The sequence below is a fragment of the Melospiza melodia genome, chromosome 1, assembly GCF_035770615.1.
Source record: "Melospiza melodia melodia isolate bMelMel2 chromosome 1, bMelMel2.pri, whole genome shotgun sequence".
Lineage (NCBI taxonomy): Eukaryota > Metazoa > Chordata > Aves > Passeriformes > Passerellidae > Melospiza > Melospiza melodia.
The window spans coordinates 21,391,503-21,513,260 of record NC_086194.1 but is presented as its reverse complement, the minus strand read 5'-3'; the positions used below and the strand labels follow the sequence as shown (position 1 = coordinate 21,513,260).

General features: G+C 40.7%; 1 protein-coding gene across 1 annotated transcript; it reads right to left on the bottom strand.

The window, feature by feature from the left end:
- Window positions 1-18,694: 18,694 nt before the first annotated feature.
- On the bottom strand, window positions 18,695-120,697 carry RSU1 (Ras suppressor protein 1). The gene is made up of 9 exons (XM_063150551.1): window positions 120,609-120,697; window positions 120,191-120,302; window positions 113,272-113,322; window positions 98,710-98,830; window positions 95,173-95,291; window positions 93,617-93,699; window positions 93,231-93,345; window positions 80,135-80,267; window positions 18,695-19,167 (listed from the first exon to the last, which is right to left on the bottom strand). Exons 2-9 carry the CDS (start codon window positions 120,297-120,299, stop codon window positions 19,065-19,067), a joined length of 834 nt encoding a protein of 277 aa, XP_063006621.1. The 5' UTR covers window positions 120,300-120,302; window positions 120,609-120,697; the 3' UTR covers window positions 18,695-19,064.
- Between the last annotated feature and the right edge of the window lie 1,061 nt (window positions 120,698-121,758).

The following is a 121,758-nucleotide window of genomic DNA, read 5'->3' as shown; positions in this document are numbered from 1 at the left end:
AAACAGACTCAGTTTGCCCATAAGTGCTCTGCATTTCAGGAACTGCATTTCCAACCAGGAGGGTTTTTACACAGCATTTCCACCGGCTTTTCTCACAGGAGCCTGGGCATCCAGTGTCCCTACAGACCATGACAGCATCTGCTTACAGCAGGGTGCAGCTCACCCCTAGGTCAGCTGTACTTGCTGAAAACATTTTTCCAAAAGTCCACACCCCACTTTTCCCCTCCTGTAGGATGGGCATTTTAACTGATCACCCTCTTTTAATGAAGAAGTGTTGTCTTCTGCCACCACCTATGTAACCCCAACATTTTCCATGTAGGCTTTCTTCTTGGTCCACTCTCCTCCTTTTAACTCCCTCCTGGCCAAAATCCATAGAAGATAACCTGTCACTTGGAGGCACTCAGAAGAGCTCACAGTGTTCAGTAATAAAGCCCAAAATACAGAGACAGTCACAAATGCTATTAAATCAAGGAGTATTGCTAATAATGAAGGCTACAGTGTCAGAATTCTTATGAGGATGTAAATAGTAAATACAAAGGGGTGGAAGATAAATGCCTCTAACATGGGAGTAAGATTAAACAACCACTTTGTTCCTGCTTAAACTATACCAATAAGCAAAGGCATATATCATGTTGCACTTCTATTAAAAATTATGTCAGTAGTTAGAGTCAATCAGGAGGAGATTTCCAGATGATTTGCCCATGAGAACGATTTTGGTTACCTTTGAAATGGTTATTAGACTGACAATGCTATTAAAGAGAGACGTTAGGGGAAAAAAGCAAGAGCAGACAAGCTTTTCTACACTGTCATCTGTGATTTACCCTTCCTTCTCCAAACCTGAAAGACTTCCTTTCCATTGTTCTACCAACCCAGCAATCTTCTGGCATTTCATACTGGAGTCCTTTGTATTCATCAGGAGGTTGATGGATGGGCAATAAGAATGGATAGATGGGAGTGGAAAACTCAAAATTAAAATCCCCAGAGTGGCAAGATGCCCAAGAGATTAATTTTTCCTTCTGTCATCCCCTCAACAGAATTTCTCTTTGTGCATGATTATTGATTTCTGGAGCAGTTAATGGTGTAATTTACTTTGCAAGTTGCAATTACTTCTGATCATTCATTTTTCTTCCTATCTGTTCATTAGCTAAAGCAGGAGACCATGTGATCCCAAACAATCTTCCCCACAACAAAATGGCACACAGTGGACTTTGGTTTGGTCTTGCAGGACACTGAGCTTTTGATTATTATAGTAGGCAACTGTGTTTGGAATTTTGCAAAAGTTTGCCTTGCATTGTTAAAAAAAGCACGTTGCAATATTATTCTGCAGGCCCAACCCATCACAAACTCCACTGGGGAAGTTGTAAACTGAGATGTTAACTAGGACAAGTGAGATCAGAGTTGGGTCTGCTTATTTACATCACATTCCTGGAATCCTATTTCAATTCTGTTCATCCACTCTGCTGAAATTAGTTTGCTACAACAGAATTGCAAATCACAGGGAGATACATGAGTGCTCTCCTTCCCAAGAGGGACTGACTGTGCCTGCACAATGAGGAAGGGACCAGGACATTCCTTGTGGCATTGTAGGGATACAAGCCTTTCAGAGGAACCATTGTGCATTTTTTCCCAGCATAATGTATTGCCAATGCCATTATTAATAAGCTTTTCTGTACTGGATGTAACTTTGGGTTTGGTATTTGTTATTTTATTTTCTGTCATATTATTTGGGCATTTAGCAATATTAACAAGTAAAGGATGCAGACTGGAGACCAAAATAGAAGTATTCACCCCTCCCCCAAGATATGTGTGTATTCTTAGGCAATTCATGCATTTGCAGCTAGACTGTTTGTGCTCTTTCCATGTAGCATTAAAACTCTAGTGTGCACAATTACTGCACAAATCCAAAATGCCTCAAGTGAGAAATGGAACATGACTGGCTAGAGAGCATGTCTGCCATCTGGGACAGAGATTTTCTGATCTCCAGGAAGAGAAAATTTCAGCTAGAATGTTGCTTTCATGCACTGAGACATTACAAATATGTTTTCAATATGGAGAGACACACATATGCCCATGCACATGTATGCATAAAAATGTAAGACAGAAATATGTGTGGTTTTGTGAAATCAGAACAGAACAATACGACCTATGACTATCACAATTCAGGAATCTGCTATCTTGTGTTTTATTGTTTAAATGTAATCCAAAAGAGCAGGATAACATACACAATATTCCATGAAAATATTCTCAATCCCTGGCATGCATTACTCCAGTGAGCTAATTGATGGAGTGCCAAATGCTGTTTGCACTTAACTCAGGAGTGACTCTGCTGGCCTGGAAGGAGCCCTTGCTCCTCTGCTGCCACACTGGGAAGCTCTCTGAACTTACACTGGAGCTCCACTGCTATTTGTGAGACTGGAATTTTCCCTGGAATCTCCTGTTTCATTAACTCTAAATCACTAATGCCAGCCTTTCAATATCTTAAAGAGGCAAGAATGTTTTATGGATTTTAATGCCTGGGAGACAGAATGAAATGAAGAATTTCCACTGAGTGTGCTGATAAATGCCACTTCTCCTGCAATGCTGGAGGGATCAGAAGAGGATACCTGAGCAGAGAGCCTCTGAGCAGGGTGAGACTGTTGTGCACCTGGGTCACAAAGGAAATGCCATCTCTGGAGAGCAGCATTTCCTGCCATAGTGTTGCAGTGATAATATGTTGAGAAAATCGTGTTTAGGTATTATTTTTAGAATTAATTTGGAACCAGGCAAAATGCAGCACAGGGAGTGTGTCTGCAGGGGGAATCTTTGTTATTTTGGATGCTGCAGCAAGTGTGAATGACAGCAACTTCAAGGCAGCTTTGAGCAAATTCTTCAGACACCTTGTCTGTTGAGGGCTTCTCCAACATTTGTCTCTCACCAGGTAGGGCTATTAACGACTTTAAGCACAAACCAAATTTGTACTGCCAACTTTGTTTCTTAGGTTCCTTTTTTCGGGAAATATGGCAAGTGGAAAGCAATGTGCTGCTGTGCTGCAAAGCATGGAAACTGTGGGATTCAGCCACCAGAGAGACTGAGTCTAAAGACTTTGAGTCAGTTTCCTTTTTATTTATTTAATCATCCCCTTTGGCTTTATATCCCAGATATTTTTTCTTTACACCGGGTAGGCATTTATTTGGCTTTTAACAGATTTTTTAATTCATTTTCTGTTCTTCATTATATCTCTATCACACCTCCCCACTCAATCTATTGCAGCTTTTTCACTTTAAAGTGCTAATAAATAGCTAGTCTGAAGCCAGCAAGTGGGTATCTCAGTGACAGCATCACATCTGGGCTTCCCTTCCTCTTGGTGCATTCACTGGATAAGTGAAAATTCTGTTGGGCTTTCTATTTTCCAGTCAAAATAAACTGCCTCACCTCTGTGATTCCAGCATGTCATGTTAGAATACTTTCCTTCATCTGCACAGTTTCCTTCATCTGTGCAGCCTCAGATGAGGGGCACAAAGGACAAACTGAGCTGCCCTTGCTCTTTCCTTTCCAGGGGTCTCTTTCACCTTTACACAGGTGGGATCTCAGTGCAGGGGATGCTGCTGCCAGAGGACTGTGAGGGGATGGAAAATGTAAAACCATCCCCAGAACTCAAGGCACTTGGAAGATTCATGTGCCTCCACTCTGGACAATCCCACCTGCTGTGTTCCTGTTTATCCAGGTGTTGGTGCCTGGCTTTTTGACTTTGAATGTCAATGGGCTCATGGGCACTATCCTGGAGTCAGATCTTTATTCCCTACAAACACATTCTCCTTGTGCTGTTTTGTCTTCAGCTGTATGAAAATGTAAATGAACTAATTTCTAATTGCTTTAAGGCAGGCTGTAAAACTGTGAAAAATACAGATAAAAGCTTTTATGTGAAAACCTGCAGACAAATTTGTCACTTAGCCCCAGCCTTTCCCACTGGCCACCTGCTCAGGGCAGAGGCTGCAGCATTTCCTCACCCAGGGGCACCCCCAGTGCCTGCAGGGAGCAACACAGACAGAAGGAAAAGCATTTGACCTGTGAGGACACAGTGGCCAGGTGATGGCAGCTCTCAGGTAACCTGGGTGCTGCACTGGAGGTGCTCCTCCCTGCAGAAAGGCAAGTGTGAGCCAAGCTCCACATGAGAGCTCTGAGAAGTCTGTGGCTGATCTTGCTGAATGGGACAGATGGAAACCCTTGCCAAAAATAGCTTTGCTAGAAGTAGAACACATGGTAAATTGCATTAATTTTAATAATTGCTTTTTACGCTTTGATAAAAACTGGCAAAGACCTAAAGGATCCTCTACCCAAGATAATTAGCATAGCTCTCCTTGCCTGCTCCCCGTTAAAGAGAATGCTGGTTTGAGGCTCTCATGGCTCACAGAATTGAGAAGGATGAGGCTGCCCACTTGTGCCAGGAAGGCAGAGTGCTCAGCAGGGTGTGGGACCCACCAAAACCAGTTTAGCTGCCAATACACCCAGCAGCTCGAGGCCATTCAAGCAGCCTTGAGTCTGCAGCCTGGCAACACCCAGCATCTCTCTGGCCACAGAGTCCTGCAGAATCACACTCCAAAGGTGAACAGATCCCATTCTGAAAACAGTCAGCAACCACCTTTTTCTGAAAGGAAGAGCAAATGTTAAGGTGGTTTTTTTGTTTTGTTTATTTGTTTATTTTTTAATTTTTTTTTTTTTTTTTTTTGTTTCCAAACTGCTGTAGGAGAAAGGGAACAGGCATCTTCTTTGCCCCCTGCAAACAGGATTTTTGGCTACCACAGTGCCAGGTAGAACTGTCCATTTGTCACATGGAAAGGGATAATGGCTGCACTACTGCTTCTTACTCCAATGGTTGCTCAAGATTTTGGCATGCTTGACTTGAAAATAAAATCTCATATCAAAGTAATCTCCTCCAGCAATGGTGCTGGAGGCAGTGTCAGACAGCACCACACCCCATTTTCTCCAGCCATCTCACCATCTTACCTAAATTGGTTTAGTCTTCTGCCCAGCTACAGTGAAACCAAAACACAGAGCTCCAGCTGCTGGCAGTGTCCAGGCCAGTGACACAGAACTGGCTTCTAATTGATGCTGTTAATACAGGACATCTGCTGTTCAAACAGCTCTGAAATAATATTTAATTACCTGGGGGATTTTGGAGTCATCAGTGCCTGCATTTCTGTCCAGTTCTCAGGAACACACAATATATTTCTTACTCAGGTGCTCTGCATTTTTGTATGAATGAAATGTATTATCTTTTACAGCTAAAAGTGTGCTTGTCAGTCCAGATCAGAGTCAGTCCAAGATCACAAACCTGTCAGTCAGGTATGAAGAGTTCAGTGTCTGGGAGTGGTATTTGTTTCTGTTAGATTTAGGAAGCTCACTGGAGCTGCAGTTTTGTCACCAAAAGAGCACTCTGGGACTGCAGCTGGATGGGGTTGATTTTCTTCTCCCTGCAGGGCGAGCTCAGGCAGAGAGAGGATTTGTGCCACAGGACAGCAGCCTGGGCAGCTCTGAGCATGTGACAGAAATGCATAAATGCAGAAATATAAATGTGTCTGCATGCAACCAATGCCCCAAAAGGACACTTGGGCTAAATGTGGGTTGCTTGGGAGTGTGATTTGGATGCACTCAGTACTGATTGCTAGAAGTCCTTGGGCAGATAGACTGAAAAATCCTTTTAATTCAGGTCCTCACCAGCCATAGGGATTATAGAAGTGAGCAAGGTCATTCCTGTGCAAGGGACCTGCTCCCTCACATGTGGCACGGTTTGGCTTTTCCCTTCCCAAGCCAGAAGAGGAGCACAGAGCAGGAGCTCAGCAGGGCCAGAGGGATGCTGGCACCCAGGTGGGAGAAGCTGCTGGCTGCCAGGTCTGTGCTGCAGCGCTCAGGGCAGGGCTGGCACCAGAGGCAAGAGCTTCTGCATGCTGCTGCACCCCAAAATGCCTCCCTGCCTCCCCAGGCCCTGTCCTGCACCCCAAGGATTGCTCCTCCAGCATGCAGGTGCAGATTGTGCTACTGATGCTCTTTGTATCTAGTAATTTTTTAAAGCTCAGTGATTTAGATTGACAAATGTATTCTGATTTCCTAATATATTTTCTTCACATATTTGCTGTGTTATTCCATAAGAATTATTCTGTTCAGCAGCTTGGGAGAAACAATCAACAGCTAGAAGGTATATTCAACTTATTCAACTTCAGAATTTTGCAGAGAATTATAATGCCTCTTCTTTTTTCATTTTTCCCTCTGAAAAATGCATTTCTCTCTGTGTTTCCTGCATTGGCACTACCCTGTAGCTCTGTGTTTAACCTGAGTTCTGTCCCCACTCCTGGTTGTGTTGATGTGTTTCTGTGAGGCTGGTGTGCCATGCTGATATTTTGCTCCCTGTTTTCCCTGCTGTGCTGTTGTCTAACAGCCTCTCAGCAGAGCACCTCGATGATGTTTGCGAGGCTGCAAGTGCTTGGTGAGCCCTCTCCAAACCCAGCCCTGGGCTGAGAACACCACGAGAGGGGCACAGAGCTGGGCAGAAGGGAACACACTGGAGCAAGCACTGCAAAAGGGATGAGATATTCTGGAGCTGCTGGGCTGAAACGTTTGACTGCATCACAGGCTGTAGATGAGGACAAATTTTTGACTTTTCTGCAAACCTGTGGGTTTTGACTGAAACTGAAGATGAATGTCTCAGTGTGTCAGGAGATGAGAAATCTTAGAAACACCAACAGAATACCAAAAGTGCTGCAAGGAAACAGAGCTGATTCAGTTTCTTGCCTTACTTAGTAATCAAAGAAGCTGCTTTTGATAGCTTGCTTGTGAAAAAGGCTTTGTCATTTTTCTTCCAGAAATTAGCAGAATAAATTCCAGAATATATTTTAATGGCTGTGAGGATGCCAAAACTATGCAGAGAGTGGGACAACTGTAAAAACTGTATTTTAGGACTGATTAGGGGAGCCCCAAGCTTTGTCATGGTTTAATCAGAGCCACCTGCCCGTGCTCATAGGTCCCATAAATACAGAAATCTAGCCAGGCACTGGTGGGATTTTTGAAGTCTGCCCAAGAAAGTGCTATTACACCATCCTGGTGGAGTTGAACAGGTTTGAGGGATGGCAGACAAGTCATTCTGCAGTGGATAATTAAAAGGATTACATACTGGTACAGAAGGAGTTTGCATGATGAGTGAGTTTTGCTATCTGGGAGCTATTTCCAGCATGATGGATACAAAGTTATCTGAGCATGCTAGACAGAAAATTCTCTTTTTAATCCATTATATGAATAGGCTAGATTGTTTTTAGAGATAGTGCCTAAATTTCTGTTTAGAGCCAAGTTTCTGTACTCTACAGAGGGACAGATTTTACCTGTAACATCAGGATAGATCTAGACTTTCTGTTTAGGAGGAAAGATCCAGAAACAGAGCACTGCTTTGTGCTTAATCCCATTCAGAGATTCTTCACAGGCATCCAGGTCTTGTGGGCAGTTCAAAAAGGGAAGAGGGGGAAGCGGAGACACCAAGACCTGCCTGGTAGAGGGCTCTCTGCTGACAGGGCTTGGCTGCACAAGGAAAGCCTGTTTGTTACCAGTATAAAAACATTATCAGGAATTTCTTCTGGACCTGAATGCTGACACTCCAGTGCCCAACAGCCATGAAAGAACTAAGATTCTCCAAATGATAAAAATAGTAATGTATAATGTGCTTGTCCATTTCCCCCCAAAACATTTTAGAAAGGCCAAGCTGCAGCGAACTGAACAAATCCAGACCCAAACCCTCCTTGCCTCAAATGTTCAAATCATGCAGCTCTGACCTCTGCTGCCTGGTTTGTGTGCTAACCTGTGCTCTGAAAAATCACTGACATTCTGTCTGAGCTGCACCCAGCCAGCCCAGCCCAGCTGTTCACTGTGTGCACCCCCTGGTTACCCCAGGGATGGAGTGCCAGGTCACAGCTGGGTTTGCTCACAACTCGTCTGCATTTCCCACAGCCCATCTGCAGGAGCATGAAGGGGAGGTCACTTCCCAGGCTGCCTGAAAGGGGCATTCTGACTGATGGGAAGAAGAATACCGGATCCATACCAGAATACCAAATCTCAGATTAAAGCATTTTGTACTACAGAAGCAGTTTTACATACTTTGCCCAGAAGAAAAGTTCACAAGAAGTCTGCCAGGCTTTTGGAATCATGAGGGACAAGCTGTGTGAAATAAGGGCAGAGGATTGCCACTGTTATGCTAGCAGACCTTTCCAGACACCCACATAGGAGCCCTGCCTTTCAGAAATGTGAAATACTGCTTTTTTCCACAGCCCTCGGACACAGAGGAGTTCATGTGAGGAGCCCTCAGTGCCCAGTCCTGCAGAGGCAATGGCATGTGGGGCTGTCCCTCTGCCCCTGCACAGGGCTCCACACCCCTGTCCCGGCCCTCAAAATTTATTTTTATTCATAATATCTTGCAAGCCCCACCAGTCCACCTTCATCCCTCCCTTCAGAAGTTTGGGCCTTTGCCCTGGGTTTGCTAAATCCCTTATTTTTGGGCTGGTACCACCTGACTCCTAAGCCAGGCTGAGGAGCAGCCACTTCTTCAGGTCTCTCAGCAGTGTGGTCAGCTCAGCCTTGAAGGCAGATGAGCCTTCTTGCTGGCAGAAAAACTGGAATGGAAAATATTGTCTGGATGAGACTTACTCTGAACAGAACATGAGCATTGTCTACTCAATCGCACTTGAATTTTTTGATCATTGGTGCCACAGGTTACAAACATATCCTCCATCCTCCTGGAACAGCCACCAGACAACTTGTGAGGTGAGGAGGAGGAAGGGGGGAAGCCCTATCAGCTAAAAAAGCTAAGGCTTGAGGCAGAGCAAATGTGCTTTGGGGTTCATCAGCAGTTTTGCACCCAAATTAGGCCTGATGGCTGTGACCTGGACAATGGTCTTGCATGGTGCCATCAGTCACAATGCAGCCTAAATCCTGGGTACCCTGATCAGCAGAGTGAGCTCCTGCATGGCTGCTGACAGCTTCTTCTGTCTCCTGCAGTGTCATGGTGTGCTCCAGCAAACTCAGACAGTGCAAAACCTTGAAGACAGGAGCTGTGATCTCTGTGAAAATGTTTCGAATTGGGGCCTAATTTTATTTTCCTTCCTGCTAGGAAATGTCTGCCATGGCACCTGTAACCAGGAGAGCAGGTCTGAGTGAAAAAGGACATTCCTTTTCTTCTTCCATAGGGTCAATAATGAAAAATGACATTAAACAAAGAGAAGGTAGGAAAACAGCTGATTTGAAATGTGTAATAGATATGTGGCCTTCTTAAAAAGCCCACAGGAACTGATTATCTCAGTTTACAACTAGTTTAAGACAAAATGCAAAGAAATTATGAGGCTGGCCCTAACCATCACTTTAGAGGGGGATTATTGACATTGTTTCATAGGAAGTGGTGAATTACTAAAGAGCTGTGTCCATGTCAGTGCTGCTGTGATTACTCCCAATTACTGTCACTCACTCCTCCGAGGGATTTCTCAGTGCTGTGTTTGCAGGGGCAGTCTCCTCTGGCTGCTGTCCTGGCAATGCTGACTCTGGGAGCAGGGCTGGGCCACAGGACAGGCTCTGCACAGGTGGGGATGTGCTTGGCCCCATCTCCTCTCACTGCTATCCCAGCATTTAGCCCCTCCTTGGTTGGCCCTGAGCCTCATTACAGCTCTGTCCTTCCATTCATGCCCAGGGGCCCAGCTGAATGCAGGGAAGGAGCCTCAGGGTGGTGGGTGGCACTGACTGCTCCATTCTGTGTGCTTGCACTGAATCCTGGCCAGGACTGAACTCTCCATCCCAGGAGAGTCTCTGCATTTGTGAGAGGGAGTGGGCTCTGTAGCAGCTCTTCTGGCTTGGGCTGGGCTCCCCTGCTGCCATCTGCTGATCACCTCCTCCTGTCACAGCTTTTTCCTCCCTTCCCCTGTTGTTGGCTTGAGGAACTCCTGTTAACCTCGCTCATTTCAATACCATCAAAAACTTGGCTTGAGACTCATCCAGTTATTCACCCTGTTTTATTTCTTCCAGTGTCCAAAACCCATGGGAAGGGGGGAAAGGAGGAGTTTAAGACTGAGACCAGCTTTCCCCTGTGGTGGTTACAATGCACCTCCCTGCAGGCTCGTGCTCGCAGGGGTGTGAAGCCTTTTTGTCCTGTGGTACAGCACGAGTGGCTCCTGCCACCGAGTCCCCTCTCCCTGTGAGGCAAGCCCAGGGGCTGCACCCTGGGGATGGCAGCAGCCCAGCTTGGTGGCTTTGCAGCTCCCTGGCCATGGCAGAGGCTCACCTTGCAGACCCAGCCCTGTGCCTGGCCCCAGGGCCCCTGCACCCCCTCCTTGTCTGCTGGGGATGGGGACAACCTCTCACAGTGACAGTGACACCCCAGGGCTGGCATCACCTTGATGCAGGACATCTCAGGGGGTAGGAGTGGTGCACCATGGAACTGCAAATAACTGCTGCAGAAATGCAACTTTGTTTTCTGTTTTCATCTGTATCTGATGCAATCTAACTGAAAATGAAAATCATGCTTTGGAAAGGAAACAAAACTCAGTCTTCTCTTAACTTTTCATCTTTTTATTCAAAAGACCAGATCCTCATTTGCTGGACACTCTCCTTAGTTTTGGGAAGATCTGGGCATTGATTGGACAGAAGCAGTTAATCTCATCCTTCCCTCACAGATTCAGACTTTTATCATGAGTCTCTTACTAATGGCAATAAAACAGCAGAATCCAAGTATTTGCCATTATTGGGGGATTGTTTTGCATTCACCAATGTGACTTCTCTGGTAAGGACTATTTCTAAGGAAAATGTGGCACTGACTCACTAGGGAGACCCACAGGTCTGAGGTTCTGCAGGTTCTGAGGACCTTGGAGCAGCACCTTGGAGCAGCACTGAGGAGTTGGGTTCAATGCCCAATGCCTGGTGTGCATTTATTTTTGCAGTATTTGCCTCTTACCTTTCATTTTCCAGAGGGCTTGTGAGCTTCATGAGCACCCAATGAATCCCAGGGTTCTTCTTGCTGCCCTTGCAATCCCTGCTCCAAACCAAACCTTTCTCCCTCCACTTGTCACCCTGAAAAGTCCTTATCACCTGCTAAGATTTCCCTTCCTCTAAGTCTGTCATACATGTCATACATGTGTGTGTTTATCAACCTGCACCTCCACTCTTGCTAGACAGAAAATTGTCTTTTTAATCCATTATATGAATAGGCTAGATTATTCTCCAGGGTCCTCTGGTCCCATTTCTGCCTTGTAGGCTCCCAGGCTGCTGTACAAAAAGATGGCAGGGCCAGGCTGGGATGTCCAGCAGGGTTTGTTTGCAGTGACACCTCATAGGTATTCAGACTGCTCTCCTCCTTGCTGATGAGCCTCATCTACAGAGTTTTCCTGCATAAAAAACTGCACGTGTCAGAGGGGAAAGACAAATGACGATGGCAATAATGTAGAAGAACATCCTCTGAACATCTGAGAGGGCTGAATCATGAACCACTTTTATCAAGGCGTACAAGAGGCACTTAAATATTAGCTGCTGCTTATAAATAATATTGGTATGTTAAATACACACATTTTTTCACAGTTTCATAAAGAGAATGATCTCTATTTGCTTTCAACTGGAAATCATAAAAAGTAAAAATCAATGAGCTTATATCAAGCTTGTATTGTGGTCCTTGAAGAGCCAACTGACTCTATAAAAATGACTGTTTCCTAACGAAGATATAATTAATTGGATTGATTTGGCAAAGTTTAAGTGCCTTGTCATATTTTGACTGCTATGCAGTGCTTATTGATTTTATAGAACACCCTGTAGATAAATGTAATGATTAATTTCATTTGGTTTACAAGAACAGAAAACTTCTATGCAGAACTGGCTGCCCTGTTCTATTTTTGTTAACTGCCTGTACCTGGCAGGAGCATGGGTCTAGCTGTGGAGCTACACCAGGTGGCCTGGCCTTCCCTGGTTTCTTATTTACTCCAAAGAAATTCCATTTTTCTCCCAAACCCATGGGGTTTGTAATTTCAAGGACTTCCAAGAGAGTATTTTTCAATATTTGTCACTTGAGTGTTTCTGGTTTCTTTCTGTAAAAAAAGAATGGCAAGTTTTAGTCCATGTTGCCTGGCTTGCAAAGCCATCAACCACAGGTCCAAAATGCAGGCTCAGATCATGAACCCACTTCCAAGGGAGTGCCTGCCTTGGATAGAGAAGGAGGCTCCAGGCTCCTGGTCCGGAGCCCTTCTGCCCCTCCCTGCTGTGCCCCAGCAGGGGCAGCCCCAGGAGAGCTGCAAATCCCTGCCTCAGATCCAGCTGCGGGGTCTGGCTGCCCCCCAGATGGGGCCAGCCAGGGCTGAGATCCCCCTCACACACCCCACAGCTGGGTGCACAGTCCTTGGAGCTGTTTTTCCCGAGGCTCTTGGGTTATTTTTAGCCATAGCTACAGCACTCGGTGCCACATGGCTGCCTCTGAAATACTTGGTTGCTTAATTGGCGGAGTAAATTGATGTAAAAGCAAAGTGAGGGGAAAGGAAATACCAGCAGCCTCCCTGGGGACACCCTGCCAAGCCTGGGGGTGACAGTCCTGCTCACTGTGAGCTGTCTCGGCATGTTTTTGTACCAGCAACGCGGGGAATGGAAGGGATTTCAGGCCTGGGGTTCAGATGCGCTCCGGGGTTCCTCCCTCGCCTCTCCGGCTGTATTCTTGCCCCCACTGCTGGCGCAGGCGGAAAGTGCATCCCGAGTGCTCCGGGCATCTCCCGGGCCGCTCGGAGACGCCGGAGCCCGGGCGCACACGGCATCTGCGAGGCACCGGCATCGGAATCAAAGCTTTGATTTTTGTGTTTGCCCTCAGAGCGGGTTAGTATTGAACGTCTGATCCACAAGGTGTTTAATGAGTCTCTGGGTATAAGCTGGCAGAGCAGAAATCTTTTGAGTAGCCTAAGCTGGCCAGAAATGAAAATAGGGAAGTCCCGTTGTACAGTCTGGATGGAAACTGCTAAAATCATATCCCAGGAACTACCCATGCATTGCATTCCTCCAAATCAGTGCTCTCTTCCATTCCAAACACAGATGCTCATTTCTGTGTGATGTTGGGAAAACCCATGTGCCAAGCATGTTTGAGTAGCTCCCTAAAATAAAATATCTGAATTGATAGGAGATAAAAGAAGTGGCTGAGGATGCTCAAACCAGGCCACCAACAATTTGGTTCCTAAACCCCACCGCTGTGAGGGGGCAGTTGACAAGATCACCAGTTCTCCATTCACTGCTGTAACATCCTAAACTACACAACTGGAGGGCAAAACCACCCAGTATTAAAATCCACTCTCCTATATAGAGTCTGAGCCATGCAGACCCCACCTCCACAGTGTTGCCCCTGTCCAGCAGTGCTGCCTCAGAGCAGCTCTTTGGCTCTGCTCCCCTCTGGCTGCCCCTTCCCAGGGCTCTGTCCCGGCTCTCAGCTCCTGGGAGCGCTGCTGAGCGAGCTCGGTGCGGCTCCCGGGGGCGCTGGGTTTCACACGAGGATGGCAGGGGCCATCCCCAGGGCAGGAGGTGTCCCTGTGCCTCAGGCTCTGCCTGCTCCCACCTCCCTGGCGCTGGGAACTGCACTGGCAAAGCAAACATCAGCAAAACCACGAGGAGCACAGCACACCCAGGTACAGGGCAGGAGTGCCTGCCTGGGGCCCTGCAGGATGGCTGCCCTGGGAGAGGGTGCCCCATTTCCATGATTACTGAAACGTTTGGGGTATTCAGTCTGGCGCTTGCAAGGCACCTCTGCAGGCACGGACCGCCCCAGGCTGGAGTGCAGCTTGTCTCCCCCAGCACCCAGCTGGACACAGCTCCCCACTGCTGCTTGTGTTGGGGCTGCTGCAGGACCAGGCCATTTGAAACATTACCGGGAATAACAGGGATATCAGGAAGATTGGGAATGTACATTCAGCCTGGGGCTCATCTCTGCTTGGCTGAGCACTGGCTGTACACTCAGGGCTGCCAGCAGCACAGGAGCAGGGCAGAGCAGCAGAGATGCTCCCACCAGCAGCAAGGGAGCCAGGCGAGGAGTGAGTGCCCTGGAAAAGCCACCTTCCCCCCTGCTCTGCCCCCAGCTGCACCTTGCTGCTAAAGCTGCCTCTGAACACGTCCATCAAGCTGCAGGGGTGACTCCTGTGACTGGGACTCGCGCAATTGCCGTGCTTCTTGATCTAAAAATATGGGTAAAATTTTGCTCTTGAGACACGTTGTGAAAATGTCACTTTTCAGGCCTTTCTCACAGCAGGCATACGGCTCCTTGTGAGCTGTAACTCAGCTCCTGCTCTGGGGGGGACTGGAGTGGCAGTGCCTGCCTGAGGCACTCACAGGTGAGCTGGAAGGGGAAGCAGGAGCTCAGCTGTGCCAATGGCAGCCAGCTTTGGCAGCAGTGCCGGGTGGAAACCAACCACAGAGGTTTATAAATCACTGCTCTTTTCAGGCAAATTACTTCCCCTTAGGTAAGAGGAAACAAAGTACCCAGGAGGAGAAGAAAGTCTAACTTTTGGGAGGTTATCATGGTTTCATCCCAGAACACCTGCCAGCCCTGGTGTCAGTGCAAGGTAACCAGCACATGACATGAATCTGAGAGTATAAAAGATGTGTCATTACAAGAAGGAGTAGGAGGAAAATAAAGCAAGTTGACAGCTCACATCCTGTGCCATAATCCTAGAAATTGTTAATATTTACAAAATTAACAACTAATATAACCGATGACAATCTCACTCCTCCTGGTTGTCATGAGGATATTAACAGTTACCACCCGCTACAAACTGGAAATATTCCCCGTCTCTGGAGCTCCTGCTGCTCAGCAAGCGTGGGGATGGCACAGACTTGGCCTCCCAGCTTTCCTACCAGCCCCAAGCCAGGAGCCAGTGTGGAACACCCAAGCACTGCTGGAGCTGGAAGTGCCTCCTGACCTCACTCTGCTGCCTGGGAGCAGAGGGTCAGGCAGAACAGGAACATTTTCCTCTCCCTAACTCCTCCAGAAGCCCAGGATCCAGCCCCATACAGAGATGGTGGGGAGAGCCCAGAGGAAGAGGATGGGGAGTACAGTGCTGGAGGGAGGAGAGGTGAGGGCTGCACCAGCTCAGATCATGCCTTGGAACAAGATGCCAGTTCAGGAGAAACCCCCATACTGCTGCTGTGAATTGCCAGCTGTAAGGATGGAAGCTAATTGATAAGAAGATGCTACTACCATTTCCTTAACATGCATGAAAGACCTAAAACCAAAATAAAGGTGCTTGAACACTGGTGACTCCATAGGAAACTTATTCCTAGACTAGCAATCACAAAAAGGTGAAATTTTAAAATCACAGTTGCTGTTCCTCACATATTTGTTAAGTAAGAAGGAGAGCAAGAGCAAGTGCTCATTTTCTCAGAGCTGAGATTTTTTTATCTAAGTGTTACCTGTCCATCAAGAGGACTGCAGGAGGCAATACAGGGTTGACACTCTTAAGTACAAGAAAATTGTGGATGGTGCCTGCACAAGCAAGTTTGCTGGTTTCATTTTGCTCTACCCTTAGCAACATTAGTTCCCCAGGCTACTCTTTGCACAGGCACGGCATGTCAGGTTTATGGTAATTTTAACAGGTTTCCTCTGTCAGGGTGTGTAGTACACAGAAACCTTGCCATACTCTTTCCAGTTACCGTATGCAAAATCAAAACAGAATTACCAGAATTAACTGTTTTCAAAGAGCTCCCATGTACAGTAAAGCTGTAAAAAAGCAAATTTTCTCTTCACAGGAATAATTTTCTCCCTTTGAAGGGACATGCTCTTGGCTGTATGAGAGGGTGGCCTGAACAATGACCATGAATGAATGAATGAATGAATGAATGGCAAAGATGCCTGCTTCAAGGCAACCTGAGATCAGGGGTCTCATTTTCAATTAGGCCAGTGAAACAATACTGATCAGTGGAGCAAAGAGCAGCTTTTCCAGAGCTGGCACAGCACAGGTGCTCACCTAGATGCAGGAACCAAGGACTCATTGGAAGGGGCCTCAGTTTGATGGGTCCTCTGGAGAAATGACCATGGGGACCATCATGAGCTGCACTGTTCATTAAGTGGTTCACCACAATAAGATACAGCAACTCCTTTCCTTGAGTACAATGGGGAAATAAATGTGACCCAGTAAAATAGAGCATTGTTTTTAAATATTAAAAAAGGAATGACCTTAGAGAACAGATACATAAAATCGTCATACTCACATAAAAACTGTTGTGTAGTTTGCTCTAAGAAGTTGGCACATTTTTAGAAACACTAAAACCTCAGCACATTACATCCCAGATAGTTTGCTTTTCTTTCCCTTGTCTTTATTCTGCCCTGCACCTCTGAAGAGCATTCCTTTACAAGCCATTTTGTTTTCTGTTTGTAAAGCTTTATGCATTTCAGGTTTTCATCATTTTCTCAGATCATTATCTTATTTTTTAATCTTTCTTTTCAAGAAACTTCCTTCCCCCAGCCCCCCAATCTGCCACCATCTTCGGTATAGTTCTTCTCCCTCTAGGATTTCTTTTATCCTTCTCATCTTTATGCCTTTCACTTACTCTTCCCCAGGCCCTTCACTCCTGCTTTTGCTTGTCAAAACTGTGTTTCTTCCTCCTTCATGAGGGAAGAAGTGGGAAGGTTGGGTGGATTTTTTTGCTATGAGCACACAAGAATGCTCCAATCAATACTTTGCAATCCTGCAGAGGAGAGCTTGCATGACTCTTCCAACACTTTCAAAATTTGCAACTGCAGTTAATGAAAGTCTGACTAATGCTTGAAAACCATAAACTTATTTTAAAGCAGGGCTGTAGCTTCCCACCAATAACATCATCAGGCCTTCCCCAACAAGCTTTGAATTTTACATTAGAGACACTACCCCATGCCTTGAAACACTTGTAGCCCTGCAGCAACTTCTTTTTGCCTAAACCCCAGGACACAGAGTGGGTGATGGGCACAGTCTCAGACACCACATGAACCTTCAGCTCTGGTTGGATTTCTGTTCAAACCAAAGGAAAGCTGTATTGCCATCCCACTCACACAGAAAGCCATGTCTGTGTGTACCCAGGGAGACTTTGGAAGACTGGTGAATCCACTTCAGCTGGAAGTGAGTGCATGCAAAATGTCTCCAAGGCTCAAAGCAGGTGTCTGGCATCAGTCAGGAGAGCCGTGGTGCAACCCTGAGGCAGTGCCCTCTTCCAGGGCTGGGGTAGCATTCACTTCCAGGGAAGGATCCAGAGTCTCTTCACCCCTTCCTGGTAGATGTGCCCTTGCTATTTATTTTGTTCCAAAACCAACTTGCAATAGTAGTTTGGGGATCTTCTGACATTTCATTTGACATTTTTTCAGGACTTTTTGTAGCATGATTATTATTGTCAGTAGGCCTCTCACGTGTTAATCCCTGAACCACATTTCATTGTGTGCATTCCAGATGGGGCACAGTTTTTGCTTTCAATTCTTAACATGCATCCAACCTAGCACCTTCACTGGCCTGTTTCAGTTGGACCTGTTCCCCAGGCAGATCACTTAAGGGGTCTGGAAAATCCTCTGCAGAGCTTGCAACAGATATAATTGACTGTTCCTGACAAGCCTACCATTTTTACTGTTCTCCATCTGCCTACCAAGACTGCCTCATTCTTCTGAAGTACTGAAGACCACTTAAAGTGTGTCTAAAGCTTGATGCCAACTTCTTAGCTCTGCTTGCCAATTTGAAAAAAATCTTTTGCAAAATATATGTCAATACATTTATTCCCAGACTAAGGCAACCGTGTTACCTACACGCTGGGGCAATCCTAAATGCACTCGAGAGACTGGTGCTGATCACAGAAACTTCAGATTGGCTTTTGCAGCAGGCATCACTTGTAGCATGAGATATTTAAAGCCTTTTCTTTTCCCCCTGAACAAGCAGGCCTGTCTCAGCAGTCTGGGCACGCTTCCCAGCTTGCTGGCCGGATGGGACGGCAGCCGACACTCAGCCATGGGTGGCTCGGGTATGGAATTCATTAAATTGGAAATCAAGGGCAGGAAGGTCTCGACACAAGTGATCCAGGTATGAATATCTCTTCTTGTACCTTGTTGGCTTTTGCTCTCCTAAGAACGAAATTATTTGGGAAACACTGTCAGCAGATTTTAGGCTTTTCTTCTCCATTGGTAGAACCTGAAACTATCTGTGCTGTTAAACTGTTTGCAGCTTCTGAGCTTGGTTGTGGTGCCAGCTTTGTATAGATAAATATAGAACCTGTGGCATTTTCAAAAGCCATTTGGAATAGCTCTTCAATATAAGCACTTTAAGCAAGATTAAATACATTATTTGGGTTTTTTGCCTAAAGAAAAAAAATCACTTGAAAAATTGGCAGAAGTACCAGTTTCTTCAAGTGACAAAGTTCTCTTCCCCAAACTGAGTCTGGCAATTGGCAGCTCTCTACAAAGACAATTTTTTTTCTCTCTCCCCTCCCCTACTCCTTGATTTCAAAATAACCTTCAAGGCAAAAAGAGCAGTCCATAGCACCATAAAAAAAAGAAAAAGAAACTGATTAAAATGTTGCTTGAACAGAATGCTTTGCACTTTAACTAACTTGCATCAGATAAAATGCTGCCACATTCCTACACAGAAGAAATCACCATATTACAGGAAACTGGACACACATACATTTCTCAAGGAATTTCCTATTCAGACGTCCTACTGAAGAAACTAAACAGCAATACAAATGAAGAGCTTTATTAAAATCACTTGGAATATGCTCTGAAATTTTGTATTGTATAATATAAGTGCAAAATCCCCTATATTAACAGGATGTGACACATGTGAAGACAGGACATTAATATACATATAAATATAAAAGCTAAAGTATGTTTGACAGTGATATATTAAATGGCTACATAAATGTGACCATAGTTAGGAGCATATGTAATTTTGTTTCCCTCTAGCAGTATCTTCTAAAGCATTATACATAGTGAATTGCATTTAATTCTAATCCCTGCTTTCTTATATGTAATAAGAGATGTGTAGAAATATTGTAGGCACAAGCAAAACCAATGCAACAGATGTAAAACAGAGGCAGAAGCCAGGCACTTATTTGTTCTTGGCTGCCAGAGGTTTACGGCTGATCTTCTTTGACTTGTCATTGTTCTTCTTGGGAGGTTCAGGGTTTGCCTGCATGTGTCTGCCATAAAGACTGTAAGGAAAGGAGAAAAAAAAATTGTGATACAACCATTAAACACAGACTTTTACTCTGCAGCACATTAAACAAAGCATCTAGTTACTAGGAAAAAAAAAAGGTTGTTATTTTGTCTCAACACACTGAATTTTCTATTAGCTCTCAAGCTGCAGTCATTAACATTTGGGTTTTTGTGACTTTTCAGGGGAGTAACACCAGGGAAGAGCAGGCTTTTGGAGCAGTGAAGGAGCAATCAGTTTTGCCTTCAGAAACTAGCAACCTTTATTCTGCAGTTATGGGATTAAAGTTCAGAAGGCTGCAAGGATGTGTATTCAAGTAGACAATGACAAAAATTGGGTTGAACTGGAGAGATAGAGTGCCTGCTTAGAGCAAAGTGAGCATCATCCCTAACCAGAAAACCCAGGGGCTTGATAATGTGACAGAGAGCAATGGTGTCACAGCTGCCTTTGCTGCTCACACATGATTGATAGCACTGGGACAGATACCAACACATCAATGCCACATTAGTAAGTACCACTGATTAAATGTTGACAAAGTATCCTACAATTAAGATGGCTAGCATTCACTGTGAAGCTAAATGGACTACATGGCTGAAAGGATCTTGCTAAATATCACACAGTAATTAATAGATAATTTATGAGTAATCCTGATTAGAATAAATTAAAAACCTACCCAAAATAAACACAGTTCAAACTTAACTTCACTTATTGACATTAAGTGCTTTTTGAAGATGCACATTGTGGGTTTTGCTTGGGGTAATTTTCTTCATAGTTGCTGCTATGGGGCTGTGGTTTGGATTTGCACTGAAAACAGTGTTGACAATGCAGGGATATTTAAGTTATTGCTGAGCAGGGCTTGCACAGAACCAAGGCCTTTTCTGCTCCTCAGCCCACCAGCGAGGGGCTAGGAGTGCACAAGTTGTTGGGAAGAGATGCAGCCAGGACAGATGACCCCAACTGATGCAAGGCATATCCCAGCCCATACCACATCCTGCTCATCATAAAAAGCTGGGAGAAGAAGAAAGAGTTCAGAGTGATCATGTTTGTTCTCCCAAGTCACAGTTACATGTGATCTTGGAGGTCTTTTCCAACCTTTGTGATTCTGCGACTCTATTCTATTTACTATTCTAATTCTATGTTGGAATATGAAAAGTTACCACCTAATTTGAGCTTTATGTTGCTGTATCTGGATGATACTTCAACCTTGGCATTCCTGGACTGTGGAATGGGATTAAAGCTTCTTGTAAGGTGGGGTGAAGAGGCAGCGCTTGCTTTCACCTTCTCAGCAGCTGAAGTTTTACATCATACTGCTAAGTAGGCTGCTGTCAAGGTGTACTGTAGCCAAACAGCCTTGCTCAAGGAAAATACAACTGTAAACTATGACATTACTTCACCTTATTGAAATTTTATGTGGGCCATCACCTCCTGTCAACAAGGGATCAGGTGGCATTTTCTGATGAAAGCAGAGAGCCCTGACCCTCTGCAATAACTACATGCTTCATATTAGCTACAATACACATATTTTTATTTTATTTCTGAAGAGACAGAGCTCCAGCAGCACAAGGCTGTATTTTATCCAAGTATGTGTATTAATCAAATATACATCCTAAATAACTCTTCTTTTGGAAGATGTTAAGTAAGTTGAAAGAGGGAGTCTATGGAAGGAGATGGTTCAGTATTGTGAAAATCCATCACAGCAGAAGAGCACAGGAGTGACATTCAAGGAGGTTGTGCCATCAGAAACTGACCCAGGGCAGAAGAAGTCAGGGAACAAGCAGCACCCTGCTCTGAATGATATGCAGTGTAGCATTTGAACCACTTTCAGCAGTAGTTTTGTAACTCTCACAAGATAGCACTAGTTAGGTAAATACAAAATTAACCTTCAAGCTGTTTTTTGGCTTTTTTGAAGTCCGTATGTGGGACTTCAGGCACTGATTAACAGAAAATCCAGTGATTCACTGTATCTGAGCACAAAAGTCCTTTGTAGATAGGAACAGAAGTCCCCTATCACTGATCTGTGTTCCACATCCTGCTGCCCCACAGCTCCTTTGCCCTGTTAGTGCCAACCCAACCAGGACTGAGACAGCTTAAGTGGCTGTCAAGTGTTACATACCCTCCTTTTGCTCAAGCTGGTTTAGGCTCCCCCTTTTTGCTTTGGAAACTCTATGTAAGTTTCCCTCTCAGGTGTTCCTTCTGGCATTCATTCTATCCCTCATTTCCTCCTTTTTCAGAGCAAATGTTCAAGTATGTGGACTGTTAAACCTCAGAAGAAAAAGGGTGTAGGGGGAATTCTACTGACTACACAGATACTTTCCAAATGCAGGAAACGTGAATACTGACAATTTTGAATGAACTTCAGAGTTCTGGTAAAGTCTACTTGGGCAATGCCTTTTGACTACGAAAAGAAGTCCAGCAGCCACAGCATTTATTAAGCAGTAAAAATACCAACTGACTTGAGATATTTTTGATATTTTTTTGATATCTGCTCCTTACAATATTCAGTGCTATTGGTGCCCCAGCAACTCCCTTTGTCCCATGCAAATACTACATTAGTAGTAATAGATGAACATGAGTTGAAGGTATCTACAGCACTTCCACATTCTTTTAACCTATTTTCATGTCCAACCACTTCTACCAACACGAGCACCAAAGTTTCATCCAGCAAAGTAATTACTGGGTTTGAAATAAGAAAATCAAATCAGTTTCCTTGGCAAAATGAGAGGACTTCCAATGCACATGGCTGTCCCAAATGAAGATGAGTGCTTTACAATCTTTCATGGAGTCCGCTAGTCAAAGAGCAAGGATCAGATATGTTTAGATGGTACAAGCCTTCACACACAGGGTCTCTCTCTCTCCTGTCTGCACAACTCAGATATGAGGAGACATATGGTCTCACAACAATGTTTAAATACAATAATGACTGTAATAATGCTTCTGGGACAGAATTTGCCTTCTGTTACACTAGGGAAAAGAGAATTCAAAATTCTCAATGAACTCCTGGTACAACAACAAACACCAGTTTTATAACTCCCAGGGGGAAAAAAAAAGCTTCAAGGGAAAAAAAAGCAAAATAAAAACACTAATGGAGCTTATCTGCACAGAGAAGCAATTATCTGACTTCCACAAGAACCTATAACCCTTTAGTTTTAAAAGATGTGAAGTTTGCATAAAGTCTTTAATAATTTCAGTAGTTACTAGAAAGACCCAGACACAGCTGCAGCCAAGCTGTACAAACTAGGTAGATGCTCTTGTTCTGCATGAACGCAGAGTCAGATGTGTTAGGCAGAGACACTTGCACATCATCCTGGGCAGCAGAGGTCAGCTGAAGACATGCCCACAGACAGTTCTGCTGCTCAGCTGACCGATGGTGATGTGCTAGAGGATGGCACCTTGACACAGCTGTTTGCATGGCCAGACCCTTAGCCAAGGCACATTGTCTCCATAAACACACAAAAGAATTTTGACACAGATTGTGGCTATGGTTTCAAGGCAGATTTGTACGACAAGTGCTGATAACACATTCATGGCAGTGCCTTCCCACTAGATATTTTGAATCTTCATCTGTTCACAGTGCTGGTACAGCTCTGAGCAGGATACTACACACAGCTTCAAGGCTAAAACCTCTGCTGAAGGACAAAATCTGGAGTGCAAACAAATATTTGTGATGTTTGCAGTTTGCTAACAGTCAGAAGCTGATTACTGCAACCACAGCTCACAAACTGCAGAACCTCTGAAGACTGAGCAGCTACAGTATTGTAGGCAGACTTCTCATTACATAAAAATCAAAGGGGAAATCACATGCAAGCCTGAAAATGCAGAAAGGCCTCAGAAACTCTGAGAAGCTTTCTTTCCTTGTATATATTTTTAAAATATCTTCCATGAAAAAATGTTTCTTTGTATGCAGATGTAAACATGAAAAAAATCTTCCTGAATTCTGCACCTGCCCCACTGGAAGTAACAAACGACAGCAGCATGGCTGCTGCAGCAGCAAAATGAACAACATGAAGTGAGAAAGATGCTCATTAAACTTCATCATTCTGTCTACTTTAATGATGCTTTTACTTAATAAAAATTCCCTAAAGTAGTTGCAAGGATATTAGGCAAGGTCTCTGGTTATGTATCAGGGGTCTAAGCTGTCACTAGCAAGCATGCAGTTCAGGAGGGGCATTCCCAAGAGGAGAGAGTGGATACAGCTTTCTTGTAATAAATTCAGAGAGAATCAATAACCTCAGCTTGCCACATTACTTAAGCATTTAGGAAAGTAGGTGATCCTTCTAAATTAAACCACAAATTGCTAAATATTGCAATTTACAGCATAAGATCAGGCATGGAACCTTGTAACTTAAAAGTACATAGTCTTGCTACTAAAATCTCTGAACTTAAGAACAGAACCATAGTTAAAATTCTTAAATTCATAAAGGTCAAAAGAGTCACTTTGAAAAACAAATTCAGCACAACTACCTCCAATTTTTCTCTCTTGTACAACAAAATGCTCAGTAGCCAAGGGCTAGAGAACTTGTGTAAGCTAGGGAACTACTGCAAAGTGTTTGATGCACACATTGATTTTTTTGAGTTTAGGCATTTTGAAAGAGGATTTCAAGACTGAGCCATGAGAAATACACTGGTGTTTCACTTTATGTCTGTAACAGATCTCCAGGGTGAGTGTGCAGTATAAAACGGACAACACTGTTAAATATGGTCCTGGAGAGACGCTACCTCCAGCTATGTACTGTAATCAGGGAAGCAAAGGTGAAACATTCCAGCTCTGCTTGATTTTTCAAAAGGTGAAGTTCAGAGTCAGGCAGATATTTACTGCTCAGATCAAACCTCAAAGTGGATATTCACAGTGACCTAAACAGAACAGTCCTAAGCCCCAGCTGATGAAGCAGGAGAAGGGAAAGGCTAAATCAGTGGTGGTATCAGTACAAACCCAAAGCTGAAAGAAGTGACTGATACATGATGGCTACCCTGCACTAGCTACAGTTCACATGGATTTGGAGCAAGGTGCTTTTGCCACACCAGTTTTTGCACAGCTAATTGTTGCTCTGGTGTCCCCTCTGAGTGACTGCGACTGCTCTTTTCTATGTGGGAGCTGCTAACATGTCATCCCCTCAAACCACATAATCTCTCTCCAAGGAAAGGGACAGATAATGGGATTTAACTGGTCAGTACTGTACCAGTGAGAGAAAACAGTGGAGGTTAAAATTACTATTCAAGTATCTTATTATACTGGTAGTTCACCAATAATGTTTTTAGTCCTTGTGATCTGAGTTGCACTCAGATGATCTCACTGAAGAGGAACAGTGCATGGGAGAGTGAAACCAGTACCCGTTTTCCTTACACCTGAATGGCAAACTGCAGCTTTAGGATTCTTAATAAAGAAAACCAGACATGAATGATTCATTTTATTCAGCTAATTTTTTGCCCTTTGTTTTCAAGTGCTGTGAGAGCAGATGGCAGCAATGTCAGTGATGTCCATCATCTGAAACTCTTGCAAGTTTCTTCAGAGCCACTCGGTTCTGGCCTGTCCCTGTCTGTGCAGCTCTCTCCTGCTCCACCATGGAGGCAGCACTGGCTGCACAAAGGGAGCAGGTGCTGGCAGTGCCATGGGCTGCCAGAGCCTCTGGGCCACTGAAACTCAGCTCTCAAAGTGCTGTGAAACTGCTCCACTATTTTTAGGTCTGTGAACAGTGTGCCTTCCTCTCTAGCCCACTGTCACTCTGGGATGCTTCATGCGTCAGACTGCCCCAAATCCATACACGCCAGAGCCCAGCCCTGAGACACTCCCAAGTGTAACAACCTGTGTTATTTTTCTGTTCCTTCCACCTCCCTCAATTATTTTCATAACCCAAAGTTACTGCAGACTTTGCCTGTCACTATTCTTCCTAATTCTCCTTAAGTCCTGCATTTCACCTTTTAAAGAGACTTTCTGCAACACCAGAAATCCCTAATATCCTCAAATGCCTTTTTTAGTCTTCACCCCACAGGCACTCGTTAGGGGAACTGATTATCTCTTCCCATCTTGGATTAGCTCTTTCTTTTTCTTAGCTAGTTTCATTTTTTGGAGCACAAATGAGGTAAGAAGAAGAGGATTCAGCACAGGTGGAGAGGTAAGGATTCAAGCCCATGTCTCCCAGTCAGTGGAGATCTGGCTAATGAAGCCAGTGGAGTAAAGAGCTTTTAGGGTGATCAAGTACAAGTGTCTGCAGTGAGATGCTTAGCTGCACTGCTCTGTTAAAGATTTTCAGCAGCTACAGAGGACAGTGGGTAGCTAGCTGACACACAGACACTCATCTTTAGCTATTTTAAAATGCTAGATGGAGTCCACCCAACCACTCCCTCTATGTTCCCACTCTGCACTCTCACAAGCTGTTAGCTATCTTACATTAGAGACTCTGCTGAGTCACACAGTCCAAAGTTGACTTACTCAGAATTCCTGCCTAAAAACACTCCAAATCTCAACAAGCAAAAAAAAGTACTCTGCCAAAACTTTCTGGAGCTCACTGTTTCAGCATCTGTGTAGAATATGCACCCTCCAAAATAAATCCCACGTGTCTCTCACTGGCTACTTCACCATTCAGTTTTCCATAGGGCTCCCTTCTGCTGGACCCCTCTACCCCAGTTTATTTGCTGCTCTGAATACCTGAAGAAAAAGGCTCAACCTCTGCGTGCCACATTTCCCACCCTCTATCCCTACAGGTTACTGTCACAGACAGACCCTGGCCAGAGGAACCTCTGGCCTCAGCTCAGAGGTTCCAGACCTGATGTGACAGTGAGGGGAGATTTGAGCTGAGGTAACTATGATTTACAAACACTTGCTCTACTATTGGGCTGGCAACAGATGCATAATTTTAATTCTGCCAGACACTTTTGCTCTTTAAATGGTTAATTTAATCCCTGCTTCTTTGAACTCACCATCTTGCATGTTATGGGGAACTAATGTTTTTTTTTCCCCATAAAGGAATTCCAAGTAGGTGTTAGGTATTTCTTTAATTAATACACAGTAATAAAAGAAAGCCTTTTCCTTATATTCTCTGAGGCTAGGCAGCCTTTTGAAGCAAGTACTCTAAATGTGAGGCTTGTTAGGGAAGCACAGCTGGAAGCTCATAGAAGCCTCGCGAAAGAAAAAATATTTCTTTTAAAGGAAAATGTAGAGGCCAAGATTTGCAAAGCTGGCTAATGACTTTGCATACCCAACCTGAAAGATCTTACAAGAAGCATGGCTTTTGGCAGACACAATTTTGAAAGCACACAGAACACAAAAATCTAGTTTCTGAAAGACCTATCTCAATACCCAGGGACCCCAGCACTGGAAATCTTCAGCCATGCTACAAATCCAGAGAGACACACAAGGGGGGCCTCTATGGAACTGTCACAAAGACAGAAAGGACAGGGCATGCTTATTCTTATTTCTTTCAAAACAGAGACAAACAGGAATTAAGATTTCATCTAGGGAATCTATTATGCTGATAAAACACCTCCCAGCTAGGCCAGTATAATGAAACAGCAGCTTGAGAGCACAAGGCAGAGAACAATTTGCTTCTGCATGTGGACAGTCCTACCAGAATATTTCAATTATGCACGATTTCTCCCCAGAGACTCAGATCTTCAAGCACATTCAGGAGGTCTGATCTCCTTCCTCATGCTCCATTTTGAATGGAGCAATGAGTTGGTCAGCCTACAAGTGCAGACCAGTCCCTGAATTCACCCCAGGCATGAAAAAACTGCATAGGCCAGAAACTGAAGTTCTTATGTGTAAGAACTTCCACAGAATGCAGTGGAACATTTTCCTACTTGTTTCCACAGATGAAATAGTGCTTTCCTACTTAGGACCAGAAAAAACAATGTAATGCCAGATGCAGGCACCAGTTTAAACTGTGAGGGCCAAGGTATCTACTGGAACAAATGGCATCCTACATCTAATTCATCAGAAGCAAACAGGAGCCACAGAAACTGCAGGGGCATGCTCAGCCTCTTTGGCAGATACCAGCACAGGTAGCTACAGATAAAAAAGCACCACTAAGAAGGAAAAAGACAACTCAAGTGAGAAAGAAGTGTGTTCTGTTTACTAAAGTGATCTGTATCAGCCCAACTCTTATCTTTATGTACATGTAATTTGTGAACATGAGTTAGATAAATCAACAGTTGCTCTATTTCCCCAAATCATGTTGTTGGACAATATTCAAGGCCAATATTCTTGCCTGATCTCAAACTAACCCTGGACAGGCAGCAAACACAGTATAGAAAACATACTGGCATGCAGCACAGACATCCTCCTGGAGACAGCTGAGCACAGTATTCTTCATTCTTATGTTATTTTAATGTTGTTGTCTGCATGGAGTCCTTTGGGCTTCAGTAAAACAGTGCTCACTTTCCTTTCTGAATGCTACACTGCTGCTCAGATAAATGCCCTTACATAATCTTTATTATTGATTTATTACATGCATTTTGCTGTGTACCTGATTAACATTTAAAAAAAACAAAACAGAGGGCAAAAAAATAGCTAAGTGCAAGCTAAGGAACTTTCTTTAAGTTATTATATGTCCGGCAGGTATGTATTTCTTTTCCAGTAACTAGACAAAGTGTACCAATAAAATGTATAGAAGGGACCCTGGGGAAATACTGATACAGAGAGTCTCTTTTCCTTTTTTTAAAGCAAAATTGAAGTGTCTGAGTTAATCTGAGCCTGCTCTGCTGCACACTGAGGATGTCCAGTTTCACTGGCCGTAGCACAGAGAGCATTCAGGACACTGCAATTCTCACACACAGGGTTTAATCAGCTGCCCTGCTCTGCTGGGCTGGCTCACACATCTCCTCTCCCAGGGTGTCTGCCTCTGCCATCCCAACTGCCTGCAGGGCCACCTCTCCAACAGCTCCTTAAAATAAACATAAGGATTGAACAGTGACAAGGGACACAGTGACAAGGTGGGGAACTCAACCAAACTAACCCGTCTGAATCACCACCTCTGAGACCCTCAAAGGGGAAGGAGGAAGTCCCAGTCCTGTCACACATTCCATCTGTGTGACCCAACAAAGAAATTGGCAGGCTCTGTGAGCTCTGCAGACCACTGTGTAAAAGGAGCACAGGATTTACTGTGGGATTCTTAGACAGAGTTTTGGGGCTGAACAAGAGTATTTAAGGATTATACAGGACTTGAATTTATAGGTTCTTGCGAGGACAGAGCAGGAGTGGAAGTGAGTGACCAAGGATGACAGAAGAGAACAAGTGCAGGGAAAAAGAGAGAGGATGAGGCAGGGAATAAATGAGGTCAACAGTGTGCAAGCAGGAGGAGGTCAGAACACTTGACTGGCAGAACTCTGTGCCAAATCATCTTGACTTTGTCCTCCCTAAACCCCATTTCTAGCTGTTTTCTGTGTGAGTGTGCCCTCTGTTCTGGCAGCATGCATACATGTCCCATCAGCATGTTCAAGTAAGACAGATCTGCTGGTCAATAGCATGGACTGATTCCCATATACTGAAGTGACGAAGGGACTCCAGGATCAGCCTCCACAGAAAGGATGTAGGCTGATGAGACTGGGTCTGGGAGCTTGATATTTGAAACATCAAGACTGGGGAGCCAGGTATCAGAGGGATCCCTGACACAGGGTCTTCCCTGAGCATTGCAGGGAAAGGTATTGAGGAATACAGACTGGCTGTTGTTTGTCTTCTCTGTGTTTATGTGTCCATCTGTCCTCCCATTATGCTAATCTGCCCATGGCTGGCCAGGTGTACAAACGTGTTCTGAGACTGTGGGCAGCTTGATTTGGTTCCTCCAGGACACGGGATTTAGCTGCACAAACCACTACCAGGAAGAAGGTGAAGAATAGAGGAAACTCACTTCACTTTATGAAAACACTGCAATGAAAATGTCACTTTTTGACACAAAATATCACGTACGAAGAGCTACATCTCAGACATTGCAATTTCACTTGGCCACATGAATTGGCTTTGTTTAACTCATGATGGATACACTTTGCAGAAAAGCTGTTCTTGGGCAGTGCTCTTGAACATGCTTTAACGGGTCAATGCAGGTCTTTCCAGTTCCCAAACACAGCCCTTTCACCTACTCCCTGCCCAATGTGGGAACAAACATGCCAATTATGTCAATCTTACAGACACCTGGTAAGTTGTGCTCTGAGAAATCAACATACGTGGAAAGGATAAAGGTGATTCAAAGCCAATTTCAAAATCATTGCCATCGTGTATGTTAAAATGCTGAAATATTGAAAGCCAAAGACTGAGTAGTTCTATATGGAAACAAAACAAATCAATACAATAGTTTTCCAGTTATTTAACTTTACTGTGGAAGACCAAAGATGGTCACTCAGAAACCACATAATAAAATGATACAGACTATTCACCTAATTTTCCAGCCAGTTTTGAACAAAGCATCACAACCTTAATAATTGGCAAACAATCACTGGGTTTTAAACAAATCTTTGGTGATTTTCCATGGCTTTTACTGTGCCAACAAAGCTGTTCCAGGATCTTTTCAGGAGGGACCTATGCTATGTGGCAGCCAATAACCTTTATGGCAACACTGCAATGAAAATGTCGCTTACTGTAATGAGCAGAGATCATAAGTTAAGCCCCCAGCTACCTTTCCATTATTTTTCATTAGAGTTTTTCTGGCTTTGCTATGCTTCCAAGTACTCAGGGAATTACTCCAAATTAGGCTCACTAGTCAGCTCCTCATTACTCAGACCACACTGAAACTGAGCAATCAGCAAACTGAACCAGCTCCTGAGTAACACAAGACAGTAACATTCGCTTGAATGTTTACCATTTCTTTTTTAGTTTGTCCTCTTTCTTAAAGCTCTGCTCTGTAAAACAAACTTGCCCACAGTTGGAGGCGGTTCTAAAACAACAGGAAAATCACATAGTATTTTTCCATGCCATTAACACCTTGAGCAAAGGGTTGGGCTTTCCTTCATCAACCAGAAACAAACTGTGATATAGTCATGTCTTCTTGACAGCAGTGTTTTTCCAAGACTTGTGTTCCATAGTGCTAGATGAAGTGGGTGAGGTAAAAAGTCTCACTTACTATGTGAATCCTCACCCTTTGAAGAATCTCTAATTTATGGCAGATTTTTACACTGGCTGCCTTCCCTCTTGCAAAGCAAAAAGCTGACCAATCTGCTGGAAAAGAGCAGTAATGCTGACATTGGTAAGTTATGATGTCATCCAATCCACACAACTTCCCAAGTTACTTTCACTGTCTTTCAGGGCCCACAGTGTGAAAAACATAAAGCCTTCTGAAAGGCTTTCTTCTCCCCCAGTATCTGTCAAGATGAAATGGCAATACAGCATCAGTCTGATTTTGATTTCAACAAAATCAATACAAGTTTTGCTTCTGATTTCATTGGGTTCAAGGTTTGGCCTTTAAGGTCAACTATCCATACAAGCTAAAAGGCAAACTGCAGTTGCAGTGTGGCTCACAAACCCCAAGCCATGTACAACAAGCTATGAACAATATCTAGGCTGGCTATGAACAGTGGAGTGAAAATTATGCTTTCTCATGAAGTGCTAGTAATAGCTAAGGCCAATGAGTCACACTGTGACTTTTTAATGCACACATTGACCAAAATAGTTTCTTTAGCAAGGAAGGTGGGATTATGCATACTGATCTGGTTTTGCTCAACATCCTTTTGCTGTAGGTAGGCAGCACTTATCCTAAATTGCTGGTGCTTACAAATGCTCATGAGTTAAAGGAAAAAACATGGAACTTTACTGAAAAGGACAAGAACTAGTTTACTCATCAGATATTTGCAAAAGGCACCCACAGGAACCTTCAAGCATGACGTAAAATAAACCAGTGATTCCACCTCCTTCTGGGCAAGAGGAAAAGGAACAGGCAGCTGAAAACACTTGCACTGAATCAGTCTAAGTGCTACAGCAACAACAAAGGCTCAGAAAGTGCAACAACAGGGAGCCCAACACAATGCTGCAGTCTTGGTGGACAAACTGCAGATCACCTACTTTGCATCTTCTTTGAAACATGTTGGAGAATACATTGCAGGGAGGGCAAACATGGTCCTTGATTCTTTCTTTCTGGTTTCTCAACCAACAGTTTTCCAAATCCCAGCCTATGCACACAAGGTAGCAAACAGGCACTCCCTCACTTGTGGAAGATAGTAGATTGGATGTTAGAAGAAATTTCTTCACTGGAATGATGATCAAGCATTGGAACTGACTGCCCAGGGAAATGGTAGAATCACCACCTCTGGGAAGTATTCAAAATATGTGTAAATGCAGTGCTTAGAGGCATGGTTTAATGGTAGACTAGCACTGCTGTGCTCATGGTTGGCTCAATGATCTCAAAGGTCTTTTTCAACCTTTGTGATTCTGTGATTCAAGCATTCAGCTTGTGATATGGAGCAGATTTATGAGAAATGCAGGAGTGGGAAAAGCAAAGTGACAAAAGATTTGTCAACAGCTCTCTGTCACTGAGAATGCACTTCATTAGCCTGTCAATTGCAGTGTCTAGGAGATACATTTATTGACAACTTACTGTCAATTGATCCAACATCTATATAAAGCTCTTCTTATGCAATGAGTTAGCTGACTCAGAGGATGATGAGATCTATAGAGAATTAACAGCCCTAAACTGCTCTAATTTCTAAACAAAATGCAACCAGAAGTGATAAAATCACACCAACATCTCAGCAGCTAGACCATATTCACTGCTTACAGCACATCTTAGAATGAGATTCACTTTGATCCACTCCATAGCTGGGGTAAAAGTAGAAGTCCTTATGCAAACACTGTTTTTATTTCTATGGCCATATGTATTTGTGGGATTACTTTTGAAATACAGGGACTCTGCATTTTCTACTCTCCCAGTTTAGCATGGAAGCACCCAGAGATGTTGTATGGCAACCAAGTGCTCTGTGCAGCTGCATGCCTCAGCCTCTCACCAGGACAGGGTAATGCTGCAAATGGCTAATTGATACTGCAGTGGCTCTAACAACTGGCAGTCACCTCACACCGCTGGCAGCATTCCTGCAGTGCACTCCCATCTTTTGCCTGCTTTGCTTTATACTACCTGTTTTATCACTTCATGATAAGGCAGTGTCAAAGACAGCAGGCATAACCTATTCTGGTATCTCCATCTGGCTTTATATATCAGACTTGTGCTGCTCTGGTGGATTAGTTTCAGATCCCTGTTGGCAGATCAAAGGCAGCAATAATAACCACAAATCAATCCCTCTTTAAGGCCTAAAACATCTTCTCCCTCCCATAGCATGCCTCATTTCTTCACCACTCCAGAGCTGTTATAAATACCAACTTTGCCTAGACACAACAGTTGTATGCAGATACTCAGGCCCTGGAGAATTTGGCACTGTGTTTTCACCTGCTCTTTTCTGGTCTATTATGGCAATCAAAATGAGCAGCATCAATAGAGAAGTGCTTATGTAGATTAAACATTTGAGTCCCTAAAAGTCAGAAAGCTGCTTGGTGCCAAAGTGAGAGCATACACAGAAGATGCCTGGCTTCCCTTAGTCTCATCTCAGGTAATGTTATTTTCCAGCACTCATCAGAGCTGTGTTTCCACTGAAGCACCCAGCTAGCTTCAGCTCACTGCTCAGTGCTCCAAGGTGACAAACAGATGTTTTTGGATACAGAAAAGATATATCCTCAGTTGAACAGCTGCAGAGTGGACTGGCTGCTTTCTAATGGTGTTTCCACACAGCTTTCCCCTTGATTAGCACCTGCTCTAGAAAACAGGACTCAGAAAAGGGAATCATGAGGTTCAAGATCCACTCTCCCATAGAGAGGTAACATCTGGATCCTTTCACCATGACTGTGCTTGTATTCTTGAGATTGCTCTTAATTTCCTCATGTTCACCTCCTAGGATTTATCTAAAGGCAGCAGAAGTTAAAAAATAACTCCAAGTCTAGGTAGCAACTCTCTGCTTGGCTACGTCTCACTACCCAAATGAGACTTTTACTACAGAAGTAGCTTTTGTTTGCCTCCTCTCCATAACACCTTCACAGGGACAAAGCTGAATTTACCATGATGTAGCTAGGCAGTTCCCTGGATCTCAAATCACCCAGAGATTCTGTGTCCCAAAAAATAATAAATCTGTGCCTTGGGTTTTACATGAAAAATGCACTTTTGCTGTAAAAGATATACCTGCATAAGCAGTGAAGACAAAAACTCTCCCTCTTACCCTTCTTTAAATTTTTCTGTCTTGTAACTTACAGTTGGAACTATGTCTCTGAAAAGACTCCAACATCAGCTAGATCAGCAATAGTTCAATATTCCTACATTCTACTTAAAACAAACTCAGATTTAAATAGCAAAAATGAGAGCTGCTTAAAGATCTCCTGAAATTCTTAAGAAAAAATTAATCAAAGATAAACATACACAAATAATCTGGTTCCAACACTGCATTTGTACAGCCTGCAATAAGGAGAAAGACCTAGTATTTCAGGATTACCACATAAGGGCTTGAAAAATATTTTCTCCTAAAATTATTTTGAATACTAATGTAAAGTACTTTGATCCTGATTTTTTTCAGTATTTATTAAGTTCCATTCCACTCAATTGACTGTTTACTTCCTATAATTTTTTACTATACCCATAAAACTAGAACACTGTCTCGACATATGGAAAATGTGGATGGTACATATTGCTCATAGCTGCACATAATTTCAAGAACTGTAACTACTATTTCTAGATACTTTTTAAACCATGACAATGATGCATGCTATTGAAGAAAAATGGTGAGCCTATAAAAAGCTGCATGTGTTTGAGTCAATCAGGTAAAGAGAGTATCATCATCTTCTCACAGTATGATTCTTCTCCATGCTAGTGGAAGCACAAAGTCAGAAGGATTAACTGAAGACCAAGAAAAAAAGACTAATCTCTTCTTCCCTCTCCCGCTACTGAGCTTATAAAAATATTCAAAAAAGAAAAAAAACGGCACTGGCAGCTTCTAGGACAGTTTAATAAACCTTAGGGAAGGTCTTAGTGTTGAGTTTGCCTTCCCAGTAGAACCTAAAGCACTGCTACTAAAGCAATACAATAAAGTTTATGAACTTGTCTTTACTGCTGCATAATTTATCTTTGAGAAATGATACTATGGTGAACAACTGCTCTCTATGAATCTCTTTGGGCTTCAATGGACTGCAGGCTTTATCACAGCAAGTAAACTGGATCAAGATTGAACTCCAAACCTAAAGATATATAACATATTTTTGGATTAATGAAAAACAGTTAATTCAAAAGTTAAATACTAGTACACTCAAGTATTTTTTATGATTCATGTCACCTTCTGAACTTAAAGTCCTTTTGACATATTTTACACTGAATCTTAAAAGAAACAAATTCCAGAACCACTCCTATTTCTTTCCATTCAAGAAAATTTCCATGTTCTGTTTTATTAGTTTCCTAACAAAAAACACATATACCCTTTCATTAAAATAATCAAACAAAAAACCCCAACCAAAGCAGAACTAAAGCCACGAATACAAAACCACACTGCAAATTCAAAATAAACATAACTAAATCTCAGTAACTAAAGACAAAAGTATACAAACTTCACTTCTTTTCCTAGTTGAATGCTCATGGTACCATTTGCTCATAGCACTTCCCAGCACTCTAGTTATCCTGCTCTAGAAAATGTTTCTGTTTTGGGGTGCATGCTTTCTGCCAGGTCAGCAAGTTAATGTGTCTATGCAGCTCTTAGATTACCAGATTTAACATGATGAAGGCATGGGAAATCCTAGGCAGAGGAAAAAAGGAAAAGGGAAGAAAACAGATCAATCAAATTTTTAACTCAAAACTCCCCTCACAAGTCAGATGGTGGGAACTGGAAGGTGTAACTGCACAGTGGGATGTGCATATATGCTGTGGAGAAAACTTCATTGTCATTCAAAGCCCACAAGCCTGTGCAATGCTGACACAAAGAGTGGTGAGGAGTGAGAACAAAGGGACAGAGACACACAAAATAATGGGCTGCCTGATTTCTTACCAAAGACTTATAAGACAAGTCTGTAGAAAAAGCTTTTTAAGAAAACTGATTTAGCCCAGAAAAAGGCCTGTGCTTAAGGACTGTTGACCTATTTGTACAGTAGGGTAGTTTTCATCCCTGGGTATTACGATTGCTGGTCAAGTGGCACTTCTCCATACTTTTGTTTATTACAAGTTAATTTCAGGATGCTAGATTATTTGTTAAATTCCAACATTTCATGGAATGTTCTAGGCAATGAAAAATGTTATATTCATTTTGCTGAAAGCAAGAAAATGAGAGGGAAAAGGTATTTTAATGCACAGGATTTGTGACCTCTTGCAGTGGTTAGCACACGCAACTGTTTCAGCCATCCAGGTCTGGGACTAATGGCCTATAGACCAAAGAGCCATGGAATGGCCGCCACCTTCTTGAGGTGTGGCAGTCATTGAGTCTGGCAAAGCAGAACCCCCATTTCCTCCCTTTCCTTAAAGGACTTGCAGTACAGTTTAGGAACACTGACACCCAGAAAAAAATTGCCTCAGGGAGAGGAAAAACGACCAAGCCAGGGGAAAGATGGAAGAGAGAAAGGAAGAGGTATGAGGTCAAAAGAAGGAAAGCAACTGGCCCTGGCAAAAGAAGACAAAGCTGGTATATTGCAGGAAACATGCAGGCAACTCTCATTTCAGTGAAGAAAGGGAGCACAGAAGGAATGAAGGAATAGAAGAGCATGCAGACCATCTGAATTCATGAAGCCTTTATGGTATAGGGGGCTCTTGACTGACGCAAGGAGAATTCCACCCTAGATGCTGTTCTCCTTATTCTATGATTTTCTTATTCTGTGATTTTCATTACTTCAAGAACAAGCACAGTCAGTATGAGCACACTGCAGCAGACCATTCCCCGTTTGAACATACATGGTGCTTGGCACTTCTTCACATCCATCTCTCAGTCACATTAGCTCCATTAATGAAAAAATAAATGTTGCAAAAGGGAAGTATTAACATAGCCAATGCCAAGGACATTAATTTTAAAAATGCTATTTACTTTGTATCAGAGCAGTCATATATCTTGATCAGTTCTTAGTCTTGTCCAGATTCTGATTCCATGCTGTAGAGACAAACTCTGTCCTGACTCTCCTTCCTGCATATGATTAATTTACTTGACATCTTTAGTACTGTACCCACTTGATGGGCTTCATTCATTTAGTAGAAGACAGTAACTCGTATTAAAGCAAGAATGAGTTTTTTAGCACAAATCCTGGATAGTGACTTACTGTAAAGTATAGTCACGATACAGCTAAACTGTCTGCTTGAAGAGACCAGACACTCAGCTCCATACACAACAGTCAGCCCAAACAGCTTTGGGAGAAATGTGCAGCTCCATGGAGAGTGGGTGGCTCCTCAGTCTTGAGGGGATGAGTGCTACGTCCAGCCAGCTACCTTTGAGTACACTCAGTACCTGTCTTTGAAGCCCAAGAGCTCAGACACAGGACTCTAGTTAAGACAACTGTGCAGGTAGCACACCTTCCTGAATCTGTTCCACTAACACAAACCAACCACAACGTCAACTCCACAATTTCTCTGAATCAACAGAAAAAACTACAGAGAGCACAATATGACTGCCAAAGCACAAGGAAAAGGTCAATCTAAATTTTTTTTTATTTGCCAAGAGAATTAGGCAGCCAGAGCAGGAGAGCCTACGTAGCCTCTGGGATGTGTGGGTGGTGATCTCAAGACACTAAGGATTTGGCAATTATCTCCACAGCAGCCACTGTTAGGAGCAAACCAAGTATTTCAATATTTTCAGGAATAGGAGAAGAACCACAAGCCATTACTCTGTCAGGAAACATACCTATAGATAACTTGGAAATAACCTGCATATGTGAAGGCATTTGAGTTTATTTCCACCAGGTCCTCACATGTCCAAGATGTGACTTCAGTCGTTCTTAGCAGACACCAGGTGACCTCGATGCTCTCCTGCTCTGATAGCACATTAGTGCCCAGCTCCCCACCAGGGGTCTTTGGCAGACATCACATGCTAAGTTAGCATTACTGAAGTCCCAGCTGAAATTCTCTTCAAAACTCCTCTGTTCCCCCTTTCTTGGTCTCTATGGCAACACCCAGCATCCTGCAAACAGCACGAGCCAGCTCGGGGCTCACTCTGCACTCATTCATCTCAGATGTTTGAAGAATCTCCTCTTTTCCCTGTACAATGTTTCTAAAACCAGAGTTTTACTCCCTGCTGATGTCCCCACATCTCTGACACAATTCCACCACTCCGTGTCACAAACCATCACAGCTGCCCCAAATGAGGTCTTACTCCAGACTAGGTAAAAGAGCCAAAATCAAACCCAAACATGTTGTCTATCACTGGAGGCAGAGTGTGGACATTCCCTTGAAAATCCTGGTTGTTGTGAGACCTTTGCCTTTTAAAAGCTATCCTTGCTAAGTAAAGGCATTGAAGATCACCTGTAGATAGCCAAAAAAACCAAGGGAGGCAAGGACAAAAGAGCAGGACTTTACTTTGACGTGCATTTTTTCCAGGTTATATGTTATTATCACTTTACACTCATTTGTACTTACTTTAATTCTGGCCTCAGATAATCAAGAAGGTTTCATTTAACTTGATTCTGTTCTTCTTTTACTATACTCTTAAGATGTAATTTCAGTAGTGGCAATTTTTAATCAGATATTCTCAGAGCCTTTCTGAACATTTTTTTTCTGATTTGGAATTATTTTTAGGAAGAGGGGGATGTATCTATGGTGTACTTTTTATTCCTGCCAGAACAATGAAGAACAGGCCAGGAGTTCACAGCTTGAAGATAAAATAATCAACAGAGAAAATAAAAATGTTTTGAAGAAAGAAAGAAAGAAACTTCCTTGAAGGAATTATATTCTTTTTACAGAAATTAGTTTAATGGTACTTCTGTTTATGTGTATGGGGGAAAAACTACACATGCTACAATGGGAGAACTGTAACTTCTCCTAGTGCATGGAAGAAAACATTTTCTTTCAGAAAGAAAAAGTAATTTTCATTGAGACAGTATATAATTTTCCACACACAAATGTGCTCATCCAAATCCAACCTACATGTCTCTGTACCTTATGCTCAAATTTTCCCTCACTGCGTTCAATACATTAAGTGCTACCTAACTCCCACCTTCTGAATTCAGCAAAAACCCCTCTTTTTTCTTTAAAAAGAGCCCCTTTGAAATAGAATGTATTCTTGTTGTTATGGCCTACAACTCAGAGGATGAAAACAGCCATTAGTTAACAACCTACCTATTACCCTGTGAAGTGTTAACAAGCATGCACTCCTGCTGTAATGAAATTGCCCAAAGAAAAGGGCAGGGTAAAGTCCCTGGTCTTCTCTGATCCGGAGAGACAAAACATTCCAGGGCTTAACACTCAAAAAGCCTTGCTCTTTTATCTTCCTGCTCTACCTAACCTTTGTTAGCCAGCAAATAAAAGGATGGGCCACAGAACAGCCATGGGATTTACATCCCTGCACAGTCATGAATCTTGGTCAGTGCCTAAATCCTGGGAGCTCCTCTGGAGCCACCTCACCACCCCACGGACAGGAAGATGCTTGAGATTATGCACCACCATTGTATTTACACTGAAGGCTGCACACCCTTATACACTTGAGATATCAAATCATAACATTTGCTGGATTAAAACATAACATATTGGATTAAAACAGGGGAGGGGACGTACTGAAACATGACTTCTCTAGAAGCAAGAGGAAGAGATGATTCAAAATGGCTTGGAATAATTTTAAAGTTCAAGCTATGATCCTAAAATCATATGATTTAAGTAATTCTAAGCAGTCACCGAGTTTAGCAATTTAGTGGTACTAAAGGAAATGCAGCTGACCCCAAGTAAACATGGTGAACCAAAATCACAAAAAGGAAAACCAGAGTCCCAAGAAAAGGACAACACAAGTTGGTTGTACTTTTCACATTTGTCTGTCATACCTCTCTCCCAACTACTGATTGGTGATGGGAGGGAAAGGCAGAAAATATTGTCTTATAGCCTATCCTTTGATTATTTATGTCCTTGATTTCTGCTTTTACTAAATGCTCAAGGTTTCTGCTATTTCACTTCCTCCTATCTCTTCCCTTTGCCTAATCAGCTGATCCTTCTCATATATATTCCCTGTTCAGGATTTGGTTCTTCCCATTTATTTTCTGTTTCCAGCTCGTCAGCCTGCATCTTCTTTCTGGTCTTCCTCCTGTACCACTTTTATGCTTTCTTCTTTCCTTTTCCTTCCTTGTTTCTCATCCTTTTATCACTTCTTATTTTATATAGGATACTCATCTTTCCATCTGTGCTCCCTTTTTGCCTCTCTGGTGGTTGGATCTGAAGAGGAGTAACTGTTTTGAGACATTAAGTAGGAAAATGAAGGTCTCTTCTTAATATTTTTCACAGCAGATGGGCACACACTGCACAGAGGGAATCTGCTAAAATGTGTTTTAAGATATTTTCCTGGATCCCATATAATAATTCAAAAATATTTTAAAAGTATTTAAAAAGGATTTCCTATGAAACATTTCTTATAAATCTTTATGGGAACTGCAGTAAGTTCCATTTTTTTCTTTAAAAAGCAGGCATGAAATAAAAGTTATTACTGACATCTGTCATATTTTAAATTCCTTTATAAAATTTAGTAGTGGCAGCATAAAACAGATGTAGCATAAAACACTGTGAAACAATCTCCCTAACAGAGCATCCTTTAAGGAAAGCAACTTCATCATTGACAGTCATTTAGTAACACAGGAGGCAGCTTCCCAGGAGATATTTGCTGCTGTTATATTAGAGGTAATTAAACTATAAGGTGATTTATTTCTTTGCAGCCACATAATTGAACTTTCTAAAGCTATTAATGATACCTTATGAAAGTATCAGCAGATGTGGAACATGATTATCCCCAGCAAAACTGCGTTTACAACACACAGGGCCACAAAAATTCTACAAAATGCCATTTATTGGCAAAACATGAATATATTAACCCACAGAGGACAGTGCACTGAGGGTAGAAATGCTGTCACTAAATGCAGATCTCTCCACTCTTCCCCCAGCTCTCTCTTCCCTATGATTGACAGTGATTTTCAGAGTAGGCATTATCTCCAGGCAAGAAAATCTAAGTACATAAAAGATAGTTTTATATTAGTTCTATTGCAGCACTACTGATTACTAAAGGAAGCTCTAGACAACAAAAAAAAAATATATTCAAAAACAATGCATATTTAAGGGTGAAAAAACCCCTGTGTATAAAAATAGGGGTATCAATGCCTCACATATTTTCCCCACCATATTAACTAATCCAGCAGAAAAATCCTTGGTATGTCATTTGCTGATTGACGAGCACAGAGAACTGAGACCTGAGCACAGAATTTTATTGCGGGAGACATTTTCATCTGCAGCCAAATCACCAGGGAAACACTTTGTCAAACAGCTTCACTCTGCAGGGATACTTTGTGACAATATTGGCAACTTAAGAATTTGTTCTGGTTTTTCCAAGAGCATCTACCTGCCCGTGTTGAGAAATATTTACAGCAGCACTGCGATTCATGCAGATGACCAGCTTAAAACAAGGGAACAAGTGTTTCACATTTCATTGCAGCAATATGTAAAAACCAGATGCTTACAAGCTCTAGTTTTAAAACAATATTTATCTCTTTATCTATATATAAATTATCCAATATATTTTTTGGAGGAATTTCATTCCAAATCCATGTACTTTCAAAATAACTGACATTATATCAAGCATCTGCAGGGCTATCAATCAATACTTGTTTTCAAGTGCTCAAGTACCTCTTTTATCTCCTCCCTCCTTCCTCCCTTTTTTTTTAACTGAGGGGGGACTGAATCTAACAAAAAGCTGCTTTTACACCATCAGGGTGGGTAAGATGCTGGTGTTCCAGCAGAACACCATAGGTTAATATAGTCACACTCCTGATGCTCCTGAGAAAGGAATCTGAATCCTGTTGATTGGCTTGAAGCTTCTAATTATTTTCTGTGTTGAACAAAATTCCCAGGTCTCACAATTTTTTACTGAGATGGAAGGAAGAGTGACCTACTGTGAAATTTTCTCAGTTGAGAACAGTCATTTGGTGCCCTCAGTGGCTCAGCTGAGCTATCCACAGTGGGCTAAACATCACAAATCCAAAAGTAGTCTCAGTCAGGATTTATGTATAAAATTGTATGCACAATTTCTTTGTTCATAGATAAGCATTAAACCCCAAGTAAGTGGCTAAACAAGAGGGCTAAGACTACCTGTCATGTGATGGAATAGGGGAAATCAGGAGTGCCATTATTTCTCTGCAGTTAAGACATACTGACATCCCAGCAGATCAGCAGCAAGGAACTCCCAGCTTCAATTCAAGCTACTGGTAAAACTCCAGTCCCCTGCATCAAAGAGGGTTAATTTCTCCTTTGGATTCTATGCTTAAACCCTCTAAGCCACATTGATAATTCTGTATCTAAAAATGAGGAGTTAAGCTGAATAACTAAAATTTTTCTCAGAGAAGTTTCCTTAGGTATATCAATGCCATTTTACCTGAGCAATCTGTCAATGGTGTTGTTCCACCAACTAATTTAAAATATGTGGTATCAGGAGTTTAGTTCTAGCTGCCAGTCAGCTGGAAAACAAAGAAGGTTTTTATCCAGCACTGACCATCCATCTCTAGCACTCCTATCACCACAGGAACCACCCAAACCTCCGCTGCTGCCCATTTTCCTTACACTGGTCTTTGGAAACATAGAATTATGCTTTTAAAAAACTCACACCAAGCCACATGTATACAAAGCAAAACTAACAGGCTGAAAAATAGTCTGAACAGGTTACCTCCACCTTCTTTACCTTTTTTTAAGCTATGAACATACTTTAACAGTTATCTCTTATGAAACATTTCTCTATGTCACCTACTCTTTATCTAAAATCTCACATCAAGTCCCACCTCAGACAAATCATCCCCTTTGTTTATAGATAAATTCTGGCAGGGATGAAAGTTGAATGATTTGATGTGAGACTTTAAAATTCCAACTCTTCGTATCTGGTATTACACTTGGGTTTTTTGTGTTGGTTTTTTTTTTTTTTTCCCCATAAAAAACCTCCTGAAACAAAATTCAAAAAAACCCCACTCCAGCACATTCCTACATCACAGCAGCTTAGTAAAAACAAGTGTGTGGATCTCTTTTACAGGCTAAATTACTCTGTGAGAAGAGCAAGGCACCTAATACTCTCTGAGACCATCTACATATGTCTCAGTGACAGATGCTCTCCTCTGATGAGGGACAAGCCCCCAGCACAGAGCTGCTTCTGCCGTGGCTGTCCAGGGGGTGCCCAGTACTTTGTTCACTTATCCTTGGTGTGAGAGGTAGAGATGACTCCTCTGAGCTGGGCAATCCTCGATCTGATGCTGCTGATCCTTTCCTAGTGGATCACTTTACAAATTTTATTTCTCCCCTACTACACATTGTTATCTTTGTCTTGTTACAGCCTGCAGTTCAAAGGGCACACAAATAAATATAAACCAGACAACAATGTTGAAGTTTTTACACTCCATAAAGCAGAGAGCACAAGGCCAGGTTGAGTGAACACCTCACCTCACATCTGGGAGAGGAAGTGCTTTTTTCCCTTCCTAGCAGAGCTTGTTACAGGCACTGCTGCGTTAACGTGACAGCTTTACAAGGCCCTGGCTTGCTTAGCAGTAATGATCTCTCAACATCCCTGTCAGATCAATGCACAGCTTTCCTCAGGACCCACTTACTGCAACACTGCTCAGGAGGGAATGGAACTTGGCAAAACCACATTCAAATCAGACAGGAGTGCTGTAGTGAGAGACAAGGGGATGCCTGCAAAGTCCTTCGGTCTGAAATGCTGGAATGACACATCCCTGATCCTTCATTGCACACAGCTTTACCTGTATTACCTACATTATAAAAGATTTTAACCTCATTATCTAGTTTTTGTTTCAAGTCCTTTCCCACCACTGGGCTGCAATTTTTGGCAAATTTCTCACTCCAGCTGGTCATTGTCCTTGGCAAGCAGGAGACAGTGGTTAAGGTATTGACCTGAACATGGACAAACTGCAAATGTAAAGAAAACATGGGACATCTCATTACCATAAAAACAAGCTGGTTTTCACTCTCTCCTAAATCTAAGTTTAAATACACATAGCTTGATCAAGAAGACCTGACAAAAAACAGACACAAAACAAAAACCTAAGAAACAACAGCTCAGCTATTAGCACTGGGCAACAAGTTATTTCTTACAGAGCCACTACAGTACCTTCCTCTTAGAGACAGAAAGTGCTTGAGCAGAAGGGGCAGCTGAGAAAAGCTTGATCTTACTTTTTCAGTTTTTTTAAAAAAATGCTTCACTACTACAATCTAACCTTGTAAAGCTAAACTTCAATTTTTTTTCTAGTTAAGCCATTGAGTTTTAATACTCTTGCTGTGAACAGCATTGCTATTAGTCCAAAGGGAGTTCAGACAGTGATTATTACGTACCTTAGTAAAAGACACAGGATGTATAACTAACAAATAATTTCTCATTTTGAATCTATTAACTTTTGGCCAGTAGAAAGCCTACCTCACAATTTGGAAGCAGTTTCTCAAGGATCTTATCTTTCCCTACCCAGAATTACTAACATGAAAACATCTTCTTCCAAAGTGTCAAACACCAGGCACTAACACTGCATGTGTCTGAGTTTTGAACACGACTTCACTGAAATGACACTGCATAAATCAAACCTGCCTTCTCTGAGAGGAAGACATCAATACCTGACCAAACCAGGCTAACCTTGTTCCAGCTCAGGAAGCTGGACCCCAGCATCTCAAAGTGATGTCAGAAGACTTTTACTAGGGACTTAATACCTAACAACAAGCTCTAGGGCACAAGTGCTAGAGTCACCTAAAATGCAACTCTTGAGTTGTAAAACAGGGCAGCATTACAGTAACTCAACAGAAATGTATGTCACCATTCAGTGTACATAATCTCTTGGTAAGAACTTATCCTACTTATCTGTTTTAGAAGAAAGCAAAAAACCAGAATGCTGGATGGCAGATGTGTCATGGCAGATGCTTGATGTGTCATGGCAGCCAACATCAAGCCTGGTGCCCTTGCTGGGGACCTGTCACTGGGGGCAGTTACACAGATAAGGTCATAATGGAGCAATTGCAGATGCTGCATTTTCAATCCTGCTTCAAAACTATTATTTAATTCCTAATATATTGCTGTCTCCATCTGAAGACCAGAAATAGCATGAAATTAGGATTTAGTACTTATTCATGAGATCGAATTTAAGCAATTCTTCTTTTCGGGATTGCAGGCTTGATTCTCCTCTCATTTGCTCTCACACAGAAAAGGAGGAACTGCTGAGGTCAATGTCAGTGCAAGAAAGGGATTAGTCATTCCTTAGCTGCAGGTCTGCATAGAAGGAGAAGAAGTGATTTCCCAGCCAAGGCAGCACAGACAACAGAAGCAGTGAAGAAGCAGAGCTGTGAGCTTCAGCTGCACAGGACTGCTGAGCCGTATGTTGTTGTATCTTTACTTTATTCATACTCATTAAAGGCAGCTCCAATGCTTTCTGGCATGCTGGCTATCAGACTTTCCTCTCAAGAACAGACAAAAGCCAGGCAGTAATTCTGCTGCTTTACATCCCATGGGGCTTGCTAGGTGTAAGCTGGAACAGCATGATGGACCTCTTACATCAGTGGACAATCTCTCTATTTTACTTTTAGAAGTCAGAAGATTACAAGATATACCTTTTACCCTTTTCTAACATTCCAGGGTAAAAGATCCAGCCTTTGAGATCACTGTCAATACTATACTGAAAAATTCAGTGGGTGGACCAGGTAGCATGATAAGCAAACAAGCCCACAAACGACTCAGAAATGTTACCTCCTTGCACTACACCTCGTGACTACACTGGGAACACAAACAGTATACAAAGACACCAGCAGAGCAGATTAAAATCCACTGAAATGACTGCAAGGAGGTTTACATTTAATTAACAGGATACAAGATTCAGATGGACAGAGCAAAAACAGACAAATGAAACACAAAGGCAAAAATAGACTAATGAAACACAACCTTGAAGGTCCTTTCTTTACACAGCAGAAAAGAACTGAAGAAAGGTAATGGATATTTTACAGTTATATGTATTAATGAGGACTTCTGATTTTTTTTTCTTTACTTACCTGTGAAGGAACACTTTCTGTTCTGACAATCATGATTTCTTTGACAGAGAATACTCTAACCTCAGTAAGCTACCAACTTCAACTGCCTCTCAGGAAGGCTGAAAACCCCTTTAAAAATCTTGACAACAAGCACCACAGCCTCATACCTACTGGAAATCAACAAGGCAGAGGAAAAGGAGCCACTACATTTGCAAGAAATTTTATCCAGGAATACAAAGGCAGTACGAAGAAACCTGCCAAGCCTGCCAGCCAGTACGTTTCAGAATCAGAAGGGTGACACAGCAGACAAGTCACACCAAGCAGCCAGGACCACCACAGGGATCTGCAAGTGAAATGGCACATAGCTGACAACTCTTCCCCACACCTGCTCTCACTCCTTCCTGGGAATGACTGATTGGTAACTTGATGGGATCTGCAGAAATCCCACCAGAATGGAAGAAACTAGTTTTGTGAAGTTTAAAACCAATTGCAACTTTAAGGAAGGGACATAATGGTGTGGCTTGGCTACTACAATAAAAACTGGAGAACTCAGATTTACCAGTCTCTATTCAGGAAGAGTCAAGAACTTTGCAAGACACAGATCAAATGAGCTCTGACCCCACTGGACATGTGTGATCCTTGAGTATTAGATACATCACTAACACACAGTGATGCCACTGGGCAGCTTTTTAAAATTAGTCATACACGCCCAGAATATAGGAAGTCAACAACCAAAATTCAGAAAAAAGGGACAGAGAAGGCCACACTGGGTCAGAGGATTTGGCACTGGAAGGATTCCTCTGAGACTGGATTTACACAGTATGCAAAAGTATGTTGGAGTGCAAATACATCTACCTTTTGAGTGACCTGTGAGTGCCTAAGAGTTTGGAGAGATGTCCTCCTCTGCACTGCATCTGCCTACTGATCTTTAAAATAACACCTCCCTCTGCCTGCTGAGCCAGCCCCCTCCCCAAAACACTCCAGTAACTTCACTAAGCATGTCCCCCCTCCTCTGGGTGCCCAGAATATTCTCCTGGAACTGACTTGGGGAATTTCTGTCTGATGCTCTTCCTCATTAAAGTTCTCACTCCCTTTAATTTGGCAAGTCTAAGGCATTATATAAAGGGACTCCAAATGTTGAAAAACTAAAAAAATTAATAAATTATCCGGATCATGCCTTGGCTGCTTGAGAATAAGGATATTTTTCTTCCATGAGAATTACTTTACTTCTTTGCTTGGCTGCTACCTGCATGCAGGAGCTATCAGGAACATTTGTTGAGAAAACTAGCAACTGTGTCTCAAAAATGCACTGAAATTATTGACTCTTGCAGTGATGATTTTCTAAAAGCTGGTTATTTAGGCCATGTGCAGTCTGCACAAACAATCTTCTCTGGCAGGAAATGCAAGAATTTTTCTATATCAGGTTCTCATCTGCTTCTCAGAAATTCCCCAATCAGTACTTAAGAACAAGGTAATTTTTTAATCAAAAGCCTATTCGGTGAGCTGTCTGCCCCCAGGTCCATCTCATTCATCTCTCTGGACATGGATTTCAGTTTTCTTCTCCAAAGAGGTTAACAGATTGCTGTAATTGGATGGCCCCAAGAAAAATGCTTTAAGCACCAGAGCAGCCAGAAACCAAACCCAGCCCATGCTCTGAGCAATGAAAGACTTTTCACTTGTTAAATATTGTTAACAATGTGTTTCAAGTACTCCAGGAAACAGCATGATCTAAAAATTAATTTACTTGTATACTGCTATGAAAGGGTCATCCTTGGCATGCAGGTTAAAGCTGTCCATATCCCACTAGTAATAAGCAATAGAAAAATATTACTCTGACTAGTGGTTGCATCTTTTAAACATATATAAACTGTTAAAATTCTGTAATTAACTTGTCTCTTATTACCTTACTGGCAACTACTACTGCCACAGAAGCACAGTTCCTCATGTCAGCTGCTCTATTTGAAAACATATCTTCTCAATTATTTTCTAAAATTATTTTCTGAAAATGCACAAATAAGAAAAGATGTCTTGTCTGACCTCTAACCTTGTGAAATCTGTCCTGTATTTGTCATCATTAAAAAAGCACACCTGGTTCTGCATTCTTCCTGTGTTTTCATTTGCAGTGTTTGTTTTAGGAGTTTTAACAAGGTTAGAAGGTAATTTACTGTAATTACAAAAAAGCAGAAAACCAAACCAATTTTCAACTAATTATGCACAGAGAGTTAAAACAGATGTCTGAACAACATGCAAGGCTGTAGGAAGCATCACATAAAAAAAAAAAAAAAAGCCTAAAACTTGTCAAGAGTCACATAATCCACCACAATTAAGACTTCCTGAAGTTTCAATAGGAATATGGCTCATGCCATTCAATTCTTAGAAGAGTTGATATATCCACATAAAATCAGTGAATATTTATGGAAAGTTAGCATAACACTGAATAACTAAACAACAGTAAATATGTGTGCAGTCATCTGTGAAAAAGAAACTACGTGAAAAGCCCTAACTACCAAATCAGATTAGACTTTTCAGCATTACAAGATAAACAGAAGTTTTCCTTACTATTTCATTTCAAAAAACCTGAATATATATACTCTGCACTAACAAAAACTCCATTGTTATCTGTTGATACCACACATAGATAAAAGTGGGCCCTGGGATGGCTCAGCACCACCTAACAGCAACCTCTAGTATGTGGTGTATGGGGAGTGAGTCCCACAGTACCCAAAACATTGAACCAAAGATGATACATCTGGACAATACCAGTTTAATCCATAAATATGGTGACTCACTGGAAAGATAATAAGATATAATCTCTTATTGAATCAGAATGCGCAATGATGGATACTCTGAAGAATGATGGATATGCTTCAGTCAGAGGGAGAATTTCTGCTAGACACAGGGTTATCAGAGGCAGATCTAAAAAGAAATATTTACAGCCTTCAGATGAAACACAAATATTATATCAAAAGCATTTGCTGTATCACTTAACCCAGGCAAAGATATAAACCCACTTTTAAAAGCGGGACTTCCAGAAAAATTCAGTTATCCAAAATAGGTTTCTTCTATTTCCTAATGCCAGAATTTTGAAGCAATGCATTAATCAAAATTGCTTCTAAGAAAGAGGTTGGTTCTTTCTCCTTTTTGTTTTTAGGATTGGGAAGAAGTAGCAAGGTGAAAAGGACAACAGATTCATTCATTAAATTACACACACATACATATTCTTTTGCACACAGACTGTCAAGAAGGTAAAATAAAGATCACCATTGCCCAAGTGTGAATAATAAAATGCAGTTATATTGAGAGTTCCTGTTTCAAAGGCACTGGGATTACCTGTCACATCAGAGCACTGTTCTGCGGGTCTGAGGGACAACTTTGAAAGGCATTTGTCACTGAACCAATTCACCAAAGCTACTGAACCAATGAGTACAGGAAAACCATTTCAACTGGCAATGCCTAGGAAACAGCTGGACTGAAAGGAAGAAATAATTGCTCACAATTTGAAGTGTGTAAAGATGTGGTGACAGAAGATGGCAAAAAAAGCTTTCTTAAAAATATCTGAGCCATCAGCTTGGACTGCTATATGAAGCACAAAGGAAGAGTTCTCTGGGAGCAGAAGCACCAGAGAAGCATTTGTTCCACATTAGGCCCTGCTCCCAGGGACATTCCTGATATTATTTACATGCCCAGCAGTTCTTGCAATGCACCAAAGGAAGGGTGCTTACCTGCAAAGAATGACTTGATGACAAATGTTATTTCTGCAAAACACATTCTCCTTAAAAGTACTGTCCTTAAATTGTACTACAGATCTAATATATTTACCAGGAACTCTGCTTCCTGTGATTTCCCAAAGCCTTGCTTTATGATTACTTCTCAATGTTTTTCATCAGGTTCTAAAACAGCTTGCTGGCTTCCAACATAAAAACTAAACAGGTGTTCCGAAGCATCAAAAAATATAACCGATAGATGAGACCACTTTATCTGACTTCTAAAAATACTCTTGTTGGAGTTACAAATCCAGGAAACATAAATAAGAACTGGGACCACTAGATGTTATTAAAAGAAAACTATTTCATATCATTATATGGTTGCTTTGAAGCTTCTATAACTCTGTCAAAAGGCAGGTGAGATATTTCATGGGTACAAGAAAAATATTTTTTAAGTTCTGTGTATTTCAAAACTTGCCTAAACCATATGCATGCTGACCATATGTAAAAATGAGATGGACAAAGATCCCTAGGCTATCTAAGGTGCAGACTACAGTTTCACAAATGGCATGGCTTGACAAACAAGTCACCATCTGTATGCTGGGCTGCAGAGTTACAGCTGAGGAGCTGCTCCCAAAGGAGCTGTCTGCACATGTCCTCCAGTCACCCAGTGAATGGCAAGTGACCCCACTGGAGGGGTACAGCACCTTTGCCTCAGGACATGAAGATGTGCTCTGGTAGGTCTCAGCTGGTGTGCTGGAAGGTGCTGTGACCCTGTGACCGTGCATGTCACCCTTGCTCTGAGCCTCAGCACTGAAGAAAGGGCAGGGAACCTAGTAGCAGCTGAGGTCTTAAAAATGGCTTCCAGTCCCAAAAGCTGAATTGACCTGAATCAATTGCAGCATCTCAGCCAGTGCAGCAGTGACTCTATGCAGACCATGGGTCAGCAACCTTGCCCAAGGGGCATGTCAGACTGCGTGTATTCAAATCACAGAAACCCAACAGGTACCAGAAGACACTTTCTCAGAGGAAAACAGGGCTCCTTTGTCCTCTGTGGAGGAAACTATACCTCCAGCTCTTCCAAGATGGCAACTTGGTGGGGGAGCAGGTGCCAATGTGCCGGTTTTGCATTAGAGCCATCCACTTAAGTCATTTTTTCTGAGAGGAGCTGCTGAGAGCTTCCTCTGTGCCCAGCAAAACTGACTAGTTTTGAATATTGGCACTTCGTTAAACCACTAGATAGCTGAACACGCCTCTATGAACACACATTAAAAATGAATAAGCCATAGGAAAAGCTCTCTTTCTTCTGAGGTAACGCGGTGCGGCCCAGGCCAGGCCTGCTCCACCATGGCCCTCGCGGGGCCAGGCTGGGCCCCAGCGGCTGCTGGGCAGGGGAAGGGAAGGCCATCGACCGCCGAGTCCTCCCCTGGCTGCCGAGATCCTGGCCCTTCTCCCAGCATGGGTGCAAGAAAAAACCCCAGAGGTGGCCCATGCAGAGAACTGAACACAGCAGGGCCAGAGACCGGGCATGTGGCTGATCCTGACACAGCCCCCATGGGCCTGAAGATCCATCCCTGCTTTGGCTAACCCCCATGACAGGGATCACATGGCCATCTGCAGGCCCCAGTTGAGAGAGTAACTCTTTCAGTGCACAGGTAAGACTTGCAGACCTTCAATCCTCCCTTGGGTGAGAGAAAAGGACAAAGTGAAGACATGTAGAGGAACATGAGACATGAGGGTCAGTAAAAAAAAGTCAAGTCCCAGATGGGAGGGTTGAGGAGATTCCCCAAGTCCTGGGCTGAAATCCTCTTGTAAGGCTATGGAGAAGATATAATTGATACATCAGACTCTTTTTTCCCTGTAATTCATTGAATGTACAGGGGAAAGAAGTGTTCAAATTGTAGATTTGAGCAAAGGCATCCATGCTGAAACAAGCAGACGCTGAAGTAGCTGTGATCCCATGAGAAGTTTGAACTGAGAGAGAGGAGTGATGAAGACCATTTACCCCCAGGGAAAGTAGAAGAAGGCCTCAGTTCCCAGAGATGAAGAGACAGATAAAGAGACCCTTTGCTCTTGAACAGCTCATCCTTAATATAGCATAAGTTGACATAACCCATAAATGCAGCTGTGGGAAAGCTGTGAAAGATGTGAAGGACTTCAGGATTGCAGATACCCAGGAAGCTGCTATTCGTGGAAATTAGAAGCAACAAGAGAATTGTTTTGTTGTGGAGAAGTCTCCACAAAATAACAAGAGGGACTCCTCTCCCTAAGGGAACTGAAGGAAGACTATTCTAGAGGTGATAAACTGACTGTATTGTTTCTGTACATTGTCAGTGGGAAAGAAGGGTTGTAGGGGGGGAAGGGGGAGTGTTCTAAAGGTTGTATTCTGCTACTTATTATTATTTTAGTTCTGTGAATAAACTTTTCTCTATACCTTTTTAAAGTTTTGAGCCTGCTTTGCCTTCTTCCTAATCCTGTCTCACAGCAGGAAATGAGTAATATTTTAGTGGGTGCACTGGTGTTTGGCCAGCACTGAACGCACCACAGCCAGAGATGTGACTTTTCTGGGACACCTCCTGGCACAGTACAACACCTCAGCTGCTCTTCTGCTAAAGGCACTCAGAGAATGTGACCCTCTGCAATTCAGTGCTGCACTGCCCACGCCAAGCAGATGCTGGTGTAACAGGAGGTGCCCACCCAAGTCTCAATGCATTTCTCTTTGGTGTGTGTCACTCTGCCCTCCTGTCAACCACAGGTGACTTCTGCATAACCTTCTCTGAACTCCCATGTCTGTATCACTGAATAATGAGCTTTTCTGTTCACAGAGGTTTAGGTGGATCCATCTCCAAAAACCTGACTATTATCCATTTTCCCTGAAAATGAGTACTCTGGCTGCATCCAAGGAATGTCCAGGAGATGGAAATACAGCTCCTTCCAAAGGCAAAAGTTGCCATCTGGAGGGTAATGGTGCAGCCAGATGTAGTGCCTGGGTTAGGTGATGGCACGTGTTATGGGCCACTACTGCTACTACAGAGCAGATTTCGGTCTGGTCCATGCAGCTCAATTTCTTTTCTGTGGGAACAACGGTGAAGGGAATATAGAAAAAAGCAATTTTGCCTTCAGACAGCAGCAGAATGAGGCTGGAAAGGCATGACATGCTAAAACCCAAGCCACCTCCCTTCTTCCTTCTGTCTCAGATCATCTCTCTGGATTATGAGAAACATTTAGTAAAGATTCTTCTTCCACTGTATCATGCCACTAACTATTTAACAACACACTAACACATCATGGTTGATCATTTCCTTCCCAGGGTGGAGAGTTCAGTTCTATTTCTGCAGATTTGTATTTTTTATTGTATGAAGTTTTCCAATAGTAATTATTTTAAGTGATTTAAGAGCCTTCCCTTCCTAACTGGGTAATGCTACTAAAAACATAAGGTCTGAGTTTGCAAGTTCTCAACTATTTCTGCTGTATATCTAATCTAAAATAATAAAGGTTGTTTTGTCACCCAATAGATTAATTTTTTACATTTGTTTCAATATGATTCCAGGCTGAAGAGATTTTGTTATATTTTTTAGATACTTTTACAGGTATGCATAATCTTAAATGAATAAATATTTTGAAAGTTACTGAATTAGAAAAATTGTTTTACAGGCTTTAATTGCACAATGAACTCCCAGACAAAGCCATCATTTTTACCATGACTGTGCACCTATTTACAATTTCTGCTCAACAAAATCCAAAAGAAAAAAGACAGAATTAAGAACTTTTTTGCCTTTATTTAAATTATACAAGTCCTATGTGTCACCTTCTCTCTGCTGGGCCCATCTAGGTTGTGTTGCCCCTTCATTTAAGAACAGACTCAAGCTTTTGCTGTGAAATAAACAAACAAAAAGCATTTTCCAGAAGAATAATTTTATCCCTCTCTAGGTAAGTCTCCCCCCTCCATCTTTACATTCCTATATTACTCTTGAAAGACACTGACAGCAGACTGAAGGCACTGTCAGACAAAAATTACTTCTGCAGTGGACAGGAATTCAATCTTGTAACACTACTTTTTGATCAGATAAAATTTTTGTAGACTCTCTCCTAAAATGGAAAGTATTTTTTTAATCACATTCATCTTCTTGCAAAATAAGCCTCACAATTTCAAAGGAGGATTGCAAACAAGATGGTTTATTGGAGGGGAAAATGATAGCTACTGGCTTTTGGACTGCCAGAAAAGAAGAACACAATTAAAACATTAGCCACTCATTACTGAACAGAAAGACTTCAGGAGAAAAGTATTTGCCAGAACATCTAAAACTAAAACCATAACTACCTGGTTTCACATTTCACAAATAAAATGAGAGAAAAGTCAATCTCAAGGAGAAATTGTTTTAGGTGGAAAACCATGTTTCAGGCTAGATATAATACACTTGTGATGGTAGAACTGACCTAGTCCCATTGCAAGCAAAACACTTCACTTAAGGACAAGTAAAAATCCAGCCAGGGCTGCCCCAAAATAGTCCTGTTCTGTAACAAGGAATCCACTACAATATAATACATTTGAACCTCACAGTTTGTACAGTTGCTCTAAGCAGGCTTCACTAATGAATAAAATCACTAAAGCTGATGTATTAGCTGGCTTTTTTTCCCCTCAAGGAGAGAAAGATACTACAGAATAAAGAAAATCTTAAAAGAAAAACTCAGGAAAATTATCAGAAGAGCATTTTCCTCAGCAAGACTGAAAAATAAGAGCAACAAAATATAATAGCATATATAAACTTTTAATTTCATTTTTTGTACATACCAGTTTTACCAGGCACACTTCCAGATTAAATAAAACAATGCTATTGGAAAAAGTTCACATTTGAAATATCTTTTCACTTTAAAACACTGTGACATGACAGTCAAGTTTTACAAGCTGATAAAACACCTCTGTTATTGAGTAGAACTACTCTTCAGAGCATTTCTACAACTTCATCTTTGTGTCAAACAATGCACCCAATGTGGAGTCTGACAAACAATATCTATTTGGCTATCTCTTATGTTTAAAGAGTTTAATAGTATTTTGTGTAGAAACTACACTGCATACAAATTCTCTGTCATTTATTTTGGTGGTGGTGTATGTGGAGTTTAGTGTTAGCCACAGCAAATGCATTTTTTTAAGGAAAACTACAATTGCTTAGTCTTGAAACCTGCATTTTACACCTTTTGAGCACAAGGAGATAAATTTTCAGTGTCACTATTGCTGAGATTTCCTGCTATTTTTATTTTCTACTGTCAGAATACTCAAAGCTGACAAATGTTTAGAAGAGACATAGATATTAAAAGCTCCAATTTATAGCAAATAGTGACAGTTTGCTTTTGCTGCTCATAAACCAAAAATCTAAGAGTTGTAAATAGAGGAAAGGTGGCAACAAAACACTCAGATTTTTAAATAATTCCACAAACAATAATGATACAGAGTAACACATCTGCTTTCATTGTGCATATACAAAATCATCAGGTTTATGGATCTTGAAATAGCTCTTTTAACTTTGGCTTATATATAAAAAAAATCAGGTACCATATGCATAAGTGAACAAGAAGAACAAGAATGTATAGAATATCTAAGCATACCTCTTTGAACTGCTGGGCTTTGCTGTGAATATTGGTGCTCTTCTTTACTAAAGCTGTGCTTATGTTTGATGAAGCAGTGTCTGTCACCTCTTCAGCTTCAGTCCTTAAAATGGTTATTTCTCCTGCCTCACTCCCCCCTCTTCTGCCACCATAAAATGTAACAATTACCACTGAAGCTTTTCAACACCCAAAAAGTTTATATCTATTTTTCAATAACCATATAAAATACTTTATTTCAGCATACAGCTCTCTCAATCTGATTAATTTTAAGACCTTTGTACAACAGTGAGGTAGCTGTCTGAGATGCTGAGGATCCATACACTCCTGGTATTAAACACTGAATGGCTGGCTGCATGTCCTGTAAATTAATGTTAAAAGGGACAGTATGAAGGATAAGGAAGAAAATGATAGCTGCCACTTCATGATAAAGACTGTGTTGCAGACAGCTGAAATACTTGGTATTTATGATATCTGGCATCACTGTACTTCCCAGTTCCCAAACTCTGCCTACCCTCTCCACCAGACTCAGGAAGTCTGAGGTAGCTGGAATATGTCAGACCTCACCTGACAAAGGATCTAAATAGGGCTGTGGATGGGCAGCATCCCCTGCCTGATGGAGCTTAAGGTGCTCCTTCCACTAGCAAAGCATACTGGCACAAGAAAACATGATTTACTGAGTGGCAGAAATTAAATATAAAATCATCTTCCCCTGAGATCATAAATGAACATGTTGAGTAACTATTCTGTGACTGCAGTGTCCTGTGCTCCTACCGGGCTACTGTGCACAAACAAGTCTGACAGTACATTCAACTCCTTAAGAGATTTCCCCTTATTTTTTACTCCTGTTTCACTGAGAATTTTTTCCCCACATATTATACTTTAACAGAAGACCTGCTTGTGCTTGAAAACCTGCATTAGTAAGTCTGCATTCTGCACAGCTGACACTAAGCATTTGTGCATATTTTTTCCTGTCACTGCATTGTGAAAATTCCCATCACAAGCAAAGCACAGCACACACTACTTTGCTCTCCAGTAAGTTAAGAATTTCTAGTAAGACTAATTGTCAATACATCACTTTTCAAGAAAAATAGTTTTTACTTTTATTATAATACACACTTTAATTGCCTCAACAAGAACAACAATCCTAAAGTTATATGCTTGATGTGTCAATTTTGGGTTTTTTACTTTCCTTTTCCTAGTGATCACCTCTGGGAAAAACAAACAACAAACAAAGCACTGAAACTTTATTTATTTTGTCTTTTCACACTGAAATTTCCACAGATGGAAGGCAAATTTTCAGCTTCACTGATGCTTCCAAAAATTCCACAAAGGAGAAACCTTTTGAAAGACAAACCTGACAAGAGTAGAAAACAATCTCAAAAGGTAGGCAAAGTATGCTGTGCCACATTTCTCTACTGCAAATTGCTATTTTTTTGCTTACTAAGAAAATTGGGAGTTTAATGATTGCATTCTTCCCTGATAAAGTTGTGCTTTCAGCTACATGAGAATATTTTAAAATTTCTTAACTTTTATTTTTATTTAACTTCATTATTTGTAACCTAAATTTTAATTTACTTTTAAAGTAAATTAACTTCTTTCCCTTTTCTACTCATCTGTGTTAAAGAGTCTTCAGCATTGAGACAGAAGATTTTTTTTTAAATTAGAAAACTTGTAGTCTCTCGTGTAGTTCACATCTCCCTCTAGCAAAACATATGCTATGAAGTGACATGATGGGTGAAATAAGAGGACTAGAAATCCATGACAGAGGTTAAGACAATGGACATTATTACCTTCCAATGAACTCTGCTGAGAAAGCTGAAAGCAAACTGAATCTACATTCCAGATTTCATGTTTCCTTTAGGAACTGCTACTGTTAGAGATCTCCAGTGATGAAAGAAGTCAATTTGAGAATCTGAACATTTTTTGTCTTGTTCTCACTCACACTTTTTTCCCTTCTTCTTCAAAAACTTGCTTGAAAATATTTCAACATTCTTTTTCAGGGAAAACCCCTCTACTTCATCCATCTTTCCTAGTAAGTGAACTTTTTTAACCTTTGACTTGGCTTGTTCCTTGGCTCTCAAGTTTTTTGCAGCTGGATACAGAGCCTAAAATGGGGCTGACAGAACTGAGTACAGCAGATACATTACTTCTTCCATGTCACATGAGGCACCTCTGCAGTGATGTGGTGGCTTATGCTGACCCTCTGTGATTCCAGTGCTCATTCTGCAGATCCAGTGCTTAGCAGTAATTCCCTACCCTGTATTTCTTCAGTCAGTATTTTACACTCAGCTCTGCTGAAATGCAGGCTACTCTGTTCAGGACACAGTGCTATTTATATTTGAAATGCTTTTTTTTTTTTTCCCAAAATCATCAAGGGTGATTTTTTAAATTGTAACTCTGTCTCCTTTTCTGTTATCTTCTCTTCAACTCTGCTAATCGCTTTATCATGCTGTCATACCTACAGAAAACATACTTATCAAAAATGTACGTTGCTAGTTTTTCAGAGGAAAACTTTCTACACAAATTCACTGTATGACTAAACATTTAGGCAAGTCACTAGGCAAGCAACAGAGCAAGTAGAAGAAAAAGAAAAACAATGTCTGATATAAATTTGTCTCTATTATTCATGGTCTCATACACCTTCTAATTTTTTCCCTTTATTCTTAGCTAGCAACTACTTATATTGCAATGTCAGGACCAAGCAGTAGAAGGTATTGTGCTTTAACCTTTTGTGCAGTAGAGCAGATACTTCTCCAAACAAGCAAGAGTGGCAAAGACAGTCAGACCTGGACTACAAAATGGGGTTAAAAACAGCATCCAGGAAATCTCTGCTTTAGAGATTTACTGAAACATCTGGTCCTTCCCACTGTACTACTGGCTATTCTAGGAAATCAGCCACTGCCTCTGGCTCAAGAAAAAGCCTGACAACTTGAAAATGTTCTTAAACATTCACAGTCATTCTGAAGAGTTATTTTCCAATGAAGACACCTGTGCTCTGATCTAGTAAAGTGCAAAAATTAACACCCAGCAGGAGTAGGCCTGGCAGGTTCAGATATCTATAGCTATTAAATGAATTATACAACACCTCTATTCATGGGACCTGTACAACAAGCACAGCAATGACAAAGAGGGAGTCAAAGAAGGGGTATAAAGCTGTAAATAGAATACAGATTGGATAATGTGAGTAAGGTCTTGGGTGAACTAATTTTTCTTGAAAAGTCTTGAAATTTTTTCCACCAACTGAATAAATTTTTGAGCAATCAGGATTTGATCCAGATCTCTTCTGACATACTATGGCAAGAATTATCTCATTAGAACTCAACATTTTCAAGAAGACCCCATTAATATTGTGAAGCATCTAAACAGTTATCAAAAGTAATAACGAAATTATAAAGCACTTTGGAAGTGTTTACTCCCTTTGACATTTTGTCTTTCAGACTCCTCAGTTCTCAAGATCAGAAACTGTCTTGTATTTTGAATAGAGTCCAGAACATTTTGGAAGCATCCAAAATCTAATAATCATAACAGCAATAAAAGCAGTAACACATTTCAGATGCTGTCCTTAGAGACTTCATGTTTCAGAGGGTTCAGCCAATTAATGGAAAAATCAATGTTGCCAGTAATTGCTTTTAGAGTCAGTTGATTCAACTCGTTTGAATATGATGGTTATATTTCCACCCACTGGGTAAACAACCATGATGGAAAGCTCATTTGCATGGTTTTTAGAACACACCAGCACAAACTGAAGTGATCTGCATGATTTGCAAGACCTACAACATGATGTTTTTGTCAGTGCAAGTGCCAACATTAAAAAAAACCTTCTCCTGCAACCCAGTATGGGAGCAGGGTATTAGGAAAAACCTAATAGAACCATGTCTTTTTAGTTTTAACATATTTTGAGCTTTTTCCACCACTTAGTCAACAAAATTAGCAATCAGTGGAAATCCTAAAGTGAGACGGATGTTTAAGTTACTGTCAGTAACATATTTCAGAGGTCTGTAACAAATAGCAGCATCAAATGAATAAATAACGTTCAAAGCCTAACAGCCGGCTTCCGTAACAGTGTGAAAATATGTAAATGTTACATGGCTTTACTCCTCAAACTGGCTCTCCTCTCGTTCCTCAGAGACTCTTCTGTCAGAATAACAAGCTAAAAACAAAATATGAATGACAAGTGCACATACTGAGCTGATTGAGAACACAGAGTCGAACAGTAACCATATTAATCTCGTCTCTCAAAGAGGCTGTGTGAATTCCAGGCAGAAATATTGATTTTGATCTAGTCTACTGCAGTGTAGATTGCTAATTGGAGTTCAAAATCTATGCAGAGGCTTCCCTAAAAAAATGGCAATTTTCAGCACTTTTCTTAGTTCAATTAGGACACCCAGAATTTTATACTTAAACCCCATTAACATTGTTAAAAGCTTCTGCTATTGCTACACACCCTTGACAAACATCTGATTTGTGAACTTCCAGTATATAAATGATCATAGTCTAAAGATATAAGAAAACTGTAAATGTTATCAGGGACTTTACTCTTGATCTGGATTTTTTCAGTGTAGTAAGTATGTGGTGGGCAGGTTGATGGGGCTAATTCTGCCCTTCTGCTCTGCTCTGCTCAGGCACCACCTGGAGCACTGCATCCAGCTCCAGGGTCCTCAGCACATGGACCTGTTGGAGCAAGTCCAAAGGAGGGCCAACAAAGTGATCAGCAGGCAGGAGCACCAACCCTATGAAAAAATACTGCAGCCTTTCAGCTCTTGAAGGTGGCCCATGTGAAAGATGAGACCAGACCTTTCAGGAGGATATCTCCTCATAGGACAAGGAGTAATGGTTTTAAACCAATAGAGAGTAGACTAGACATAAGGAAGGAGTTTTTTACAATGAGGATGGTAAAGTGCTGGAACAGGTTATGCTGAGAGGTAGCCGATGCCCCATCCCTGAAAACATTAAAGTCATGTTGGGCATGGCTCTCCCTCAATAGTATCTCCCCTACTGCCTCTTGGGGAAGGCTGCTAGGCTCAATGAGTCAGAGGTTTACCACAGAAGGTCTTTTCCTATGTCCTTAGGATGCCTATTGTCAAATGGGAGCTGAAGCAGTCAAACCACAGGTAAGATTAGCCACACATGAATGGTGCTGTAAAGGTTTTATCAGAAAAAAACCCCCAATATTATTTGTCCAAAAAAGGTCAAGAATCATTATTTTATATCTAGCTATGAAAAATTCTCAAGCTACTAAATTAAACTGAAACATTTTATTTAGAAGTTTCACTGTGAAAGGTTAGGGGAACAGTTGCCTAAACTCCAATTAGTGCTGTATCCCGTGATTTTCACACACTAATTCACAAAGGTCCATTTTAATTAAAGGAAAAACACCAGGTCACTTTTGTTGGCATCATTAGGTGGAAAAAACCTCCAAGACACCCAACAAACCAACAGCAAAAAAAAAAACCAAACAAAAAAACAGCAGGCACAAGCAGCTGTTTACCACTCTCTAATGCTGTAAATAACAATTACATTAAATTGAAGTTCAGGAACAAGGTCCAAAGTTTGAGCTAGTGTTACTCTTTACTGACTCTAAAAGTTTTTGAGATTGCAATAGAAAGAGCATTAAGCATTTCCCCTCAACAGAGTAGGTTCACAGGAAACCAAAGGATATACAAAAATTGATGACAGTATCACCTTGGCTGCTATTACAGAAGGACTGACCAAGGGTAGTTATTGGCCCAAATTGTCCATAATGTTGGTTAAAAAACAAGACTGAAAAACTTCCAGCCTTCCCTGGTAAAATTGATGTCGTGTTGTTCTGAGAGGGAAAAGGGCTGTTTGCCCTCTGAAGGAGAAAGGAAAGGTTAAGCTTTCCAAGTGGTCCATCTTTCATCCCCAAAACAATTGTGCTGACAGTAAACCATGAGCCTGCCACCACCTGGAGACTCACAGGTAGCAACAAGTGTCACTGCTTGCAGAGACTTAATGAAGAAATTAATACCACTGGCTTGCTATTAACCTGTAAATGCAAATCCATCCTGGTGTCTCAGTAGCTTCCAGCCAGTCTGCTTCTTTTTGTGCTGGATATCCAGCGAGAGACACCTTCTAATTACAAAACTCCCAGAAAGTTCATCAAGTATCTTTTATCTACACTGTTTGTGCTGGCAGAACAGATGGAAGAGGCTGTTTGGAGAACCATGATTGTCTCAAACTACCACCCACCTAAAGGTGTAAAATGTTGGAATGCACAGAGAAAATACCTTTGCTAACCATAGACAAACACTTTTACACAGACAGTTTGAGGCAGGTCAACCCTCTCAAATCCGTACATGGCTTGACATTCACTGCTACTGAGCTCTAAGGTTTCAGAATACAGTCACTTCAGGTATATTTCTTGTCCACCTTTTGCAACAGCAAAATCTTCCAGTAACCACCATATGAACACTGATTTCTGTTATAACATCACTTCAGAGAAGGCATACTTCACATCAGGCATACAAACCATTATGAAAAGTTGGGAAGAGGCACAGGGTTAATTTGTGAGAGGAACTTTTTTGCCCAAGAGAAAATGAAGTTGAACAGTGAATTTTTCTAATGATCCTACTGTTCTGAACCACTGTATCACACGTTGTGTAACAGAAAAAGACCTTTGATAGTATCCTGCTTAAAAGCTAACAGAGAAGGCAGCCCCCCAACCTGGTACATCACTCCTAAACATTTGAGCACAGGAACTAAATGAATAAACATCAGTGTAGAAAAATATTTTGTTTAGTTTATGTAAGGATGAGCTCAGACAGCAGGCAGATAAATTAGCTGGCCAAAAAAGAAATTTTTTGGATTTCTCCTTATGGATACTTAAACTCGACCAGCAAATTCAGCCAGACCCTCCCCAGAGAGATAAGGTAAACCAGATGTATTACATCATATTTCTTCTGGCTTTCCTCATTTCTCATTTCCCCCCATTTTATTTGCAGAACTAAGCCTTTGTGGAAGAGTCACTCTTGCAGCAGTATTTCCTGTATCACTTGGAGTCTAAACAATTTTGATGCTTTGCAAAATCTTTTGATAAACACAAAGATGCTGCACTTCTTTGGGAACAGGGAATGCACAGCTGGGACTCTGTCTTTTGTTTGAATGAAAAGCAACTGCAGTATCTCAGGCCTTCTACAGGCAAACCATGGTCATGGCAGCAGTGGTCACAAAGCTGTTTGTCAGGCAGATTTGTCAAGGTTAATTTTTACACTGATCTGTTTGTTTTTATCTTAAACTGCCTTATATTTAATTATAAACAGGAATCTTGAGTGTATTTCAGCAAGACATGAAATAATAACACCTAAGAAGGGACTGTTCCTTTATTCAACACCAAGAGATTTATCAAATGCAAAGTGTTCATCACATGGTTTGCACCCAATTTCATTAAATTCTAACTGCTTTTGACAGCAAAAAAAAAAAAAATTCTGCATCACCATGCAAATGGCAGCACAGTAACCCATTTCTAAGTTATTCATCATAAAGCAAAAGATTTCAGCTACAGCATCAGACTCCTCCAGCTTCATACAATAAGACCCAACAAACTTACAACTATTCCACACTGCAAATGTGGAAATGTTTTAAGCTGTACTTTTCTTTCCGAAAGCCAAACATTTTCCTCTTGCGAATTACATTAAAAGAAAACCCCAAAAAACAATGTGGTTGGCAAAGTAAGATACACGGTATGTATCACCTTAGGTTTTCTTCTGCATGCATACTTCTAACAGGCAGACTTTTTCATTTGAATTCTACTGGAAGAAAAGATGTCTGGCCTGTGTACACAAATTAGCCAATGTTTATAGAGCAGCCACCAGAAAAGGTAACCGTGACTATCTTAAAGTCACTCATTGTTGGAGAATTTTGTTCAGACATGCCATAATCATATACAGCTGATGGAAGGGTAAAAGGCAGCTGTAAGCAGCAAATTCTCAAACCTGTTCCTGTAAACAACAAAATTCTCAGGCACATTTCTGTACACAGCAGAAGTTCTCAGGTTGTTTTTTAATAACAAGTAAATATCTTGTCCTTGGAAAGTTATGGGAAAGCAGAGTGACAAACATGGAGGCCTTTAGAACCGTTCATAACAGGATGAGAAAAAACAAGTCTTGGTCTCAATAACAAACCACAGGTATTGAAAACAAAAGGAGGGGTTGATGTGTAATCTGCAACCAATGATGAGCTCGGGTTTTGCAATATGTATGAACTTAATTAACACGGTTATAAAATGTGCATGGTGGATCAATAAATCGGAGTTCAATGCTGATCAAAGGATGGGGCGTCTCCCTTCGCTTCTACAACTCATGCTGCACATCATGTTGGTAGAAAGCCTCCCCATCCTGCTTCTTTTATTTCAGCAAAAGTTTGTTGCCCTGACAAGCTTGGGAGAGGTGTAAGACACCACACACTCCATAGGTATATAATTGATTTTTGTAACTTTGCTAGGACATCTGTGGGTAAACCATAAAAATGCATTATAAACATGTTTCACCACCATTTATTTTTAAAAGAACCAATTTATAGCTGTAAGCTGGAGAATGGATAAACCCATAGAATTTAATTAAATGCATAGCCCTAATTTTTCAATGTATATCCCTTTTTCATTTAAATAAACAATTTTTTTAAAGAAAGAACAGCAAACAATTATATATAGAAAATATGTACTGCTACTAAACCTTTTGAAAGTATTCTTAAATGTAAACTGCAAACACATGTTTTTAACAGATGCTGATAGGAGTTTTGGAAAATGCCCCATGGATCATTCTAAAATTTAGAAAAATTTCCAATATAATGTCATAATAAAATGGGTAAGAAAATGTACTGAAGCAAGACATAAGAATAGAGCAGCTCATCTAGACTGCAACCTGTTCTGAATAATTTTAATAAATATGCAAAGACTACATTCTGCCACATCAAACAGCTAGTCAGTTGTAAACTTACAATACATTTTTAGGCTATAGTATGTGTGTACCTAGAATTGTGTAACTAATGATGATCCTATGAATATAGTAATTTGGATTCTGCAATATCTACATTTTGCATCAGTTCATCCCATTATTAATTTGATAATCTCAGTATTTTACCTATTAATATTATTTTTACAAATTTATTTTTAATGCAATTTTTAAAAAATTTCATGTCAACAGACTTCTGCACTTCAATGCTCATTGTTTTCTAAATCTATCCTTCTCCTGGTAAAGAATGAATTGCACTGAGTTAATGGATGCATTTACTGAACAATAGGCAATTTCAGCACTAAACCAAATGTATACAGGAAAGTGGGAGAATATTTATGGACAGATGAGTGTGTGGAGACATATACACCATGAACATATAAACCTTTTAGAAATCTACCTCTATCCTTTTATGAGAAACACAGGAGGTGTTTCACCTCATCTTAATCCACCCTTACTGTTCCAGTACATACTCTCTTCAGTGCTCATGTATATATTCCCATGCCAATGTACAAATGCTTAAGTGAAAGCAGCCTTTCTGATTCCCTGCTCCATTGTCTGTGAGACATATGGAGAGGAAGACTTGGTGTGAAACACATTCTACTATTATCTAATATCACAAATCAGTCCTATACAGGAAAACCAGAATTACTAACATTCACCCTTGATATGAGGGGCTCATTTTCTTACACATAAATGCTAATAACTTCTTCAGTGAGGAAATAATGAAAGTGACTCACACTACTTACTTTGTGAACACAGGCAAACTCTAGCAAAACAAGTTTCAGAGTATTAAAGCTAAACATTAAGCTTAATGAAGCAATGGAACTAAGTTGATGAATAATTGTATAAATTAGTGGATACAGGAGTTGCCAAGCAAAGGGAAGATGAATTTTCAATTAATGTCTGGCATTTATAGGCTGACAAGCAAATATTACAGAAAAAATAATAAAGTAGTGCAACACTTAAAAAGAAGCAACAATCAGTACAGCCATAACTCAGTGGGAATCCCAACACAACACCAATGTGTAAAAGGCCATTGTTTATCTTTGCAAACTGAAGTGTCAAAATATTTATGATTGCTCAAGTCACTGTCACTAGTCTAATAAGATGCATCTGTAGGTTTCAGGTTGGTTGATAAGAAACTTTACCTGCAAACTCTCCTCCATAAAACAACGTGGGATGTAAAGATTATTGCAATGCTTAAACACATATCTGCCCCATCCAAAGGTATTAATCTATGCAGTCAATCACTTGGAATTGATACACCATTAGCAGCCAGATTTTGACCAAACACATTCAACCCTCAACAGCTTCCAATAAAAATGCAAGGTACAAGAGACAACCTCATGAAAATGAAAACACCATCGGTCCCTCGAGTTCTCCATACTAGAGCAGCTCTTAACTCTTTCCATCAGTGGTTAGTCCCATGGAAGGGGCTGTCAGATCTTGGACCTAAACTCCGTTTGACCTCTGTGTGCTGAAGAGTAGATCTTTATGCCTTTGTCGTGTCTGTGGCACTCATGAAAATCCCGGTGAAGTTATGGAGAACAAAGCCCTGGGTAGGCAGCTTTCACACTGGGAATGAAGCGAATAGGGTTGCCAGTGAAGGGAACAAAGAGAACTGTGTGCTCCAATGCTGGTCTGCACTGACTGGCTGATTTCTTAGCAGTCATCTGACCTGCCAATTCTCCACTGCAAATCCACACACACCTTTGTCTACTGGTACAGTTTTTGGGAGGTTATGGCCCTGAGGTGAAGACAACTTGTCTTGAGATCTTTGAAAAGTCACTAAACTTACACGAGATCTGTTAACAGACATGGAACTGGGATTCTATCCCACAACTTGTTAGCTTCTGGATACCTCTCCAGTTTAAAGAAGGACTTGAAACTCAAATGCCCAGTCAACTATTCATCCAGTGGATGCTTTCAAATTTACTCTAGGAAAAATCTACTCATACCATACATGTATTGCAAGTAAGTCTCCTAAGCCACTGTTCAAATCACAGCCTTTAATCCACTGAATTTGACAGGTCTTTTAACTGTAGTTTTCTATTTTCTACCAAAAAGCTGTGCCAAACATGGACCAGTCTAAACCCCAGTCTATCTTAAAATCAAGACCAGAGAAGATAAGTCTTTTCTATTCTGAATGCAAATACTACTGAGTAGCAGCCACATAAAAAGTACACAGAGATAGTTCATTATTTTGACATGTTAATGACAAACAGGTTAGAAATTCCACATCTCATTATAGATTTGTCCCAAGAATAAAAAAGAAGATAAAATTCTACTCTTCCAGAAAGATTCACACAGATTAAACTGTAAGTAGGCCAACAAAGAAAGAAAATGTGCAGCTGCAGTTAGATGTTAGCATTGACTACTGGATGTTACCAGTATGTTTTAAAATCACACTTTTAAAGCTGTATCTTGACTAGAAATAAAAGAAGTGTATCTAGTTCCCTTATACATTGCATACACAGCAAAGTGAACAACACACAGCAACCATTTTCAGCCATAACTCACTTAACTGGAACCAGACCAGTGAGGCAAACATTAAAGATTACAAGACAAGAGCATTTCTGTAAGCAGATCATCCCAGAGGCAGCCTTATTTTCAGTCACACTTAGGACCACAAACACAGGAAAACATAGTGCTGAAGTTAAATATGTTTCTGCTGGGAAAGCATGCATTGAGTGGAATAGGGAACAGCAGGGTTTCTTTTGTATTGTTCACAGTTCTGCATCACTTGGTAGCCATCCAGAAACATCCTTTCTTGTTATTAACACAGAATAAATTCAATCTCCCTTCAGTTATTTCTTTATTATACAAAACATATGAAAGCTACCTACAAGAATTCCATTAATGACATTTGTGTATTTTCAGCGTCACCAGATTAATGTGAAACACAGCTGTCAGAACTTCCTCCCTCCCCTATTTTCTGAACACAAGAAAAATCCACTTCCAATTAGCTTACGGATGCTGGGTGGGGTAAGTTTTCAGTTCTTAAAAGCACTTGTATTCTCTTCTTGGAAGGTTTGCTTCATTGGTGCATGAAGCAGACTCAGGTTCTCCTCCTCGTGCCTTTGGACACATGGCTGAGGGGCTGATGTCACCAGCCCCTGAAGCATAAACCTGCTTCAGCTGGGCCACCTCTGCTGGGGCTGCACTGCTGCTTCTGGGCTAGTGCTGGCTGCCAGGCACCGAGCTCAAGGGGTAATTCAGACTAGAGATGCCAAAATAAGTTTTCCACAATATCAGCCCCTGAAAACCCTTGCTTCATGGTCACATTAGAGCCAGCACCAGCTGGGGCACACAGGAGCCTGGCATCAGCAACAGTGGTGCCCCAGGACCCAGCCCTTCCCCTCTGGGCCTCAAGAGCATGGCTTAGTTGTTTGGTGAACTGTCTTGGTCCCTGAGGTGCTCAGTTCACTATAGGGACAACTTAAAGTGACTCTGTTCTCATGACTGCTTCACTCACAGATAAATATGTATATCTACATGTGTCTGTGTGTGTCTATGTACATATGTTATATATATATGTATATATATATATAAAAAGAAGAAGAAACATCCTGTACTAAAGGCAGCAATTGTGTCATGGTCATGAGTATTTTAATGAAAATGCAAGCAGAACATCTGACTCCAGCACTAAATGCAATACACAAGTGTCAAAAGCATGTAGTCTTGAATGATCTTTTACATGCCACTTTGTTCACCCTATTAAGATGCTAGTTGTTTCTTTGATTTATCTGATAATAAATTTTTTATGACTAGTGAGTCTCATAAAAATTGCTGTGGTGCTGACTACTTTGATTAATAAGACCAAAGAATCTAAACTGTCAGAAATTCATGGGCAAGAGTAAATTACTGCCAAACATAGATTTAGATATTCCATAAAGTATAGACTAAAAAAGGTTGATTTGGTAATTTTATCTTGCATCAATTTGCTTGATATAATTTATATTCAGGATCAGCACTGTCATTCCTTGCATACCTTTTCTTTTTTAAAAGTCAACAATAGTGTAAATCTGAAGTTTTGAGAAATTAACAGGTCCCAATACTCAAAACTCACATTTGGAATTTAGCTTGGAAATTAGATCCAGTTGAAAGGTGACTAAACCCCATGTTCTAAGAGCTGCAGCTTTTTTAAGCAAAATCCCTTTTACATTAAGAATCAAAACTGACACACATTTATTCATGCCTAAATTCTATACTGTGATCTTCCTTCCTTGGAGTCTTTGTAGGTAGCAGGTTCTTGCAACACACCTTTGAAGAGTTCTGGATCCCAATCTCTTACCTTGGATGATTCCCAAAACATTTGATGTGCAGAAAGTACCCCAGAATGTGAATACAGATCAAGCATATCCTCCTCCTACCAAGAGGAACCACACTTACAGCACTGGGTAGAGAATTTGCTCCATTTACTTCTGCATATATTTACCATCCCGCAACAGCAATTTGGTGCAAGATGTATTTTTATAGGATTGAAAACCTACCTGATCAAAGATTACTACAGATAACCAAAAGGATTTAGGGAATCACTGTTCCACAGTCGGTGAAACAAATGCTATGTTTACATTCAGCACTGGAGACAGCTTTTTAAAACACGTGGCAAAACTATGAAGAGGGCTAATATTCCTGCATTAATTATTATTGCTTTCGTGGCGCCAGGGCAAGTGAAATGGTCAGTATACTATGTGATCCTATTTACTGTTTATGCTCCTGCACACTTCACTTTAGACTTCAACTTCTTTTTCCAACCAAGTGTAACATAGAAGAAAAATTACAGGGTATTTTTTTCCTGGCATAATTGAACACTGACTTTCAGTATATCAGATTTTTAAGATTCAATAATTAAAGTGGTGGGGTACAGAATACAAACAAAGACATCCAAAGCTGTAGTCAAAAAGTGTTGCCTACACAGGACCTAAATTTGACTACTGCCAGCTTTAACAGTAGGGCATTTCTTGTTTGGTCAGAGGAAAGCATTCAAATGCAGGGCAGAAATCCTGTGTCATATACAGCAGAAGTTCTTGCTTTTCAGCTTATACTTTTCAAAAAGAAGTTAATTTTAATGACAAGAATTTAAAATGAAATCTGATCATAACCATTTTCCACACTGTGTTTTAGGTGTACAGGGCTGTAAAAGTGCATATGAACAGGATGACAGTGATACCTGTTAAAATAAAATCATGGCTTTAAAAAAGTTTATCAGAGTTTGTATTACAAGTGGCTACAGCAAACTACACCAGAATAATTCCAACCTCAGCCTTCCACTGGATAAATGGTTGATAAAGGCAATCATAATATTAGGGACACCTCTCCATCTAGCTGATAGCCCTCACCAGAAGGGTAAAAAATTGCTAAAGATCAGACAAAAACCTGAAATAATGTGAAACCGAAGGAAGAAACTGGAGTTCAATAAAAACCAGCATGCAATAAAACAGATATGACTGCATGGAGAATAGAAATTGCAGACAGATCTGCCTGATTATAAAAGCGCCACTTTTAAATTTATTTCTCAAATAAAACCAGCAAATGTGTGCAGTAACTCTTCTTGTTTGGTTATAAAGAACCAATCTGAAGAAGAAAACAAGAAAGCAAATCAACTGAATTTTGAAGATTACAATGGGTTAAGAGACCACTATTTACTGTTAGCTGCACCATTTTACCAGAAATACCTTATTAAGTGGAATTAGGCCTCAATTAGTATTGCTCTGTTTGCCAGTTCCAACCTATTCTTCACCCTCTTGCTGTCTCAAGGATTTCCTTTAAAATGCTCTATTCTTTTTTACCTACTGTAAAGTCCAAATTCTGCTCCCCGCAATATCCCCTCCAACATACAAAAAACCCCCAAAACAGAACAAAACAAAACCAAAGAAACTAAATCCAGAAACACGTACAAAAAAACCCCCCAAAAACAACAGAAAACCTAAACAAACAAAAAACAAACCCAAAATCAAAACACAAACAAGATTAGGTGAGTTACCCTCAAAGGATATCAGCTTAATTTCTGAAGTGCATCTATTTTGAACATACTGCCTTTGGTTGGCAACAACGCCCCCCAGAAATGCTGAGAGAACCCCCTGAATCCATTGGAGATGATGGACTCACCATGCCCACAGCAGTCAGGGCAGCAGAACACACTATTGGATACAAGGCCACACCAGAACTGTGGCAGTTCTGGTAAAGTCTAAAATCAGGCAAGAGATCATTACCTTTGGATACTACACACAGTGTCTTAAAATCCATCATGGATCATACAATAACCTTCACACTGAGATGTTGCTCTAAAACACACCTTCCCAGAAAGCATCCTGAGGCAACTGGAGCACAGTAAAAGAAAAATGAATAGGTTACTTTCCCTGGAAGCTTGCCCTACCAAGTTGTACCTTCCTTTCCTTTCCTCATCTGCTTGACTTCTGCTCTCAAATAATCAAGGCATCTGTATTTAAACACATTTTTAACATTCCTTTAAAACTACTGATACCAGAATGAATTCAGCATCAGCCCCAGCTGATATCAGATTAGTGAGTATGGGAATAAGAACTTACTACTTGCCACATCAGCTGGGGCTGATGCTGAGTTCAGCCAAACCTTTCAGATATAACACTGAACTGCGAGCTGATAGTGCACTTTGGCTATATCTCTTTAAATGTTTTTCAGGGTGGAATGCATTCTGGAAAGATGTATCCACTTGTTTTTATCTCCTCCTGTAATCCTAACCACACGATATACACATACACAGATGAACAATTCTTCATTAAGCTGCTTTAAAACACACTGTGTATAGGCACAGTTCATTAAATCACACAGGACAGGCCGTGCCTTCACTGTTATCTTTCACCAACTTCCAGGTCACCAAAACAACTGTGTACTTCCTTCCAAATACCCAAAGAGAACATTTAATGACTCCAGGTCAGATCTCCGTGGGCCTCACCAGAAACATTCTCTTTGGTTATTGTCTCCCAAGACCTATGAGGGTGTTGATAATTCTTCTTAATGTTTTATTGAAATTATGCAGTGCTCATTTTCTAGTGACAATGTTGTGCAGCTGTACAAGCTAAATGCCTCATAAAATTCTATGGTTAGAGAGTTGCCTTGACCAACCAAACATACAATATTTATAATATTTAATATTTCTTTAGGAAAAAATTCTGAAAATCATAGTTGTACTTTAAACAGCATTAATGACATTCATATTACAGTCACTTTATTTGTATCATCACTAGTAGAATCCCATGTCTCCTTCTCACTATTTAACCCAAAATTAATTTCAGAGTAAACTTCAGTCCATAATAACCCAATTGGTCTATTCACCTTCCTTGATGCTGGAAAGATACTAGTACTTCTGTCACTTTTTGGGTCTTTCATTGACACAGTAATTTAATTAAGACACAACTTGGGTGAGTCCAGACTCTGTCAGTCAAGTCTTCTAAATCTTCTGGGTGCATGCCCAGAGACTTGGATGTTTAAAACCATTTCTCACAACAAAATGTTGGTCAGGTTTCTACTTGAGGGACTGAGAAATAACTCATCTTCTCTATATTATCACCCAGTTTACACTGAACAGAAAAATAACAGAACATGACTTTCCTTCCCTTGTCATTAATAATCTATCACAGTTCAGGAAAGGGCCCATTTAGTTTCCCAGATTTATCATAATCAGATAGTTATAAGTAGTCTCTTCAATGGGTAAGAGACAGATGCCACTTTGGATTGGCCCTCTTTCCCACTGCAGAAACTTGTTTCAATCTCCTGTATCATTTTTCCTGCCCAAGGTGCCACTTGCCTGCAGCTGCACATCTTACTCTGCTTGCCTGCTTATATCCCAAGTTCTAGGGGGTCTAAGAAGCTGTTCTCTACGCCAGGTCCTTGATTCTGCTGCTTTCCAGTTTCTTTTGTACACCTCTACTTATTAATCAATTTGGATTTATCATAATTACCACTAATTTTTAACTCAGCTAGTGATCTTGCCTTGCCCTATAGTTTGATGCAACTTTGTATTGTTTCCCTACTCAAACCATGTATCCTTCTTGTGTTTCCCTAGCTTTGGTTTCAGCTTCTGCACTTAACTCACTTCATTCCAATTTCACTTCTAACACAGCTCCAGATGTCTGCCCCAATGACATAAACTCTAGGTTATCATCCTTGACATGGCAAATGGATTACTGCACAATATTCTAAACTTTTATATGAAGTTCATATCAAAGGGAACAGCAGAATCAGTAGTTACACCAATATTTATATGTGCAGTATCTATATCTGTCAGGTACATCAATGATAGCTTTGGTTTTATTACATATCCATCTTAGCAATATATAAACAAAAACATACAGACATTATGTTTTTATTGTTTATCTTTTGACATGGGTTCCAGTTAGCTCTTCTTTAGGAAAGAGTTACAGATTTGCATGTAAATGTTGTCTAAAGATGTCAGGACTCTGAGTCATCTATTTTCGCTGTTGAAAATAATGTACTAATATATTTATCAATTTTTAAAATACAGCCAATAAATACAACATGTGGTTGGGATACAAATCAGCATTTTCATATAAAATATACAGTACCATGTCTTCAATACAATAGAACCAAACACAGATGACATTTTTATATTTCCCCACATCAGAGTGAGAACAGATTTTTATTGGTAAATTTAAATTTTTTTACTGGTACGTGATCAAAATATGTGAATCAGGACTATTAATACTTGTTTACTTCTGAGCTATGATGGATCTTGCTTCTTGCCATCCTTTGAGAGAAGCTCAATTTGTCATGAGCTCATCTTCACAGGAGATGTGGCATCTCAGAAATTCCCACCCAACATAGATCATTGAGGTCATCTTTCTTCCACTACCTTTACCCAGTCTTTGAAACCATGCTCAAATAAATGAGGTCACAGCTACCACTGGCACAGATGTTACATCCATGTCAGGGGTCAAACGGTAAAGATGCCAGGCTAAAAAGGCACTGAAATATTTGTGAGCTCCAGTAATGGAATGTTGGACACACAACACCACCTTAATTCTTGTACAGGCCCAGGACAATCAGAGTGCAAATGAGGAGGGAAAAGAGATGCTCACTAATGGTGCCTGCTGTGAGTATATGAACATGAGCAATCCCTCCAGGAACAGTGAGAATACTGGTTCTAGAAGTATTTGTAGAGCTGCATCTAAGAGAAAACTAATGCATGAAATCTTCTATTCCACTGCCCTGGTTTTGTCTGGGGCACAGTTAATTTTCTCCCTAGTACCTGCTACAGTGCAGTGTTTTGGATGCAGGATGAGAATATTGTTGATAACACACTGATGTTTTGGTTGTTGCTGAGTAGTGCTTGCACTGAGCCAAGGACTTTTCAGTATCTCATGCTCTGAACGTGAGGAGATGCACAAGAATCTGGGGAAGGGGAGGGGAACACCTCTGGGACAGCTCACCAAACTGGCCACAGGGATATTCCACATCACAGAACATCCATACCCAGTGCAGAAACTGGGAGGAGTTGGTCAAAAGAGACTGACTGCTGCTCAGGGATGGATTCAGCCTTGGTCAGTGGGTAGTGAGCAATTGTATTGTGCAACAATTGCTGGGGTTTATTCTTCTATGTTTTTCATTACTATTATTATTATATTTCAATGTCAGTAGTATTTTTGTATGTATTTTGTTTCAATTATTGAATTGCTCTCATCTCAACTCAAGCTTTTTCCTTTCTTGATTCTCCTCTCCATCCCATGGGGTGCAGGGGAAGGAGTGAACAGCCATGTGCTTCTGAATTGCTGTCTGGGGTTTTAACCACTGCATCCACAAAGAATACTAGATACAAAATCAAAGAAAAATAAAGAAGGTAAATGGCATTTATTATGGCCTGTCTTTCTTAGCAAGCCAGGGTAGACTCACTATCCAAGTGAGTCTATCCAGAACTATCCAAGTTCTTCAGATGTTTACTGACCTCTGTGGATCACACAAACAGCTGAGGCATCTGACAGAGCTCTGCTGAATTGGATCTACAGATGTTTCAAGCAACTGGTCTGTGTTCTTCTATACGATCCTTATTCCCCCGAGAAGTACAGAATACAAACCATTTGATATTACACCTGAAATTAACTGTACCCAATTCTTTTTGCTACCATCACAAGATTAGACAATGACTGGGTAATTTAATTTTACTTAAGAGATAGCCAAAGAAAAGCATTCTCTCTAGGTATCTCTACAGCCTAAGTGCAAAAACAAGTCAGTAAGACTTTCATAACCTCAAATGATTTTTTCCTTATATATAACTTATAACAATTATAAGTTATATATAATGAATATATAACTTAGAATTGTTATAACAGTTCCTAGGCTATGAAAAATTGTCAGTAATTATAAACTACTGTACAAAACTGCCATACATGTTTACTTAAACAGGTTATTAAATGGAGGAATATGCATAATTATTCTTCATAGTAACATAAGAAAGAGCTTTGCCTCCTTTAATTTAATATCAGTGGCACTCTGCAGTTATCTGAATATATATGTGGGTGTCATCAGAATTTTTCACTCAACTATGAGGAAATGTGAATGCAAGCTCTGCCTACATCACAGACATGCTGTCCTCTGCCACAAGTAATCACATAATTTACTCCTGCCCAACTGATTGGGGCTCACTGAAACAAGATTTTGGCCTTCATTTCTTCTGTTGCACAACTATTTCTATCAGAAGCTTATTTATTACCTTACTCACTTAATAATTAGAGGGCTCCCATCAAACATACCATACACCTGACCAGCTTATTATTATTTGTTCCTATGTCCACCATTTTTATGCCTTAAATGAAATTTCTTCTTCCTCCTCTCCCCTCCAATGACAGCCATAAGCTCTGTTATCAGGCTTGACTTTACTAAATAAATATCAGTTCATTTCACTATCCTATTATCTTTTCACACTTTGTCTGTACCTGCCTGAATTCACCTTCTATGAACATGATGACCACAACTGCAAAATATTTCCTTTTCTGTACTGGAAAATTTCCACTCTTTTAGCCAAGCTCTGGGGACTGTGCTTATCTTTCTCTCCTCCTCACTCCAGCATATCACACTGGTGGCTCGCCTGCAACTAATACAGCCAAGCCTTCCTCTTTGTTTGCTAATTCTTACTGAGTGGTATGCTGATTCTTTTTTATGCAGCTAGCTTTGCACCATCAGCAAACACAGTTTAAATACTCCTGCTTTTTGTGCCAGCATAAAAAAATCAGATTCTTGAAGGTCCTAGGCTGTGCTGCACAAGTAACACCATTTCAGGACTATCTCCCTTGATATCAGTTCAACTTGATGATGCCTCCCTATCACCTGCTGCCAATTCCCACTTTCCCAACGTGCTTCCCAAGAACCAACATATGGATTCTTCACTTGTTTGATCTCTTTTCCACTCCTTAATAGGTGGTTTTACTGATTATCATCTTTACATTATTGGACAGCACCAACCACGCAGCTGGCTTAACTTAACTTATACGGGCTTAACAACTGGGGAGTAAGATCATCAGTTATGTCAAGATACTATTCGTATTTTAGTGCACTACTCTGAGTATCTTGCCAGGCTCCTTGAGTTGTTAAAAATAAATCCTGAAATACTCTTCATTAACGTAATCCAGAAGAGGAATCTGCTCCTTCACGACCTGTGTCTCTTGCCCTGGAAGCAGCTGCTGCATAATAGTGGGGCTCAGTACAACAACTCACTCCCAAGAAGCTGAGGAGATTGTCTCTACACAGAGGGCTGAATCAAGAGTGGATTTTTTCACACTGTCACTGCTGATGAAATGGGGTTTTCAATTACAATGCCCAGCACAGAGCAAGCTGCCCAGGGAAGCCTATGTTCCAAGGCTGTCCAGCAATGTATGCTCAGCACTGCATTTGTCAAACCATTTCCTCCACTAAGAGTTCATGTGTCAGTCTTGAAAATGGCTCGCTCTTCTACCACATTTCCTGATGGAAATATGAAAAGTGCAACTTGCTTCCTTTCACAAAACATCTTGTTGAGCCTCTTGACTCCAAACTGACTGCCTTGTGGGGAAAACCTGCTTTCTAGAGACTTAAAAATGGTGTGACTGTTCTATTGTAATTCTGCCTCACTGGAATATGGAAATCATACAGGGAAACAACAATTATTAAAATCATGAAGTGTTAAAAGAGGATTGCTGGGTTTAAGGGCAGTGCATTTAAAAAATGCACTCAGAACCCAGCAATTTCTTTTATTTTAGCTGGGATTAGACTATCAGCTCTTGATGTCTGCAACAGATTCTGCTGTGATAAAATCAAAATTACTGTTCTTTCTGTTACAAACATGTAAAGAATACGTTCCACATGAAGATGGATCAAGAGCACATGAATAATTCCAGAAATGTACCCAAAAAGCAGCTTTCTGGACTAACATTGCTGTAAATGTCAGCAACCAAACCCACCCACTGGTACCAATTGTACATCTCAGTTTTATCTCATCTTAAATCAATAATTATCCTATATAAATCCTAAGGAACATCCTAAGGAACTAGAATTTTATTCTTCATAGGAGCTTAATTCATTGTTTTCTTTCAAACATTAAAGTCTGTCTGCACTTATCTAAGTACATTGTGACCACTAAATCACACAATACATCATCTCTTTGTCAGTATCCTAGACAGAGAAGATCCTCTGAGAATATGCTTACAACATAAAGGTCACTCTGAAAGTGGACTAAAGGCATGAATAAAAAATAAAACATTTAGTTAAGCCCTTTGAGGAGACAAGGTTGCCATTATCCCTCACTGTTTAAGGAAGCTCTTCAACTGCTTTCAACACTATCATAACATCACACGGCGAGTTTAATGGCAGCTCCTGAGTATATACAGAATCAAAGCCAAAATTCAGCTTACTAAAGTTTCAGAAAGTTACACAGCAGAGAGAGATTAAGAATCATTACACACTTGGCAAACTGACCTATTTCCAAACGATGCTGTCACCAGATGAAATGTGCAGTGGGCGTATTTTAGCCAACAAAAGCTAGCAAAGTGCCAAGAGCTGCTGAATTTCCTGTTAAGAATTAAGAGCCCCTCCACACACATTTTCCAGCACAATATATGGCCCATCTTTTTGTCAGCACAAGTCTTCCTTGAAAAATTAGGGTTGGAAAAAAAATCACCAGGCACCATTTCTCATGAAAGGTAAGGAAATTAAAGGAAATGAAAGAAGCTACAAAGTAAGATGAGCAGATCTGAGGGTCTCAATGGTTAACATGCTTCTGAAGTAAAGTGTAATTCCAGTTTTAAACTTGGTGCATGAATACCATGTAAAACAGGAGTGTGGAAATGTAAAAGTATGCAAGACAAATGACATTTTATCTTTAGACATAATCATCCCTCATGGGTGTCATCCCTACTTATCAATTAATCACTAAAGCATGAATATCCCAAGACAAGGCTAAAAATGGGATGTAATTTTTCACTAAATATGCTTGAAACAGCCAGTACATTTCACAAAGGAAAAGAAGAGGTTTGTGATCTACTTGGTAGCTGTTTCCCAAGTTCAGTCTCACAGAATGTGGATGGAGATCCCTGACATTGACTGCAGTGATGGCTTGTGCCAGTCATCAGCAGAAACCTCAAGGTTTATTTACATGACTGCAAGTGAGTGCACTGCCAGGACTTAATGAGTTACTGAGTTCTGGCTAAGTTAAGAGCAACTGAGCAAACAAAGTTCTAGCCATTGCAAACACAAAATAAAAGTTATTAGCATAACCCCCTTAGTGAAAATGCAATCTGGTGAACCTCTGAAACCTGGCACTTGAGACTGTATGAGCAAGCCTACCCTCACTGTCTTAGCTAGCCTAGACAATGTGAAACTTGTGAAAAAAGGAAAGTCAGTATTTCCAATCAGCTAGCAAAAACAATGGGCACAGGGAAACAAATCTCTCTCTCTGGAGTTCAAAATTCATCTGCCACACAGATGCACAGTTCTGGTTTATGAGAGCCTACATCTTCCAGTACCTGCAAGCAAACTTACTGGTCTGATGGTCAGCTGCTGATCTATGTTCTATCTTCTCAGTGTGGCAAGTGAGGTTAGCTAAGCAGCAACCTTTCCAATCATTCAATTAATGAAAAGCCTACTGCTTTGCCTCTCAGTAAGTTTATCTGTCTTGATCTATCAAATGTTGGAAGATATTTTTACTTTGGCAGAATGAGCAATAAAACACATGAAAATTCAAGAACTTGACTTTTCTTATTTAGATACCCACAGGGGAAAATACAAAGTTCACATATCAACCTTGTGTTTTGCTTAATAGGAAAAAGACACACTACCTGTTCAAGGGCTCTGAAAGGAAAAGGCAGTTGAAGAAGCTGTATGGTCATTAGTAGGAAAATACCAAAATTCTACCACAAAACCAGTTAAATTTCTTCTGAGTGTAGAGCCTATCTGCTTTCGTGCACAACAGCGTTACCAGACCTGTTACCTAGACCATGCCACTGCTTTTGAGTGTTAACTCCTAAACCAAATGAAATCAGAGGAACGTCTTTAGGACATGGCATCCCAGTAATTCTCAATCACATATTTAGAAGAAACTGGAAATAGAAAGGACAATCTTTTCTCAGGAGAGAAATCCATGAACTCTCTTTTTGGCAGGGCAAACAAGGAAAATCAAGACTCAAAAAAAGTTACTACTGGTTTTCTAAGAAATCATACTGATACTTTTTATTTATAATTTTAATATAAAATGGTCATATGCTGAAAATCTAAAATTGACACATAATTATCTCTATGCATTTGGTTTCTGTCACTAAACTTTAAAAATTATGGCACATTATTGAAATAAATTTCTAAGATCAAAGCAGAAATCATGAATAAGACACAGAAAGATTATTTGATTTTGATTTTTCTCCCTATGAATGATTAGAGTCTGATTCTGCTTACACCAATAATTATACAGGTTTCAATTATTTACTGAGGACAACATAAAAATTGGCCCATTAGCCAATAAGACACTGCTACACCTAGCAGATAACAAAAACAAACCTAATATGGCTAACTTAGAACAAAGAACAACAGCTGAGGAAACTGATGAAATATAGAACCTTCTTGTCAATTTTGATTACACCAGGAACGTTGCCAGGGCAGTTTAATATACCCAGAGTTAGACGTTTTAATTTTTTTAAAGAGAATTATAGATACATAATAACAGCTTCCCCCCCATCCCCCTCCCCAGCAACCAAATATGAGTCAAATTCTCAAAACTGCACTTAAAATTTTGCTGTCTTCACGATGCCCAGAGTGGTCCCTGAGAGAAGTGCATGAGGGTCCCTAAACCACACTGCTCAGCAAAGAGAAATATAAAACTGACAATACAATACAAAACAAAATTATCAAGCATGATCAAGGAGCTGAGATGCAGGTACACAGTGAACAGTGGGGAGGCATGGTCCAAGGAGACAGGCAGCTGCTTCCCTACACCATGTCTGTAGTACAGAGTACTACTGCAAGAAGGGTGTTGCAGCCTACTTAAATCTATGAATAAATCTGTCTTGAGAACACGAATCACAGCATAAATATCAGCACCCTTCTGAGACACGCAATTCTTGCAACCACTCTTCCATCTGTGATTCTTTTCATTTAAAATTCTGTAAATGAAGAGCAATAGCCTACAAAAGCCATTGTTGGGTCATTTAGTTCCTACAGAAATTTGCATCTCAGTTATTTAATTGGAATCCCACAACTGTCACTTGTGAATACCCTTCTCTGGTAACTTTGTTCAGACAGCAACCATATAAAAAATTGTCAGAAATGCTTCTGAATTATTAAAATACAGTTTTTAAATAAAGGCAAAATGCAAAAATTAACTTTCCAATCCAGGTTGTACTACCCACTGCTCCTAGGGAGACAGCATCAAGACAGTTGCTAGACATTGAAAAGTAACTTCCCATCTGAAGAATAACATGGAGATCTTTACTGAAACAAATATTACAATTTAGTGAATGATTAAAGACATTATTTTCTAAACTAATGGTCCGCATTTGTACATGGAATCTTGCATTAAAATGAAGAAGCCCAGCACACACATTTACACTGTTGAAGAAAACACTAGTACCTGTACTTGAATTACTAAGATTGTAGACTTTCACAAATTAGTCCAGATCAAACCATGATCAAAGTCTGGATATGTCTCATATCTCTGCATCCAAAAGCATTAACAAATATCTATTTCAATCTATAAAGCCATGCTGAACATACTTAAAATTAGTACTTCTCAAAAGGCTTGTAACACTTGTTCTTTCACATCTCTCATGTTACATAACAGCTCTTAGAAATAAACTAAAAATGCAGGACAGTATCAAACAGTCTTTGTGCTTTCCTAACTTGTCTACATGACAGTTACCTTCTTCTTGGCAAAATTCCTTAATATAAATGTACAGCCTTGCATATTTGTCCTGAATACCAAGTTACTGCATGTATTATGAAAGATGTGTGTAGCTTGTAACACCTTGCCCAACACACTACAGGGAAATAAATAACCCAGCTACAATATATAATGTAATACTTACTATTTATATGTTTCTGAACGAATGTATTCAAAAACATGAGATACTCCCAGCTGGAACTGATCAGCAATAGGGGTTACCCAGGGATTGTTCTCTGCTTTGAAGACTTGTTTTTGACCAGTCAAATCCAAATTACCTGAAACAGATTAAACAAAACATCAGATGAAAAATATTTGAAACATGAAAAACTTGAAAGAAATACCTTACTGTGAATGTAAAAACTTTTTATTCGTTTCAGAGAGTGCAACTATAATAACAGCAAATATTTCAGTCTCAGCAAGGAGAAATAGAAGGACACAGTAGTTCCCATCATGATGGATGCAGTTCCACTCTACTTGTTTCAGTGCTGCTATGCACTGCAAAGCAGGGTTGAACTCTGCCCACTTATTTATTAAATTATTTTTAACTGTGACTTGATAATGCCTCTGTTCACTATCTCCACTATGACCTGCAGGAATGAAAGGAGAATGATTCTCTGGTAGAAGTCTGCTCTGCTGAAGCTTAGCATTGCACAGCATTCCTCAATCCCTGCTCCAGGGGCTTTTTGCATTCCCAGTGCCCAGAACATTGTCTACACCAAGATCCCACTCTGATCTGGGTTAGAGTGACACACACTCACAACAGCACAGACAAGGCCATTCTTGTAACATGGCAGTTTTACTGATTCTTGACAGAAGATGTAAGAGATCTGCCATGGGCTTGCTCAGGGCTTTTTTGTTCATTTTGTAAAAGTTTACCACTTGAGCCCAAAAATAGCACGTGCTCCACTCAATCCTCTCATGACTATGGATACAAAGTGCTCAATTCCAGGATAGCCTAGCCACTGAAATATTTCCTTGTGTTCTTCAAATTAAGAAATCTGTAGTGTATTTTCAATTTTTTTTGGCGAATTTTACAACGAAGAGAGGCCTACCACTCTCCCATAAATCAACAAGAACTAAACCAAAAATAATCTTTAACTAAGGGGAACTAAACAAAAAATATTTACAGAGTTTTGAAGACTGACTGAGCCAGGCTGTTGGTGGAATCTGAAATCAATCTGACACCACAGCTTTCCAAAATGAAAGGGTGTGTGCAAGTGCAGGCAAGGGGAGCTGCTTCAAGCCCTGCGCTCACTGCTCACTTTGGCTACACATTCTGCGTGACAGCTAATCCTTGGTGTATTCCGCTCTGTAAAAGGGGTTAACACAATTAAAGACAGGCCATTAAACGGTGTGAAAAGATGCCAAGCATCTCATACCAGCCTATCAGGGAGTCAGGAGTCACTGTTACCTTAACAAGCTCATCTGCCAGCTGTCTGTGGCAGGAGCATCCCCCACAGCCGTCAGTCAGGCACTGGCGGCAGCACCCGCCGCACGCTTCAGTGCGCCTCTCTGCTTTATTAGGGGACTCAGCAGCCCTGCTCTAACACGGATCAGGAAAAAGGATTAAGTGCTGTGACAAAGAGGACCTAATAAGCTAGAAAGCAGTGTGTCTAAATCTGTGCTGGCTGAAGGCGCAGGCTGGTGCTCTCAGCATCCAGATCTCACGCGGAGGCTGCTGGGGAAGCCGGCCAGAGCAGCAATTAGCCCCAGCCCTCTGACCGGGGCTGCTGGGAATGTTATGCTTCACTCAGGGGCTTGCTTTGCAATTGCAAATTGGATTTCCCATTTTATTACCTGCAAAAAATCCTGTATGCTGCTCTCCAAAACCATCAACACTGCAAGCACTCTGGAGGTGGGGCATCAAAGTAAAATGATCAATCTGTGTATACTATAAAAAAACAGTTAAATTTGGGGAGGCAAGATTGGCCCCATCACAGGTCAAGTTCAATGCTGCTTAAAGGAATAAGTCACACGTGCGCAAAAATCTCAATATCTGGGGTCTCAGCTAAATCCTCTTGTCCCAAGCTGTGTCAGAAATGTACCATCACGGGAAGGCTGCTGCATGTTTCCATTCCTACAGTACAGTGTGCCCACTTCCATTTCAAATACCACATGGCCCATTTAAACATAATTAATTGTAATAATTACTACTCTACTACAGCCAAAGGAATCTTACAGCAAAACCAAGATTGCTCAAGCAGAATAACCTGTAAGCCCCCATGCCAATGTAATAGCTTTATTTTCCTCTGTCTCCTCTTTTTTCCTAAAACACACTGGAGGCAGGTACCAATATTTCTTTTCACCTTCAGAGGGAAGCGGAGGCCCTAATTAATCTAATTACAGAGGAAACTGGGGCGCACAAAAATTGAGCGTCCGCACCAAAATCCAGCCCTTCCTGCCCAGGACGTCCTTCTGGGAGCCTTGCCAGCAGCAGCTGGCCTGGCAGCCCATCCCACCGGCCACCTAGAGCTGCAGTGAGAGCCTAGGGACTTGAAGTGAAGAATTTAATCAAGTGTGGTAGTGAGAAAGGGAACAACTTGTCTGTCCTCATAGCAAGCACCAGGTTCTCCGCAGGTGAGCGAAGGAGGGCTGCCCTACAGACGACAGGAAGGACAGGGCAACCAGGGCTCTAAAAACCTGACTGTTGGATACCAAAATTTCCATCTGGAAATGAAGGATGGAAAGAGGCAGAAAAATAAGCAGGATAAGAAGTTACAGGGAGAGTGCCCCACCTCATCAGAACTAAGTAGGAAATGGAGTCTAACCCTCCTGATGCAAGGCAAGCCATTTGAGCACAAAGAAGCCACACAATTAAAAAATGAGACAGAAGAGGAACGTGTCTCTCCTGCATCACCATACAGTGCTTGGAGCCATATCCTAGGGTCCTTCCTGTGCTTACAGCTAATAAATCCATGAATCAAGGGCGTACATACCTAAATCTACACTGGCTGCAGGACAGCCAGGAGTCCCAAGCACAAGGCCAAAGTCTCAGCAACATCTCAGGAACAGTATGTGCTGGGGCAGCCAAACACTCAGGAGCACTGCAGGGACCCTCCTGCTGCAGTGCACAAGACAAATCCAGCAGTGTGGAAGAGACCATCACACTTGCCTGAAGCCATGGCTCTGGCACCAGGCTCCCCACAGGAGTGCCCAGCAACTGCTCACCTCACACGTGTCCTTGTCCCCCAACTTCAAAAGCCTCCTCGCCTAGGTGATTTTTTTATGGCAACACCATGTTAGCAAATGCTGTTATTCCAGCCCTGCAGCACTAGAGCCAGGAAAAAAGCCATGGCAGATGTGCCTTCATGCATGTTGTCTAACAGCAACATCAGCAGAACACTGTACCCAGGGCTCTCAGAAATTTATATACTGTTCTGCTACACAGATCACATCAAATCCCTCAGATACTTTTAGAAGGCAAAATACAGAATTACCTCTAGTAACACCCCAGCACTTAAGATTCAATGACAAAATATATTGGGATAGGAGACTGCATTGGTCATTGCTGTTTTGTTCTACATCCACATCTACCTATTAAAAAATATTTATCATTTCTGTAATTTGGCATAATCGTTTCACTAAAATTGTATTTCTTCATTATGGGCTTAAAGTTCTTGCTATTTTGTCATACTGAAAGAGATCAGCTCCACTGAAAGGCATCACAATCATATGCCTCTGGTAAGCAAGGAGGAACAGGCCACCTTCAAGGCTAGTCAGCACAGCCCCTTTCCTAGGGCACAGAAATGTTATATTTAAATTATTTCTGAATGCTTCTAAAATTATTCTAATAAATCATCAAAACTATACATCCCAGAACCCAGGTTTAACATGCTTAAAGAGTAAGTACCAACAGGTACCTTTTTTACTCTATCTTGAGTAAATATAGATTTCCAAGTAGGAAGACTGCTAAGTAGACACTGCTGCTACCAGTAAGTGGACACTGAAAAGAGAACAGAATCTGGAAAAGGGAAGGGCAGAGATCTAACAGCTGACTGCTGTGGATGACCTGCACAGAATGACCAAAAGCCTTTTAAGAGAAGCCATCTGTGTCATCTTAGAAATGCCTGATCTTGGCATTTTTATTTTTGTCCTAGTACTCATTTTATCTAAAGATGATCTTGAACCTTTAATTTTGATTGGATCCTTGTGATTTAACTTCTTTGTTTACCCCACCTCAAAACCAAATTCCTCCTAATGCCCAACTACTCAGCTGTGCAGACATAAAACTATCTATTGCCCAAATCTCTTGTTAGCTACCACCTGGGAGCTGTAGTAAATAATCTACACCAAAACCCTTGAGAATTTGAGTGCAAAATCAAAGTGTGCATATTTTTATTTTTGACACGTTTTAACTTAGGTCATCCATTAACAAAAAGTACCATTCTTTACTTCCTAAACTCAGAGCATCTACAGTAATGGGTGGGCAGAAGGGTCACCTCATATGACAGTGGGCACACCTCATCCTGAGAGATATTTAAAGGATAAGAAGGCACCTACACTTTCCTGTCTTAATGGATCTATCCTGCACTTGAGCTAAAACATTATCATTAATGTTTCTTATTTTCCTGCAGTTCTGTGGAAAAGTGGTTTGTGAGAACATTTATGTTTTGCTTAAATGCCTCCAACAGTCAGAAAAGAGCCTAGAATAGAAAATCAAATGCTGCCTCCCACAGTGGTGTTTGCAGAGAGTGTTAGAGCCAGTAATAATACTAACCATCACTTTGGCCAAGGGTGCCTTCAGACCTCCCAGGCTACTCCTGTCCATGAGACCTAGCCTGCAAGCACCCCTGACATATATAGGTACAGGCCCCCCATCCTCTCGTGATGGATGATTACAAAGCATGCAATATTTACCCAATGCCTGTATATTGGAGGTACAGTAAGGTATGACTAGTGTAGATAGGTATTACTTCAATACACACAAAAAGAAACAGAATGAACACACACCTGGCTTGTCCTTTTCACTTGAATGCCCCCTGGTAACACTTTAAATACTTCCAAAAATTAAAAGGTGAAATTAAGTAATTAAACAACTCTGACATTTGAGAACTGAACACTGGCATTCAGCATAAGAAACATGACCCAGCTGTAAAATGCCAGATCAACACTTCCTTGGAATGGTTTAAATTCATCCCCAGTGGAGCTTCATTAAAATCAATGGATATAATTTTTAGCTTGTATACTGTTGAGTTTCATATCTGTACCCTGTTGATACTCTAACTCCCCTCCCAGCCTAGACTCTTCACTGACCTCAAGGAGAGTCCTCAAGCTGTGACACATCCCTTTTAGCAATTCCTCTTAAGACTGCAATTCAAACGTTCTTTCCCTTTACAATGCAAAGGTCTTACACTGTTGTACATATAACAGGAGGAACAAAATTAGTTTTGGTAATTTATTTAGATATAAATACCTTTGAATCCTGTTTTATTAAATGCTAAGAAAGGGATCAATCCACTGCACTAAATTTAAACTTAGGCTGTATGTAAAAATATGTCCATCCTGGCTTGTTTTAGATTTGCTTTACACTACAGGGCTTATAATTTTTATTACTTTTGTGGCATTTGCTTTGTCTCAATAGAGAGAGAGATTGTTTAAAGTGTGGGGGTAGAAGAAATAGAATGACTATTATGTCATGAAAAGGATACCAAAGCAATTAATTGTGAATGATGTTTTAATACCTATGTAAAAAAATATGAAAAGATAAAGTCATTTCTATGCCACAAAGTATCATCAAAAGACAATGATTTTTACCCCAATCTTAAGCACATGTAAGACTGTGCACCAGCAGCTCATACCATTCTTATAAACAGGTAAGATAATTTCTGCTTTGAAGACAGCACTTTTGAAGGATTAATAACAGAAGACAGTAGATTTGAACAGTATTTATAAAGGAGCAGTGAGACAACAAAGAGCAAAGTCTTCTTGTACCTAAGTGCAGTGTGACTCAATTCTTTGGAACTGGCAGAAATATTCACGTCGATATTCAGTATGATAAAGAAATCTACATCTCCACAGCATATGTATTTGCTTATTGATGAGCTCCTGTGCACTAAGAGAGAACAACTAAGTTTAGTAAATCTAAAACTAGACTGAAATGCCTCCAAAAGATCAATCCCAGCAAGACTTCTGCCCTCTCACCCCTACAACCTTATAGTGAAGAAGGTCTAACACTACAAGTCACCAGCTCTTCAGAGAACCCCAAAATAGCATTTGCGGTGGTTCTACATAATATGGGAAAAGGTTAAAGTCTCAGATAACAAGAAATCAGATTCAGTACATGCAAATAAATAAGATATCCCAGAGCATCCATCCCACAGAGGCAGGCTGGAAGTGTTCCCCTGGCTCCTGTCCTAACCACACAGATGGGAATGCCTGCAATCTCCCCTGTGAGGGTTAGATAGGAAGCCCCAATGTAAGAGAAGGCTGAGGGAGCAATCTGAAAGCCAAACACTGAGGCCAAAGTCCATCCTCAGTTTTACAATTACTTTCAGGGAGTTAAAACAGGTTTTACAACATCACAAGTTATTCTTACAACTTCTTAGATGTACATGAAGATTTTCAATTATGAGTTCGGAGATGAGACCCCAACTTCAGCATTGACCTGAATATGTGCAGCAGTAAATCCGTGTCCGTTCAGTAACTGAAGAGCTTACAAACACATTTCAAACAGAAAAACATCAGGAGATGGAGACTCTGCCAGTTGTGTCTTGTTCTAATGGTTCATCACTGTCAAAATACATTCTTTACTTCCAAGCTGAACTAAGCTGATTTATTTCTAAAACACTGCTGCTCCCTCTGCCCATTTACAAGGGAGAAAGACAACCTGCGCTCTCTCCTCATGGAGTGAGTGAGGATCAGCAGCCAAGTGTTCTCTCACTCTTTACTTTGATAGGTTGAATAGTCTGATTATACTGTGATCCCATAGTAGCTACTCCATTTGCTTCAACCCTCAGTCTCTCAGTAAGAGGAACAGCTGAAATAAATCAAGTAAAAACAGACCAACTAAATCTTGAATTCTTTACCCTTGATGTAAATGTGAAGTGTTACAGGGCAAACTGGTATTGCCTCAGTTACAGCTATTATAACTGTATGGGAAGAGAATTTTACCCTCCAGCATGTTTCATAGGAGAGAGTTTAAAACAAAGTGAATGTAGTCCTGAGATGTTTATACAAAATTCCAGCATCAAAGCAAAGGTCAGCGAGAATCTTTATACCAAAGTGTAATGGAAAGTCTGACACTTCAGAATGTGCCAGGACTGAAGATGAAGCCTGGGAAAGAGAAGAGGATGGATGAAATGCTGAACTACTACCTTAAACCACACTTCAGGTATTAAATACGGACAGATTATAGCTCTAACCTGGCTGGGCAAACTCACACTTCCACATTCAGGTGGCAGGAAGAGAGGTTAACTCTCTGGGAACAAGGAGAAAGCCTTGGAAACTTCCACCCTAATAATACGCAACACAGCAGACCTTACCAGGAGAACTAGCAGAAAGAGTAAATAATAATAACTGATACACGAGAGCCATAAAACAGGAACTTATTCAATGCAGCACACGAGGTACTCCTCACCCAACAACACACTGCTAATGGCTTGTACTGGCACATGACAAATCAGGCTGTTTCAACAACTGAACTCCACCACACACAGCTCTCAGGTACCAGGGCAAACAGCCCAGCTGTGCCATTGTCTTGGTAGCTAAGAGGAAAGGCAGAAGGACAAGCACTTTAACAAAAATCCAAGAAATTACTTTAAAATGTATTTTCAAAATGTATTTTTAAAAATACATTCTAAAATTATTTATTTCTTACTTACAACTTGATTAAATTAATTTCTCCCACATCCCTCAGGTAAGAGCAAGACCATTTACTAGAAGACCTACAAGTACTGCTAAGATTCACTGGTTTCTTTCTTTGAAAGGTGACATGTTGTGCTGGAAATACCATTTCCTTCACTGCTCTGTGTAACAAATGTCCAGTGCTGACTGGGATCCCAAGGGGCAGACCTACAGTCACCACTAAGTGTTCCCAGTGAAGAAACCCAAGAAACACAGTAAGCAGCAGATGGCTTTTGGAACAAAGGAAATTAACGTGATGTCAAAGTAGTTTAACATCCAAGACACTTTAATGGCACAGGAAGTATTACAGGCTTAGAGGATCAGCATCCCAATTTATTTTGAAATATATTGCACATTTTTCCAGCATCAGAAACTCCCCTGAGATTCTCAATTACCTGGAAATTCAACAGAGCATTCTCTCTTTGAAGGGTCCCTATCAGACCAAAATCTAGTTAATTTAAAAAAATGACTTGAAAAAAAGACTCACTGTATTGCTTTTGCCTTGCACCTTTGAAACTCCCATTCAAACACAGGTTGCCAAGTACTCAGAAGAGCGAAACCACCTTCACGTACTATGAGACACATAAAATGAACCAAATATTACAACAAATGTAACATTTGCTCAGACTGGCTCTAATTACAGTACTCTTACCTGCTACAGCTCTGACACAACAGATCAAGTATCTACTGACAGAAACATCATTAATATGTTGATGGTACTTAGAATCAGAGTACAGTCAACACAAGGAGAACCTCCCAACACACTATACTTATCTGAGAAGTGACTGTGGAACTTACATATTTTAAAAACTGATGCAAGATCAAATGTGAATCTTGGAAAGTTTGGCAAGAATTACAGCAGTGTCCATCAAGTACTTTGCATTCAGCCTGGTTTCTAACTACATAACAAGTGGTAGGGTGTAGGGTGTAGTTTTGGGCTTTTTTTTTGACTTAAATCTTAAATGAGTAACACAATTAGAATATGCACAGATTTTCAGAGAAGCTTTTCTATATAAATAATCTCTCCATAACCTATCTTGTTACTTACATGTTTTTTATTGTTTCTTGACTGATAACTGCTACATAAGCAGTCCCAGAAAACACGTTATTTTGTTTATCCACCTTTACCTTAGTTTCAAAATCAGAAACATATCTTTTCTTGAAATGGTAAGGTGTCAATTAGTTGTCCCAGCGCTCAGATCTGTTGTCCAAAGAGCCCCAGTGTTCTGGCTTCCAACAAGCACCAATAAATGACCTGTATTGCAGGTGTGACCAGTGCTGTGCTGGGACACAGGCAGGGTGCAGTAACAGTTTATACTAAATAAGAAAAGTTTGGCATTTACATCAACTAGTGGAAAGTTTCCAACATTTGGAAAAGAAATATCTTTTGTAAAGTAAGTGATTCTTATGTTTGCATATGCCTGTTATAATTACCTGAGTAAATGGCTATTTCAATTAATATTTACTTGAACAAACAACTTCAGCTACTACTTTGCGTAATATAAAATTCTAGAGTAATTTCAAAAGCCTAAATTTTAAAAGGTCTTCCTGTGATGGAAATATTGAGGCTTTTAGCACAATTCCTTGAACTTTGTATTTAAAGCCAATCCTTTATTCACAGAAGATAACTTAGCTGTTCAAAACCAAAAATTTAGAAATAATTACTTGGTTATTCTGATACACAAATTAAATTTACAAAATGTTTCACGTGCCCTAGAAAGGAATATGACTACTTAAGCCTTTAAGATTTTTTTTTAACAAGGCTTGAATTTTCTACTTTTCCAGTATGGACTAACATTATAATTTTGATAGTGTCTCTCGTTACCTAAGGAAAGTATTTGCTAAGCTAGAACAGTATTGAACAGCAACTTATGAGCCGTTGATGCCAAATTCAGTTTTGCAAAAGGAGGATGGTAACTGGGAATGTATTCTTAGAAATCACTGTTCTTCCATATGCATAAACAGGACCAAACCACAAGTGTGCACGTGTGTGTAAACAGCAGGGTAGGGCACCCAGGCAACATTAGAATGTGGGCTTTAAAAATCATAAAATTTGTTTTCACATCAGAAATGCAAATATACAGATAAGCTAGTTACATTCTCTGGGTGGTTATTTAGGTACATCTTGGTGAGTACTCTGCACAATATACTCCTCTTACACTCCTGATTCTCCTGAGAAAATCTTTTATGTGGCACATATGGGTCCACCCAGATGAACAAACATTGAACTTAAAACACCATCACTGATGTGACTAATTGCACCTACCATTTTATATGGTTCTTGTTTCTAGTTTACTTTCTTTCCAAACCGTTCCTATTGTTAAATGGTCAGAACACACAAAGCGACAGATTTAGTGCCTCCTTGGCAATTTATATAACTGACTGCAACTCTGCTGTTGCAGTGAATCATGATTTATTTGTCTTGCAATGCAGCACATAACCTTTTAAATGCTGGGGAAAAAAATGCCAGCGCCTCTTTAAAGTTTATATATGACTGCCCACCACCATTTCTCATGAATGGGGTTTTGAGAGACAAATGATAAAAACAAGCTGCGAATTCCACCCACCTACTCCCGGCCATTTCCTGGGCTCATCACTCACGTGTACTGTATTTACAGAAAGGCACCTCACCCAGGGACCAATGCAGTCTTTCAGTCCTTTCATCTCCTCCTGGGCAGGAATATTTTTCTTAAATTAGCAGTAGGAATTCTCTGCTAAACACAACGGAAGATAATAGCAAACTCCCCCAGTCCGGTACTGGTGCCACCTCAATCACATCAGGTGACGTTACAGGCAGACTGTAGGAGATTATTTATTGGTATCTCCACTCCAAAGTTGTGACCCCAAGGCCTGTCTGTGGCCTTTTTCATAACCTATTCTTCATTCCTTCTTCTGCACTTATTTACATCACCTTTAAAGAACAGTTTAATGTAACACATACATCCTTCTCATCATTCAATTGTGCCCATCTCCGTGGCAAATGAAAATCCAGTGACTCACTGCTGTCCACCAGGGCCTGAACTAAGCCAGTCAAAAGCCTTCAGCACCTTTAATTATGAAAGTGATAATGAGAGAGAAAAGATTGTTTACTTTGAAAGGAACAGGAGCAGCTCCAATTAATGCAAATAGGACCAGCTCATTGAAAAGCTATTTATCCAAAATGCACACCAAGAAGTATTTGGATAGTTCTGAGTACATTATAATTCAATTTTAAAAATTTAGGAGGGAGAACTCGGACAGCAGACAAAGTTCATTCTCCCTCAGATGGTGACTATGGCATTACCAATCCATGCAGTAGGTTGTAACCCTCTCATGTCACCTTTCACTGGCAGACTAAAATTGTCTCCAAAGGGGCGCTTCTCTAAACTCTCCTGGCTTACAGAAGGGAATCCAGGAGTGCAGAGATTCACTCTTGCCTATGGCCTGTTCCCAGATCTCAAACAACCCTTCCAAACCCTAGTCTGGCGTCCCAGTCCCTAACGTGTGCCCAGATGTTTAATAAACAAGCAGAACATTGTTTTCCACAGTAAATATGCCTACAAGTTGCACAAATTACAAATTTAGACTTCAGTGTAACGTTCTCTGTAAATATATGCCAAAATCTATTTTAAAAATTTGAGATGATTCTAGAATTATCCATGGCATAGATCACAACAGAAATTATGGCAACTGATCACAAATGAGGATCTTAAGTAAGACTGCAAAATGAAACATTGATCAATTAATACATGAAAAGAAGAGTAGAATTTACAAAAACCTTTTGAGTAATATAGAACAGAGGTAACAAGGACTCAGCTGTGTCAGTGAACCTCACCTTTATCAGCTGGGGCAGAATGACAAGTCCTTTTTTTATCAGACTGTGATATTGTTCTAAAATGCAAATAAATGCTTAGAGGAAAAAATTTCCCTTAGCCATCCTGAATTTTGCAGGTTAATACAGAAATAAATATTGAGAATTTTATTTCAAACATTTCCATTTGGGATGGATTTTGATAGTAAAATCATTTAATGGGAATTTTTTGCTATGCTTGTAAGGCAGCAGTATGTTTAGAATATTAATTTAATTAGCCAAAGAAGGTGGTTAGACTCAGTGCACTATTCATCTTCCACATTCTGAAAAAAACCCAAAAGCTATAATTTAGGAAGCTACAGAAAAGTACATTTACAGACACTACATGCTTTTGAATGTTGCTGCTGCAAGAATTGATAAATAACTACGACTTTGATCAAAACCTAAGGAAGGTATACCTGTGTCAAGAGATAAACATCTGAAATGGAAGAAAAGAGAGCAACTTCCATCCACTAGTCCACTAATGGTATGGGGAAAAGTCAAAAAACCCCATACTGGACAAACAAATAAGAGTCAAATACCTTCCTCAATTCACAGAAAAAAAGCACATTGCTCTATAAACAAAAAGCATTCCTTGCATACCGTCACATTAAAGTACATTAAAGCACATTAATGTAAAAGGTCAACGGGTCAAAGTAAGTTCTTATGAAAACAAGTAATTTTATTTTATCATGCTAATTTCTGTCCCTATCCTTCTGAGTTTTGGGAAGTATTACGTGGAAGGTACCAGTAGAAACAGAGAAGCTTCCCTAAAAGCTTTCAAAAAAGAGGTAATTGACAAAATTACATTATTACCAATGAAAATATTTTTTAAAATTTTAAGATTAGAAACCAATTTCTGGCTTGGGGCAAACAGGAATCATGCCCCTCACATAAAACAGAGTACTGCAATGCAAATTCAGCAGAATCAATACTTAAGTTTCAAAGAACTCCTGTTTCATAGTATTCAAATGTACAGTATCACAAATTCAAATTACATCAACCAGCTCCATTGCTTTAAGTTAAAGAGCTGTCAGATACCTAAGAAAAGCTATCAAATTGAAAAACAAAAAATCCTCCTATTTAGCAAAATCCTCCTATTTCACTCTAGTTGAAAATCCTCCTATTTCACTCTAGTTGATCAACCTTCTCCTTTGTATAGGCACAGTCACTAAGAAGCCACTCATGCTATTGTAATTTTTGCTTAATATAATTTTGGCTAATCTAAATAGTGTTATCAAAACCCAGTGAAAGATAAGAATGGGTTTGCTGACCCAGTATTTATGATACATTATATAAAGTAAGGTGCTACATACAAACTGGCAACCAGGTATACTGATACACAAGAAAAATGCAACATGTAATAAAATAATAAAACAAAACATATGTCATCTTCTGGCTCCTCCTGCATATCCAGGAGTGCAGTGGAGGAGTGTAAAAGTGAGTTTTTCTCAGGGGAAAGTAAATATTAGCATATATGATGACTTAAGCATAATCATTTCAGCAGAAATACAGTTCATCATCATCATTATTAGTCAAATAAATAAATGATCATCCATAATCTTACCCAGTTCTGGGGGCAGCACAGTGAGACGATTTCCCTGGATATGCAGTTCCTTAAGCTGGGTGAGCTCACCAATTTCTTTAGGCAGTGATACCAGGTCATTGTCTCTAAGACTCAGCTAAGAGCAAATATAAATTCAGTCAGAATGTTTTTCAGTTACCATAAAGCAGCCCAAAAGAGAGCTCTACTAACTCTGCCCCCAGCTTTCTCCTGAATGCTCAATTCTTCCAATTTATTTACAAGTGTCTTCTGGTAAACAAGAAACAGTTCCAGGTGTAGTGGTCTATTTCTGCAAACCTACCCTACTACTCCTCAAACTGACTGGATTCCATTCCTACAAGTGTTGCAAAAGTGAATTGATTTTCCAAGAATTTAGATAAATTACTTACTATCTGCAACTTTGTGAGCTTCCCAATATCTGGCGGCAGCATTTCAAAATCGTTGTCACTTAGATAGAGTGCACGAAGGGTGGCTGCAAATTAAATAGCAATATATAAACAGGGTGGCATATAACCCAACCATTTGAGGTCTAATCAATAAAAAGGAGTCAGGTTTGATTAATAACCCTGACTTGGTGAAAAGCCTTTGACATACCCAGGGCTCACAATAATAACAAGCAGGTCAAACTTAGATTTACTGGCTTATTATATTGTTGGTGAGTTCAGGAAAACATCTATATTCAAAAGGACTAGCACAATTAACAATTTCTGCAACAGTAGACTCTGGCAGATTCTTGCAAACAGCCTGAATGCTCAGATATGAGAATACAGTCATTACTCTTTATTACCCTTGATTCTTATTTACGACATCAATTTGCATCCTAAACAGACATTAAAAAATTTCTGAGTTTTTTCAACAAATATACAGCTATGTTAAGCTCTATACAAACCACACTGGGAAAGAGATCTGAAATGAAATACAGAAGACTCCAATGGTGTAATTCATAATTTTCATGCCAAGTCTCAATGAAATTAATCAAAAAAACTACTATGCAGCTTGCTATTACTGAACAAGCATACATGACAGTTGGAAAAAGGAATTAAAATGGAGACTCACAAAGAACTGTCAGGTGCAGCAGGAGAGAAGGTGGTCAGATCAGCAAAACCTCTCCTTCCCACCAGAGGAGATCCCATTTGTCTTACGTAGTTCACTCCTCCTCTTCTCGTTTCACTAAATGTGACCATTTTTAATAATGCTGACTTAAAGACTTCCCTGTGCCAGGTTACAATCACAACATCCCTCAGAGAGCAGCACTCCTCCTCTCCCCTTGCCTGTCACTTTGATGCTGAATGCACTGATCCTGAAGCCACTTCAGCACAGTACACGGAAAAGCAGAATCACTGAAATCCAGAAAGTGCCAGAATTCAAGTTGCTTAGGCAACCATAATGCAGCCCTTTTGAACATATGCATTACAATACCTTTCTGTCAACCCTGTGGGTATGTATTTTTAACATGCAAAGGTCAGCTTAGCTCTACCATTCCTCTGCCAAGCTTTGTAACCCTAGCATATGTTTTAACGTACTGGACACCTCAACACCCACACGCTGTTAAAACTATTTTAGTAATGATCTATCAAGAATACTTTTTTTTCAGACTCAACAAACAACAGTTGTGTTGCAAAATGGTTTAGTTTCCCCTGAGGCTTGCAACCCTCCATGATGTTTTAACTGAGTATGGGACCCAAGTAAGTATTACTGAGAAGAAAACTAATATGCCATTACTAAGCAAGTCTGCTCGTGCCCAAAGGTGTCAGATAACAATATATATCAGTGATAAATATTGCCATGCTATGCAGAAATATTCAAGACATATTAAAAGAAAACATAAATATTGGGGGAAAAAAAATCTGGTTTTGTATTTTGGTCTGCATCAAATAAATTTCAACTGCAAAGAGCAAAGCACCATATCCTGAAGATTTGTAGAGTTTTTAGAAAAGTTTCTTACTCAGATAGAAGAAGTTTCCTGGTAGGGAATTTTCATTTAAGTTGTTGTAAGTCAAGTCAAGAACTTCGAGTGCTGGTAGAGAGCCAAATCCCCTTGGCAAGGTGTTTAACCTGTTCATGCTGTAAGTAAAAGGAAAAAAAGAATATGACATCAGTATTCACTTCACCTAACAGGAATAATACAGGTCACAAGGTTTTTGTTTGTTTTTTTCCCTTTTTTTTCCTTAAAAAAATTAATATATGCCAAGATTTCCTCGTGTTTTGAAAAGGCTTTGATGCTCCTAGATACTGAGCAAGTCTTTTGCAATGCAGACCTTTTTATAACCTCTCATTCCCATAAATATACTCAAAACTTATAAACTTATGCACTCTCAAGGAATCCTGTCTGTTACGTCAATTAGCAGCCACACCTGAAACATAAAGCACAAGGGAGAGAGGTGTCACAAGGCCATGCTCAGCTTTAACAGCATTCCATGGAGAAAGCTGGTCCTTGGTAGATGATTTCTAGCTAAACTACAAATTACCCTTTTGCATATCATGTTAAGCATTTTTCATTCTGCCATGTAACTCTTTACCATGATACCAAACACAAAGGGGAATATCTCAAGTGCACAGTATTTATGTTCATTGATAACTGCTGCTCAAACCTCTTCCTAAGAACAGCAAATCTGTGTCACTACAGAACTTTTGATGCACAAGGAGCATGAAGTAAATAAAATGTCAGTCCTGTGACTGATAAAGCTTTATCTAAATATAGCTCAATCAGCCAGTCTTCAGAGGGTTTAGGACAGCAGAGGGTTTAGTAACAGACAGAACAGCATGAAGACATGTAACAGAAAGAAGAGATTTCTCTGATAACCTGGATCAGACAAGGTAGAGAAAGGTAACTTTTCTCTGACTCCAAGAGCTTGAACAGGGTGATCTAGGGAATCTCTTGAGCTGCTGCAACAATGAAGGCAGGCACATGGCTGGAGATATCTTCACAGAATCTAACTGTGTATGAACTGTTCATGTATGCATGTTTATCACATGAACAGAAAAAAACTACCTACCAGCTTCTTATTCGTACTGTCCCTACAGCATGTACAGCAAGTATATATCTGGTGTGTATGGATCTTGCTTCAGTTGTCACTCAGGTTTGAAAGCAGAACAGAAAAGAGAAGCATCTTCAGAGAGAGCCTGAACAGGTAGCTACTGTCAAGAACAGGATTTTTTTCTTATGTGAAGACTGGAAACAAACATGACCTTTCAGATGTCCCTAAACATACTCTGAATTTGATTTTCTTTTGATGTAAAAGGGATAAGCAACAGTCACTGAAGTCAAGAGGAGATGTTATGTGGATGTATGAATATCTGACACTTGAAACTATAAAAACTCTAATCAATGTACTGACAAAGTTGCACAAGCAAAAATAAGAAAGATCATATAAGCATGTGAGCAAGGTCAGGAGAAGCACATATACCATTTCTTTCACAAACTCAGGAAATAACCTCACTCTCCCTTACCCCTTTTGCATAAGCCAGTCCCAACAAAACAAGAACCTGTAGAGATCAGCTCTCTGTAGCTAAATCTAGACAAAATCCTTCTTCCTCCTCATCCCCAGTAAGGAGTCCCATTATGGGCATACAACTCATATTGCTTATCAGCAATTAAAACACAGAAAAGCATTCTCCACTATTGCTACTGCAGAAGTGTCACTGTTTTAAGAACTGGTCTTTATATAAAACAGAACTAAAGACAGCAGCTTGCTTTCCACTCCTGAAAAGGGATTTTAACCAAGCTGCCCTAACAGCCTTGCCTTTTGCAAGGAAGAGAGAGGGAAAAAATGTTCTCCCTACTGACAAGAGGCAGAATGGTATCTATTCTTTGACAGGGACAGAGAACCAGCTCAAAGTTGCTGCCCAGCACTATTCATCCCTGCAGAAGTTCAAACACTGAGCTTGTGCCTCACCTACCTTCCAAATGTCACATTTTAAGCTTTCTGTGCAGCAGTACACCTTTTCTCTTTCCATACCACTTGACCCTTCCATGCCAAAGCCCTCCCAAAAATAATCTCTGCTCTTATTCAAGCCCCTCTCCCCTAAGGGGCTCTAACACAGACACAGCAGATGACAAGAGGGTTTCTAGGCTGTCTCCTGATAAACCTACCAGAGCAAAAACATTTCCTTGTCACTGACTCCAAGGATGTCCAAAGCAAAGCTAAGACTGGGTGGTGAATCCTGTGCCTAGAAGACCACGTGTAAGGAGGGGATTAAGATGGAAGAGTGTTTAATCTCTAAGATTTTAGGCCACATGATACATGAAGATGGCAAATGTGGTTCCAGACCTGAAAGTCTGTTGTTCCAAACACCAAGTGGTCTTTTGCATGACATTTTTTTCATTAATGCAGACTAGCATTTGACCTATATTAACAATGGTTGCTGCTTTAATCCATAGGAAGTGCACAACTTCTTCCTTCATATACTGCAACACTTCTATATGCTGTTCCAAAAATATGGTTCTAACCCTTAAAATACAAAGAATCAGGATTCTTAATTAATATTTGCTCTGAAAAGCAATTCAGAGATTGAAACAGATATTAAGGACAGCTAGAGATCTACTGTGACCAAAAAAAAAAAGACCAGGGAAGACAGATCATCATTAAAATGTCTATTGGCACTCCAACAGTTCAAGATGCAATTCAATTATCAGCACTTCATTAAAGTAACTAAAGCAGAATATACAGAGCTTAGCCAAAATCATCTGGTATTTTGAAGAGTAAAAAATGCTCAGTTTAGGGCGGTCAGAAATTGAATTTATAAAATACAAACATTCTTTCTATGAGAAGCCTGTAATGCTAAAGCTTAGGCCCACCACTGCTTTCCTCCATAGTTACACTTCAATATGCCCATTTAATTTTAAGAAGGTCTTATGCTTCACATTTGTTTTCTTAATAATTCAAGAAAGCCCTCTGCAACTCTAGTTATTATAAAGTATCACCAGCTCTATCAGAATCTAGAATCTGAACACTTAATATCAACACCCCTGGCACAAATTCAGTCAATACCAGCTCTTTGAACTAAATGGACACCACATCTAATACATGCTGCTCCTTTTACAGGTTTAATACAAACTGAAATGTCTACAAACACAAATTCAAACATTTGGAATTGAAGTCCTAAATTAACATGGATGTTTCTTTAAATCAGAACAGAGCTTGATTCTTATGCAGTAACCACAGAATTAAGAGGTAGTTACTATAGAAGTAAAAGTCAGTAATTGTTCAGTTTGACTTCAGTATTTGATGAATATTTATTGAATATGAGTTGCTGCTGTCCTTAAATGGCTATCAGTATACCAGAGTAAGTGCTTGACCATTTACATTTCTGTTTATCCAGGACATTACTTGAAAACTCTGAAGCTGCAATTTCCAGATTAGCCTCAAAACCACTTCCAATAACAAACTTTACTATCAAAAAATAAGAAGTTACAGGTTCAGTTGCGACAACATTTGGTAGCACCTTTATTACAGCAAAAGTTTTGCATTAAGATACGCACCCAAGGTTCAGGTGTTTGAGCTTCTGAAGGCTGCTTATCTGTGTAGGCAGCTCCTCAATCTGGTTGTTGAAAAAGTTGAGCACTTCTATGTTTCTCAGGTCTGCGATGTTTGCTGGCACAGCTGTGGAAAGTTTTCACAGTGAGAGACTGCAATTAGGGCAAGCTACCCAGACTACAGATGCTTTACCAGCACCTGGTGTTTGCACTCTTTGTACAGTGGCTGCAGCACAGAAAGCATCCCATTATTCCAATAAAAGCAAAGTTTATATGCAAAAAGCCTCCTGTTCTCAATGTTGAGAGCACTCATTTTGTACTCTTCAAAAATTACTACCGTAACTGTAAGATATTTTGACTAACAAAGACCACTGCAGAGTGAGAGACAAGGACAAGTGCTCTTATAGACTAAGAGAAGCAGGCTGTCCTCTCAATTCATGTAGCACACAGAGGTCTCTAAAGAGCAGAGCCTGAGAGACTTGGATCATGACATTATTTGAGTGGAGAAAACATTAATGATACAAGTAGTTACAGGACAGCAGTTGTACTAAAGGACCTTAAGAACAAATATAAAATAATCCCTCATTTTCAGCTATGGCCCTATCTGCTTATAATTTAGTATCCAAATTCTTGGTCATTTAAGAGACAACAAAATTTACAAAAAAAAAAAAAAAAAAAAGAAAAAAAAAGAAAAAAAAATCAGCCTTAAAAGAACTGTTTACCCAAGACCACTTTCAGTTACCTCCCATGAGTGATAAACTAACTGATCAATACTCATACATGGCTACAGTGGATAACCAACAGATCAACAGCTGCTTGTTACTACCTAAAAACATGAACTATAAGGCAGAAACACAACATGAATGACTGTGCTAATGAGGTTAAAAAGCTATTCAGATTTGCATCTCTTCTCCCCTTAAACTGAGTGAGATTTAAGCAGCCAGCTGAGGTGTAAAGGGGGTTGGCAAGTCACCTGCACTGAACCTTGCACCTGTGCTCAATATTCACCTTGGTTCAGTCTCAACTTTGCCTCAGGAATCCACAAAGTGCTCATCTAAATAATTAGAAGGTTTTATGAGGCCATGATTTTTTTTTATTTGTTGGTATGAGGCAATCTCAGTCTTAAAATGGAGTCAATAATGTTTACAAAGCAGAACATTGCAGTATGTCACATTTACTAGATTGTAAGTCTAATTACAATGTGAACAATAATGGGATGCCTAACAAAGACTCTAATTACACTGCATAAATATTACTGTTGAGGGCCATATTCATTGCAGGAGGTTTTTAGCAGACTTTTATATAAAAGTCATTAAGGCAAATCTGAGCATTTAGAAGACCTCCCTTAGAGGTATTTTCTAACTGGTCCTTACTTATCTGTCATTCACTGATAGTGAGAATTATGTGTGTTCACAAACTAAAGGGTATTTCACTACTACTATTATTTTAAATTATTCCCTAACAGAAGTTAACTGAGGATTTTAATTGGCATCATTCAGCTGTTTCCATTCCTCAATATTTCACCAGAAAAGTAATTACCAGTATTAAAATATTTTCCTTTCAGAAATTAGACTTCATAATTTGACTTTGATGAGATGCAACAGACAGGCAAATCATGTTTCTGATCTTCTCAGATACTGCATTTATGAAGACTAGGAATCAAAAGTACTAGAAAATATGGGTTTTAGTTTAGTCAAAGCTTTAATAATAGAAGACCAATACAGATATAACACTGTCTCCTGATATATCTGTTTAATCCCCACATACTGTATTTCATGTTGTGAATGACACTTAGGATACTTTATATCACTGTTTTCTTCAAGATATACTAAAATCTGCATTGGTAAGCAGGCTGAGATGAGAAAAAGACAAAATATTTAGCAAAGAATTTAAATGAAATGCTTTTGTGTCTTACCCTGTTAAATCAAAATGAAAAGCCCTAGTCCACAACTGTACTTTTTGGTATGCCTGGAGGTATTTTGTGAGAAGGAAGAAGAGAAGAGTAGGTCAACACCAGGCTTGTGGTAGGGAAGAGAGGACTTTTTTTCTAATAGTTTATTTTCTGGTTCAACAATTCATATACATTTTTAATACAAATAAATGCTATCTTGTATTCAACAAAAATTAGAAGACTGAATTTAAGTCCTGTACTGATCTTGTAGCTAAACTGCACAGGATCAGTAGCTTCAGGTCCAAAGACCACTGGCAGTGAAGCAAGGCTGACCAGGCATATCCTCTGTTTTGAACTTCACACCACCCGACTACCATCCCACTACTATGTTGCAAAACTCTTCCCAGATACACTCGGCAGCCTGCTGACTGCCAAATCTCGAGACATTCATGTTCTGGCAATGCTGAATTCCACTCGAGTCTCCTTGTCACGATGAGCTGTGAGAGTGAACTGTCAGCATCCTGGTTCTGTTCACCCACGTGTTTACAGTACGATCGGCAGTGTCTTAACAACTCTCCTGAGACCATCTGCTGCCCAGTGTCATTAACAACTCCCCCTCAGCAAACACCAGGAAAATTTGGCAGCCCAGCGCCTTTGCGTTCTCCTGCGAAGCTTCAGTCACGTCATGAAGCCCCATTCATGTGAAGTTTCACTTCACAAGACCAGGAACAGCTTCCCCTTGTTCAACGCTGGAAACTGCATACAGTGATTCCCTATGACAGCTGTAGGCTTCACCTTGATTTCAAGGGTTGGTTGACAGTGAAAGACAGGGTCTATAGGCTGCCCACAAGGATGTAGAGGACTTTGTTCATGTTTCTGGAAATAAGGATTGGCAACTTGTTATACTTCAAAGCATTTATGCTCTTTTTGCCCTGAAGTTAGTGGCAATCCTTTAGGCACTAAAACATCAAGTTCCCATCAAGTTTACTCAAGGCAAATTATTACATTTTATTCCTATACAACCAGCAGCTATTTAAAAGGTAACAAAACTATTTCCAAAATACAGATAAGAAAGATTAAATTCTACTATTCAATGACTATGTAACTCCACATTTAGAGTATCTTGGATCTGACCCTTAAGCTCTCTTTCAGCATGAGAGCCAGAAGCCAACACCAGACATGATCTTTACTAAAGGTCTGATGTTGCCCTCAGCTGGAGAGCAGGCACTGCATTAGAAGGATCTTTCATCCAGGACAGCTGGATCCTGCAGAGAAACTCACTAGAAACATCCAGATCAGTGACAGCAGCCTGGAATCACCTGTCTCAGATGCAACCCCTTCCCATAAAGCAGGAAGTCAAGAGTTCTCATACCACTACCTAGAACTGACATGCAAACCCAGCTCCTTTTCTGTACCCAACCTCTGACAAAGGATGAAGAACACAGGAAACAGAAAAGAAGAAAGAGTTCATTACTTTCCCTCTAGTTCCACTCAGTAACTCTTTTGCCATTCACACAGGTCTCAATAGAATTCCTCCTGTAGTGGCAGCTGAAAATGCACAGGCTTCAAAAAGTCATTATTTCTGAAAATGGTCACCAAGATTATTTCTCTTAAACATCTGTGAATCCCTGGGAAACAACAGCAATCCTTACAGCTTCAAAAGTAAACAAACTCAGGTGTCTGCAAAATTAAGTTTCTATTTCTTTTTATCCAAAAGATGAAATTTGCTTTTTTTTTGTTTGTTTAATAAAGACACTAAATTAAACATTTCTCAGTAAAAAAGATGTGTATCAAAATTTCCTTTAAAGTTTGAAACTAAAATAAAAAACATTTTAAATAAGGAACTTCAGATGAAAAAAAAAAAACCAACTAGAAGGGTCAATAGACTACTCAACTGAATAAGTGAAATGATTTAGTAAAAATATAAGTCGCCATGAGAAGAACACACAGTACAGAAACTGCATTAAACATTTCAGTTCATTTAACCCCTAACACTGAATATCCAAAATAAACATTGTCCCACTGCTGCTTGGAAAGTGCTATCTGTAATACCTGATTATGCAAAAAATTGTGCATGAATTGGCTTGCAATCTCCTCAATAAATATGACACCAAAGGCTACAGAAAGCCTCCAACTCAAGTCAATGTTTTTTGAATCAGACATCATTGAGAAACAAGAATGCTAATTTTTTAAAGTAAGATTAATTTATTTGGCAATCACATCCTTAGAATGCGATCAGCTGCAGAATCCCTAGCTTTTTCAGAATATTTCTTTACTTAATGAAGTAATTTTGCAGTACCTAGGAACATGATGTTCAGTAGTACTCCAAACCTTTACAGGTTCTAAGGGAATATTTATCCAAAAGAGCTATTAAAATAGCAGTACCTGTCAGAAGAGAGATTTATGCAACTATGCCAGTTTCTCATTAAACTGTTCCACTGGAAAGCTGGTCAAGAGTCATACAAGGTAAAGAGAACTCAATGCACACCTTTCAGAGTCCCATCAGTCCATTGTGGATCCCAAGCAGAGATTTCTTGCCAAGAGCAAGAACCCACTTTTTGAGACTGAAGTAAAACCTGAGGGCTCTACAACATAATAAACTCAATTCTGTGGACTTGCTAATCCAGTTAGCATCAACAGGAAGCTTTCATGAGTAAGGATCCCTTAGTGTAAAGGTCATAAAGACATGAAATGTTACTCACATTTCATGGGGGAGGAAGAATTTAGAATACTAAATATATAATGCACTCTGTGCATCCAGTATAACTGTACTCACAGAGCTAGAGTCATGTTTAGATTAATTTGACAAGGGTTCTGTTATACAGAAAGAGAAGCAATCAGCTTCACCAAAATGAAAGAGGAATTAGCAGAGGGAGAACACAACAGTTTTCCTTTTAAATATTCATAGGCATGCTGATATCATATTTGGCAGCTAACTGGAGAGAATCCTGATCCCAGCTGAAGCATACAGTACTTAATTTACACACTATGTAGTTCAAGTTTCCCCTTTTGCCCTCCCTTCACTCTTCCAAAGATGGATATTAATCTTCCTCCCACTGAAAACATTAAAAACAAACTTGTCTCCTTAATCTTCAGCTCCTTCCAGAAACCAGCAGGGATTTTTTATTTCAATTATCCACAGAAGAACCTCAGATATTAAACTGTTCTTATGAACATGTTTAAATTACACTATAGCTCAATTTGTCAATAAACAGAATTCATTTAGAAGCCAGAGTCTAAGGAGAAGAGCAGTGAGCACAAGAAAGACTGAGAAGACACTGGGAATCAAGTGACATCTAGTGAAGAGAAAGGATAAATCTGTTCTTTTCTGAGAAGAGAGCTTAGGATGTCAGAATTTGGAGAGAAATCCTAGAAGCCAGGGGCTGAGGTTAGGAAGGGATTACTATGTTGAAAACACATCACCTAACTGCAAAGAACTGAAACCACACCAAAATAGCTCACAAAAATCTGATGCTTTTTAGCATTTTTAACAGTATTAGAGAATGGTGTGAATAAGGATACGTAAAAAATGTGGATATAAACAAGTACTTCATTTCTGCAAATAATTTTGAAGAGAACAAAGTGTTAGCCGAGCTTTTCAAATTACTGTGGTCAACCACAGCATCTTCATCTTCAATAACTGCTTTGTGAGAAGAGCACAGTTCAGCCCACACACTTGCTGTCTTACATTTAAGTCATGAGAAAAAAAACCCCATGAGGTACACCATCCACAAAGTTGAAGAATGCAGGCTATGTACCCTTATTGCAGGTCAGATCATCTGTGTGTCTTGATATTTCAATAGCAGATGGTTAAGAGAAATAACTTCTGCAGGACAAAAGAACTTTAGTTGATAGTATTGAGATTTAATATTAGGCTTCCATCAAATGCAAACAGTATCACTAAATGCCAATGAGTCTCTTCCAGGTGTTTGAACTGTTTAAGCATTATCTCTTCATAGTTTCTCATGACTGCACAGTTGCTGGCTTTAGATAAAGCAACCCGTCCAAAGTTCGTTCAGTAAGTTCACTTTTCCCTTCCTCAATATTCTCTTTACTTCAGTCTATTCAACTTGTTTTCTGCAGTTTACAAAAGGAACTAACCAAAGATGTCCTGCACACAAGCCCTTGAACAATTACTATAGATTACCCTCAAAAGTGAAGATCACTTCAGCCTCTTACTCAAGTGTCCATCTACCTGTGTGCCCAGCAGTGCTTATTTACAAAATTCTGCTTTCAGTGTGTCTAAAAATTTTTCATGATTTCAGTTTGCCTTATTAGCTAGTATTTGGAGTTTAAACTTTTTACAGCACTGAAATGTTTTTAGAAACACACATAGGACTATTTCTCACTGCAGCTTGGATCAACTGAGTGTTTCCCTATTCAGCACTGCAGACTGCTGTGCTGACACTGCTAGGTGGGGACACCAGCCTGTCCTCTAAACACACTCACAGAAGAGGCTGCAGTAAAAAAGCTCACTGCTCAAAAGCAGAGTCAGCACATGTGTTTCTTGCTCCAGTTCTCAGAACTGGGAATGAATTAAGCTCCTTCCTAGTTTGAGCTCCCCACACCCAGCACTTAAAGCCACCTCTTAGGCCTGTATGGCACAGAGTCCTCCCTGTGCCCCTCTGTTAGCTTACCCAGGCTTCAGCTGACTGTACATTTCATTTCCAGCTAAGGAGATAATACTGGTGGCAACCAGTCACCACATCTGCCATCATCACATCAAGATCAGGGAATGATTTCACCCCAAATGTTATGCTACAGGAATGGAAAAAGTTAAGAGGCCAGAGGGTGAGCAGTCTGAAGGGAAATGCTGTGTAGTTATCCACTTCAATGCACCTGACTACTGAAAGAACACATAAAAAATAAGAGTACAAAACCAAGGACAAAATTAAATCCAGTTTCCCCTCAATCTACACCAAATATACCTTCTTGTCTCAGTCCTTCCATATTAGAAGCCAAAAAATTCCACTTGGCTTGTTAGACCGTAAATTCTGTAATACAAAATTAATGTTTTTAATGAGGTGAGTTCACTTTTGCAATGTTCACTTCCTTTGAAAATGCCAACTGCAAAATAGTCTGTATGTGGCAAGAGGATTTATATGGAGAATATAAACATGGTGAATGATATGGGGATTCCACAAAAAAAATTAGGGCTATTTTAAGCCACTGGGCTTAGATGAAGACACAAGTAATTTGCAGTAACATGTTGGAAAATGTTGAGAATTCAAAAAAGGACTTAATATGCTTGCAGGTGTCTTTTACTAAAAGAAGAAAAAAGTATCTGAAGAATTATGTTCAAGACAAGTGATTTGTGTCTAGTGTTGCTTTACTTATGGCAAAACTGACTTTGGTGCCATACAGCACAAACTTTCACAATTTAATTTGTGCATAAATTGGGCACTTTCTGCATGTATCCTTATACCATTGCAGCACATAACTCTTTCACACATTATTCTGTTTCATTTCCCCAAATTTTCTAAGAAGCAAAGTTGATATTATATACATTTAAGATTAAAATGCTCTACCATCTGTATTTTCTCAGAACCAAAGGTTTGGGGTTTTTTTTAGGAAGAAAAGAAAAAGCTAACAAGGTATTTAATCAACACATTTGAGTAGAACCCAGATGTCACAAATGTAGTAAGGCATATGTATAGGGATCTCCTTTTCACATCCTCCTGTGTACTGCATTCAGGAAGGTATTTCCCATTAGAGATCCCTGCATCAGAAATGGGAAGTTAGACCAAATCAAAACATACCAAAAAAATGAAAGGCTTACAGCTAGCTTAAAGCATCTCTCCCACACACAGCTGATAGACACTGTCAGGCACAAGTCCTGTGCTTTGGACACAGCCCTGGTCTCACCCTGCAGACACTGCCTGCCTCATTGTTATATTGTGTCAGGACAACAGCATGGAATGACTTACCAGAAGGAAGCAGAGGCAGAAGCATAGTAGAGGAGAATACAAGAAATAACAAAGACTAAAGAGTACACGGTCATCTGATTCCTTCCAGAAGTCAGCAAATTAGTAATATAAATAACCTGATACCAGGCAAGATGCAAAGTGTCAGACAATACCAGTGGGAGACACCATCACACATTTCAGCAGACTGGAGAACACAAAGCAGCCAGACTGGGAAGGAATTCAGGACAGGCAGATGCAGTGTTGATGTCTCTGGACTACCTCCAATAGATCCAGGTACAGACTAGAGCCAGAAAGGTGACTCAGAAAGGAGACATCCTATGTAAAAATTAAACCAAGATATTTTAGCAGCGTGCTAAAAAAGATCAAGGACACAGTCAAGAGGGTTAAAAGCAACGAAAGGACAAGCTTTTGTGCAGGTCACACACAGAGAGAAAAACAATTTAGGAGATGGCAGAGCAAAGAAGCAGTAAGTCATGTGAGCAGAAAAAAAAAGTTTTGAACTGCTCTGCTGAAAGAAAGCAAAATGTACAGTGATGATAAAGGGTGACCACATGGCTGTCAAAAGAACAATGATCAATGAGACACAGCCATTCTGACACGAGCACATAGTGAACTCAAACAAAATTCAGGTCTGGAAATGGGAACCAGCAGCAAAAAACTAATGGATCACCCCACAAAAGGGAAGGGACCAAAGATGACTAAAGGATTACATGAGAATCAAGGGAGAAGCAGTGAAAAGACCACAGAACAGTATAGGACAGCACATCAGAAGAATGGTAGAGGAGGACAGAGAACATGACATCAGGTAACACAGAGGAGGTTTGAGTAAAAAATAGTTGCTCCTGATCTCTCATTATTTAATCATTTGATAATACTGGATAAGGAATCAGAGTACCAGAACAAAAGGATATAGAAACCATCAGGAGTGAGCTATGAATAGCAGGAAAATTCTGAGATCATTTACAGACAGCACATGAATATATGAAGCCAGTGAGCACAGGACCACCTGAGGTTAAGGAGACTGAGGAGAAGAGCAAAACGAAGTCGCTGAGCACCATCAGCGAGCAGTCGGGATGAATAGCTGCCAGGAACACCAGCGGCTTCCCGGGAAAAGATGCTAAATGTGCTCAAAGAGTGACCTCTACTGGGCAAAGCACAGAGCACGGTACGGCACCGGCAGCGGGAACACTCCGGTACCCGCAGACACAGAATCTCTGCATTGATTTCTTCAAATGATTGCAATGTTAATTAACCACCAATGGCAGCCAAGGCAAATAACTGTCATAGCAGTTACAAGTCAAAGACTTAGTGCACATCCCAAAATAAATGAAAACAAAACAGGTTGGCAGCAACATACTGATGACACCTGATGCCAGTGCTGAAGTAACTAACCTTTAATATTCCAGCCTGTTTCCCAGTCACATCTTCCCCTCTGTGCCCTTCTGGCTGTGATAACAGACAAAATGAGCATCTGAAACCTCTTCAAACACACTTCCTATTCACAATATAATACATGGATTTTAATTGTCAAAACTTCATCAGCATGCCAAGGAAGGATTTCCCATCCTATACTAGGATGTGAAATTCTGTATACGTTCTAAGTGGCTGGAGAATACCTTGAGCTAGCTGACCTAATTAAATTCCATAAGGTTCAGTATCCCCTTCATACTTTATGGCAAAATAGTACACAAAAGCTGCTCTGCTAAGAAAAAGCAGACAAGGCTTAAGCCACATTTTTATGCTCTAATAGAGCATATTCTTTATGAAACTGAGTTTTTTCTGTTGCTAGTTCTACATCAATTCTTTCTCATTCACAAATCTAGTGGGGCACAAGGGGACCAAAAATGAAACCTAACCTAATTGCTGACTTCAGCCTGCAAAGGTACTTTTCTCCAGTCAAAGGTATCCATTTGTTGTACCAGTACAATCAATTTACAAATAAAGTAAATAAATAAATAAATAAAACCCCCTGAGCCCTCAAGACGTGATAGACAAACCCTACCATCAGCTCTGAATAAAATCCTCATCCTGACTCAGGTGATCTATTTTACCCTGTGTCCCAGAGCTCCACCTCATTGTGCTTGGCACGATATGGGGCAAGATCCAGATTCAAAACAGACAAGCCTGGGGATATATAACCCTTCTTCTCCCTGACCTGGGTTCTCAGAATCTCTGCAATTCCAGCCTGTTCCCCAAAACCATTATTAAAACAGGAACTCCAGCTTAAGGGCTCTGAACAAAATAGCTCTAAGTTTGATTTCAAGAATTTTTATGACAAATTCCTTGACACACGACTGGCACTGCTATCCCAGCATGAAGCAGAGAGCAGCAATGTCACAGGAACCATGGCAGCTGCCCCTGCAGAACAGGCAGATCTACAGCAACACCTGAAGGTCTCTTTCCTCCTGCACAGAGGCACCAGATGAGCAAGTGGCCAAGACTGCTGCAAACTTTCAGTGACATTCCACCTGAACTTGAGTGAAGCAGCCCTAGAAATACCCAAAACAGAAGCATAAATACCCAAAAATTACTACTGTTGCACAGATGATGCAGAAACAATATTGGTGGCTGACCAAACTGATCAAATGTAATTTCCACAACAGTATGTCCTGTGCCTCAAACTCCCCCTCTGCCCCTCTAGCAGAGATACCCTAATTCCCTACCACTATTCATAAATTATCCTATTGAGCAGGAGGTGGATCTGTATGTCCCTCAGCTAGCATCATGTGACATGAGCAAAAACAACCTGGTCACATCTACCTGAATTAATCCACCACACTGAAGGACAGATACCTATGTTCAGCCACTCATTTCCACCAATTTAAAAAACATTTGTTAGAACTTCTATTGCATTTACTCTGATGGTAGCCAATGGGTTCAAAAGACACCTGGGTTAGGATCAGACAACTTTTACAGGCTAAGACTATCTTCAATTTTGCTTCTCAGCTGTATACTGGATAGAAGGCTTTAAAATTACTAAATGATGGAACAAAAAACACCCAGTATAACAAATAGAGACACTGGCCCTTATGTCTACATTATGCCAAGAAAAGGCACAAATATTCACTTTCTCCTTCTGCTTTCTATTGGATTGTCAGAGATCCTGCAGAGGAATCATCCCAGCTTTGTCACTTATGCAGCACCTGGTTCAAAAAGACTGCAGAATCACAACTATTTGGCTTCCCTGAGAGTTTTGCTTCTGATTTTGAAGCACAAGTAGCTCTCACCAAGCAGCAAAGGACAGACTCCACTGTTTCAGTAGTCACCCAGAGCAGAAAAAGCCAGTTCAAGACTCCTCCATTAGCACAGCACCAGATAACTGAAAAAAAAATTCAGCCTAATATGCTCCAGAAAAATCAATGTGGACTTGAGTATGTCTGATAATGAATGATTTAGACACATAAATGAAGTACAAATGGCACACTAGAAATACTCTAAAATCCATGCAACAGAAGTATTCTGAGCAGTATAGTGGATTTAATTGAGCAGTCCTCATACTTGCTGATGAAACTTTACTCAGTTTTAATAGTTTTGTGGCAAAAATACAAAGTACATTTACATAAAAATATCCACGTTTTACATTTATTTATTCTTTCAGATAGACATATTTACTCTAAACACCAAAAAAACCCCTAGCAGAACACTCATTTAAATGGCAGGAAACTAGCAAAAGATGCTAATATGACCTTAGTGTAGCATGTCAAGTGTCACTGCCATCAGCCTCCTAGTCATTTTAAGAACAATCTGCTAAGACAATTAATTACATAGCTTAAAAGATTAGGTCAACAGTGTCAGATATGAGAATATGAACTTGAAATTTAGCCTTTTAAAAATGTGTGCTGTCTATTTAAGTGTCTACATCCATTTGTGAAAGAAGAGTAAGTTTCAGACTTGATGAATTACTTCTTAGGACAAGCAAGGGTCTTACCTTGCCATGAAAGAAACCCAAACACAGCAATTAGAAAGGCTGACAGAATCCCTTGGCTGAGAGAAAGCATGTACTTGCAGCCTGCTGATCTGACAGCTACTTTAGGAGAAAGCAATTAATTGAAGTGTGAGATTTAATGTAACACAAACTTACAGTCATGGCAATCTTTAAACTGGTATTTTGAAAGCTAAAACTGCTTTAAGCAAATGGTACACTCTGGGTTTTTCTTAAATAGTTAAAGCCAACCTGGACACATCTTTCTTGGACACTTCTTATTACTGTATCTTTCCTCCCCAGTCAGGTCTGCAGGCAGGACATAGGTTAGTTACTCAGCTTTTCAGTGAGGAGCTCATGCTGAAGCACATGCCCTCCCCAGGCTCAGATGTGAGACAGCCAAGATTCAAGTCTCCATGCAGGAGCTTCAGCCTAGCTCCTCTTCCTCAGAGCAAGGCAGACACCCTGCTACCTGCCCAGCCAGTTGTGTGCTCAGCTGAGATCATCCTTTAGCTATCTTAAAATTTGTAAGGCACCAAGTGGAAAAGCTGATTCACTGGCAATCTGAAAGTGTGAGATTTCAAAAAGTTCTAAGAATTTTACAAATTTCAAAGAATAGTGAAGTTTACCAAGAGTAACATTTCCAACTCATTTCATGCTTGTGCCAGGTAAGCAGCCATTCAGAGATAGCAGAGCAAATAAACAGCACCAGAGAAGCCTTGCCTGTCAGCACTAAGGTACCCAGCCTTGGTGAGCTGAGTTGTGCAGCATGAACTGCTATCTCAAGGTGCCTGCAACCCCACAAAGGCTGCAGAGAAAGCTGCAGTGGCTGGGTACAATGAACTGCCTAGCTTTCAACAGCTCAAGTTCAGGGACACCCATCTCCTTGTAGTGCCTGAGGGAACACACAGAAGTCACTAGCTGGGTGGCCCCAGCTCCACCAGTGGCTGATAACAGATGCCAGACAGCAATATGCCCAGAGAAAATTCATCATAATCCTTCTCAAAAGATTGTTGTCCCAGCTTCAAGCTATTTGTAACTTCATGGCCTTCTAAGCCATGGACAGAACTGCATGTTTAACAGTGATGCACTTGGGATTTTTCCTCCCTTAACTGGCCCATTAAATCACCCATCAGTCATCATTTATATGCCAGATGGCTGGAAACTGTTGGTCACATTTGTAATTAAATTGAGATCTCTTTGAAAACTACAATGGGATAAAAACAAATAGCAAGATGGCAGTCTAGAGGGCACTACACTACCAAAAGAAGGGTCCTGAACAACTAATTCATAGCTCTCACAGCCACAGTCACTAAGTGCCCATAATTTTATCTTATTTACTACAAACTCTTTAAACTACACATTAGTACCCAATAAACTGCATCCAGAGAAGTGCTTATGCACTAAAATCTAGGGATATTTATATTCTCTTCATGCTTAATCCTCTGCAAATGCTCAGAGACTGCAGTGACACTTTTGCATTAATTCACATGTTTTAAATAACACATATTAGCTTACAGCTCATGCAGCAAGCAGTGCAGAGTTCAACAGGCTAAGTTTTATTATTTGTTTGTGTTTCCTAAGACCCATCTCAATTTGTAAAGATTTTCTTGGATACACCCTAAAGCACAAACACCCTAATATGCCTCTTGTCAACACACACCAACTTTATTGGTTCCATTCCCCTCCCCTTTCCATCTCTCCAGTTGAGTTTCAAAAAGAGGAGTGGTTTAGAGAGAAACCCATTGGCACATGCAGAGAGCAGACAAAAAGAACATCAACAAGACCAACACTTCTTTTTATAAGATGCACAGAAACAGGGGTGAGACAAAATTCACTGCTTGAATTTCAACAACCAAGAAGCAGGAATGTTTGTACAAGACACTGGTAGATAAACCACAAAAACAAAAAAAGAAAAAAACCCAAACCCATAAAAACTTTTGTCTTGCAAAAGTCAGTCTGGTATCTCCCCCTACCAAGTTAAGTCTCATATTTATGTTGTTCTTGACATGCTATTCACCAACATCTCACTTAGGAACTTCTTTACTGAGGGAAGCAATATCCACAACCTGAAGGTGGTGTGAGCAGTATGACCAAGAGACAACCATTTTTTGGACAGAAAGAGGCTACTCTTTTTACCATGCCTGATGCTTACATTCAGTTGGCCTTGCTCATATATGTTTGGTTATATATGTAATGCACTGGAGTTGTAACTTGCTTTGCTTCAGTCAAATTCATTATCCATTCACTAAAATGCAAACTGTGTTGCTTCTGAGACAGTTAAAAATTTCAAAAGTCCTCACCTTAACATAAGGACTTCAGAGCCATGGTAGTGTGGGGGCCTGGCTAAATATATGTATTGTAAATATATGTATGGCAGTGATCTCTGTTTTGTATTGCCCCAATGCTAGTTATTGTAAATGGGCTGCAGCTGTGATGTCCTTGATTGGGCAGCAGCTGTAGCCTGTGGAGGTAGCCGGGATAAAAGGGGGTGTGGCCCTCAGAGAGGGCCGGAGAGGAGCCCTGGCAGAGAAGCAACAACAATGCTGCTGTGACGATTACAACATGGTAGGAAATGGATTTCTGGCTTAACTGGTGATCTGAGAACTACAGATCTTTCTGTACATTGCAAGTGTCTATTGAAGTTGTGAAGGCAAGTTGAAAATGGCTGCTAAGTCATATCCTCAATCTCTCTACTTTTTATGAAGTACTAATAAGAAGCACCACTCTATAACAGAGTCATTGCACTCTGTATCAAACTTGCAGTGTCAACTTTTCAAGGTTACTCAACTGCCTGCAGTGAAGTCCAAACCCAGGAAAATACTCACTTGTAAGCTTGTTGTGACTCAGAACCAGCTGTGTGATGTGAGACAGCGTAACTGCAAATGAAGAGAGAAAGAAGTTAGTTTATGGACACGGCAACTGAGAGCTTGTATCTATTTCAGCTGAAAAACAAAAAAGAAAAAAAAAAAGAAAGCTATTCTTTCCACCCCAGTAACATGATTCATGTGCACTGTCACAAATAAACAAGAGAAGCTCAAGAGTAAAGGGCCAGTCCACCTACTCCTCTGCACTTCACATTTCTGTTACTGCATCAGACACAACATGGAGAGATTTACTCACTGATACAGTAACCTGTTTCAGCTAATCCTTGAAAAAGCTCATGACTTAACAAAGGCAAATACAACCTGTTAGCAGAATGAAAGCAGTCACTCAAAGGCACCATCAGATCAGACAGTTCAGTGTTTTTTCAAAAAAAAGCATCACCATAGTTCACTGTGCAATTGCAGGTTGTGAAGGAAGGAAAGGCAGGAAGGAGAAAAGAATAAACAGTGCACCCATGGTGAATTTCTCCCAAAATTCAAAATTTGAGCACTCAAAGCACTGCCTGCCCCACCTTACTATGCAGAACAAGAGGACAGGGAAAGAAGCCCATGGAAAGTCTGTAAGAGTATTGTAGGAAAATCATCACTAAAGGGCAGGCCAGACCAGCAGCCTCCACAAAGAGCTCTGTCTTTAAAACAAAGGACACACAGGTACCTGAACCATAAGCAACCATTTAACATTACTGAGTGCTTATCCATATAGATAAATATAGGATTGCAATTTACACAGCAAAATGAGAGAAGATTCTGGAGACAGTCACAAGCTTGTGAGCAAATGCCTAAGTAAGCTTTATACATTTGTTTCTCTTGGTACAACTATTGTAATAACTGGGACAATCAGTAAAAGTCAACATTTCATGGGCCCTTGATATTCAAGCCTGACTAATAAGAACACAATCACCAGAAGAGCAGCTCTACCACTGAGATGAAAAGTCCTCTAGTCTGATGTCTTCAGTTCCAAGGCAACTGAACTTAGACTATAGCCAGATAAAATCTGACATCATCAAACCCAGGAAAAAAAACTTCATTTTCCTGCATTTGACTTCAGAAATAAGTCGTTCTGGAGCTCTGAGGCTTTACCTAGACTCAACAGCATCAACAAAAAATAATTGCTTTTTTTAAAAAAAAGGGGGAAAAATAATTGGTTTTGATACTGTACAAAGGTGCTTCCATTTCACTTTGCCTTTAAAGCAGAGAAATTAAACAATGACAATGAAGGTTTAAGGCTGCAGATTTTGGTCTGATCACTGAACTCCTGATTAATTTAAATGCTATAATAAGTGCATATCTAAAGGTAGGCCTTTTGACTACACCATCAAGCCATGGGCACCACTGGCCTTTAGCAACACAACGTTAGAAGCATTACTCTCCCTCTCCTTTTTTGTCCCATCACAGTGTTCTTCAACCGATATTATTTTCAGAAAGGTTTCTTCTCTCACATCCATACAGAACAGAACAAAGTCCATGTTAAAAATTTCAAGGCCAAAATCCCTAGGCAAAAGACACTTGAATCTGTATTTTACTGTCCAAATTTGACTGAAGCCTAGACACTGTCTGAAACTCCACTATCTCAGTCAGTCCTGATGCATGACAAAAAGTTCCATGACATCTTTGAGCAGCAATGGCAGGTTGACAATCCCCAAAGGAACAAGAAGGGCTACACTCCAGTACTATTTTGAAAAGAGCAAAGGTTTAGGTGTCTGTGCTCTGGACTACTTCCAGCAGCATTTTAGACATATCAAGACAAAGAGATTGTTCAGTCTTGAAAGGTCCAAAGCTACTACCAGTTCAGAGGCAAGTACAGAAGCATTTTAAGAAAGGGAACAAAGATAAGATAATGGTACTTGCTCTCTCCTTACACAGAGAGAAATTTGCTCACTTACATTAAACAGACCTGGGTCAAACAACCAGCCCCTGGAGATAAAATGCTTTCCTTCCACTGCCACATGCCTACTCCTGTGAAAAGGACTGTGTTGTGGGAACAGCTGACTGAGATTTACCTCATCCTATACATAAAGTCATTCTGTAGGACAACTAAACAATCAAGTCTGGCAAGGAAGACATCTGTCTTAACTGATTAACATCCCCAAGTAACATCTAGAAGGCTAAAGGGGGGCTGGGGGGCAGTTTTATTTGGATGTACACAGTCCAGGTAAGCACAAAATACAACAGGCCAGATAACTCAACCCGGGTACCAGTCTCCTGAGAATGGAAGGGCACTGAGATTCCCACTGGAAATTGCTCTAACCTCTCTATGATGCCACTGCAGGAGCTTCTGGACACCTTGTAACATTATAGTCATTAGCATACAGGCAATAAGTTACTGTGGTTTCATGAATTCACCAGATATTCACGCAGAATAATACTTATATTCTATAATACCTACTGCCAGAGCAATTTACTTGCACAGTAATCACAAATTCTCATTATGGTCGCAGTCCCACTATTACTTCAAAAAAGAGTGAGTCAAGGGAAGAATATTTAGGTTCTTCCATTTTGGCACTATTATCAAATCTCTTTATATACTGTTGCCCTGCACTGCAAATTAGCTTCACATAAAATATCTGGATGACAATACTCAACCTAATTATTAAGGAAAATATAAAACAAATAAAAGCCCTGCCCATCAGCAAATTTTAAAAAAAGCCAAAACAAAAAACACAAAACCCCCCCCCAACCAACCAACCTCACAAAACAACCAAAGCAAAGTAAAATAAATTAGGAAAAAAAAACCCCACACTCACAAAACAGGAAGACCCCAGTGACTTTGCTGAGCCAAGATAAGACATTGCCTGTCCCACTGGAGGAAGTTAAAGCAGGATGAGCATTACTGTTACAAGTAGCCTGCCTCTCCATCTTCTGTGCTTTCATTATTTTAGGAAGGAACAATTTTATCAACACTAACTTTCTGATAAAGAATTCTAGTCACACAACTATGTACTTTATGCAAAATATGAATAGCTTACAGATGGAATGATAATGAGAACAAATTAACACATAAATAGGATTGCATCCAATATTCCTTCCCTGACAACAGAGCAGATGCCACAAGTTATTTGGGCAAAAAAATTCCTTTACTCGTACCTCCTCCTCCATATCAACTGCTTAAAAGACACATAAATGACACTGGTCCACACTCTAAGAACAATTCCATGGTTGTTGATGGCTGTTTAAAGTCCTTTCAATAAATGCCCTATCCTTTGCTAGGCTAGGGGAAAGGGAACATCACTCCCTTCTTGCTGGAGTTGGCTGACATGCTTGCTCAGCCTACAGGATGTCTATTAATGCTCTCCACCATTACCTGTCCATAGTGGGTACTTTATGAACAAATATAATCTGTTTATACAATATAAACAATATATATTTAAACAAAATATATTTACTTCACAATATGAAGGCAAAAAACCCAAACCAACACAATAGTCTACAGGACAAGACATTTTTTACACTATTTATGCACAGAGGATGCACAACTATAGTAGAGATGTGCACACAAATGGTGTAACTCTTGTTTTATCATATGCTGAAATAATAAAAAAGTCTTTAACACTTAAAACTGTGTCACGTGGTATGTGCATGACAAGCGAAAGCACAGAACACTTACATCAAGGGGTATTTTTTGTCTCAAATAAAATCTGTTCTACAGAACACGTCTGAAAAAGGGTTCTCATATTACAGCTCTGAAAGCATCAAAAGTTCAGATACTCTAAAGGTGTGTAGCACAAATCTAGTTTGTATTTTAATTCATTAGGAGAAAACATAGAAGTGCCTGGATTCGAGGAATATGCCAAAAATAGAACTCTACTTCTAATGTCATTAATGAGCTCCTGAGTTAGAAGTGCTTCAGGGACTATTTAACCTTTTTTTGTGAATCTGAACACCACGTTGTATATAAGCTGGCTACCATACTCCTTCTTTGCTAAACATGAAAGTGGGAAGAGATGTAAGGGTTGCCAAGCTTACAGGTCTAAGTTAGCTTGCCAATATCCTTCCAGATAGAAGTATTTCATCCTTAATTGGAAAGAGACACTGGTATTTGACAGAAACAAGTTTTGCTTGTTTATTGCAAGTTTTGCTTTTTCTCTCCCACACCTACTGCAGAGGGTGAAAGACAATGTAAAACAAAGTATGAGTGACTGCCCTGTACTGCAGGAAGCCATTCACTACACTGAAAAGAGAAGCCAGAAGAGAATTGTATCCAAGACAAGGCATATATTCCCCTCTGCTCTTCTTTGCCCCCACGTAACACCAGTTTTCTCTATCACTTACTCTTTTGTTGGTTTGTTGTTTTGTTTTTTTTCCCTAAACACACATGACAAGAACAAGGCTACGCCTAAGGAAAAGGACTGGCACACCGAGCAGATGCTGCATGCTGCTTCCAAATCCTTGTGCCTCTATTAACGCTGTGTGAATTAAGTTAAGAAAGGTTAAATACAAGCTTATCAACCACCCTGCAGCAAGTACTCAAACGTGCAGTGAGACAAGGCTTGGTCCTTTCCTTGAAGATTTGGGACTAGAGGGAGCAGTTTACCTTTAAGGGGTACTTGGCACCTCTGGTAGGGGCATTCACAATCACTAAATAATTACATGAGACAAAATGCTGATCAGGGGCTCCCAAACACAGTAACTCAGGCACACCTTCCAACCTACAAAACTCAAATAGCCAAAAATGTTCCCTCCAATCATTATCTAAACTTACCTCAACTCTCAACATCTACTGGTGGCCCTCCTTAAAAATGAAATGCTGTGCAAGAAGAGTCATTGGGCATGAATAGTGATGATTGCTTTTAACAGAGATCTTTACTTCATGGAAGGAAAAAATTAAAATAGCTGAAAAGGCAAGCTTTAACACTGCCCTGGAAACATATGCAACACACAGAGAAGCAAAGGTAACAGCTCAGTTTCCTTTAGCTTACAGAGAGCTTAGCCAGAGAAAACCAAAATATCCAACCCTCATTAGAGAAGACCATCCATTTGGGGTCAGGTGACAGGGTTTTGAAAACAAGTTTAACACTTCCTCAATTCTTTACGAAAAATTCGGAAGTATTTGGTGAAAGGTGCTCCTTCTCCAGAAGGCAAATATCTCTGTGGTAAAAAAACCCCCAAACCCAGAACAATTTATGTGTTCTGTCAGTGAACATAACAACTGAAAAAGCAACTAATTTAACAGAAATCAGTCATCATTTCCCCCTTCCCTAACTTCCATCTCAAACTGAAGAAGACCCCAAATCCCCCTGCTAGATCAAGTCACACAAGATGCACCAAGAGTATCTGCACAGACTCCTCTGATGCAGTCTAAGGTACCACACGTCTATACTTCATGTAGGGAGCTCCCTGCCAAAGACACTTCAGATGCTTAATTAGCAACCTGGCATCAGGGAGCATCTGGGGAGCACAGTGCCCCACCCTGGTCCCTGGCCCTGCCTGAACAACAAACCCCAAAGAGTCTCTGCACAAGAAAACCTTTTTTTTTTTTTTTTCTTTAGGATTATCAATGTGCTTCAACATTATTCTTTTTTCATGCTTGAAAGATAAAAGCTAATTAATTAATTAAGTATCTAGTGTTGACAGCAGGCACCAAGTCTACTTAACAAAAGCAACAGTACTCTGTTGCTGCTCCATATACCTGACAGATCTAAGTATAGTTCTCAAAATTGATCTGTAATTAATGTGAGCTAAACACCACTTTGTCTCAAGTAACTGCTCATGCTACAGAAATGCAGAGAAACCTTCTGTGAGAACTTAATGTGAGTTCACATTTACAGTCCTTAACAACACCATCTTCCCAAAGTCCCATGTACCACCCAGAACCAGGAAAACAGTAGTAAGGAATGAAGACTTAGGTACAGAACTCAGTTCTGCAAAACTGTACTTAAGACTTCATCCTTTACTGATGTGATTGAAGACACCTTGATGCGCTCCCAACTCTGCAGACAATGGTGAGTTGGTAGTGAGCCATGCCTTTCCCTGAGCTCATATCCATCTTGTGAGAAGAGTTATGTCTATTTGCTCCTGGCTGCTCTCAAGTTTAAAAAACACAGTAAAGAGCTAAACCAGGATACAGTCAAGAGTTTTAAGAACATTGGTTGGTTGAGATTTTGTTTTTTTCCCCTTCATTGGATCACACATTCAGAAAAATTTCAGCCTGTGGCACACTACAGTCACAACTTTAACTCCCTGAGTATTGGCTATGTCATAACATCATGTGCACTTTAAAAAGGCAAAGATACCTAACCTGCTCTTCATTTATGTGTTCTCCAGAACCATAACAGCATGTTGCTATTGGTTGGCTGTATTTACTGTGAATTTAACTACAGCAAATGCACCATACCGACAGCAGCACCCTGCCATGGTTCAGCAAGCATGTGCAATGGTGTAATATCCAAAGCATGATGCTGCTGTATCTGTGATACAGTATTGCTGCCCTCTCCTTCACAGGCCAGTCGCCCGTCGTTGCAGGCTGATGTCACCCTGTCCCTTTCAAAACCCAGTGGAGATGCTGCTCGGCTGGTGTTTTTGTTTCAGTAGCAGGACGGAGAAGAGGGAAAGTCTCCCATCAGCCAAGTGCCAGAATGCCAGCAGTGCCACAGGGACGGCTGAGTCCCCTGGACACACACACCCACACCCACACACCTACGGCTCCGGCAGCCTGGTGCGGGGCGCTTCGCTCAGCCCCGGATCGCTCCCCAAGCCCCCCGTGCCCAAAGGCCACCAAAGGCACCCCCGCACGGGAGCGTCTCGGACTCGGCGCCCGGGCCGGGCCGGGGTGTCCCGGACCCCCACGCCCAGGGCCGGCCCCGCTCTCCCGGGACAAATAAGGAAGTTTCCGCGCTGTGCCCGCCCTCCCGCCGCCGGTACCTACACAGGCCGGGCACGTCCAGCATGCTGGAGATGCCGCGGTCGCACATGTCCACCTCGGGCTGGTTCTTCTCCCTGCTCTCCTCCACGATCTTCTTCAGGGACTTGGACATGGTCTAGGCGGGGCAGAAACGGACACCGTGAGCCGGACGGCGGGGGAAACCCGCGCAGGGGACACGAATCTCCACCAGCCGGGACAGCGCCGGGACGGCCCCGGCCCCGAGTGCCCGAGCGCAGAGAACCCCCCTGCCCAGCGCCGCCGGGGGAACCAGCCCCGTCCGCCCCGCCGGCCCCGCCCGCCCGTGCCAGCGGAGCACTGCCCGGGATGCCGGCCGCACTGTCACCCCGGGCGGCGGGCGGGCGGACAGACAGACAGACCAGACCCGGCCCGGCCCGGCCCTGCTCTGCCCGGGGGCACTCACCGCACGGGGCTGCGGCGGGACACGACGGGAAGCGGCGGGACACGGCGGGCGGATCCCACGGCGGGACGGCGGGCGGGCCCCGGCGGATCCCAGCGCGCCGCCCCCCTCGCCCCCGTGCGCAGGCGCAGCACAGCCCCGCCCGCACTGACCGGCGGGGGCGCCAGCGGCCCCGGAGCGGCCCTGAGGGGTCGGGCCGAGCCGAGAGTCCCGGAGCGCTCCGGGGTTTGGAAAGGTTGCCGGGGACAAAGCACGTTATCGCCAAAATAACTCACGCCAAAAAACACTCCGATGCATTTAACCAGCGTTTTCCATTTCTTCAGGAGCCCTCCTGGGTTTTCCAGTCAGCTCTAACAGCAAAACCAATCACAAGGATGGGTCCATGTTCTGAGCACTTGTAACTGGTCTCGACACACCATGGCGTTGGAGTTACACCTTACTGCCCAGAATGTAGCTATGCATGTAACCTCTTTCATGCCCAGAATGTAGTTATGCATATAACCTCTTTCATGCCCAGAATGTAGTTGTGCATGTAACCTCTTTCATGCCCAGAATGTAGTTATGCATATAACCTCTTTCATAAGGGTTGAAGTGCTCCTGCCTACTGCCATTCAACAGATATGGAAGCTCAGAGCAATTAGTGACTAAATCTATTAAGTTACCTAAGGCCAGGCTACCCACAGCTTTGAATTTTGCATATGTACTCCATGGTGTTACTTAGTAGCCTAAAAATGGTATCCACAGAAACCAAGATGATGAGTGTTTGCCTAAGCCATCAAATAAAAAACTTCCTGGAGGCGCAACTTCAACTTTTCCTTTTTTAGGAATGTAAGGATTTAATACTGGACTGCAGATTTGTAGCATGCTTATTCCTAATTAGAGTTTACTACTTTGAGCGCTTCCTGAAGTTACTGTCTGTTTTCAGGTCTTCCTTACAAAGTACTGCTGGAAGAGTATCTTCCTTTTAGCTGGATTTCTCAGCAGAACCCACTGTCACTCAGATGTACGGGGAGATGATGTACAGTTCTTATTTTGTCTGAAGAACCATGAATCTGGATCCCTTTCCTGTCTAAGAAAATGCCCTAACTGCCACCCATCAGTTGTCCCAAAGACCCAAGTGCTAACATGTCTGCTGTTCCTATTTCATGGCAAA

Excerpts from the sequence above, each read along its gene's own strand:
- RSU1 (XM_063150551.1), bottom strand. The coding sequence starts at position 120,299 with ATGTCCAAGTCCCTGAAGAAGATCGTGGAGGAGAGCAGGGAGAAGAAC. Across the intron at positions 113,323-120,190 it reads GCTGGACGTGCCCGGCCTGT|TTACGCTGTCTCACATCACA; the intron begins GTAGGTACCGGC and ends CTTCATTTGCAG. Across the intron at positions 93,700-95,172 it reads AGGAAACTTCTTCTATCTGA|CCACCCTTCGTGCACTCTAT; the intron begins GTAAGAAACTTT and ends TTTAATTTGCAG.